The sequence below is a fragment of the Tursiops truncatus genome, chromosome 8 (genome assembly GCF_011762595.2).
Source record: "Tursiops truncatus isolate mTurTru1 chromosome 8, mTurTru1.mat.Y, whole genome shotgun sequence".
In the NCBI taxonomy this organism is placed as follows: Eukaryota; Metazoa; Chordata; class Mammalia; order Artiodactyla; family Delphinidae; genus Tursiops; species Tursiops truncatus.
The window spans coordinates 55,703,626-55,846,017 of record NC_047041.1 but is presented as its reverse complement, the minus strand read 5'-3'; the positions used below and the strand labels follow the sequence as shown (position 1 = coordinate 55,846,017).

The 142,392-nt window shown below is 48.7% G+C and overlaps 3 protein-coding genes and 2 long non-coding RNA genes across 20 annotated transcripts in view; 1 reads left to right on the top strand and 4 right to left on the bottom strand.

The window, feature by feature from the left end:
- Positions 1-3,149, bottom strand: part of GDPD5 (glycerophosphodiester phosphodiesterase domain containing 5) — a 90,685-nt gene extending 87,536 nt beyond the window's left edge. For 3 of the 7 annotated variants that reach the window (XM_033862262.2, XM_033862260.2, XM_033862263.2), the window contains exon 1: positions 2,362-3,146. The gene's annotated coding sequence lies outside the window, so the exon portion shown is untranslated. Of the gene's footprint in view, positions 1-2,361 lie in introns of all 7 variants that reach the window. The other 4 variants (XM_073808443.1, XM_073808441.1, XM_033862256.2 and 1 more) reach the window with 4 other exon arrangements.
- Positions 3,150-9,317: 6,168 nt separating this feature from the next.
- LOC117313407 (uncharacterized) lies at positions 9,318-33,851 on the bottom strand. Of its 4 annotated transcripts, none has more exons than XR_012333419.1 (5): positions 33,252-33,851; positions 29,262-29,337; positions 18,115-18,250; positions 13,038-13,241; positions 9,318-11,486 (listed from the first exon to the last, which is right to left on the bottom strand). It is a non-coding gene; the product is annotated as an uncharacterized lncRNA (long non-coding RNA). The 4 variants fall into 4 exon arrangements; XR_004527878.2 differs by lacking the exon at positions 13,038-13,241 and adding an exon at positions 12,954-13,010; XR_012333418.1 differs by having other exon boundaries at positions 9,318-13,241.
- Positions 30,557-40,871, top strand: SERPINH1 (serpin family H member 1). Of its 2 annotated transcripts, XM_073808438.1 has the most exons (6): positions 30,624-30,710; positions 32,174-32,217; positions 34,760-35,415; positions 36,602-36,700; positions 36,814-37,046; positions 39,845-40,871. In XM_073808438.1, exons 3-6 carry the CDS (start codon positions 34,794-34,796, stop codon positions 40,145-40,147), a joined length of 1,257 nt encoding a protein of 418 aa, XP_073664539.1. In that variant the 5' UTR covers positions 30,624-30,710; positions 32,174-32,217; positions 34,760-34,793; the 3' UTR covers positions 40,148-40,871. The 2 variants fall into 2 exon arrangements, with proteins under 2 accessions (XP_033718143.1, XP_073664539.1); XM_033862252.2 differs by lacking the exon at positions 32,174-32,217 and having other exon boundaries at positions 30,557-30,710.
- A 1,074-nt stretch (positions 40,872-41,945) lies between these two features.
- LOC141279348 (uncharacterized) lies at positions 41,946-50,200 on the bottom strand. 3 transcript variants are annotated; one of them, XR_012333416.1, is made up of 3 exons: positions 49,401-50,200; positions 48,038-48,168; positions 41,946-45,883 (listed from the first exon to the last, which is right to left on the bottom strand). It is a non-coding gene; the product is annotated as an uncharacterized lncRNA (long non-coding RNA). The 3 variants fall into 3 exon arrangements; XR_012333417.1 differs by having other exon boundaries at positions 41,947-45,883; positions 48,038-48,131; positions 49,401-50,199; XR_012333415.1 differs by having other exon boundaries at positions 41,948-45,883; positions 48,038-48,131; positions 49,923-50,191.
- Positions 50,201-53,403: 3,203 nt separating this feature from the next.
- On the bottom strand, positions 53,404-142,087 carry MAP6 (microtubule associated protein 6). 4 transcript variants are annotated; one of them, XM_073808435.1, is made up of 4 exons: positions 140,504-142,087; positions 82,545-82,758; positions 80,030-80,226; positions 53,404-54,513 (listed from the first exon to the last, which is right to left on the bottom strand). In XM_073808435.1, exons 1-4 carry the CDS (start codon positions 141,412-141,414, stop codon positions 53,532-53,534), a joined length of 2,304 nt encoding a protein of 767 aa, XP_073664536.1. In that variant the 5' UTR covers positions 141,415-142,087; the 3' UTR covers positions 53,404-53,531. The 4 variants fall into 4 exon arrangements, with proteins under 4 accessions (XP_073664536.1, XP_073664537.1, XP_019802100.2 ...); XM_073808436.1 differs by lacking the exon at positions 80,030-80,226 and having other exon boundaries at positions 54,363-54,513; XM_019946541.3 differs by lacking the exon at positions 53,404-54,513 and having other exon boundaries at positions 77,161-80,226.
- Positions 142,088-142,392: the final 305 nt, after the last annotated feature.

The window sequence follows — 142,392 nt, the reverse complement described above, 5'->3', positions numbered from 1 at the left end:
TGGGCCCAGGGAGGTAGCATAGGGTAGCCTGACCCATACAGCTGAGCAAACCCATGTCTGCGAATCTGCAACAGTAGCCTCCATTCCAAACCAAGGCAAGTCTGAGAATTTCTCTGGATTTCCTGGTCAAAATCCAAGCTTCCTTTTCTTACAGGGAAGGAAATAAATTATCTGGCCACGTGCTGTATATTTATATCTCATTTAAAGCTCACAACAACCTTGTAAGGGAGGAATTCTAATTTACAGAGAAGCAGCTGGGGCTCAAAGGAGTGAAGTGACTTGCCCAACACCACATGGCCAGTGGGAGGAATCAGAGCAGATTCACGCCGCCTGGTCTGTCTGACTCACTGCCGTCTGCCCGTGCCGCTTAGCCCTCCCCATTGGGAGCTAGTCACCACAACGCCTTTTCCATCTGGGTAGCTTCCAGGGCACCTGGGACGCAGTCAGCACTCAGTTCCTGAAGCAATCTCCAAGGCCCTGTGCAGGAGGTCTCACCTCTCTGCCCCCCAGCTTCCCGCACAAGGCAGCCATTAGGAACAAGCCCAGTCTTGGCAAACAGCAAAAATTCTTCAGCAATTGACAGTGTGCCGGATGTGATGGCTCCATTATCTGAGCAGGTAACAAACAGCCTGCCTTGACCCCATTTTACAGGTGAGGCTTGGAGCCCTGGATGCATGCAAAAGGTCCCAGGTGGCTCCCCAGCCCCGTTCTGCCTCACTCCAAGTTCCAGCTCCTTTCCACCCCACCGTGAAATGAGATCACAGGTGTGAAATTATCTCATCAAAGAGCAGCTTTGTTTAGATGCAGGGATTATTATGAGAATCTGAATCCCCACGGATGGTGGGGGTGAGGCTGGAGAATCCCAAGCCCCTCAGTCACTTTCCCTTCCAGTTCCTCCAAACACTCCACCCCCAGGGACAGAGCTTCCAGCCTCCAGCCAATCTCTCCACCCTCCCCCACCTCCCAGGGGCTTTCCAAGGTGGATTCCCCCCGACTCCAGGAAGCTGGGCACAGCAGGGGTTAACCAGTCCCGGCCAAGGCCACCGGGGTTCTTACCTAGGCCACTTCCCCTCCCCCTCCCCCTCCCCACCCAGAACAAGAGCCCACAGGGTCCATACCAAGCACTCTTTCACAACGTGCCTCTCCCTGCACAGCGCCAGGGGGGCAGCAGAAGAAGCCCCTGCCTGGGAATCCAGACCCTCAGACTGTTCCCCCAGCCCTAGCAGCCCCAGCTCTGAGACCCTGTGCAACCCGCTCCCCGCCTGGACCAGAGGTGTCTTGTAGGTTCCCTTGTCCAGGAGAGGCTGAGGTCAGACCTGAGGTTGGGGCCAAAGGCTATGGGGCTGCTGGTCTGTCTCAGGCCCCAGCACCTTGCACACAGATTCTCACAACAGCCTGATACAGGGTCACCCAGACCTCACATCAGGGGTGGGAAAACCCCAGCCAGCCACCCAGAAGATGCTAACTTGGGAGGGGGAGGGGACACCTTGAAGGATGTTTGGGAAGGTTTTCTCAAGTGTACTTCTGGCTCAACTACTCACTTGCTTTAGGACCTCAGCAATTGGCACCCCCTGTCCTCAGGCCTCAGTGTCCCCCTTACTAATGTGAAGGATGTGAGCTGGGTGAGTGCTGAGGGGCCGTATCTCCTGCAGTTCTGATGGGCTGTGACCTAGGGACCTCTACAGTGTGTTCTCCCATCAGATAAGCAGCGTGTCAGGACCTCCGGAGCGTCTTAGAGACACTGGAGTCTGGCACACAGGGTACAGGGGCAGCTGCTCTGTCAGAGAGGGAAGCTGTGGAACTGGGAAGCTTCCCACTTCTGCCCTCAACTCTGGGTCACCCTTCCTGGGAGGTGACATGACAATGGAGTGGGAGGGAAAGAGGCCAGGAGAAGCCACGTCCCAGCCTCAGGATCAGCTCTCCGATGCCCCAGTGGCCCCCACCTCGACCCCCCCCCCCCGCCCCACCTCCTGCCATGCGGCTCTGCACTTCCTTTCTTTCTCTCTCCATTCTCTGCTCCTTTCCCTCTCCAGCATAACACTCCTCCCCAGTCTCAGCACCAGAGTAAAAAGAGCAGGGTCAATCAACCCCGTTGAACCTCAGTTTCCCCATCTGTAAGCGCTCCTAACAGCACACAACACCTTCTATCACACGGAGTAGTGAGCCATTTGCGCAAGGGTGGGGCGCGGAACGGCACACAATGGGCGCTCAATAAGTGCCCGTTTTCTCCCTTTTCCTCCTCCCTTTCCCGCGCCCCCTCCTAGCCAGTTCCAGCCGCAGCTAGTACCCAGTGCACACCCGCAGGTGGCCCCAGCGCTGCCGGGATGGGGTCGGAGGCCGCCCGGCATCCGGGGCTCTCACCTGCACTTCTCGGCTCTCTCTCGTGCTCTCTTGGGGGCAAGCGCTCAGCTTCTCGCCTGGGGCGGCAGGAAGGTGGCAGCTTCGACTCGAAGCACCAGCCCAGTCTGGTTCAGTCCGACTATCCAGCCCGCCTTGGACCCCTCACGGGGCGCTGAACCCGGGCCGGGGTTTCCTGGATGTTCGCACGGTCCCAGGTCCGAAGCACCGGATTGGAGGCAGCTGAAGGTTCGGGTTTCGGGCAACCAGAGTCTGGAGGCGTCCGGGCTGCTTTGCACTCAGTCACGGGGCTGGGGGCACCCCGCCTTAACCGCGGTCGGAGGGCTGGGGGCTCCAACACACACTATAGAAAGGCTGGGAATGAGCCCTTAACCCTAGAGCCGTATGGTGGGCCAGGAGCGTCCCTCGCCGGTGCACTGGATCAGGGTCTGGGGCTCGGGGCGCCCCGGCCACACGCCCCGGACCGCAGGGCAGGGAGCGTCCCGGCGGAACCCGGGTCTGGGACAGGCGGGGCAGGGCAGGGCGCCGGCGAGGAGGCGCGGAGCCCGGCGGGGAAGTCTTCTTAGGTTCGGATTCGGCTCGCTCTGCAAAATGGGGCGGTCCTCGGCGCGGCAGCTGACTCCAGAGCTCCGGGCCGCGGCTATACTTCCTCCTCTTTCCCCGGCTCGCTAGCCGCTCGCTCAGTCCCGCGCCGCAGCCGCTGCCACCCCCGCCGCTGTCATCCCCGCCGCCCACCCCCACAGGAGCTGCAGTCGAGCCGGAGCCGAGCAGAGACTAGGTACCGCCGCTCAGCGCCGGAGCGCCTGCCAGCGCGGCCCCGCCCGAGTGAGGGCGGGGTCATCCTGAGGCCCCGCCCCACCCCGGCCACCGGCAAGGGGCGGGGCGAGCTCCAGATCCCCTCCCCACGGTCCCGCGCCGTTGGTCAGCGGGAGCCAATCAGAGAGTGGGAAAAGAGCGGAGGTCTGCGGAACGTGGGCTCTACCTCGGAGAGGGCGGGGCAGAAGTGGAGAGGTGCCGCCCGAGAGAGGACAATGGAGGGGGAGGTTGGTTTAAAGAGCTGAGCGAGAGGAGAGGGTAACCTGGGGACCCGGATGGAGGGAGAGGTGGGGAGGGCTGGTTTGTCTGGGACCTGGGGTGGGGGAGTCATGGGGTAGGAACAGGGGTCGGGGTGGGAAAAGGATTAGGATGTAGGCTAGGTGAGTTATCCGGGGTAGTGGAGTCCCCAGGGATAGTGGAGCCCTCGGGACTGGTGGGACACACCCTCACAGTACCCTTCTCCTTCCCAGCTAATAGGGCTCAGCGCGAGGAGGCGAGCTTGGATGCAGTGAAATATTCAGGTTTCAGGAAGCGGTGAAAAACAAGTTTCTGAAGATAAAGCGCGGATCTTCCTTCAACATTTCGCCTTTTCCAGCGCCCATCCGCTGGGAGGTGCGTCGTTGTCAGTTTTAAAAAATAAGTTAAGAGCAGAGATGTGTGAGGACCACACACACAGACACACACACACACACACACCCTCAAGAGTACTGAGTTCTGCCCTGAACTTCTGTCCCTCGCCCCCCACCCCCCCAGCCTTGGGGCTGGAGCTGTGTCTGATTTATCTCTGAGTCCCAAGCACCTAGCACAGGGCGGGACACAGAGCTGGTCTTGGAGGGTTTTGATGTATGAATGAATGAGTGTTGAATGTCCTGCAGGGGCCAAGTGAAAGCCACTAATTGGTCTGGGGAGCGAAAGAATGGAGGCCGCAGAGGACAGGTTACCTGTAAGCCTCACCACCAACCTTATGCAGTAGGTACTCCATTTCACTGATGAGGCCACCAAAGCAGAGAGAGGCCAAATGATGTTCCCAAGACCATACAGCTGGCAGAGGATGCCATCTACTCATCACTATCACTATCTATAGGTCAGGGGACTTCCCTGGCGGTCCAATGTTTAAGACTCCATGCTTCCAGGGGCTTCCCTGGTGGCGCAGTGGTTAAGAATCTGCCTGCCAATGCAGGGGACACAGGTTCGAGCCCTAGCCGGGAAGACCTCACATGCCGCAGAGCAACTAGGCCCGTGCGCCACAACTGAGCCTGCACTCTAGAGCCCGCGAGCCACAACTACTGAGCCCGTGTGCCACATCTACTGAAGCCCACGCGCCTAGAGCCCGTGCTCCACAACAAGAGAAGCCACCGCCATGAGAAACCAGCGCACCACAACAAGGAGTAGCCCCCGCTCCCCGCAACTAGAGAAAGCCCGCACGCAGCAACGAAGACCCAACACAGCCAAAAACAAAATAATTAATTAATTAATTAATTTAAAAAGACTCCATGTTTCCACTGCAGGGGGTGCAGGTTCCATCCCTGGTCGGGGAACTAAGATCCTACATGCCGCGCAGCGTGGCCAACAAAACAACCACTAACATTCTAGGGCAAAGCTATGTGGCTTTGAACAGGTTACTCAACCCCTCTGAGCCTCTGGGGCGAAATAAAGATGTTGCTACTTGGCAAGAACTGGGCAGGCACCAGGCTTCAGAGGATGGAGGGAAGGGTCTTCCTGGCAGAGGAAATAGCATGTGTGAAAGCATGGAGTCTGAAAACACCTCTGGGGACCCCTGGCCTATTCTGGGGGGATTAGGAGAGTCTTCCCTCAGGGCAGACTCGGGCCAGAAGTAGGGGTTCGTTAGCTTAGGAGGGAACCTCAGGGAATGGACAGTGCTCTGTCTGGGCATCTCTCGGCTTGAAGTCTCTGTAATCAGGTATTTCGTGTTTAGTTGGACCCACTGGGCCAGGAGCACCTCCGTGGTTATGCGCCCCCCACCCATCACCAGCAGAGAGCCTGGCGCCCTTGTGAGACCTCAGCACTGGGAGATGAATGAGGCTCTCACAGAGCCCCCAAAGCGGGTCAGATGAGCAGAATGCCTGCATGAAAAGGAGGCTTTCAGAACAGACCCTCCGTGACCCTTGAGGCCCTGGAGAGAGGTGCCCAAGGTCACCAGGAGGTGACCAGCACACAGTTCTCATATGCCCACATTTGCCCTCTGACTACCCTTCCGGGGGAGAAAGTCTCCTGACGCGGGAGAATCAGGCCTTTTTGTGGCCAGAGAGGCTCATGAAGTGTGACAGAGGCACGGTCACGGTAGCTTGTCTGAGGGTGATTGAGGGCTCAGAGGCCGGCTCTGAACCTGCGCCTCGGGGCTGACAGGAAATGCTAGCCTTGTCAGCCTGGTGCTGGGCTCCAAGAACCTTCACCCTCCTGACATTCTTCTGACCTTACTTTCTTCTGCAGCTTCAGCTCTGTTGCAGGTTCCTTCTCAATCTCAGTACAAATGAACATTCACTTTCATGCCTACATTTACATTAAAAATTTCACGTTTCTTTTTCTTGAATAGGGCCACCGAATTGCGTAAGGCTTCACACCCTGTGAGATCTGCTTCCAACAAATCATTACAGTGCACCCACCACGTGCAGGCTCTGCGCTTGGTGCAGGCAGACGCGGCCCTCCTGCAGCTCACTGACTGGTGTGGGGCTGATAGGCTCAACTCAACTTGTTGGCCCTCACAATACATCCTGCTTTCCTGCCTCTGCCTCTGCCGGCCCGGATTCCTTTCCCCAGCTCTTGTTTCTCTCTGTCCCCATCCCACGACCCTGCCCCACTCATCCCACATTTACCAAGAATTCTTAGGCTGGATGAAGTCCCAGACCAAATATTGGGCATCCAGGGATGGGACAATCAGGGAGGAGCTGCCCTTGACATCAAGGAGCCCTGGTCCCAGGGCTCTCTGCAGTGGCGGTGTACACAGAAGGCGCCACGAACACAGAGGAGGCTGCCTGATTCGGCAGGGGGAGGGTGGGGCAGGGTCCAGCCGGCTTCACTGGGAAGGTGGCACCTGAGGCAGAGGGAACGCTGAGCACAAAGGCATGAAAGTGGGAACTGGCAGGTGGTGGGTGAGAAGTTCGGTGTGTTTGGGGGAATGGGAATGACACAGGAAGGAAGAAATGGAGGTCGCACTGGGAGCAGTTAGAGCGCAGACTCCGGACCCACATGGCCTGGGCTTGAATCCCGGCTCTGCCATCACTAACTCTGTCCTTGCTCTGTGCCTCGGTCTCCCCACCTGTAAAGTGAGAATAATACTAGTACCTACTTTGTAGTCTATTTATAAGGATAAAATGAGTCAATTTCTATAAAAGCTTAGGGCAGTGCTGGTACATGATAAGCCTCGCTGCGAGTGTCTGATAAACAGGATGGAGCTGGAGGGGACTGCACAGGCCACGTTAGGTGGGGCTTTGAGTTTGGCCTTTATATCCAGAGGGTACCAGAGCGTTAACAAAGGGGGAGGGGTGAAGGGGTGGAGGCGGCTTGGCTTAGATCCAGCCTTGCGCCTCCCAGCCCGTGGACACCCAGAGGGCCTCCTGCCTCCCCAGCCCTGCCCACCTCTCCCCTTCCCTGGCCTTCCGGTGCCCCTGGTAGCCCTGTGGCATTAATTGATGTATAGCGGGACTGTAGGGGCTGGGGCCACCCCTACCCCGGAACACCCAGGAAAACTTTATGGCCCGATTAATTGCCAAAGGAGGTCAAAGAGGGGCCCCGAGGAGGACCAAGGTACATGGGCGGGGCCTAGCATCCAGGCCCCGGCTGGGCTGAAAGGATGGTGGGATTGGATCCAAGTGTGTGTTCAGTGGGGAATGGATGGGGGGTGGGGGGAGAAAGTCAACTGCCAGGACTGAAGGTGAAGTTGGATATCGGACACTTGGGGCCTGATGCAGAGGGCTCGGGAGCCAGACGGGCATCCTGGCCCAGGCACCTCCCCTCTCTGCCTCGGCTTCTCCGTGAGTAAAATGGAGATGAGAAGTGTGGCCCCTTGAAGGTGGTGGGGACAGAAGGAGAGGCAGTGCTCCGTCACCAGGCCTGAGGTGGCATGGTGCGTGTGCCGACACCAAACTCAATTCCGTGGCACCGAGGCAGAAAGGCCAGGAGCAGCCGTGGCTGGAGAGGCGGCGGGGGGGCGTGTCACGTGTCTTTGTCATTGAGTTTGGCTTCTTTGCTGAGGGCAGAGGGGACCCCTGGGAGGGTCGAAGCGGCAGTAACAAGGTCAGATTTGCCCTTCAGAGTTCAGCCTGATCACTGCCTGGAGAAGAGACTGAGGCAGGGAGGCCGGCTGCCACCTGTTTTAAGAGTCCAGGTGACAAGGAGAGATGAGGGTCTGAGCTGGGCCCTGGCCGTGGGGCAGGGGTGGGAGGTCAGGAACATTTCGGAGTAGGGGGAGAGGCAGGCCGCTGATGGTGTCTCTGTGGGGTGAGGGGGAGAGAGAGTGAGTTGGGTCTGGAGCTCAGGAGAGGGACCAGGCCCGAGGCCACGGCCTGAGACAGGCTTTGGGATGAGAGGGTCAGCGGCCCCAGGGAGGGAGTGGGAAATCCACAGGGAGAGGGGTGGGCAGGGGAAGGGGCCCAGAAAGAGCCAGAGAGGGACTGGTCAGAGAAGGCGGAGAGAGGTGGGAATCAGACACTGAGTGAAGAGTGAGCGGCAAGGAGAGGTGAGCAGGGCCAGGACGGAAGCGTCCTGGGGTCAGTGGCTGGGACTGAGGGTGGCCCGGGGGAGGTGGAGGCAGGAGGAGGGGTGCACTTGGAGCTGGTGTGGGTGCCCTCCCCAGGGTAGCTGCAAAGGGTGCATGCTTGGGTGGCAGCTGGAGGAGGAGGCAGAGGTGGAGGCTTTTAGAGAGGACTTAAAACCGTGAGCAAGGATGAGATAATGGGTAAGTCTAGAGAGGCAGCGCCTCCACCTCAGGGGCTGGGGGGGACCCTAGTGGGGGTGGGGCAGGTGAGGAAGATCAGACCTGGGGTCTCAGCGAAGCAGGAGGCCAGGGGAGGGCCAGGTGGAGCCGCCGTGGCAGAGGCCTGAAGCTGGGAGGCTTGCTGTGGAAAGTGAGAGGGGAGAGGGAAAGTCTGACTGAGATGGGAACCTGTGGCAGCTCCTTTCCCCTGGTGGGGGGGTTGGGGGCGGCTGGCTTCGGGGAATGCCTGTCAATGATACCGGGCGCCCCTTCCCATTCTCCTGGATCCCTGCTCAGGCTCCAGTCTTGAAAGGGCGGGGAGCTTCAGGGCTTCTCGGACCCCAAAGTCTGTGGGCTTCCTCCCTCCCACCAGGCCTTGCCACCAGCAGATGGGAATTTTCGTGATCCCAGTAACGCCAAGTTTACCTTTACCAGCACCTCCTGATGCTCACGAGAGGGTACTGTGTCGCCAGTACAGGGTATGAGGGATACTCAACAGGCAGGCGCCCAGTACCTTTCCCTAAAGAAAGGCAAAGGGGATGCCTCTGCTGCCTCTGGCCGCCTCTGCTGCCCCCTGCTGTATGATCCTGATTGGTGCAGAATAATAATCCTAATAGCTAACACTGGAGCACTGGTTCTCAAACTTTTTGGTCTCAGGATTGTTTTTCACACCCTAAAAGTTATTAAGGACCCCAGAGAACTTCTATTTATATGTCTTGTATCGGTATTTACAGTATTATAAATTTAAACTGAGACATTTAAAATATTTAAGTAATTAATTTAAAATAGTTATAACAATCTTAGTAAATGTTAACATATCTTAATGAAAAACACCTACATTTTCCAAAACAAAAAATTAGAGGTGGGCTTCCCTGGTGGCGCAGTGGTTAAGAATCCACCTGCCAATGCAGGGGACATGGGTTTGAGCCCTGGTCCGGGAAGATCCCACATGGTGCGGAGCAACTAAGCCCATGCGCCACAACTACTGAGCCTGCGCTCTGGAACCCGCGAGCCACAACTACTGAGCCTGTGTGCCATAACTACTGAAGCCTCTGAGCCTAGAGCCCATGCTCTGCAACAAGAGAAGCCACTGCAATGAGAAGCCCGCACACCACAACGAAGAGTAGCCCCCGCTCACTGCAAGTAGAGAAAGCCCGCGTGCAGCAACGAAGACCCAAGCAGCCAAAATTAATTAATTAAGAAAAAAATAAAGCATTTTTTAAAAAAAAATTAGAGGCATTTTTTTATATGTTTACAAAAAATGTTAATGGCTGGCCTAATAAAAGTCAGTTGGATTCTCATACCTGCTTCTGAATTCAGTCAGATGCAATATATTGTTTTGGTTAAAGTTTACAAAGAAATACAGGCTTATACTGATATGAGTTAGAAAAGGGAGGAGTATTTTATTGGCCTTTTCAAATAATTGTGGCTATTATTTGATACTAACTTAATCTTGAAATCTTTCTTGAAGTTTAGTTACTATTAAAATCCGAAACCATGGGACTTCCCCGGTGGTGCAGTGGATAAGACTCTGTGCTCCCAATGCAGGGGGCATGGGTTCCATCCCTGGTCAGGAAACTAGATCCCACGTCAGGAAACTAGATCCCACAGGCATGCCGCAACTAAGAGTTAGCATGCCACAACTAAGAAGCCCCGGAGCTACAACTAAGGAGCCCGCCTGCCACAACTAAGGAGCCCACGTGCTGCAACTAAGGAGTCCACCTGCCGCAAATAAGACCCAGTGCAACCAAATAAAAAAAATAATCAAACCATATCAATGAGATTTTCTTACTCAGTTACATTAAAATCCATTGGTCTCTTTTGCACTTTGTATCTTTTACCATGGATGATTTTGTAGAAGCATACATTGGCCATTTGGGAGAAAAAGTGGTTCACCGAGTCATGCAGATCTTTCAAATATTGATAAATTTCAGTATATAATATTAAAAATCAAATTTTTTTGATTGGCAAGGTGTGGCTTCAGACAGGGCTCAGGTGTCACCACCTCATGGAAGCGCCTCTGGGCTCCCACAGGCCCCTGGGCTTCCCTCCGTCCTCTCATTTACCAGCCGCTTCTGTGAATGTCAGCTTAGGTGTCTGCTTCCACCAGGCCACACCTGGCAGCTGGCACAGGGCCGATTACATCGCGACACAATGGTGGTCATCATCGTCCCTGTTTTACTGCCCTCTCTGGGCAGCCCAACCGTCCTGGGCAGGGAGAGCAATTCCTTCACTTATTCATTGCTCCATCCCTTTCCTCACTCTTTAAATACATTTATATTGAGTGTTTACTTTGTGCTCAGCATGGTTGTAACATTCTAACACAGCAGCAAAAATCTCTGCCTTTGTGAAACTTACTTTCCGGTAGAGGAAGGTAGACAATAAGAAAAAAAAGAGAGAGAGAATGGTATATATTAGATGGGACACGCACTTTGGACAAGAGAAAGAACAGCATAGACAGAGGAAAGTAGGGAATATCGGTGAGGGGGTTACCATTTTAAACAGAGTAGTCAGGGAAGGTGACATTTAAGTAAAAACCTGAAGCAGACGGCAGGTGCGAAGGCCCTGAGGTGGGACGTGCCTGGTCTGTTCATGCCAGGAGGCCAACATGGCTGGAGTGGAGGGAGTGACTGGGTGGAAGGACGTAAAGGATGGTGTACAAGGTCACTGAGATCAGATCACGAAGGGCCTAGAGCCCACGGTGAGGAATATGACTTTTACTCCAATTGAAATAGAAAGGCACTGCAGACTTCTAAGTCATTTGCCTTATGAGTCAACCAAGGGGGAGAGGGTAGAAGCAGGGAGAGCAGAATGAGGCATCAGGTGAGAGGTGACGGTGGCTCAGATCAGGGCAACAGCAGGCATGGTGAAGTAATCAGATGCTGGGGTGTCCTTGGGAGGTAGAACCACACGATTTTCTGATGAACTGAACGTATGTTGTGAGAGAAAGAAAGGAGTCAAGTATGGCCCCGAGTTTTTGGCCTGAATACTTAGAAGGATGGTGCTGCCGTGATCTGCCATTGAGGAAGGTGATAGCAGGAGCAGATTTGGGAAACAGAGCAGAATTTGAGTTTGAACATGCTAATTCTCAGGTGTCTCTTAGACATCCAAGTGGAGACGTTAGGCATACAGTTGGGTTTAGAAGTCTGGAGGCTGGGAGAAGTCCAGAAACTCAGGAGCTGTTGCTTGTTCCTTCTCTTCTGCTGTTGTGGGAGCCCTGGAGCTCAGTCTTAGGGCTTCTCTTCTCCAGCAGAACCATTTGCTTGTCAGGCTCATCAATTGCAAAGCTTTAAGTACCTTCTCTGGACCTACAGCTCCCATAGATATAACGGTTGGCGCTCTAGCCGCCATCTTGGTCTTTGAAGACATAGGTCACGCCCTAGGGTTGGAGGAGCCATGAGCTGGAAGGAGCCTGAACACCCGAGGACTTAAAAAGCAGAGCCTCCATACCACCCTTGAACCATCTATTTCCAGACTTTTATGTGAGACAGAAACAAACTCTCTTGTTGAAGCCAGAATGATTCTGTTATTTGCAGTTGAGCTTAATCCTGCAATGATACCTCCTGTTCACTGCATTATCTCATGCTCATCCTGACAATGGCCCTGTCGAGTGGACGTTACCCGCCTCATTTTAGAGAAGAGGAAAGGGGGCTCAGGGATTTTCGGCAAGAGGCCAGTGCAAGGCTGAAGTGGGCTCAAGCCCTGGGCACTCTAACTCCCGGCCCTGCTCTCTCCGCCAGCCCCTGGGCCCACACCCAGGCTGACCTCCCTGTGTGCACTAATGCCTTCTGGGTTTCCCAGGGTTCTTTATCCAGGGCCCAGAATCATCTAATGAGAAGGAGGAACTGTCTTGGGGTCAGAGATGTTGCAGGGTGACAACTGCCCCGGTCTGCCCTGGACTGTCCCTCCTTTAGCACGAGGAGTCCTGCATCCCTCGGTCATGGGCAAACCCGGACAGGTGGTCACCCTAGAGCTCTGGTCCAGCCTGGACCCATTGCTGGCCCTGTGGACACCCAGACCCTGAGCCATTACAACCTACCCACTTCCAAGCATTTATTCCCTCCCCATCCCTGAGCCCTGGGAGCTTGCTGAGCTGGGGCCTTAGGTGGGAGGCCCTGAGGTCTGGTGAGGGGCTGGGGCCGGGGTTAAGGCAGCAGTCCCCAACATTTTTGGTACCAGGGACCGGTTTCACGGAAGACAATTTTTTCCAAGGAAGAGGGGAAGGTTTCAGGATGATCAGGCATTAGATTCTCATAAGGAACGTGCAACCTAGGTCCCTCGCATGCGCAGCTCACAGTCGGGTTCCTGCTCCTATGAGAATCTAATGCCGCTGCTGATCTGACGGGAGGCGGGGCTCAGGCGGTAATGCGAGCGATGGGGAGCGGCTGTAAATACAGATGAAGCTTCGCTCCCTTGCCTGCCGCTCACCTTCTGCTCATAGACCGGTACCTACCGGTCCATGGCCCGGGGGTTGCGGACCCCTTGGTTAAGGGATTAAGGAGATGGGGCTCATCCGTACTGGCAGGAAGTAACAGTCCAAATTCCATCTTGATTTCACCTTGCACTGGTCTCAGAAGTCAGCAGCCCCCATACCTGTCTTGACCTTTTTTTTAATCCCCTGACTCTCTGCATATCCTGTAAACCACCGCCCCTCCCGCCCACCTCCCACCAAGAAAGCACACAGAGTCCCAGCCTGCTGTGGTCTGAGGCAATCAGGCTGACCCGAGGGTGCCCACCCACTCCTGTCTCCCCCCAGGCACCCATCAAGCATGGCTGGGCCCTGACTCAGAATAGCACAAGGGGCTCTACACTCAGAAGGACTCCTGTCAAATTCTGGCTCTCCTACCTTCTCCCCAAGTGAACTTGGCCAGTGATTTCACCTGTTGAGCCTCGGTTTTCTCATCTGTAAAATAGGGATAATAGTACTTACCACATTAGGCTGGGGCAGGGGTTCATGAGATAATGCCCCACGAAGCTTGACACAGGGCTTGGCACACGGGTAACACCCATAAAGCTCGTCATCATCACTGTCGTTGCGTTACCACTCCTCTGTGCCAGGGAGCCCTTGTGCTGGTTGCCAGGGCCCCAGTGATAAGCCCGAAGACATCCAGGGACTCCCCAGGGAAATCACAATCTGATAAGGACACAGGACACAAGACAGTTATCAAAGATAAAATAACTGTTCTAATGGAGGCGTGAACAAGGTGTGGTGGGAGCATCAGGGAGGAGGAGAGTCTCAACGGGGCCCATGGGGCACTGAGGAAACCCCTCCTGGAGGGGGCGGAGCATGAGTGGAGCCTTGCAGAGAAGCAGATTTTTGCCAGGCAGATCCAGGCGATGAAGGAGCCTCTTGCGACTCACTGTGTCTAGGGCTCTCTTGTCCTGTACTAAGGGTGGGGTGGGAACCAGGCTCGTGCTGCTGGCTGGCGTCTCTGCAGAGGCTCCAGAAACTTCAGACAAGAGGGCCCCAGCACCCCTCCCCCACCCCATCCTAAATGGAGGGTCAGACCCTCCTGTAGGACCAGACCATCCTGTAGGACCAGCAGGAGGTGTGTTCCCAGACCTGTCCTGCCGCCTCCGCCCATCACCCATCCTTGTTAAATCAGTTTTTTTAAGAGAGAACTGTCACTCTGCTCTGCTTCCCCTCCCTCCTGTAAGTGAAGAGGACTTCCAGAGAACTGTTGGGAGAGCATGATATGCGCACCTAGAATCTGGGGGACACGGGGACCGGAACTCCTCTCACACACTGCAGAGTCTAACAGCACGGTTTGTGTGGGGAGGCGGAATGGGGTGGGGGAGGCCAGGGCTACCCCGGGAAGGGCTCGCTGCCAGCTAGACCACACAAAGGATGCCGGACTTGCCTGTTGGCCAGATGAGGGCCTGCCTGCCTGCCTAAGGCCGTGTCCAGCTGCCTGAGGACCCCTTTGGGGGAGGTGAGGAGATCTCCTGAGTTAAAGATCAACTTTGGACATCAACCATGTCCAGAGGGTCCCCGGCCAGATTACAACTGTGTCAGGCAAGGAGGGCTCTTTCTGCCCTTTCTCCCACTCTGCACTCCACCCTGAAGCGGCCGCAAGTAGTAGCCAGAGATGCTCATAGAGGGAGAGAAGGAACTTGTCGGCACGCTCCCCGGGTTTCTGGTTTCTGAGGTAAGCCCAGCCTGAAAGAAGGGTCTCATTCTAGACTGGAGAGATTTTGGAAATTTGATATTACTTTGAACTGTATTTTTAAAAGAGAAATGTGTGGATGATTTCAAACATATATGAAATTAGAGAGATTAGTACAATGAATCTCCTAGGTACCCATCCTTCAGCTTCAACAATAGTCAGGTCAGGTCAAACTTGTTCAACCTGTGTCCTCAGCCCACTCCCTCTGATGGAATTTTGAATCAAATCTGTGAGAAAGAATAAAACAACTTCCTGCTTGCCTTTGAAAAATTAAAAATAAAAAAAGTCAGCATCCTCCCCTGTTTGATTAGGGCACTAGTCTAGGGCATAAACCTGAGATCAATGTGGGCAGGACCCACTAAGTCATTCCACTGAAGGCAGGGTTTATACCTGCTTCTTGCATCATGTGTTCCCACCACTCAGAACAGTGCCGGGCACATAGTAGGTGCTTAATAAATCATTCTGGAGCCTCTCCTCCTCCTTCTCCTCTGTTGCATCCCAGACAGCAGCTCTTCTTTGGGCATCAGCTGGAGCTGATACTTAGCCCTCCATCCAAGGCTGCGGGCAGGTCCTGCTCATAGCACCCCACCCTGGGGCATATGCCAGAGGCAGGATTACTGCGCAGAACACAGGAGCTGATGAAATCAAGAGCCTAACTCAGTGCTCCAGATGGCAGATGGCTGTTATCACAAAAGCAGTGGTAAGGAGACACCCAGAAGAAAGTTTTGAGTGGAGGGTGACAAGGGAAGACATTTTGGGGACTTCATTTCACTCTGCGGAAGGTGGGACAGAAGGGGTGAGAATGAAGCAGTGAGACAGTGAGGAGACAGGTAATGGAATCTGGGGAGAAGGGATGAAGGTTTGACTCCTTCTGGGAAGGAAGCAATGGGGGATGTGAAAGATGGGGGAGCTGGAAAACTTAGAGGCACAGTTCAGCTGCTGTGCCCTGACCCCTCCCACCTTTAAGCTCTGAGTCCTTCCTAGGACTAACTACCTGTGCAAAGTGAAAACTACTGTGCTGCCTGTCCAAAAATTATTAAGAATTTCAAGGTAAAAATTGCAAATATTGCACCAGATTTATTTATACTAAAAAATTATTCGTTGTTCATCCGAAATTCAGCTTTAACTGGGAATCCTGTACGTTAGCTGGCAACTCTACTAGGGGCATCCTGGTGTCTCCTCCATTACCTGGGGCTTCTAGGAGGAGAACCCTCGAACTTCAGCCTGCATCAGAATCACCTGGAGGGCTTGTTAAAACAGATTGCTGGGCTCCATCCCCAGAGTTTCTGACTCATAGGTCTGGGTGGAGTCCAAGAATTTCACTTCTAACAAGTTCCAAAGTGATGCTGATGCTTTTGGTCCTGGGGCCACATTCTGAGAACCAAGGTTCAAGGGTCCATTACCACAGTGAAGCCCATGAATAGGATCCAGAAATGTGCAGTGACCCAAAATAACCACCAGAGGGCAGAGGCGCCCACTAGTCAGGCCTCACGGGGAGCCCACTGTCTTGGGGCTGGGCTTACACCTAGGCTGAGCAATTGCTCTGTGCCTGACCAAGTCCAGGGCCCTGGCTGTGATGAAAACATGGGTCAGACTCAGTGCCTGCTCTTGAGAAGCTCAGGGTCTGGTTAGGGAGACACAGGTGTTAACTGGCAATTATAATTGGCGCTGAGGTGCTGGGAAGCACAGAGTAGAGTTGGGTGGGGATTCTGTGGGAACCCAGAGAAGGCTGGGGGTAGTCAGGCAGTTTTCCTGCAGGAGCTTGTGGCCTGAACCATGAGTAGGAGTCACCCAGGTGGGGAGAAGAGGTGGAAGGGCATTCTGCACAAGTACAAGGGCATGCAGGCTGGGAAATGTCAGGTGTTACCAAGGGCTAGCACAGAGGCAGGGGGGAGAATTGGTGGGTGAATACCTGGCGAGGCTGGTGGGGGCTTGATTGGATCCTAAAGGTCTCAGGGAGCCCCAGGAGGGTTTTAACTGATGGTATGTTAGAATGATCCCCAGGCAATGGTGTGGAGGAGGAAAGACCAGAGGCAGGGAAGCTAGAGAGTTGGCCGGTACAGTGGTCCAGGGAAGGGGTGACCAGACAAAGCAAGAATGGCAACAGTCTCATTCATTCATTCATTCATTCGTCCACTCATTACACACATTTATGGAGCAACTTCTCTGATCTAAGCCCTGGGCTGGATGCTGGGATTTGGTGGCCTTCTCAGAGAGCTTACAATCTAACAGGAAAGGCCACCAACCAACAGCTCATGGCACAGTTAGCCAGCCAGTGATATCTGTGGTCCCTGAGGGATCAATACAAGGGATGCCAAGGAAGCCAAATGGCAGGGTCTGGGCAGAGGTGGGGGGTGGGAGGCATCTCCCAGGAGGGCCCCTGACCTGGGCATCCTGACCTAGCAAGCACAGATGCCTCATTCAGCCAGACCTTGGCGCCCTCCCCACTGCAGCCCAGAGCTAACAATATGGCCATTGAAGTTTGCTGCCACTGCTCGAGGTCCAGCCTTTCCTGCTCCCATTCTCCCTCAGCCACACAGTCCTGGCCTTCAGCAGGGAAGAGAGAGCAGGATTATATGCAGGTACGAGGGGCTGGGCCCACTCCTCGACCACAGTCAGTCTGGCCCCCAGCTCCAGGTGGGCACCCGGGCTGGCACCTTCCTCAAACATGCAGGGCTCTCATTCTAAGCATGTGAAGGGTTGGTCAGCTAGAAGCAGGGGGAGAGAGGAGATGACCTTATGTGCCAAGAGAATGCTCTCTAAGGGCTGTCCTGGCTGCTCAGGGTTCCTGGAACACACCACATTCATCTGCAGGGGTGAGATTGGCCCCATGGATGAAGTGAATTACAATCAAATTAACTGGAGCACTGCTCTCTAGAAGGGTGGCCTTTTGCTATTCTGAGAACATGCCTAGTTTTTTCTACCCTTGGGGCCCTTGCATATATAGTCCCCTCTGTTTGGGTTGCTCTCCTCCACTCTAAAGTTTTCAGGGGGTTGGCTTCGTTGGCAGGCAGAAGAGTGGCTCCCAAAGGCATCCAGGTGCTAATCCCTGCATATGTTAACTTACATGGTGAAGGGGACTTTGCAGATGCGATTTAATATTTATTTGGCTGTGCCGGGTCTTAGTCACAGCACACGGGATCTTCATTGCCGTGTGCAGGATCTTTACCTGTGGTGTGTGGGATCTTTTTTTTTTTTTTTCAGTTGCGGCATGAGGGATCTTTAGTTGCGGCATGTGAACTCTTAGTCATAGCATGTGGGATCTAGTGCCCTGACGAGGGATCGAACCTGGGCCCCCTGCATTGGGAGTGCAAAGTCTTAGCCACTGGACCACCAGGGAAGTCTCCTACAGATGTGATTAAATTATGGATCTTGAGATAGAGATATTACCTGGTGGCCCTATGTAACCACAAGGTTCCTTATATGAGGGAGGAGGGGAGGGGGGTCAGAGAAAGATAGGTGATGACAGAAGCAGAGGTCAGAGAGAGGGGCAGCTATGAAGATGCTACACTGCTGGCACTGAGGATGGAGGAAGGGGTCATGAGTCAAGGAGTGCAGGCAGCCCCCTAGAACCCGGAAAGGGTGAGGAAACAGACTTGCCCCAGAGCTTCCAGAAGGAACGCAGCCCTGCTGACCCATTCTAGTCTTCTGACATCCAGAACTATAAGAGGAATAAATTTTATTGTTTTAAGCCACTAAGTTTATGGTAAGTTGTTGTAGCAGCAATAGGAAAACAATACAGCCTCTCATCATTCAGTTCTCAGGTTACACCCCCTGTAAAGTACTCATCCCCGCACCTCCAACCACCGGCTTTTGTTTCTTCGTAGCGCTTACCATTACCTGGAATTATCAGATCTGTTTCATAGCGTATAGCCTGTCTCCTCCAGACGCATGTGAGGCTCCTTGAGAGCGAAGGACCTGTTTGTTCCCTCCTGTGCTCTTTGCACCTAGAAGAGCGCCTGGTGCGTCGTGAGTCCTTGATGAATGTTGGTTACATGAAAGAAGGAATAAGTAAAATAAATAAAGGCCTTAGGGCTTCCCTGGTGGTGCAGTGGTTGAGAGTCCGCCTGCCGACGCAGGGGACACAGGTTCGTGCCCCGGTCCGGGAAGATCCCACATGCCGCAGAGTGGATGGGCCCGTGAGTCATGGCCGCTGAGCCTGCGCGTCCGGAGCCTGTGCTCCACAACGGGAGAGGCCACAACAGTGGGAGGCTTGTGTACCGCAAAAAAAAAAACAACAAAAAAAGGGCGTAGTATGATCTCTCTCCCCTGTGTGCACTGAAGGCAAGGGAAGGGAGAAGCTGTGGCTGGCTGGGGGAGTCTCCCAGGCTATGAGAAGGCAGAAGGGGTCTTCGAAGCTTGGAGGTCGGAAGGAGAGAGGCATGGAGGGTGGAGGAGCTGATCTCTGCGTGCCTGTGGGAGTTACAGTGGCACCTAACACAGAACTGGTGCACAGACTTCCTAGCGTACAGCCCTCTCTGGTTTCAAACTCAGCACCTTTTATTTTTCTTTTGTCTCTCAACCTGGAAGACAGGCTGTTGAAAGGAACCATTGTTCTCACTTTGCAGATGGGGCACTGAGGCACTCAGTGACTTGAGAGTGGGAAGATATCCAGGTGCATCTCTGGCAAGGGCTCATGGGATCTGGGAAGTGCCTGAGGCTGCCCTGTCCCCCGAGCCTTCCCCAGGCCCTGCAGGCTTCCAGCTGCTGGACAGCCCTTCTGTCCATCTGCCTGGGATGCCCTTCCACACCTCGCCTTCTCTCCAGGCTGGGACTAGGGTGAGGAGAGTGATTTGCACCTCGGTGCAAATTACAAGGGGCACCCCGAACCTCAGGAATCAGAAGAAATAAGCTTTCCATGCAATATTTTTTAAAAATCAAAGTTAATGCCAAAAAACCCACGATGAACAAAATATCAAAATTTTAAATAAACCCTTTTTTTTCCCATTTGGCTCAGCTCCAAAATGGCTCGACACAGTACTATTTTATTGTCCTTGTCCAGGACTGGCTATGTGATGTGTGAGGCCCCTCCTTCAAAAATTATTCCAAATTTCAAGATGGCAACAGCAGAATATGCAACGAAGTGTGGCACCATGTCAGACTACACAGGTTGCATGCCCAAGAAGTTGGCCCTGATCCTGTCTTTATTTAAAACGTTGATATTTTGTTCATCATCTATTTTTTTTAGCATGGATTTTCATTTTTTTAAATATTGCATGAAAATATTACTTATCTTCATTACTGTGGGTTTTGGTGTTCCCATTGATTGTGCACCCGAGGAGGCCACCTCCCTTTTCTCACGCTCCCCGAGCCTTCTCTGCTTGAGGTGAGCTCCTTCTCCACCCCAGGCAGCCTCCTCCAGGAAGTCTTCCCTGCTCCCATCCCTGCATGGGCTCTGGCAGCCCTCTGCCTTCTCCCCTCTGTCACAGCCTTGAGCAGCCTGTGTGAGCTCCGTTGCTTATGGACAGGGGGCGGATCTGGTTTGTTTCTGTGTTCCCAGGACAGGGCCTGGCTCAAAACAGTTGCTCAGGAAAAGTTGGTTTCGAGTGAAAATGAGTGGCCTGCCAGCGTCTGGAATTCTGTGTCAACATGATGCCTTTGTCAAGTCCTTCTGTCTCGAGAAGGACCTTGGTAAAACCCCCTGGAAATGCCCAGTGGTGGCAGAGCCAGCTCTGTGGGCACTGGGCCTGCTTGTCCCCCACACCCCTCCCCCAGGACACTGCGGGAGACCCAGTCCCACTCCAAAGGGCAGGACAGACCTCCAGCAGGACGCGGGGACGGGCCAGTGCTGTGGGTGTGGATGAAGGCGGAGAGGGCCCCCTGTCAGGACTTTGGTATCAAGGCAGACTCATCTCTGTGCTGTGCTATCCCTGCCTGTGGCCTGTCACTGGCCCATCGCTCACTGTACAAGCCACACTGAGCTGCTGCGTGGCTCCTAGCCTCAGGGACTCAGTCTTGCTCCCATGACTGGGCTTCCTGTCTTGGTCCTGGGACCAGGCTTGTTTAGATCTGCAGCTGAGACCCTTTCTGACACTCAGCCCCACTCCTGCCAGTCTTCCAGGGCTGGGTCCCTTGAGATCGCCCCCTTTAGATCCTGGGACTCTGTCAGACCTGGCCACCACTTGTCCAGATCCCCCTTCTTTGTGGCCCTGACACTGGGGCCTGGGCAGGGTTAATGAAGAAGAGACTTGTAGGCAGTGCCCAAGATTTGGACAACTCTGAGTCCTGGGCATCAGCGATGCTAGTGTGACACTCCCCAGTTGGCTGCAGCGGACAGAACCCCGGACCCCAAGCAGGGAAACCTGGCTTCAAATCTAGGCTCTATCATTCCTGGGCTTTCTGAGGGCTCAGTTTCTTGATCTGCAAATTGGGAATGAAAATGCCTGCCTCACATCAGGGATATGGGAGTTAACAGAGAATGAAAGCGCTCCCTGTACAAAGCAGGCATCAATAAATGCTCGTTCCCTTCCTCCTGTGTCTACTTTGGGCGCCCAGACTGGTCAGCTGTGCCCCTGGTAACCCCCTTCCCCCTCCAGCTCCCACGCCTTGAGTTCTTTTTCACAACTCTCTGTCCTAGCGAAAGAGATGGGGAAACTGAGGCTCAGAGACATCAGGGACTTGCCCGAAGTCACACACAGAGTCAGAGGCTGAGCACAGGCTGGCACCCAGGACCTGACTCTCACCCTGGGCTCTGCAGGTACCAGGTTCCTCCGCTCCCGTCTCCCCATCTGGCCTTGAGAATGCCGAGCCTGAGCTGTGCAGCAGCAGCCGCTGGGGCCCCTCCCCCGCCTCACGCACATGCACACAGCCGAGGGCTCTGGGTGCTTCCATGAAAGGAGTGTTTCCCTCCTGAGTCAGAGCACACCCAGAGCAGACAGCTCCAGCCTGCCCTAAGAGCTGGTCCCCCCTCCCCACTGGAACCTCTGGGCAGCGGCCAGCACAGCTGCATCCCCTCAGCAGGGCCTGCAACGATAGGCCCATGTTGCATCAGCTTGGCCTGTCCCTGCGCCGGCTCCTGCCCGCCAGCCAATGGGGCCCGGCCGAGTGTACAGATCCTGGCTCTGACCCACCCCACCAGCCACGGAATCACCACGCGGCAGCCTGGTCCTCCCTCGGCATTCTCAGAGAGGGAGGAGGGGACAGAGGGCATCGTGGCTCCGTCTCCTCCAGCATGGCCTTCCTCCCTCTGCCCGCCCCCCCACCCCACTAGCGGCCCGGCCAGCTCCTCCTTGATTCTCCCTCCTGGAGGTGGCAGAGGTATTCCCCCCTCTGCCTGGCATGGGCCTGTTCCTCCCCAGCCTCTGTTCTTCTCAGCCTTTGCGCCTGCTCTCACCCACACCGACCATCCCATGGCATCCATTAGTCTCCTGTGCCACAATCCCAAATCCCAGCCTGGCCTCTCCTGAGTGCCAGACTCACGGATGCTACAGCTTCTTGGATGCCTCCTATCTACAGACAACAGAGCTCACTACCTTCCCCCTAGAGCCTCCATCTCAGAGAGGGGACAGTTTGCCACCTGTTTACCCAGGCCACACCCCTGAGAGTCCGCTTCCCTCCTTCTCCCTGGCCCTCCAAGCCCCAGTCCACTGCTGGACCCTCTTAGCCCCATGGCCCCTGCCCGGGTCCAGGCACCAGAATCCTGCTCTGGGTTATTGTGACATTCTCCTCTCTGGCCTCCCTCTGTCACTCTCCACTCAGCAGACGCAGAACTCCTTTAAAAACTCCAACGAGACCTTGTCATTTCCCTGCTAAACTGCCTTCGGGAGGGGCGCCCAAGTTCTTGCTAGACCAGGACTGGCCTGGCCACCTTCTGCAGCTCTGCCCACACATACTCCTGTCCCTTCACATGGTGACCTTTGGCATGACTCTTCTGTCCCCGCTGGCTGCTGCCCATGAAATCCTGCCACAATCAAGCTCATTTTAGCCTGGCCTGAGGCCATGGGGGTGGAAAATGCCGGCCCTGGCCAGACGGGCTCCACCTCCAGCCTCCCAGGCTCCCCAGAGCTGCAGTGAGGGGCCCCGAGCCCCAGGCCCCATCACGGCCCGTGCTTCCCCAGCACCTACTCAGACATGGCCTTCAAGCCTGGCTTGATCTCCCACTGGATGTTGCTTTTCTATTTACTTTATTGATTGTCAAAAAGTGATTATAAAAGTAATATGTGCTATTGAAAAAATTCAGAGAAGCAGAGAGTTGAAAATAGACATAATGTGTATGTCCATCTCCAAAGATAGGATTAAACCATTTAAGAGTATTTCCTTCTGGCCTTTTTCTACGAATATTATGCAGATCTCTCTATATTTTTGAATACACATTCATTGAGGAAAAAAAGCTCGAAATAGTAGAAATGGTTTAAAAATTAGGTGGAGGGACTTCCCTGGAGGTGCAGTGGTTGAGAATCCGCCTGCCAGTGCAGGGGACACGGGTTTGATCCCTGGTCGAGGAGTGGGATAAGGAGGGTGGGAGGGAGACGCAAGAGGGAGGAGATATGGGGATATACGTATGCATATAGCTGATTCACTTTGTTATACAGCAGAAACTAACACAACATTCTAAAGCAATTATACTCCAATAAGGATGTTAAAAAAATTACAAAATAAAAATATGAACATAGATACACGTACAAGGATGTTCATTATAGCCTCATTTGTAAGAGCCAAAAATTAGAGACAATGTCAGTAAGGCAAGGACTATTGGCAGCCACCATAAATGTGGAAAAGCCACTTTAATCCTCGGCGAGCTTAATGGATTGGTGGATAAAAAATGCAGCAGCTTATAAAACAGCATGTTTACGAAAATTCCACGTGCAGAGGCACAGATGTGTGGAAGGATGTTTACATTTCACCAAAAAGTCAATTCTTGTTACTAGGTGATCTCCACCTAATTTTTTTTTTAATAAATTTATTTATTTATGGCTGCGTTGGGTCTTCATTGCTGCACGCGGGCTTTCTCTAGTTGCGGTGAGTGGGATTTACTCTTCATTGCAGTGTGCGGACTTCTCATTGCGGTGGCTTCTCTTGTTGTGGAGCACGGGCTCTGGGCGCGCAAGCTTCAGTAGTTGTGGCGCACGGGCTTAGTTGCTCCGCGGCATGTGGGATCTTCCCAGAACAGGGCTTGATCCCGTGTCCCCTGCATTGGCAGGTGGATTCTTAACCACTGCGCCACCAAGGAAGCCCAATGCTCATACTTTTAAATAATGATTTCCTTACGTTAAATTTCTAAAAACTGATTTTTTTCCCCAAAAAGAACAAATTAAAGAAAAAGATACAAATGAACTTATTAACAAGACAGAAATAGACCCACACACATGGAAAACAAATTTATGGTTACCAAAGGGGAAAGGGCATGGGATAAATTAGGAGGTTGGGATTAACACATACACACTGCTTTATATAAAAAAGATAACCACCAAGGACCTACTGTATAGCATAGGGAACTGTACCCAATATTTTGTAATAACCTGTAAGGAAAAAGAACCCGAAAAAGAATTTATAAATATATATATGTATCTATCCATCTATATATCACTGAACCACTGTGCTGTACACCTGAAACTAACATGACACGGTAAATCAACTATACTTCAATAAAATTTTAAAAAAATATTTGGGGGGCTTCCCTGGTGGCGCAGTGGTTAAGAATCCACCCGCCAATGCAGGAGACACGGGTTCGAGCCCTGGTCTGAGAAGATCCCACATGCCGTAGAGCAGCTAAGCCCGTGCACCACAGCTACAGAAGCCCGCATGCCTAGAGCCCGTGCTCCGCAACAAGAGAAGCCATTGCAATGAGAAGCCTGTGCACCGCAATGAAGAGTAGTCTCCGCTCACTGCAACTAGAGAAAACCCGTGTGCACAGCAACGAAGACCCAACACAGCCAAAAATAAATTTAAAAAATTGTTTTTAATTTTATTATTATTTTTTTCAACATCTTTATTGGAGTATAATTGCTTTACAATGGTGTGTTAGTTTCTGCTGTATAACAAAGTGAATCAGCTATACATATACATATGTCCCCATATCCCCTCCCTCTTGCGTCTCCCTCCCACCCTCCCTCTCCCACCCCTCTAGGTGGTCACAAAGCATCGAGCTGATCTCCCTGTGCTATGGGGCTGCTTCCCACCAGCTATCTATTTTACATTTGGTAATATATATAAGTCCATGTCACTCTCTCACTTCATGCCAGCTTACCCTTCCCCCTCCCCGTGTCCTCAAGTCCATTCTCTATGTCTGTGTCTTTATTCCTGTCCTGCCTCTAGTTTCTTCAGAACCATTAAAAAAAATTTTTTTAAAGAACTAATAACTTAAAAATTTAAAAATGTGTGAATAGGTAATGCATTCATATAGCCTCCAAATTCATAGGGGATGAAAGATAAGTCTCACTCCTCCCCCTCTCCCTCTCACATCCAGTCCTTCCCCTGCCAGCAAGGAATGTTACCAGTTTCTACCCACCTGCTGGGACAGTCTGTGCAGATCTAAGTAACACCCTCCTTCACTTCAGCTCTGAGATCGAATCAATATCAAGACATAAAGAACTTCCTTGCTTTTTGCTTTTCCCAACTTCCTGGTATTCCCACCTCCCCTACTGATGGACAGTTAGGTTGTTTCCAAGTTTTGCAATTACAAACAATGTTGCAGGGAAATATTCAGTACAATCTTTAAAGCTCCCAGTGCGAACTGCCTTCTAGAAAGGCTGTGTCCATTTCTTCTCTTGCCAACAGTGGGACGAAACTAAACTTTCCCATTTAAAATGAAATCCCTCAGATCCTTCCAGATCCTCCTCATTTCTCCACGTTACAGATGAGGAAACGGAGGCCCAGAGAGGTGCAGTGACTTTCCAAGGTCACTCGCTGAATGGTGGCACCCAGCCTTCCTGGCTCCTGGGCTGGATTCTCTTCGCTTTGCCAGGATGCCACCCTTGGCCTGTGCCTCTTCTGAAGGGCCCCACTCCAGCCCTTTGCTACCCTCATGTGTATGTGCAAGGCCAGGTGTGAGTGGAACTGACAGGATGGTGATCAGAGGACAGAGCAGGAATGGTCAGAAGTGGCGTCTTAAGGTTAGGAAGGATTTGACCAGGTGATGGAGAGGTGAGCAGTGTGCATGCAGAGTTCTCAAAGTGCTCTCCAATCCATTGTTTCATCTGTGCTTCTCATCATCCTCTAGATCATCATTCCTATTTGACAGAGGTGGGGAGCTAGACCAGCGAAAACACAGCAGAGCTGGGCCAGGATCCCAGGTCTCCTGACCCCCATGCCAGGGCTTACTGTATCCCGTAACACTGGGGTGGCTGCACTGGGCTGAAGCGGATTAGGGCTGGGAGTGGGGCGGTCAGAGCCCAGGGGCCCTTTTCTGAGTGTCAGAGACCCTAAGATAAGGAGGGCAGCCGTGCGGCTAACCTGGCCATCACTATTATTACAGCTGTCAGCGTCCCCTGGGGGAGAAAAGGAGAGCTGGGTGCTGGGTAAGGGGGTGGGTAGAGAGGCAACAGGGGAAGGGAAAAGGCAAGTGGTACTTAAAAGCCATCTGACCACCCCAGGGCTCTCCAGGCAGCTGGAGCTATTTCCATAAGTTGCCAAAGGAGGCCTGGGAGAGGGAAACTGGCAGAAGGAAGGGAGCTCCCAGTCCCAAAGCTGAGCTTTCTTGAGAGCATCCTCCCTTGCTCTGGCCCTAAGAAGGCAGAGAGTCTCTACCGAGGACGTGCACTTGCAAACTGGCTTGCTGCAAAGGGCCACCAAGGGGCTTGGACTTTCTCGAGGGGCTGTTGGGAGCCATAGAAGGGTTTGGAGCTGGTGCCATGGACTGAGCCCTGGGCTAGGGTCAGGAGCCCTGTCCCTGTGTTCTGCACCTGGCTCATTCCCCACACATGGTAGATGCTCAAGAAATGTCTGCAGGTTTTGCGGGTGAAGGCAGGGGAGAATGTCAACTGGCAGGGAGGCGGGTGGCAAGGAGGAGTCACACCCTCTCATTTTACAACTGGAAACTGAAGGCCAGAGAGGGGAAGTGACTTCCCCAAGGCTTCACAGCTAATAAGGGGTGAAGAGAGTGGAATCCCGACTGCGGGCTGTCCTCCCCGCCTCCCCTTGAGCCTGAGCCTGTGTACAGGTACCTATTAGGCATGTGTGCCACATGTGGTGCATTTGTATTGCTAGAGAGTTATGCAGACATGTGTGTATGTGGATTGCATGAAGCGGCCGCAGTGGGTGGGTGGACATGTGTGTCTGCAGTGTCATGTGTCAGTGGACGTGTGTCTCTGGGGTGTCCTGTCAGGGTGTCAGGCGTGTGGGTGAAGGCCCTGGAGTTGCCTCAGCACCAGGAGGATGGTAGGAAGGTGGGGCTTGCTCTGGGAGGAGAAGGGAGGAGTCATGCGTCTGCCCACCCCTCACCAGCCTCCCACCCTCCAACGTGGCAGCTCACAGGACAGCCCTTTGGGTCAGAAGGCCCCAAACTCCACGAGAGAGAATCAGCGATTGCAGAAGTTGCATTTCCCTGACTCATGCTTGGGGCTGCAAGCACATTCTTGGCTCCTGGACAGCATCTCAGAGAAAAACTGCCAGTGGCAGCCCTGGTTTCCCAGGGAGAAGGCCCACCATGGGCTGGCTATCCAAGCCTTTCTTGGCCACAGTTTTATCCTCTGTTAAAAGAAGAAAGGGGGGCTTCCCTGGTGGCGCAGTGGTTGGGAGTCCGCCTGCCGGTGCAGGGGATGCGGGTTCGTGCCCCGGTCTGGGAGGATCCCACGTGCCGTGGGGGCAGCTGGGCCCGTGGGCCGTGGCCGCTGAGCCTGTGCTCCGCAATGGGAGAGGCCACAACAGTGAGAGGTCCGCGTACCGCAAAAAAAAAAAAAAGAAGAAAGGGATGACGCTTCCTTCCAATTAACGTCCAATAATTAAAAGTGAGATATTGTTTAGGGTACCTGGCCACAGCAAAGGGCCCCATGAAGGTCATTTCCTTGTCCTCTCCCTGTCCCAACTCCCCATCTTCCACAGACAAACAGTTCAAATCCCAGTTCTGACTGCAATTTGCTGTAAGGTCTTGAACTTAGCCTCCCTGAACCTCAGTTTCCTTGTGTTTAAAATGGAGACATTCTTACTTAACCTGAGAGTATTAAATATGGTAATATGAACATGCTGGGCACTTAACATGTTAGTTTTTGTCCTAGGATTCTGTAGGGTGAGGACTGCCTCAATCTAGCCACTGGGGCTAGAGAGCCGTTTCTGCAATATCTGGCAGAACTGGGCCTGTGTACCTGGAAGGCCCAGTTAGAAGATGGTGTGGGAGAAAGAGGGCTGGGGCCCAGGGCATGGGCTCTGGCCCAGCTCCACCTCTGACTTGCTGTGTGACCTTGGGCAAGTTTCTGCCCCTCTCTGGGCCTCAGTTTTCCTCTCTGTACGATGTGATGCAGTTGGATTCCATGGTTTTCTATTTCCTGCTGCCCACACCTCTTGGGACATGGGATTTCCAGCTGAGCCTCTGTCGGGGGAGGGGGTGGGCAGGAACTGCTCCTGCTGGGAGCAGAAGCATTGGACGAATCCAGACCTGAAATGCTGGAGAGTTTCTCTGCATTTCAGACTCTTTCCTCCCTCCAAAAACAGTGCTTTTTCCAAAAAATGCAGCCTGGGAGTGTGGGGGAAGGGCTGCAGTCAGCAGGGCCTGGGCTGGGCTCAGAGCTAAGAATAATGTGGCAAAGGCTCTCCAAACTTTTTTTTGCTGATCTTGGAAATTTAAAGGAGCCGTTGCCTTTCTTTCTTCAGGGAGGTTGCAGGGAGGCTGTGCCTGGAGTCCAGTAGACTCAGGAAGACACTTCCCATCACTCACTCACTGGCCACGCTCACCGTATGCCTTTTCTGGGCACGCCATGTGCTGGGTACTGGGGACTCAGAGTGAGAAGAAATCTCTGCCCATCCAAAATCTCCAATGACATTCAGTGACCATACAGGGTGATGACACGGAGAGAAGGCAGCACAATGCCATAGAGGAGGCTTCTGACCCAGTCTGAGCTACAGTATCGGTCTAGTGAGTCTGGTAGAGAGTGTCCAGACCCAGCCCCCTCCCTAGGCCTCAGCTTCCCTATCGGTATATGGTGGGCATTGGTCCTTTCTACTCTGACCTTCTAGGATTCTGGGTTTATCTAACAGAGTGAGCCTCAGTTTACCCTTCCCCCTCAGGGCCGTCACTGAGGGTCGTAGCACTCAGCTTTCCCCTAAACTTCTGGTGAGGCTTCAGAGAGCTAAGAGATGAAAGGGTGTGGAGGAAAGGAAATCTCTGCGGGATTCTGACATCTGGACCTGCTGAAAATCAAGGCAAACCTCTCTTTCATTACACCAGCTTTGATGGACCCTTAGCTGACCGGCCAATTACCACCTGAGGGCCAAGCTGGGGGTGGGGTAGAGGGTGGAGTGGGGCCTGGGACCCAGGCGATTTTCTCAGTTTCCTTGAATAGCAAGGACTTATTCTTAAAAACAATACACAGATGAGGCAGAGGGAAGTACATGAAAACCAGGACAGCTGCACCAAAGAGATGGACACTGCCCTGAGGCTAAGAGATTTTGTCAACAATCAGACCTGTCCTAAGAAAAGGATACTGGTCTGCCTCCGAGGGAGGTGAGCTCCCTGTTCTTGGAGGAACCTGGGTGCTTGCCTTTTTGGGGTACTGCAGAGAGGACTTCCGCTAGGGGCTACAGACAGGAATCCATGACCTCTGAGATGCCTTGCAGCCCAGAGTCCTCAATACTTTTATTCTAAGATTCTTTGACTCTGAGAGTAAACATTCTAAGATTCCTTGTATGAATTCGAAGATTTCATGGGGATATCATATTCTGTGATGACTACCTTAAGGTTCAAGTGATCTCTGATTCTTTGACCCTGATTCGAAGAGTCTGAAGCTCTTGGGATCTAAGGGTTCCCACAATCCTTGTAATTAGACTTTGAACCTAAGCCAGACTGAGAAGTTAGTCACTCCCACCACTGGGGTAGCCAGAAATTGCCCTCCCCTCACCTCTGCTGCCAGGGACCTGGATGAGTCATCTTTTGGGTGCTGGGCTTCCTTTGCTCCCCAAGATCCAGAGATGCACCTGGAAGCAAGAAGATATTCAGCACAGTTTGTTGATTGAATGAATGAGTGCGTGAGTGAAGTGTCTGTCCCTTCCTCTCCATACTGGGGTCCATGGGTTATCTATGATTTCCCTATTAAAGATTTGGGGGAGGGAGGGGGATGTCCTAAATCATCCTCTACCTTCTCAAGTTCCCTACTAAGATGTACATACCCCCCTCAGAATGTTCATCCTAAGGGCAGGGACTTTGTCCTGTTCTTGGTGGTGTCTTCTGCACCTGGAACGGAAATGAATACCCCAGCTTAGCTCAGAGCTCAAGAGGCTATCAACTGGGGAAGGGTGGGGCAAGAGGAGTTGATAGTGAGACCTGCGGGAGAGGACCCAGACAGGGAGGGGGCAGGGACGACCAACGACAGAGAGACAGAGACAGACAGAGACAGACAAGGAAAGGAAGCAAGGAATGACATTTCACAAAGGAACTGAGGCCCAGAAAGGAAAGTAACTTCTTCAGAGGCACACAGCATATTACTTAGTGGACAGCCAGGGTTTTCTTCCTGTGCACCCCTCCAGGCCCAGGCAGACCATGTGGTGTTTCCCAGGTGTCTCCAATACTTTCCTAGGTGAGGGTCAGGTACTGGGATTGGCCCGACCACTCTTCCTGTTGGGTTGGCCACTGAGGTTGAGCTCCAAGGTGTTCAGGATAAACTGCACATGGAGAAGGGTGCTGCCTCCCAACCTCTGACCACCTCCCCTGAGAGGAAGGAGAGGGGCCCTGACTGAGGACGGGTTGTGTAGGAGAACCCAATTAAGTTTCAGCTCAAAAATGAAGGAATGGATCCACTTGGAGGCAGAGCTGCTGCAGGGAAAGGGGTGCTGGAAGGAATGTGCAATCAGGGGTAGCTGGCTTGTGCAAAGAGCCTTGGGGTGTTAGGGGGCTCCTCTCCGGGGAGTTGGACCCTGGAGACCCATGTCCCCTCCAGCTAAGTGTTCCGAGCTCCCACTAGGGTGCAGAGTCTCAGCTGAATCAAAGGATGCCTGCTCGCTCTGCAGTCGTGCGGGCCCCAGGCGCCCAGCCTCAAGGCAGGGGCTCCCCGGGTGCCGCGACCCCGTCCGATGAGGGGGGCAGTAGGACCCAGGGGCCGGGTGACTGCCCGCAGAGGGAGAGGCGGGAGCCGGGGCGGTTTGGGGGAGGTCTTTGGCTTTTTTTGGCGGAGCCGGGGCGCCCTCCGGAAGCTTTCCTAACTTTCCAGAAGTTTCTCGGGACGGGAGGGAGGTGGGGTGGGGGAACGCCATATATAGATCTGGAGAGCGGGGGCGCGGCGGAGAGTGGAATCCGTTCGCGGCTCGAGTGCGGCACTGTGACTGCGGTCCCGGCGCCAGCACAGCCCGGCCAGGTGAGGGGCGGGGGCGGCCCGGGTGGGGCGGGAGCGGCCGGGGAGAGCGGCGGGAGCTTTGGGGGTGCTCAAGAAAATGAGAGGGGAGAGCGGCCCGCGGGAGGGTTTAGGGGCCACTCCAGAGCCCGCAAACTGGAGTCCCTGGCACTTTGGGGACAGCTGGAGGGTTCGGCATGGAGAACCCGGGGCTGGGGGGTGATGGCGGAGCGAGCCCGAGGGCCAGAGCAGAGATCAGAGCCGGGATGGGGAGTCGGGGCACTCAGAGGGCCCGGAAAAAGTGCAGGGTTCCGCAGAAGTGTGGGGCAGGGGTGCTGGTGGCAGAGAGAAAACAGTGGGGCTGGGAGCCGGGATGCTGAGGCTCGTCCCTCTGCAGGATCAAGGAGGGAGAAGATGGGTCTGGAATGCCTTCCAGCAGGGACAGGGAGGCCAGGCTGGCTTTGCATGTCTGGGTGCCTCCAGTTGTGGGGTTGAGGCCCAAGGGCCAGTGGGCCACCCTCCTCACAGGCTTGCTGGGGGGGCATCTGAGCCTCCTGAGGTAGGGTGGTAGGAAAAGGAGGTGAAATAGCCTTGACTTTTACTGGGCTCTTGGGGTCCCCATGGTTTGGGAGGAGTCCCCCACCGCGGCTCCATTTCTGATCGGCAGCCAGCACCAGTCTCCCCCACTTCCCTCCAAAAGAGGGGTGCGTCCTCCCACAGAAGGGACAAGGGGGCGCTCCCTAGAAGGCTTTGAGTCACCCACTCTAATTCTGTCCACCGCCACCTGGTTCCTGGAGTAACTGCAGGGTTAAGGCTACTTAAGAGGCCGGGGTTCCCTGCCCCCAGCTTAGGGACATTCCTGAGACGGCTGGAGTGGTGGAAGAAGAATGAAACCGCTTCCAGCATGACCAGAAAGGCCTGGCCCCTCCTCTTCCCGGGCTTCCGGCTGGTCCCGCTGGTCTGCAGGGCCCGGATGGAGGCCGGATGGAGGCCGAAGGAAAATCAGGGGGCTTTGGTTCCCTGGAAGTCTCTGGCTGGGACCACACCCTACTGTCCTCTGGCAGTTCATCTGCCCATCCCCCCTTCCTGAGGCCTCCGTGTCTCCTCCTTTTGTCTCTGGTCACCGGGATTCCCAGCAGAAATGTTTTTCCACGGGCTGTGTAACAGGACACCACATCCAGCCCTCCAGAGGGGCTCTGTGGGTGCTTCTGGGAGGAAGGAGCCCTGTGCTAGGAAGCCTGACCCCCACTGATCCTTGGTGGACTGGAGGTGGCTCCCTGCCCGCTCTCTGGCCTCAGTTTCTCCCACTGTTTGGTGAAGTGAATGACCTCCAAGGTCATTGTAGATCTGGGACTGGTTATGTGTTCCTTCTGCCAGGGGCAGTGCAGACAGGGTTCCATATGGGGGCTGGGCCTACCAGGCCCCCTCCTCACCACCACGCCAGCTCTGCCCTATCCCATCCTCCTCACTCTTCTGTTTTCTTTCAGAATGAAAAAGGCAGGCATTGACCTCCCCCTGAGGCAGTTTCAAGGTACTTTAGCCCTCCTCAAGTGTTCGAGAGCCCTTCTGGTGGTCCCCCCCCAGCATCTGCTTCCCTTCCCTCTACTTACAAAAATCTGGAACCCAGTCTCAACTTGGCCTGGCTAGCTGTGGGCACAGCCCTTGGTTCTGGGCTCGTGTATTTTTCTTTATGGGAGTATAAATCTTCTAACCTTAGCCTAAGGGCTAGGATTTCTCTGTAGCAACAGGGGCTGGGCTGTGGGAGGCTGGCTTGCTTGCAGTGACTTGCCTTCCTCCGTTCCTACTGCTGGGTTAACAGGGCAGCCCTTCTCCATAGCTGCACATCTCCCTGCAGAGAGTGACGTTGCGGGCTGGAAGCTAGGGCCAGGGAGGCTCTGTGGCACCCCCTGGGACCTGAACCCAGGCCTCCCGCTTCCCGAATAGGAAGCCCTCCTCTGCAGGCGGGTGCAGATAATTCAGTTTCCAGCCTGCCACGTCACCCGGCGCAGGAGCGCAGCTGTGTGGCTGCCTGAGGAATCCCAAACTAGTCATTTGGAGCTTTCTTAAAAAGCCCCTCCCAGCCCTTTAAGGTTCTGGTTGGCTGGGGGTGGGGCTGTCAAGACAGTGCCTGCCACGTGGCAAGGCTGTGAACTAGACTCCGAGACTGTCTCTCAAGGGGATGCTGGTGGCCTCTGCAGAGCTCCCAGCTCTGGCATTAGCTGTCTGGACTAAAGGCGGCCTTTGAATAGGATGACCATATATATGCCTGTTGTCCTGGCCTAATAATTAGTAGTGTCCCATTTTACACTCCTAAGTGTCTTTTTTTGTACAATAATTATATGGCCGCTCTGCCTTTGAGGCTCCAGGCCTGGTGGGGAAGTAGCTAGGGCTGGGAGGAAGGCAGGCTGGGCCCTGAGATATTCCCTTCCCAATCCGTTCTTTAGGGTGAAATTCTGTCTTACCTCTGCAATCCATACTCTAGGCTACAGATCTCTTTGATACCTCCCCCCAGGCAGCTGTGGGGCTCAGTGGCCTTCCCTCCTCCCACCACCTCTCCCCATGTACCTTTTGCTTCTCCTCTGCACCACACCTCCAAGGAGGTGGCAGCCCAGGGAGGGGGGCCTTGGCTTGGTTCACAGGATGGCTGCAGCAGTAGAGTCTTCGCAGAAAGCCAGTGCTCCCCAGGCAGGTTCAAGGCCTGAGGGTCGTCCACCAGGATTCTGAGTTTTCCGTCTTCTTGAGGACCATGAGATGGAATCTGCCAGAGCCATGGGATCACCGCGGCTCCTTCCAAACCTTCCCTTTGCCATGTCACCTCCTCTTCCCTTGTGCTGCCTGGAGAAGCGGAAATGACCTCAGATTGGAGGAGTGTGGAAATAAGTCCATGTGGAGAGACTGTCCTGATGGGAGGCCCCAGAGAGGGGAGAGGGGCTTGTCCTAGGGGCCACTGCTACTGCTGTGGTTTGAGGAGGGGACCTGAGGGCAATCTTGAAGCCACAGAGTAGATAGGCACGTGTGGTGATGACTGTCAGATGGGAGGGAAGAATGGAATCTGAGGTGGCCCAGCTTCCTGGGAGAATGAACACACATCTGGCCACCAGCCTCTGGTGAAGGGGTGTTGGTGTCATTGTTCCTTTGAGCTGTGACTTACCCTCTCCCTTAGTATCCTTCCTCTCAGGAAACCTTCCCCCCCCCCACACCCGCCGGCTCCCCCCGCTTTTGTCCTGGGGATTTCACATCCGCTCCAGGGGCTGTGGGCAGACGGGCAGGCAAGTCCCTGCCGAGACAGAAGCCTGGGCATGGAGACCTAGACCCATACAACTTGGAAAATGGCGCCTGAGGCTCAGAGAGGGGAGCACACACACATGCACACAGGCGAACTCAAGGTCACCCTTGGGGCAGCAGAGCAGAGCATCTGGACTCTCTCATTTAATGAGTGAACCAACTGGCGACTCATTAACATCCCAGGGCAGGAGGAAAGGCATTCGGGGAGGAGCAGGCCTGTACCTCCACCCCACATGACATCCTTTGTCCAGGCCCCTGAGTTTCATGCAGACCCCGAGCCCATCTACCACTTTTTTTTTTTCCCACTGGAAAAGGGCCCCAGGGTTGTATGAGATCAGAGCTAATAACTAAAGGCCCCAGGTTTGGGCAAGTGGCCCTGGTTTTTGTTCATTAAGGAACAGCTGAGGCCTCTTGTGTGCCAGGCACTGGGGATATAGACAGAAGCCAGACTAGCTAGGTTTCCTACCCTCCTGGAGGTCACAGACTAATTAGGGATGGAAACAGTACATAACAAACATAAGTCTAAATGTTAAGTTCAGTGCAAGAAATCAATAGAGCTGAGGTGGGGATTTGCCTGCTTTGGCTAGGGAGTCAAAGAAGGCCTCTGAGAGAGTGGGCAGACGGAGACCCCCAATCTGGGCAACCCGGAGTTAGGTCCGGGCTCCCTAGAGCTCTGGGCCATCTTGCTCCCATCTCCAGGGGACTTGGTGACAGCCAGAGGCTAGGGATGGTTGTTGGCGAGGAACGACTAGGGCTTCAGGGCCACCCTCTCTCTGCCACCCTCACAGGTCCTCCGTGGTGCTCACACCCCGCCTCCCAGCCATGCGTGCCCTTCTGCTCGTCAGCACCTTCTGCCTACTGGCCAGGGCCCTGGCCGCCGAGGTGAAGAAACCCGCGGCTACAGCAGCTCCCGGACCGGCTGAGAAGCTGAGCCCCAAGGCGGCCACGTTTGCTGAGCGCAGCGCCGGCCTGGCCTTCAGCCTGTACCAGGCCATGGCCAAGGACCAGGCGGTGGAGAACATCCTGCTGTCGCCTGTGGTGGTGGCCTCGTCCCTGGGGCTAGTGTCGCTGGGCGGCAAGGCGGCCACGGCGTCACAGGCCAAGGCGGTGCTGAGCGCCGAGCAGCTGCGCGACGAGGAGGTGCACGCGGGCCTGGGCGAGCTGCTGCGCTCGCTCAGCAACAGCACGGCGCGCAATGTGACGTGGAAGCTGGGCAGCCGCCTGTATGGGCCCAGCTCGGTGAGCTTCGCAGAGGACTTCGTGCGCAGCAGCAAGCAGCACTACAATTGCGAGCACTCCAAGATCAACTTCCGCGACAAGCGCAGCGCCCTGCAGTCCATCAACGAGTGGGCGGCGCAGACCACCGACGGCAAGCTGCCCGAGGTCACCAAGGACGTGGAGCGCACCGACGGCGCGCTGCTGGTCAATGCTATGTTCTTCAAGCGTGAGTCCGGAGGGGCGGGGCAGGGCGCGGTGGGGCGGGGCCTCCTCTCCCCGGAGCCCCGCCCCTGGCAAATCAGGTCAGTGTTCCCGTGCCGAGCACCACAGCTGGGGCTCCTTCAGTCCTCATTAACAACCTGTGGACCCAGAGGGAGGCACTGTTACTGAACTCTTGTTACATACGAGACACTAGATTCAGAGAGGTGTAGTGTTGTGTCTAAAGGAACGGGACAGAGATGCAAGCCCCACTGAAGGACTCCATAAGATGTGCTCCTGCCGTGTTTCATCACATCAGAGTGTTGTTGCTTGTCTTGGAATCAAATTTAGTAATCAGTTCTATCTCAGTAATGAGCTGGAGAAAGGCTCCACATCTGTGACCATTACTAACCCTCAAAGCAACTTTGGGGGCAGGTGGTGTTACCTACATTTCACAGGTAAGGAAACTGAGGCTCAGCTAGGAGGAGAGAGCCCGGACTCAGGTCCAGGTGCATCTTGAATTGAAGATTCGATTTGGGCTTAATGTGTATTTTTGAGTACCTATATGGATAGCACTGTCCCTCTCACGGCATGCTGTGAGGATGAGGTGACCCCTCTTTTACAAATGAAGGGACCAAGATAGGGGTGAAAGGTCTTGCAGCCAGTTGGTGACTGAGACTGAATTTGAATACACGTCTGTATGTGACATAGGGCAGGGCTCATGCCACTGTCACGTATTCATGGTTTTTTGGGTCATTTTGGGGGGCACAGAGACAGGGCTTGCAGACAAGAATGAAGGGTGGTCTTGGGGCATCCCCTGCCCGGGGCACAGACCTCAGTTAGCAGGTGGGGGGGGAAGTCTAGCTGAGCGCATGCTGCGCAAATGCCTGACAGCTGTCAGGGCGGAGGTGGACATGGTGGTAGCGAAGCTGAGGGTCCTCCTTCTGAAGGCACCCCCTGTCATGTGGAAACGGGTAGGCCCTAAATGTAGAGAACCGTATCTTCAGGCAGCATGTCCTGGGGCCAAGACCCACACCCCCAGGGAACATGTACTCTGTGGGCTGGGTGCTCGGGGGGAGGTGGGCCGCAGTTGACCCCAGAAGACTTTAACAAAGGCCTTGAGCAGGGAGAAATCCAGGGTATGCAGTTGAGGGGAGTGTCTTGACAAGATGGGGGCATCTATTTCTGACCTTGTGTTCTACTTCCCACTACAGCACACTGGGATGAGAGATTCCACCACAAGATGGTGGACAACCGAGGCTTCATGGTGACCCGTTCCTATACCGTGGGCGTCACCATGATGCACCGAACAGGTAGGTGCCTTGCAGGGCGGGGTGGGGGGGCCAAGTGGGGGCTTGAGGGTGCTTGGGGCCTGGCCCGCCCCCGCCCCACAGTGTTCCCAGCGCCGTTTCTGCTCTTCTCCCAGGTCTCTACAACTACTATGATGACGAGAAGGAGAAGCTGCAAATTGTGGAGATGCCCCTGGCGCACAAGCTCTCCAGCCTCATCATCATCATGCCCCACCACGTGGAGCCCCTTGAGCGCCTTGAGAAGCTGCTGACCGAAGAGCAGCTGAAGACCTGGATGGGGAAGATTCAGAAGAAGGCTGTTGCCATCTCCCTGCCCAAGGGTGTGGTAGAGGTGACCCACGACCTGCAGGTGAGGGATGGCCCAACTCAAGGGCCTGCAGGGCTTGGAGGGGGGCATGGCGCACGGGGCAACCATTCACCAGCTCAGCAGGTCTGTCCTGAGCCCCTCTGGCTGTCCAGGCAGTACTGGGCTGTGTTGGGGGAGGAGGCATGGTCCCTGCCCTTGGGAAGATGGTGATAACATCAACAGCTAAATATTGGGTTGGCCAAAAAGTTCGTTCAGGATTTTCTGTAACACCGTACGGAAAACCCAAACGAACTTTTTGGCCAACCCAATATAATTGAGCACGTGCTGTATGCTAGACACTCTTCCTAAGCACTTTGCATGTATTAAACTCTTAATTCTCAAAACAACTTTATTAGGTAGGACTATCAACCTTATCTTACAGATGAGGAAAGTGAGGCTCAGGAAAGTGAAATAACGTATCCAAATTCACACAGTCAATAACTCAGACGTTTTTGCAGGCATGCCTCATTTTATTGTGCTTCGCTTTACTGCGTTCTTTTACAAACTGAAAACCTATGGCAATCCTGCGTCAGACAAGTCTATTGGCTCCACTTTTCCAACAGCATTTGCTCGCTTCGTGTCTCTGTGTCACATTTCAGTAATTCTCGCAATATTTCAAACCCTCCACCAGCAAAAAGATCGACTCCCTGAAGGCTCAGATGATGGTTAGCATTTTTTAGCAATAAAGTATTTTTAATTAAGGTATGTACATTGATTTTTTAAGACATAATACTATTGCAGAGTTAATAGACTATAGTATAGTGTAAACATAACTTTTATATGCACCGGGAAACCAAAAAATTCGTGTGACTCACTTTATTGCAATATTCACTTTATTGTGGTGGTCTGGAGCCGAACCCGCAATATCTCTGGGGTATGCGTGTATAGACTGTTCAAGCTGGAGGACTGTCCCCCATGCAGTAATAAGACTAATAATGGCTTTCAGCTCTGAGTCACTTGGCTGGAAACTTAACCAAACCCGCTCAACATCATTTCTCCCTCATGACCACCCTGGGTGGTGGGCAGCGGCTCAGAGAGAAGCAGTGACTCGCTAAGGTCACCCTGGCTAGTAAGCAGTGGAGCTGCAGCTAGTTCTCAAGGTGAAAACTCAGGGTGGCCTTTTTGTCAATCAGGAGAGAAAGATTTTTTCCTCTACTCGAAAGGGAAAACGTTCATCTCATTCCTTCCTTGGATTCCAGAAATGATTCCTTGGCAGGTCTCTCACCTACAGAATTGTTTCAGACTTGTTGCTGAGAGAGCGTGGAGAGAGAAAGCTTGAGATGAGATGGGGCTTAGGCTCCAAACTGGAGACTAGTGGAACTTGTGTGGTCTGTACTGTAGACGGCACTGAGGGTTTCCAGAGGAACCACCTGTCTCCCTCTTGCGCTTGTCCCGACTCTACCCCAGCCCTTTCTCCTGCAGTTGCTGTCATCTGACTCCCCTTCTTTCTCCCGTGTTTTCCTGGCACCCTGGTTGGACACACTACCCGCTATCCTGCAATAGATTGAGTTGGGAAATTCCAAGAGGGTGATTTGTGCAAAGTCAAGGGGACTGGAATAGCTGGGCCTAGAATGCCTGTCTCAGGACACCCTGACTCTCAGATCCCTAGGTCTCGTGCCCGTTTGGCCATGCTGGGGAAGTGCACTGTCCCGCAGAAGCCTGGGCCCTGAAGGCTGCTGTTCACTCAGCCGACAGTCCTTTACTGCCACCTCTTCTGCACTGAGAGCCAGGGAGAGCCCTGAATATGGGCCCTGCATTGAGGGAGCTCTGAGCCAGGTGGGAGAGACAGACAGGACCACACACTGATAGCCAGAGGGAGGCCAGGGGTGCTGAGGCCCAGAGAGGCGCGGCTCCAGTCTTGTGGGATAGGGAAGCCTTCCCGGAAGACGTGGAGTCTAAAGGGACCTACAGAGACAGGGTAGCCACTGAGATGCCATCGAGGATGCAGTTTCAGGGAGGCTGTTGAGTGGAGAGCGGAGTGGGACATACTGAGGGTTAAGGCTGCAGTGCAAGCACAGGTCACAGGAAAGAGCTTGTCCTTGGCTTCCAGGGTGCGGAGCCTTAGAAGAGTGTGTGTGTGTGTGTGTGTGTGTGTGCTTTTTGACTTTTTACTATGGAAATGTATAAAGATATATTAAAGAGAGATTAGTATCAGGAACCCTCATGTATCCGTCACCCAACATCAACCATCATCAGCTCATGACCAATAAGGATTCATTTATACACACCCATTCCTCACCCATCAGATTATTTTGAAGCAAATCCCAGATATCATATCACTCTGGAAAGGTTTTAAGCCCCAGAGTGATGTGGTCATAGCTGTCCTTAGGATAAGTCTTTCTCAAACGAGTGTGTCAAGAATTACCTGGAGAGTTGGTTCAAAAGGTTCCCAGCCCACCCCCAGAGATTGTGATTCCGTGGCTCTGGGCTGGAGCCAGGGAATGTGCGCTTCGTGTAAGCCCCTGGGTCACGCTGATGCTGGCGACCCACCACCCACAGTCTGAGAAGCACAGGTCAAGGTGGCTCGGCGGGGCCAGGCATAGATTCTGCCTTTTCCCCCTGGGCCTTAGTTTCCTCATCTGTGACGTGGTGATTGGAAGCTGTTGCAGGGTTTTCATGAGAATTAGGAAAGCAGTGCTTGGCAGTGCCCACGCCATGTCTGGCACACAGAAGGTGGCAGGGAGTGGTCATCTCTGCTCTGAGGGAAGAGACGGGAGGAGACGGCAGGCGGTGTGGGTGGAGGGTGAGGGTCTAGGAGCCTTACCCACCGTGGCCTCACCGGCACTCACCTGGTCCTGCAGAAACACCTGGCTGGGCTGGGTCTGACTGAGGCCATCGACAAGAACAAGGCAGACCTGTCTCGCATGTCCGGCAAGAAGGACCTGTACCTGGCCAGTGTGTTCCACGCCACCGCCTTCGAGTGGGACACAGACGGCAACCCCTTCGACCAGGACATCTATGGGCGTGAGGAGCTGCGCAGCCCCAAGCTCTTCTACGCCGACCACCCCTTCATCTTCCTGGTTCGAGACACCCAGAGCGGCTCCCTGCTGTTCATCGGGCGCCTGGTCCGGCCCAAGGGTGACAAGATGCGAGACGAGTTGTAGGGCCCCAGGGTGGGTGTGGGATGGCACGGGGCAGCGGGAGGCTCCTGAGACACATGGGTGCTATGGGGGTGGGGAGCTGAGGTACTGACCTTGGATGGTCCATGGGGTGGGGGTGGGAAAACAGGGGGGCTGGCTGTGTCTGAGCAGACCTTCCTAGCCAGGATTCACTCTGCCTGGACACAGGCCCCCAGATGTCAGGATGCTGAGCCCAGAGACCCCACATCCTGTGGGAGCTGGGCAGCAGTCGTGGAGCCCTGCTCTCGGCCCTGGGATCCAGGCTGCCTCGGTCAGTGTTCATATTTATAGCTGTGTGCTTTCTCATCTGTGAGACAGAATCGAGTTGGGGATTTAGCCAAGCCCTCATGGAAAGGGGGCCCTCTTCCTGATACCACCACCACCTCAGCCCCTCCCCGGCTCCCTCCCAATCTTCTGACTTCCCTCAACTATAAAACTAGGTGCTGCAGCCCCTGGGACATGTACCTGCCCCCTGCCCCTGCCCCCCCATGGGTCTGACCCCAGTGAGGGGGTCGGGTATAGCTTATGGGGGGGCAGGGGGAGCTCTTGGGCAGACTCCAGTCAGGCATCATGGGGATGAACATTTTTTTTTCCCTTTTATAGATTTTCAAAGATGGGGAGGAAAGGGGGGAAATGAGCCTTTGTTGCTGTCAAACAAAGATCTTATTTGTACAATTGTTTTTTTTTTCAATAAAATTTTCCAGTGAAATTTTGTCAGAGCATGGAAGGAGATTGGATCAGAGATTCCCATCTCATTCTTCCCCGGGGAAAAGGGCTCCTTCTGTTAAGCCACGTTTGCTACTAATAGCCCTTGTCAGGCCCTGAAATCCTGGCAGATGATACCATGTGGCAGGCCCACTATGTGCTGAATTGGAAATTGTTTTGGCTTGGGCTACCCTGGAGAGATGGTGGCTGCAGGGCCGGAGTGACAGTGCTGGACCTGGAGCCCAGACTCTGCTGTCCTGCTGTGCAGGGCCCCAGGGTCCCAGTCTTCAGCCCCCTAGGCTTTCACTTAAAGCTGACCTCATCCACATCCAGGGCCAGAGGGCACAAGCTCAGGCTGCCCAGCTGGGCAGGACTTTGTGAAGAAGGGGCTTGTGGGAACCTTGCTCTGTGTCTGGGTTTGCAGCAGGAGATGAGGGACCTGATAACAGTCCTCACACTGGTTACTTTTCATGGTCCTTGGGGCTCCTGACATCACAGCTCAGGGAGGGAGAGGGCAAGTGGGATGCACAGGACAGAAGACCAGTGGCCAGGGAGGCAGAGGAACAGAGGAAACTGGATTCATGTCCCATCTCTGCTGTTTGCTGGCTGTGTGACTTTGGGAAGGTCACTACCTCTCTCTGGGCACCTCTCCAGCTTCTGTTTGCCAACAACTCTGCCCTGGGGGTTGTTGGTCCGAGGAGGGAATCCCTGCCTGGCTGGGCAACCTAGTTGGAGTCCTCCAAGATGTGAATGGGGCTGCAGAAGGGCCAGCTGATTCACTCCCATTATTACCATAATGCAACACAACTGTTTAGAACTCCAGGTCTGTTCTGTGCTGTGAACCCAATAAATTAGATCTCTGCCCTCAGGAGGCTTCATCTAGAAGTGGAGACGTAGGGACAGTGACAAGTATGCTCGGTACACACCGTGTTCCAGTCCCCTGGATCATTCTGTTCCCAGACATGCCACACTTACTCTCCTGCCTCAGGGCCTTTGCACTAGCTGTTCTTTCTGGCAAGTGGTTCTTCTAGATCTTTGCAAGCCTGCTTTTTTGTCGTCCAGGACTCGGCCTAAATGTCATCTACTCCACAAGGGCCTTCCCTAACCACCCAGTATAAGCAGCTCCTCCACAACATCAGTTTCTTTACTATGTTTTCTTGTTTTACTGACTCAGTGCTCCTAAATTATCCACCTATTGACACATTTGGTCTGTCCCCACTACTAGAATGGAAGCTCCACGAGAATAGGGACGATGACTTTTTAAAAAAAATTTTTATTTATTTATTTTTGGCTGCATGCGGGCTTTCTCTAGTTGCGACGAGCGGGGTCTACTCTTCGTTGCAGTGCACGGGCTTCTCATGCGGTGGCTTCTCTTGTTGCGGAGCACGGGCTCTAGGTGCGCGGGCTTCAGTAGTTGTGGCATGTGGGCTCAGTAGTTGTAGGTCACAGGCTCTAGAGCGCAGGCTCAGTAATTGTGGCACATGGGCTTAGTTGCCCCGCGGCATGTGGGATCTTCCCGGACCAGGGATCGAACCCACGTCCCCTGAATTGGCAGGCAGATTCTTAACCACTGCGCCCATGTCTTGTTCATCACTGTATGTCCTGCACTCAAATTCAGTGTCATACACACATAAGGCACTCAAAACATTTTAGTAAGTGAAAGAGCTGTGTTAGAAGGGCACCAGGGCTTCGGGAATCCAGAAGGGTGCTATGGGTGGGCGCCATGACTGCCATGGGGAGATCAAGGAAGACTCCCAGGAGGAAGTGCCATGTAGGCTGCCTTGAAGGGTAAGTAGGCATTTCTTGATCAGAAAAATGATTTTAATAATACCAGCTGGTCCTTCCTTTGTATTTTGCTTCTACTATGTGCCGAACACCATGTTGGTCACTTGATATATATAAATTTTATCCCAGCCTCCTAACGGCTTGGCTAGGTAGGGATTATTCCCATTTTACAGGTGAGATAACCGAGGCTGCGAGAGGTTAAGTGACCTGCCTGAGGCTCCACAGCCAGTAGGGCTGAGCTGGGAAATGCTCCTAGCCAGCTGGAGAGTTGTTCTTCCTCCATGACACACAGAAAGGGCAGGAGAGGAACTGGCCAGATTTTAACAGGAAAGGTGCATAACCTCAGTCTGTATACGTTGTCCAACTTAGTCCCCACAATAGCCCAGTTAGGTGGGAAGTCTTCCTACTCACACAGGTATAGTTCAGAGATGGGGAGACTGGACTAGAAGCTGGGACTCCTGGACCCAACGCTCAGCCTGCAACAGCTTCCCCACCAGGTGGGCATGGGCAGTGAAGGAAGGCAGGGCTGAGTGTGGGGCTGCCCAGATGACACAAAGGGGGCCCTGAGGCCACCTGCCTCCATCCGGGCACAGGCGGGAGGGTGGTGGGAGGTCTGTGCTCCCACCTCACAGTGAGGGGTGGGGTTGCTGGTGTGAAGGGTGGCAGGGCAGGTGGTGGAGGTGGATAGGTCAAGGTTGGGCTGGGGCTGGACCAGCCACGTCGGCGCCCTTGATGGCCCATCACAGCTCTGTGTGGAGCTTTCTTGCCACCTGGAGGCCACTGAAGGGACCTCCTTGTTAAAAGTCTCAGAAAGATGATGACCCTGCTGCACTGTGTGGGTCTTGGATGTGAGCGCAAGTGTGGGGAGATGGGGATTAACTTTTACTGAGCACCGACTATGTGCCCTGCACTGCCAGGTACACATGAGGGAAGCTCTTAATTCTTAGAGCTTCCCTCAGGGGTAGCTATTACCATCCCAAGTTATAGAAGAGAAAACTGGGGTTTAGAGAATAACGTGACCAGCCCAAGGCCACCTAGCAGGTCAGTGACAGAGCCTGGCACGTATGGGAGCGCAGGTCAGCTGGCTGTGGAGGAGAGAGGTGGTCGATACGCGTGAGCTCCGTGCTCCACGGTTTACAGGAGGCGGTCAGTAACCAATGGGATTCTATATAATCTTTACTCCAGTCCCCGCAGCTAAAGCCGCCTTGAGAGTAGCCCTTGTCTGCCCACGCCCTGGCCACATCCCCAAACCCAGCACAACGCCTGGCACACAGGAGGTGCCTAATAAATGCTCATTCAAAGGAAGTGGTCCAGTGGGTGCTCTGGTGCTTAGCAACAGAGGCATTGGAGCCTGGCAGACCAGACTGGAAGCCCAGTTCTGCCACTCCTAGCTGTGTGGCCTTGGGCCAGATACTTAACCTCCCTGAGCTTCAGTTTCCTCACTAGTAAGATGGGAATGATAATAGCAAGTACCTCATAGAGCTGTGGTGAGAACGAAATGAGGTAACCCATGGTACCTGGCAAATAATATGTGGCCGAGAAATATTAACTATTAATAAGAGAAGGTAAATCAAGATCATACTGCAGAGCTGGGATTTGAACCCAGATCTCCACAACTTTAAAGCCTGATTCTTTCCATCATGCCATACAACCTGGGGGTCAGGCAGAGCTGAAGTGGTCAGGGAAGACTTCTTGGAAGAAGAGGTGCTAGAGGTTGGTAGGAAAGAGGGGAAGAGGCATTCTGGAAGAGAGGCCCAGCGTGAACAGAGGTGCGGCCGCTGGAAGGGCCATGGGAGCTTGGGACACAGCGAGGGGCCCAGGGGAGGGTGGGGGTGAGATAGAGGGAGGCCTGGCTGCCAGGTGCTGGGCTGAACTGCTCTGAGAGGGGCTGGGAGGAGGCGGCTGACGGGGAGGCCCCGAGGTCAGTGAACGCTTCTGCAGGAGCAGAGCAGTTGGTTTTGCCACTCCCACCCCTCCAATTTCCCTCCTTTTCCCACAGCCCCCGCTTGACTTATCCCCTCCCCTGGACTTTCCTCCCTCTACTTTTGCTCATGTGGCCTCTTCTGCTGGTATCATGCCTCCCCCTACCTCTGCCAGTGGAGCCCTCCTCATCCTTCAAAGCCTATCTCAAAGGTTACCGACTCTCCAGAGACCCTTCCTGGGCCCCTGTCAGAAGCGCAGCTGCCTCTGTGCTCCCAGAGCTCTGGGGAAGCATCTCTGGGCAGCACACACCACATTTTCCCTCCAGGTGCTCTCTGGGGGACTTGGTCCTTCAATACCTCTTGCTGTCACCTTTCTTCCTCTCTCTCTGTGACATGGACATGTCTGCTCAGCTCCCCTACGTGCCTACCACCAGGGTTTCATTTGTGGGGGGGAGCACGGAGTCCACATGTCCGGGCATGAGCTGATCCACCTGGCTGTCCCAGCAAGAATTAGAAAGTGTTCTGACACTTCAAACACACCTACTGAGAAGCGGTCAGCTCTCAGACTTCCTTTTGTTTTTCATGTCATTCCTCTGTCTTGGTGTAAACCAGAGATGACAAACTCAACAGGGGAGCCGAGAGGAGGCCCAACAGGAGGGGAGAGCTAAGCTGTGTTATATAACTTACCAAGACAGGAGTTTGATGCTGCCGTCAACAAATTACATTGTCAGTTTGTCAGCTGAATTCACAGTGCTGCTAGATCTCAGGTGAAATTTAGGGCACTGATCTCAGGGAGGGAATTAGAGGCCATATGGCAGGATTTGGACGATTTAGAGCACCCCTAGCTCCAGTAAATCCCCGTGCAGCCCAAGCTGCCTTGCCTGAAGACCTTGAAGTGACCTTGTCTTGGAAGTTACCCTGCAAAGTGTTCTAGTTGTTTATTGCAGAGAAACAAGCCATTCCACACTTAGTGGCTTAAAATGACAATTCACTCTTTTTCCCAGTTCTGCGGGGTGGCTGAGCAGTCCTTCTACTGGTCTTGTCTGGGTTCGCTCGGGTGACTGTATCCACTGGACGCTGGGCTCAGCTGGGATGGCTGGGCGCTGAGCCTCTCTCTTATGTGTGCCTGCATCCCCGTCTTCTTCCTGGCACCGTGGTGGCCTCAGGATTCTGAGAGGATGAAGGCGGGAGCTAAGCCTCTGAGGCCTGGGCTCTGCAGCTTATAACATGTCGCTTCCATCACATCCTGTTGGTCAAAGCAAGTCACGAGGCCAGCCTGGATTCGAGGGCTGAAAAAGAGACTTCACGTCTGGATGGAAAGAGCAGCGAAATATCATGGGCATGATTTCAATCTACCCCACAGGGGGAGGCCAAGTCTCTTCACGCACCAATCCCATTGTCTCCAGTCCTATAACTGGGATTAGACACTTTCCTGTCTCAGAAGACTAGTTCCAGAGTCAGATGGGGGAGGAGGAAGCAGCCACATCAGAAGAATTGCAAGATTTTGCTAATTTATGTCACCAAGGAGTCTGGATGATATATGTGGGAACGTTTTCTGCGGGTGCTAGTGCATGGAGGCAGGAACACAGTTTTCACTGGGCTGGATTTATTAATACGGGTACATTTACCTCAGATTGCAGAGTCAGTGTGCCAGTTTGAGCACCTAGGAGTGGTTTTCATTGTTTGCTTAGCTGGTTGACTGAAACCTGGATTCAACTGAGGCCTATGCTTAGTTGATATTGAAATGCCAGAATTCCTTGCTTTAACATAGAGGAAGGAATCCAGTGCTAAAGCAGGGAGCAATGTTGGTGTGGATTTACCCTGTGTGACCCACTCACATACTCCCAAGCCAAGTTCCACACTCCCGACTTCCTCTTATAGAGCCTGGAGGAAATTCCCTTCGCCAAGGCATGAAGAAACATGTTAGTGAGGGGAGCATCTCTGAAACATGATGCAGTACTTGTTCTCTGCAGGCTAGGGATACTAGTGAAGGACACTGCCACAGAAATGGGCTCCATGATTTCAGTGGAAATGATGGGATCCCAGGGGAGCAGAGCACAGACAGCAGCACTTGGCCATCTGGGACGTCAGATGCCAAGTGGTACTCAGAATGGTCTAACCCACAGATGTCTTTAGCAAAGACTAATTGTTTAAGGGCCAAATAGGACCAAAGGGACCAAATGGATAGGCAGCCTCTAAGTCCTCCTTAATGTATAACAGAAACAACAAAGCAAAACAACGACCAAAACCCTCCAGGCCTGGTAGCAGAAGCCTGATTTGACCCACTATGAAAGAGAACTTTGGTCTCTCACCCAAAGCCCCTTGAATGGAAGAGAGGTCAGTACCCTTCAGAGCGGCCCCTTCAATAGCACCCCAGATACATACTGTAAATCTTCCTTTTAGCAGCCTACCTTCCACAAAGGGCCCTAGGGCATTTGCCAGAGAACTGTGCCCTGTGAAAGGAAAATACACAGGCTTTTCAGGGATTAGCAGACCTTGAGCTTATCTAATGCTAATTCCTGAGGACATAGAAAGCCACTGTGTAGAGGCGCAGGTGCATCAGGTGACAACTGGAGCTTTGACTCAAGTCCAGGCATCACCCTGCAATTGTATTTTTAGTTTCAGGGTGTATAATTGAAATTTACAGCACACATGAGCCTCTAGACCTGTGGAATAAGGGCCATTATGGTAGAAAGGGCCAAGTGGAAGCTTCTGGAACTTTTTCTTCTTACCAATCAATAAACTGGTACAGATCTGGGAGAATCACAGAAATTTGTGCCCTCATCAAAACTTGAGAGATGCAGGCTGGTTTCTATTACATCCCACTTAATTTACTTCTTTGGTCTGTGCAGAAGGCACAGGTCTTGGAGAATGACAGCGAATTATCATAAGCTTACTCAGATGATTCCAGCAGCTACTATTCTAGGTATGGTCTTTTTATGGGAGCAAATACACATATATTTTGTTACTTAATGTGAAACTATTTATCTGAGAAAGAATTTTTTTTTAAACTTCCTCTGCGGAAAATGCCAGAAGCAGCTTTCTTTTTCTTGGCAGGGACAGCAATACAGCTTTCTCATCTTGTCTTGAAACTCCCCAAGTCTCTGATTCTCTGTTACAATGTAACCTGTGGGGATTTTGACCATCCTCCCATAACACACAACATCATACTTGTCTGCTACACTGATTACATCATGTTCCTAGGATTCAGAGAGTGGAAAGTAGCAGGTACTTTAGATGCATTGATAAGATACAAATGTGCTGAGAATGGGAGATGAATCCCATAAGAACACAGGGCCCTGCCCCCTGAGTGAAGTTTCTGGGTGTTCAGTGGTCTGGATCGTGCCAGGAAACATATATTAGTCAGGGTTCTCCAGAGAAACAGAATCAATAGAAGATACAGCTATAGATATGTGTATATAGAGATAGATACAAAGAGATGTATTATAAGGAATTGACTCACAGGATTATGGAGGCTGAGAAGTCTTGTGATCTTCTGTTTGTAAGCTGGAGACCTAGGAGAGCCAGTGGTATAGTTCCAGTCCAAGTTTGAAGGTCTGAAAAGCAGGAGAGCTGATGGTGTTTAGTTCCAGCCTGAAGGCAGGGGAAGACCAATGTCCTAGCTTGAAGACAGCCAGGCAGAGAGCAAATTCTCCCTTACTCAGCCTTTTATTCTGTTTCAACAAATTAGATGAGGCCCACCCACACTGGGGAGGCCAATCTGCTTTACTCAGTCTACAGATCCAATGTTAATCTCATTCCTTACAAACACACCCAGAAAAATGTTTGACCAAATATCTTGGCACCCAATGGCCCAGTCAAGTTGATACATAAAACTGTCACATCCTGAAAAGTGAAAGGAATTTGCTGTTTTCTGTCCCTAGTAGTAAGAAAGAAGCACACTCGTTGGGCTTCTGTGTATTTTGGTGGCAATGTATGTCACATTTTGGTGTTCCGCTCTGATTTATGGAGTAACTAGTAAGAACCAAACTGAGTTCATCCTCCTGCCCAAACCTTCCGTTTCCTGTTTTCCTATTCATCCACCCAACACATAGTTATTACATATCTATTGGGTGTGTAGGCAAGAATGGAAGATTCTGTAATAGACAAAGAAATCACTGCTATAATAAAAATGATGGACAAGACCAAGTGTTGACAAGAATGTGGAGAAACTAGAACGTTTCATGTGTTGCTGGTGAGAATATAAGATGGTGCAGCCCTTGCCCCCCCAAGAATCAGGTCTAAGCTCACAGAGGATGTTAAACTGGATGGGCTGAGATGGAGAGGGGGGAAAAGTGTAGGTGCTTTGATGGATGAGGGGGTAGACTGGCCTGACTTGGGAATGGGGGTGTGTAGAAAGGGCAGGGAGCTGGGGAGTCTGGATTACGGGGCCTCTGAGGGATGGGCTCAGATGTGGATGGCTACAGGAGTATCTGGGGAACGGCATTAACACCACACAACCTGGGCAGGCTTTGGGAGCTCCGCAGCCAGACATGGTGCAGGGGGTGTGGGGCTGCCAGTGCCCCTCTGGCTGGGCTGGGGCAGCCATAGTGACAACCTATGTGTCTTCTCAGGATGGCCTAAGCCTCCTGGACCTAGGGACAGGGTGAGGCTCTAGGAAAATGACTAATATTAGAGTTCCTGCCCACCCTGGCAGTGAGAGGAGGGGCTCCAACTTGATTTAATTTGATTTATCAGAATAAAGAAATGCCTCATTTCTTACACCCTGAGTGCCATCATGTAATTCACATACAGAATTACAAACTGTGATATATGTGACGTAAGAGGGGGTGGCCATAGAGATAGAGAAAAGAAGGCAGATTCACCATTTATTTAGCTGGTAGAGGGCGCAGGTCTTAGTGACGGATTGGAAGTGGAGGGCTGGTAATTGGTGCAAAAAAATATTTCCAGGTTTCGGACTGAGAATGGCGTGCATTCCCCATCCCCTTCCTCTAGGTGATCCATCCTCGCCGCGACAAAGACAAAGACTACGGAAGGTGCCGCTGCAGTACGATTTGGCCCCATGGTCTGCCCTGAATCCGCACGCACCGCCTCCTCATTACACAAAAATGCCAAAAGGTGTCCAGGCAGTGAGGGGGTGTCCCCGGCAGGTGTTCAGGGCGGGATCACTGTGCGAGGAGTAAAATCGCAGTCTTTCCTTGGATCCGCCACAAGGGGCTCCAGCGAGGCCTCAGCCCAGCTCCAAGAGGGCCCCCCAGACCCGCCTTCGGGGGGCGCTCGCCCGCGGGTCCCCAGGCTTCTCTAGACAGCCCGCTCCCAGGCCCTGGCCCGACCCCGCGCCGAGAAGCTCCGGCAACTGGGCCCGGAGCCCAGACGGGGAAACTGACCTGGCCGCATGGGCAAGACGGCGTGCGCGTGCGAGGACGGCCGCGGCTGGGGACTGGGGCTCAGCGCCGCCCGCCCGGGGGGTATGTCGGATCCCCAGCTGTCAGATTCAGAGCCGGGAGCCCGGTTAAGGGCTCTTGGGCGGAGCCTGGGCATCTTCGGGATCCGAGTTTCGGATGCCGGCGCGCTTCCGAGGCCGCTCCGCGGGGAAGGGGCGCCGCCCTCTCCTCCTTCCCCCAGGCAGCCGCGTCTGGGTGGGGTTACTGGCCGCGGCCCGCCGGGTTCCTTTATCTGGATTCGCCAGGCCGCCGAGGGGCGGGATTGAGAGGGGTGGAGACGGCGCGTGCTGGGGAGGGGCTGGGAAATGGCTGCAGCTGGGAAGAACCAGGCTTAGGATGAAGTCTGCATCTGAGAAGGGCCAAGAGCATCTAGTTCATTTCCCGCCTTTCGCCGCCCCAGCACAGGGCGGGGGCCTGAGCCAACCACCTCCGTCACTGGGCCTTCTTCCAATACAGTAGAGAGCTGGGCGTGATGCAGGTGAGGCGGTGGCCTGCAGCTCAAGCCTGAGCTGGAGGTTTTCTGCCTCAGTATCACCTCTTATCATCAGAGCCACTTTATCATCAGGAGGAAATTGAGGTGGCTGGCGCTGGGCTGGAGGCCGACCTGCTTCCGCCACTGCCGCCTCTCGGTCATCTGCACTCTCTCCCTCAGCTTTGGACCCTGAGCATCGCTCTCCTTATTGAATCACTCCTGGCACCGCAGGCCCTGGTCTCTCCTTACAGCTTTGGACGAGACCTTCCTCAGCTTCCTTTGTGCCCTTCTCTTCCTACCTTTAAAAAGTCATCAGAGCCTTGGTCTGGGCCCACTTCTCTTTCCATTCTGACAGTGTCCCTGAGGGAGCTCAGCCTCCCCATGTGGGGCTGACCCCCACACATTGTTTCCAGGCAGCTGTCTCTTCAGAGGCGGAGCCCTGGTAGCCAGTGGCTTTCTGGACATTTGCCCCGGGATGTTGCCCATCACAGAGAGAGCACCATCTATGTGGCCCGTGGGAATGTGTGTGCCACGGGACCAGGTGTGTGGGTCAGAGGGAGAACTGAAAGGAGGGGCGTGGTGTCCGTACACAATACTTCTTTAGCCTCAGCGTGGTCTTTTCTTATCTGCAGGGCCCTATTAGAATTCACATGGCAGCAAACTCTGTGTTGGGTGAGCCAGGAAGAATCCTCATGGGTGTGTGTGTGTGTGTGTGTGTGTGTGTGTGTGTGTGTGTGTGTGTGTGTGTGTGTGTGTGTGTGTGTGTGTTTATAGAGGTGGCTTGTGGGGCAGAAAACACTGGTGCTGTTGGGAGTGGGGTGAGGAGGCAGGACTGGGGCCTGTTGCTCAGAAAACTTCACCATTTGGAAGTCATCAGTACTTCCTGTGATTTCTCTGTTAGAACCAAGCTGAGCTTCTTAAAAAAGAGACCTTTAAAAGGGGTTAGTGTTCATAATGGGTCTCAAAGGTCTTAAAGGGGTAGGAGTGTTCCTTGGGAGCCGGCTTTGGTGGGGTCAACAGGTGGAGCTCTCCCCACACCCCCAGGCCCCTGAGGGCTCTGGGTTTTAAAGGGGAGGCTACTGTGACCCACACCAGTGGGATCCTAGCAGGGCCCATCTCTGAGCAAGCCTGAGCCTTAGCCCCCAGCTTCTTCCCAGTAACACGCTCACAGCCTACAGGACTGACTCCCTGACTCCCTCCCTGAGGTCCTGGGGTTCAGAAAATTGGTCACCCCTCCCTGGTCTCCGTTGTCTGCCCCAGAGGCCTGCTACACCCTTTGGTCAGGCCCTCATGAAAATCAGGTTTCTTTGATTCAAGGACTTCCAGAGGGGGCTTACCCTGGCCCTCCCAGCCACATCCATGATACCCCTTCCAACCCCTGCTGCCTGGGCTGTCTCTACTTCATAGCCACTTTCTCTGAGAAGGCTTCCTGGATGCCCCTACTAGATTTTCTTTCTTCACTGTCCTCTCAAAGCCAGGTCTTTAGTTGTCCTAGGGCCTCATGCCACGCCACCTTTATTGTCATAAGACTGGAACTTCTGTACCACAGTGACCTCATGCCCAGCACTGAGCGAGGCACAAAGTGAGTGCTGAGGACAAGTCAACTGCAGGCACGAATGAGTGGGGGACTTCAGGCGTTGTTTTAAAAGCCCCGGCTGAGCTGTCCTGGATACTGAATGAGGACCAGCAAATGTTAGGTTCTGCCCTCATGAGTGTCCCGGGACCCTTCTGATCAGAGGCCTGGTTTACTCAAGAAGCATGGCCCCTGGAGGACCTTTAGGACTGAGCCCTTGGCAAACAACTGTCATCCAGGGTTATCCTGGGCACCTGGGTCCCTGCTCCTGTCTCCTCTGCAGGTTTCAACTCTGAACAGTCAGCTGCTGCAGTTTGGTCCCTGTTGGGTACCTAGGCTTTCATGGAAACTGACCTGTGAAATACTAGAGCTCTTAAAACCCTCAAAGTTTCCTGGGTTCTAGCAGTGTCTTTTGTTTTAATGAGGGGACTCTTGGTGGCTTCTGGATCACTTCAGGATGGGGGCTGGTCACCAGAAAGACCAAGTCACGATTAGAAGCTTGGAATTTTCAGCCCCACCTTCCATCCTCTGGGAAGGGGAGAGGGGCTGGAGATTGAGTTAATCATTGATTATGCCAGCATGATGAAACCTTCATAAAAATCCCCAGAGTCTGAGGTTCGGAGAGCTTCTGGGTTGCTGGGGGCACTGGCAGGGTGGTGTGCTTGGCAAGGGCAGGGAGGCTCCGTGCCCCTTCCCCTATACCTTACCCTATGCATCTCTTCCATCTGGATGTATGCTTTATCCTTTGAGGATAAATCAGTAAACATCTAAGTACGTGTTTCCCAGAGTTCTGTGAGCCATTCTGGCAAATTATTGAACCCAAGCAGGGGGTTGTGGGAAGGCTGATTTATAGCAAGTCAGTCAGAAGTACAAGCGATAGCCTGGGACTTGCAATTGGCATCTGAAGTTGGGGGGGGGTGTGGGGGGACAGTCCTGTGGGACTGAGCCCTTCACCTGTGGGAGCTGATGCTGTCTCTAGGTAGATAGCGTCAGAATTGATTTCAATGTAGGGCCCCCCAGTTGGTGTTAGATAATTGCTTGATGTGAGGGACCTCCTCCACCCCCACCCCCCCCAACCACCTCTGGTGTCAGAAGTGAAGTGTGGTCACAGTGTGAGAGTAAAAGGGAAACACATGTGTGTCCCGCCCACACCCTCACGATGGGGTCCTGTCCTCAGTCTCAAGCAACTCCCACCCACTCCCATCTCATAGCGACAGCTCACAGGAGCTGGGAATTTCTCAGATGGCCCGGTTGGATGAATGCAGAGCCCTGAATGCCCACCCTCAAATGTGCATGGCGCGCACACACACACACACACACACACACACACACTCAAATGAAGCCAGACAGGGAGAGGGACACTGCTGAGCCAGAGGGACAAGTTTTATTAGATTCCAGCAAGACTATACAATACGTGTTTCATGCAGATTAAATAAGTGTCTTTGCCGCCCCTGAGAGGGAGCATTTTCATTGCTAGCTCCTTCTTTGGCATGTCGAGGGGTGAGTGTCAAGGAGAACTCTCAACATATTCTGCATAGGGGACAGTTGGGATCATGACTGGGGGTGGAGGTTGTACAGTGGGCAGCTGAGGGCTCCTGAGACCTTGAATCTTCAGAGGCTCAGGGACCACAGGACCTTGGTCCTTTGCTGGTGGTGGCACCAGAGGACCTTGATCTTTCAGAGGCACTGGGGGTATAGGAACTTGATTCTTCACAGGCTCTGGGACCACGGGGCCTTGATCCTTGACTAGTTCTGGACCTTGATTCTTCACAGGTTCTGCAATTACAGCATCGTGATCCTTTAGGAGCTCTGGGGCCCCTCCACCTTGATCTGTGACTGGCTCTGGGACCACTGAACCTTGATTCTTTCCAGACTCAGAGAGCACAGAAACTTCATTCTTCACAGGTGCTGTGACCATGGCACTTTGATCCTGCGGTTGCTCTGGGACCATAGGACCTTGATCCTTGACAAGTGCTGGGCCCATGGGGCCTTTACCCACAGGTTCAGGGGCCATGGGGCCTTGATTCTTGACAGGTGCTTGGACCCCAGGGCCTTGATCCTTGACAGGTGCTGGGGCCACGGGGCCTTGATCCTTCAGAAGCTCTGGTACCACGGAACCTTGATCTTTAACTCTTGCTGGAACCATAGGACTTTGATTCTCTAGAGGCACTGGGGCCGAGGAATCTTGGTCCTTGACTGGTGCTGAGATCACAGAACCTTCCTTCTTTAAAGGCTCAGGGACCACGTGATCTTGATCCTTAACTGAGGCAGGGACTATGGGACCTAGATCCTTCAGAGACCCCGGGACCACAGGAGGTTGATCCTTCAGAGGCTCTGGGACTGTGGGGTCTTGACCCTTTGAAGGCTTTTGGATCACAGGACCTTGATCTTTCAGAGGCCCAGGGCCCACGGGACCTTGATCTTTGTCTGGTTCTGTGGTTACAGGACCTTGACTCTTACGTGAATCACTGGTGGGTTCGACCTGGTTCCTGCAGAGGAGAGAGAGGTGGTCACTGTGAGGGCCACTGCTCAGGCCAGGGACAGGGCAGAGCACAGATTGCCTGATAAGTCTTGGCCTAGTGGAGCCTGGGCAGGGCAGCTCTTGCTGGAGAGTCAGGAGGAGAACCTGATCTCCACATCCTTAGTACAGAATGTGGGGCTGGGTGGGGAGCAGGCTTGGGAATTGGTCATTCAATGTGCTTGCCAATTGATTATAACCTGCGCGTGGCACGGAGGGCAGCCCCTGGGTGACAGCGGCAGCACCATAGCGGGACTCAGAGTCCTCCAGTGAGCGTCCTAGCAGCCTGTCCACCCCACACTCCACAGGACACGCTTCCTTCCTCCAGAATATCTGGGCCCATCCTGGGGGCCCATCTTAGCTATCCTCTCAGAGGACTCTACAGGCTAGGGTGCTCCTGTTCTCAGGGCCTTCCCAGACTCCTTCCCTCCCCAACCCCCTAGTTAAGTGCTGAGTGGGGAGGGGCAAAGGGTCCAAGGCATGCATGAAAGAAAGAGGGAATATTCCTCTTCCCCACCTCCCTGAAAAGGGAAAACGTAAAAACGTATTTTATCACCGACATTGCTTACAACAGCCAGCAGGCCGGGGTGACAATAAAAAGCAGACCAGCTTTTAATTGGTTTTATTATTGCTTTTAAATTCTCTATAAACAATGCTCCCCATTGTCGCCTGTATCACATTTGGTAGGTGACTGGCTGGGACTCCCCGTTCAGGCAGTGAAGAGGCCCTGCTCCCCTCGCTCCGTCCCCACTCTGGCTCCCTCTACTCTCCCTGGGCCCTTGCCCTCACTTACTCCAAGGCTCTGGGGCTGATTTCCCGGCAACCAAGAGTCCAGGCCTCTCATCAGAACCCTCACAGGCTGCTCCACCTGCCTCACCGTGGACCCCCGCCCCACCTCTCGGCCCACCCACATCATGGAGAGCAGGTGACATCACTGACACCAAGGGCAAACGTTGCCACACTCAGACCACCCCAGTCAAGATGAGAGTGCACCCTCCTGCCCTGCAGGCTGGGCTCAGCCAGTGTCACAAGCCTATGCACACTTACAGCACATTCTACTTTCCAAATCACTTCTTTCCAAAGCTCATTTCAGCAACCCAGCAATCCTGTGAAGCTCGAAGGGAGGATTAATTACCCTTACTTGTATGATATACAGATGAAGAAACTGAGGTCGAGTGGGCAAGTGATATGGGAAGTGAGGGGACCTGCATGGACTGTAAAGTCTGGGTCTTTCCACTCCCGGGGCCTGTGCTCCTTCCCTTATAGCACCTGCCACATAGTAGGTGCTCAATCTTGGTTGTTATTATTACTCTTTTACACATTGCAGTCACGTCTTTATGCTTAAAATCATTTCAGTATTTTAACAGTTCCTATAGTTTAAAGCTGGTCCAGTAAGACTTCTACTTGGTAACACTTTCTTAGCTCATTATGGTTTCGTCTCTCTGGGCCCCAAGTGTGTCATCTATTTCATTGGGTAAAATGATATTCACTCAGAAATTTATGATGCTGAGAAATTATGTACATAGAGCACCTTGTACCATATTACTATGTAATATTATAATTATTTTTCTATTTACTTACACACATCTGGACTATTTTTATTCTGACATGTCATCCTGATCCAGAAGCTTTTTACTATATTTAGCACCGTGAGCCCTTAGGAACTGACATCTCTCAGAAGAGTACACAGTGCCCCGGGCAGCCTGTCCATCCAGTCCCTCTTGATGTCTCTGAGCATCACAGTGGACAGAGAGGGGCCGGGGTGGCTTGCTGGTTCAGCACATCACAGAGCACAGCTGTCCCAGCCACGTGAACCCAGCTGGCTGCCATCAGTAGGACCTTAGTGTCTGCGGAGGGAGCCAGGCAAGGCCACGAAAAACATGCAGAATCCAAGGATGGCATTAAAATACCTCTAATACCTGGTGGTTGGCCAGAAAGGAAAAATAAAAACCTAATTCAGAATAGAATCCAGCAGGACACTGATTAGATGAATCCTATCTGCGAGTGAACAACTTGGGTAGAGTCATCCTGAAAGGGGTGATGAAGCTGAGACAGGAGACAAAAGAGGTGACCAGGGCTTAACTTGATCTCAGGAGCTTGGGTTGCAAAACCTATCCCATTGGCAGGACATGGACTCAGTGTCCCCTGCTGGCATGGAGATTTAAAAGAGGGCCAGACCCACAGCATGGGGTGCAAAGTATAGTTTCCTGATGTTTGGGGCACTGGCTCCCATGCCCTGCCTCATTTTTCTGAATGAGCATTCTCAGCCAGCTGTGAACTAACCTTAAATTTGCTCAGATATACACCCCTATGTTGCTCTGGTTAGTAAACTTGTTTCCTTAGTAAGTAAGTGTCTTTAATCATGGAAATTTTAGAAAAAAGATTAGAAATGATAAATTAAATCAAATCTATATATTACCTTTTTTGGGTAATAAATTTAGGAAAAATCTGTGTAGATTTAGTTTGAAAGTATTTGTAATGTTTAAAATAATTTGGCATATTATATCTAACAGATTAGCTTTGTGATTCCTATAAAAAAGGTGTAATTTAATAATTAATTTAGACTTGATTTTAAGTTGAAAGATATAAGTTACCTGTCCTGAAGCTCTCATACTGTAAAGAAGCCAAGTCTGGACTTTTGGAAAAGCCACTTGGAAAGGCCATATGGAGAAAGCAAGAGGTACCCAGCCAGCTCCCAGCTGCTCTAACCCCCAGCTGTTCAACTCACCCCAGTTGATACACTGGAAATTTTAGGCAAGGCCGTGTGGCTGACAGGGTCTTGGTGCTCTGGCCGGGTGTCAGGCCTGTGCCTCTGAGGTGGGGGAGCCGAGTTCAGGACATTGGTCTACCACAGACCTCCCAGCTCCATGTAACATCAAACGGCAAAAGCTCTCCCAGAGATTTCCATCTCAATGCTGAGACCCAGCTCCACTCAATGACCAGCAAGCTACAGTGCTGGACACCCCATGCCAAACAACTAGCAAGACAGGAACACAAACCCACCCATTAGCAGAGAGGCTGCCTAAAATCAGAATAGGGTCACAGACACCCCAAAACACACCACCGGACATGGTCCTGCTCACCAGAAAGATCCAGCATCATCCACCAGAACACAGGCACCAGACCCTCCAGCACGAAGCCTATACAACCCACTGAACCAACCTTAGCCGCTGGGGGCAGACACCAAAAACAACGGGAGCTACGAACCTTCAGACTGCGAAAAGGAGACTCCAAACACAGTAAGTTAAGCAAAATGAAAAGACAGAGAAACACACAGCAGATGAAGGAGCAAGGTAAAAACCCATCAGACCAAACAAATGAAGAGGAAATAGGCAGTCTACCTGAAAAAGAATTCAGAGTAATGAGAGTAAAGATGATCCAAAATCTTGGAAATAGAATGGAGAAAATATAAGAAACATTTAACAAGGACCAAGAAGAACCAAAGAGCAAACAAACGATGATGAACAACACAATAAATGAAATTAAACATTTTCTAGAAGGAATCAATAGCACAATAACCAAGGCAGAAAAACGGATAAGTGACCTGGAAGATAAAATAGTGGAAATAACTACTGCAGAGCAGAATAAAGAAAAAAGAATGAAAAGAATTGAGGACAGTCTTAGTGATTCCTGGGACAACATTAAACTCACTGATATTCGAATTATATGGGTCCCAGAAGAAGAAGAGAAAATAAAAGGACTGAGAAAATATTTGAAGAGATTATAATTGAAAACTTCCCTAATATGGAAAAGAAATTGTCAATCAAGTCCAAGAAGCACAGAGAGTCCCATACAGGATAAATCCTGTATAATCCTGTATAATCAAACTATAAACAATTAAATACAAAGAAAATATATTAAAAGCAGCAAGGGAAAAACAACAAATAACATACAACGGAATCCCCATAAGGTTAACAGCTGATCTTTCAGCAGAAACTCTGCAAGCCAGAAGGGACTGGCAGGACATATTTAAAGTGATGAAAGGGAAAAACATATAACCAAGATTACTCTTCCCAGCAAGGATCTCATTCAGATTAAACAGAGAAATTAAAATCTTTACAGACAAGCAAAAGCTAAGAGAATTCAGCACCACCAAACCAGCTTTACAACAAATGCTAAAGGAACTTCTCTAGGCAGGAAACACAAGAGAAGGAAAAGACCTACAATAACAAACTCAAAGCAATTAAGAAAATGGTAATAGGAACATACATATCAATAATTACCTTAAATGTAAATGGATTAAATGCTCCCACCAAAAGACATAGACTGGCTGAATGGATACAAAAACAAGACCCATATATACGCTGTCTACAAGTGACCCATGTCAGACCTAGGGACACATACAGACTGAAAGTGGGGGGAAAAAGATATTCCATGTAAATGGAATTCAAAAGAAAGCTGGAGTAGCAAGTCTCATATCAGACAAAATAGACTTTAAAATTAAAACTATTACAAGAGACAAAGAAGGACACTACATAATGATCAAGGGATCAATCCAAGAAGAAGAAGATATAACAGTTGTAAATATTTATGCACCCGACATAGGAGCACATCAATACATAAGGAAAATGCTAACAGCTGTAAAAGGGGAAATCAACAGTAACACAATCATAGTAGGGGACTTTAACACCCCACTTTCACCAATGGACAGATCATCTAAAATGAAAATAAGTAAGGAAACACAAGCTTTAAATGATACATTAAACAAGATGGACTTAATTGATATTTATAGGACATTCCATCCAAAAACAGCAGAATACACTTTCTTAAATGCTCATGAAACATTCTCCAGGATAGATCATATCTTGGGTCACATATCAAGCCTCGGTAAATTTAAGAAAATCAAGTATCTTTTCCGACCACAACGCTGAGTCTAGATATCAATTACAGGAAAAAATCTGTAAAAAATACAAACACATGGAGCTACACAATACACTACTAAAAAACCAAGAGATCATTGAGGAAATCAAAGAGGAACTCAAAAAATACCTAGAAACAAATGACAATGAAAACATGATGACCCAAACCCATGGGATGCAGCAAAAGCAGTTCTAAGAGGGAATTTTATAGCAATACAATCCTACCTCAAGAAATAAGAAACATCTCAAATAAACAACCTAACCTTACACCTAAAGCAATTAGATAAAGAACAAAAAAACTCCAAAGTTAGCAGAGGGAAAGAAGTCATAAAGATCAGATCAGAAATGAATGAAAAAGAAATGAAGGAAACAGTAGCAAACATCAATAAAACTAAAAGCTGGTTCTTTGAGAAGATAAACAAAATTGATACACCATTAGCCAGACTCATCAAGAAAAACGGGGAGAAGACTCAAATCAATAGAGTTAGAAATGAAAAAGGAGAAGTAACAACTGACACTGCAGAAATACAAAGGATCATGAGAGATTACTGCAAGCAACTATATGCCAATAAAATGGACAACCTGGAAGAAATGGACAAATTCTTAGAAAAACACAACCCTCTGAGACTGAACCAGGAAGAAATAGAAAATATAAACAGACCAATCACAAGTGTTGAAATTGAGACTGTGATTAAAAATCTTCCAACAAACAAAAGGCCAGGACCAGATGGCTTCACAGGCAAATTCTATCAAACATTTAGAGAAGAGCTAACACCTATCCTTCTCAAACTCTTCCAAAATATAGCAGAGGGAGGAACACTCCCAAAGTCATTCTACAAGGTCACCATCACCATGATACCAAAACCAGACAAAGATGTCACAAAGAAAGAAAACTACAGGCCAATATCACTGATGAACATAGATGCAAAAATCCTCAACAAAGTACTAGCAAACAGAATCCAACAGCACATTAAAAGGAGCATACACCATGATCAAGTGGGGTTTATCCCAGGAATGCAAGGATTCTTCAATATACACAAATCAATCAATGTGATAAACCATATTAACAAATTGAAGGAGAAAAACCATATGATCATCTCAATAGATGCAGAAAAAGCTTTTGAGAAAATTCATCACTCATTTATGATAAAAAAAAAACTCTCCAGAAAATAGGCATAGAGGGAACTTACCTGAACATAATAGAGGCCGTATATGACAAACCCACAGCCAACATCATCCTCAATGGTGAAAAACTGAAACCATTTCCTCTAAGATCAGGAACAAGACAAGGTTGTCCACTCTCACCACTATTATTCAACATACTTTTGGAAGCTTTAGTCACAGCAATCAGAGAAGAAAAAGAAATAAAAGGAATCCAAATTGGAAAAGAAGTAAAGCTGTCACTGCTTGCAGATGACATGATACTATATATAGAGAATCCTAAAGATGCTACCAGAAAAATACTAGAGCAAATCAATGAATTTGGTAAAGTAGCAGGACACAAAATTAATGCACAGAAATCTCTTGCATTCCTATACACTAATGATGAAAAATCTGAAAGAGAAATTAAGGAAACACTCCCATTTACCACTGCAACAAAAAGAATACAATACCTAGGAATAAACCTACTTAAGGAGACAAAACACCTGTATGCAGAAAACTATAAGACACTGCTGAAGGAAATTAAAGATGATACAAACAGATGGAGAGATATACCATGTTCTTGGATTGGAAGAATCAACATTTTGAAAATGACTATACTACCGAAAGCAATCTACAGATTCAATGCAATCCCTATCAAACAGCCAATGGCATTTTCCACAGAACTAGAACAAAAAGTTTCACAATTTGTATGGGAACACAAAAGACCCCGAATTGCGAAAGCAATTTTGAGAACAAAAAACGGAGCTGGAGGAATCAGGCTCCCTGACTTCAGACTCTACTACAAAGCTACAGTAATCAAGACAGTATGGTACTGGCACAAAAACAGAAATATAGATCAATGCAACAGGATAGAAAGCCCAGAGATAAACCCACGCACATATGGTCACCTTATCTTTGATAAAGGAGGCAAGAATATACAATGGAGAAAAGACAGCCTCTTCAATAAGTGGTGCTTGGGAAAACTGGACAGCTACATGTGAAAGAATGAAATTAGAACACTCCCTAACACCATACACAAAACTAAGCTCAGAATGGATCAAAGACCTAAATGTAAGGCCAGACACTATATAACTCTAAGAGGAAAACATAGGCATAACACTCTATGACATAAATCACAGCAAGATGCTTTTTGACCCACCTCCTAGAGAAATGGAAATAAAAACAAAAATAAACAAATGGGACCTAATGAAACTTCAAAGCTTTTGCACAGCAAAGGAAACCATAAACAACATGAAAAGACAAACCTCAGAATGCGAGAAAATATTTGCAAATGAAGCAATTGACAAAGGATTAATCTCCAAAATTTACTCCAAAATCTCTAAAATCTCCATATTGAGCTCGTGCAGCTCAATATCAAAAAAACAAACAACCCAATCCAAACATGGGCAGAAGACCTAAATAGACATTTCTCCAAAGAAGATATACAGATGGCCAACAAACACATGAAAGGATGCTCAACATCATTAATCATTAGAGAACTGTAAATCAAAACTACAATGAGGTATCACCTTCCACCAGTCAGAATGGTCATCATCAAAGCATTTACAAACAATAAATGCTGGAGAGGGTGTGGAGAAAAGGGAACACTCTTGCACTGTTGGTGGGAATGTAAATTGATGCAGCCACTATGGAGAACAGTATGGAGGTTCCTTAAAAAACTAAAAATAGAACTACCATACGACCCAGCAATCCCACTACTGGGCATATACCCTGAGAAACCATAATTCAAAAAGAGTCATGTACCACAATGTTCATTGCAGCTCTATTTACAATAGCCAGGACATGAAAGCAACCTAAGCGTCCATCGACAGATGAATGGATAAAGAAGATGTGACACATATATACAATGGAATATTACTCAGCCATAAAAAGAAACGAAATTGTGTTATTTGTAGTGAGGTGGATGGGCCTAGAGTCTGTCATACAGAGTGAAGTATGTCAGAAAGAGAAAAACAAATACCGTATGCTAACACATATATATGGAATCTTAAAAAAAAATGGTTCTGAAGAAACCAAGGGCAGGACAGGAATAAAGACACAGATGTAGAGAATGGACTTGAGGACATGGGGAAGGGAAAGGGTAAGCTGGCATGAAGTGAGAGAGTGGCATGGACATATATACACTACCAAATGTGCAATAGATAGCTAGTGGGAAGCAGCCGCATAGCACAGGGAGATCAGCTCGGTGCTTTGTGACCACCTAGAGGGGTGGGATAGGGAGGGTGGGAGGGAGACGCAAGAGGGAGGAGATATGGGGATATATGTATATGTATAGCTGATTCACTTTGTTATAAAGCAGAAACAAACACACCATTGTAAAGCAATTATACTCCAATAAAGATGTTGAAAAAAAAAGAAAGATATAAGACAATTTTATAAATTTTGTAAACAATGATGGAACTTTTATTACAGCCCAGTAGTAAACATATTTTTAAGCTTAGTTTATTTTAAGTTACTTACAATTTATTTAAAAATATTTAGGGGAATTGATTTAAGTCATAAAATCCTCCTTAAAAGAGTTTGTTAAATTTTACTAGATTTTTAAGTTTGTTACTTTTATAAATTAAGCTTTTGTTTTTAAAACGAATGCAGCCTTGGTTGGTTTTCCTGTGAACAAAACCACTCTCAAGGGCAACATAAAACTCTCATTGACACTGACTGGCCATCACTTCGTTCCATGGTGGCCTGCCAGGCTCCCCATCTGTAAAATGTCCCACCACTCACAGTGCCATCTGTGTGAATGAGACAGAGCCACTCCCCTAGGGTGGAAGCAGATGCGTGGTAGGTGAGTGGAGATGGGCTGGGTTCAGTTCCACTCAGCCCACAGGCCAGCTGCCCAGGGGCCCAGCCCAACCTGCACAACTGAGTCTGAGTCTGGTGCCTTGAGCCAGCAGCAGATCTTCTCAAGACAGCATATGAGACAGGTTCCTTTCACCTCCCAGCCTGTGTACCCTCTTAGAAACTAGAATGACCTGCTGGCTTTCTCTTGGTTTCTGTGCTGCTAATTGCCTGCCAGACCTTGGGCAATTACTCAACCACAATAGACCTCAGTTTCCTCATCTGTAAAATGGGGATAGCAATACAAATGTCAGGGACAATTACGACAGAGGATTAGATGATCCTGTTGGGCAGGGATCTGAAATGATAATTTGTGACATCTATAGAGTGCTTTTGTGCCTTACATGAATAAGTCCATAACCATAATAACTGTGTAAGAGTTTATCAGATGATCACACGCTCATCACTTTAGCTCACTGGAGCCTCCTGGCAGCCCTGGAAGAAGGCAGGGAAGGTGGTGGACAGCCCTGCAGCCTCCCCCCCCTCACTGTCCTCTGGCCACCCCATGATGCTGTTTTGTTTCTGCTGCCTGGATTGCCCTCTTTAACCCACTTTTCCTGTCTGTCCCTGATGGCTTGGCTTAGATCCCGCCTTACAAGGTCTTCCTGGATGCACCTCTCCAAATTAGTTTTGTCTGTATCTCCCTTGCAGCACCATTTTACAGTCTCTCCCCACATTCGTAGATACCCTAATCGCATGTCAGTTTTCCCCCCATTCGACTGTGAACTCCCTGAAGCCAGGGGCCATCCACCTGGCCTGCAGCCCCAATGCTCAGCACAGTACCTGGAGCAAAGAAGGTCAAACAGAAAGATGTACAAATTATTGTTGCTGAAACCTGGTTCATCATCTATCCCATGGCCCCAGCCAGAAACTCAAAGTCATCCTAGATACTTTCGACTCCCTCAAAACCTTCACCCAATCCATCAGGAGCCATCTGTTCCGGCACCTAACATTTATTTCCTGAATATTCACATTTCTTTCCCTCTCTCCCTTCCCCCACCAGCTGTGCCATCATCTCTGTGGACCACTGTCACCGTCCCCTAACTGGTATCCCTGGCCCCTCCTCCAATCCATTCTTCATACAGAAATCAGGATGACCTTTCAAAAAAGCAAATCCTTCCCCTGCTGAGGTTCTTCAAGGTTTCGCCTTGCACTGAGAATAAAGAGGTTTTACGCTGTTCCGTGGCCTCACCTCGCTGACCAGCCTGCTCCCACCGTCTCCCAGCTCTCTATGCCCCGGCCTCCCATGCTCTGCTCCTTTCCATTTACAGCTTTTGCACATGCTGTTGTCTCCTCCTGTGACCTTCTCTTGCTTCCTCTTCTCCTGTTCATACTACTCATCCTCCGTCTCTCAGCTCCCCTTCCCAGGGAAGCAGATGTGACCAGGCCCCTGCTACAGCCTCTCCTAGTCCCTGACACTTTCTTTCATATCCCTTATCACAGCTAATTACTTGCATTCTTTAATGTTTCTCCTGCTAGACTGGAGCTTCAAAGGGCAGGACCGTGTCAATTTCGTAAATCATTGTACCTAAAACAGTACCTGACCCAGGGAAAGCCCTGACTAGATACTTGTCGAATGAATGAATAAATGAGAGACTTTTCTGTGCCAGGCTCTGTCCTATCTGTAAAATGTAGCGTTCCAAGGTTACATGAGACAACCAGTCTTAGGAACTTAGTTTTCTGCCCTTCTTCCTGTTTCCATGGTGACAAGCAATGCCTCCTGGGTACACACACGCTGACCTTGGATCCAAGCTTTATTAGAGTCTGTAAACAGGATTACCAAGCGCTGCCCGAGACTATCTGGAGAAAGGCTGATTCTTGCCATTGCACACAGTTCTAATCCCATAATCCACCTGGTTTTTTTCTTCTCAGACTCTCCTGATGCACCATCACAGCAGCCCAGAGCTGGGGCAGTGCTCCTGGTGTAGGGCCCTGTTCAGAAATCAGGGACCTATAGACCCTGTCCTTGAACCCCCTGCTTCCACAGCTTAGAAAAGCCCTGAGAAAGCAAGAAACTCATATTTCCTGAGCAATAACCATGTGCCAGGCTCGGTGCTGGGTATTTTAACCTAGGTCATTTCTTGGATGGTATAGAGCAGGCTGCTGGAGGAGAAAGTGCACTGACTGTGCTCGAGGCCAGAAGAGCTGGGTTCGAAGGCTGACTCAACTCCATCCTAGCCATGGTGTCATCATGGGCATCCAGGCTGCAACGTTTCAGTTTCTTTAATCTATAAAATGGGGATTACAGTGCCCACCTTCCAGGGAGGATTCATTTATGGAAACACTCATGGCATGACCCCTGGAATACAGGTGATATTTAGTATTAACTAAATGTTAGTTAGTTAGTTAACTAAATGTTAGTTAGGGACTTGGTGATCTGGTCCAATGTCTCGCTCTACAGATGGGAAACTAGGCCCAGAGTGGGCAAGCAGCTCTCCCAAAGCCACACAGCTAGAAATAGCAGGTCCAGGACTAAACAGAGACCTCTCAAAATCTCACTGGGTGGGTAGAAGGGATGGAGCAAACTCACTTGAAACAAAGATGGGTAGGAGGGGCTGAGAGGGGCCCTGCAGGAGGAGGGGGGACGGTGGGCCGGGCGATTTCACAGCTTTGTCTCCTCCTGTCTGCCTCCAAGGGCCCTGGACAGGCACCCACGTTTCCTAGACACAGACAGAGCTCCCAACACATTATAAGAGATGCAGTTACCCGAGGGGGGGTGTCAAGGAAACCGTCTTTGAAAGGCTTGTTATTCTTATGAAGAATTGCAGGAGACAAGGCCTTCTCAAAACAAGAACTCGCGCCCCGCCCCTCCCCCCCCCCCCCACGGGACTCTGTGGCCTCTATTCTAGAGATTATCATGGTGTTCGGTAATTGCCTGCCTCTCCCCCTAGCTCATGGGCTGCGTTTTGTTCATCTCTGCACCGTCAGTACCTAGTGTCTGGCTCACAGTACCTGGCAGCTATCTGTGGGAGTAATGGGTGGCTGGCATATAGCTTTTTCTCTTTATTCTATTTGATGTTTTTTTCTCTTTTATCCATTCATTGGACAAAGTCGGCTGAGCCTGCGCTCTGGGTTAGGTCCTCTGCTGGGGGAACAGGTGGGAATGAGCCCGGGGCCCTGACTTGCGGAGCCCCCCGTGTGGGGTGCACACCACGAACACTGTAAAGCTACCAGTGCACCAGGACCATCAGCGCTGGCCCCAAGCCCTCACCTGCCTGAGTTTCTCCAACCGGAGAGGCCTGAAAGTCCTTTCAGTGCGAAGACGTCACTTTGCTCGAGAAGTCCTTTCTCTCTGGGCCCTGAAAGCACAACTCCGCAGAGACACTTCAAAGGCGCCCAGGCTGAAAGGACAGACCTGGGGGTCATTGGGTCTCCTGAACTTGTGCTGCTGTCTCCCGCTGGCTGGTCCCAGCCTCTGCCTGCGCTGCCCCAGTTGGGGGGGGGGCAGGGGTGGTCAGGGCCACACAGCCGGGTGAGGCAGCCCACCCTCTGTAGCCTGGACCCTGAACAGAAGCCTGTATTTCTGTCAGCTCCACTCCCTGTGTCCCTGCCCTGATCCGGGTTCTGTGCTGTGGGGCCACCCTTCCAGAGAATGCCATGCTGCCTGACCCAGGACTGATATCTGAAGATATTCCTGGCTTCTCTGGGCAACTCATGTCCCCCAACAGCTCAGAGCCCTCACCATTCTGACTGCTCTCCTCACTGCACATCTCCATTGGCTCCCCTCCCTTGGAAAGTGTGCCCCCAGAACTGAAAGGGATGTCGCAGTTACAGTCTCCAAGAAGCAGCACCCGCCGCCTCCGCCCTGGTACCTCTACCGATACGGCCCTCAGCAGCTCTCTCTAAGGCATGTCAGTGCTGTTGCCCAGCACCACTGCCCATCTGCCTAGTAACGCCCTCAGCAACTAAAGGTTCAGGTCCGGGGTTACTCCCTCAGGGAGATCACCCTGACCCTCCGCCTCCAGGGGTCGAGTACTCCCTCTCCTGTGTCCCCGCAGCCCCCCGCTGTCCCCATCCCCTCGCCCCATCACAGCAGCCTCCATCAGATGAGCTGCCTACCGTTCTGTAGCTGCTTCTCCAGACTGGGGCTCTTTAGGGCAGAGACCATGTCTGCTTCACTCTCTTTCCTCTGTCTTTCCTTCCCTCCCTCTCTCCTTCCCCACCCTTCGCCCTCCCCTCCTCTTTACTCCCTCCATCTTTCCACAAACGTTTAATAAATGCCTACTCAGTGCCAGGCTACTGACGAGAGTGGAAAGCCAGAGCACCCTGGCATAGGGCTGGCACATACAGGAGGCCTGCACCCCAAATGGGAAGATTAAAAACAAAAACTCACACAAGATCAAATTCTAACAACTGCATTTACAAGACACACAAATGCTTTCCTATTCTTAACTGCCTTAGCACCTTTTTTGTCCTCCCAAACTGTAACCTCTCTTTCTGGTTTTCTAAGAGGACTTTACATTCAATGTGGCACATTGTATTCTCACAGCAGCCCGTCACCCAGGCAGACAGGGGTCACTCGTGCCCCCATTTTCCAGAGGTGGAAGCGGGGCTCTGAAGGGTCACATAGTGAGTCGGTGGCAACGTCAAGACCTTAACTGAGGATGACAGACTTTTGGTCAAGCTCTTTCCTTTTTACAACAGTATCCCTCAGGGGTGTGACTTCAACCATAGAGATTCCAAATTTGTCTGCTGAGGTCTGAACTGGGTCTGGCTTGACATGACTCTGACTGGTTCTGCCTGGTCCAGGAGGCTGGAGCCATTGACCTCTGCAGGTCCCCAGTTTCGAGCTCCCAACTGTTTCTCCTGAGAGTTGCCCCTCTGGGACTCCAACAACCAGTCCCCCTTTGCCTCAGCCCTTCCCGCATCCACTACGTGAGGACCTCCCTGGTTTACCTCCTGGTGTTCAGCAGACCCTGGCAAAGAAAATCGTCTCAGAAAACAGGGGCATCCTGGTCTAAGAGTGCCCATCTGCACCCACACCTGTAAACCCTACCTGTATGGCTGCCAGCCAGGCTACCAGCCCGGGGCTACAAAGGGAGTCCACCCAGATGTGGCTCATTTGCACAGGAAGAGCAGCTAGGACCATGGCTAAAAAAATGCCTGCCAACACAAGGCTTAATTCTGGGTGGAGGGGGGTGGGTAGGAGGTAGTAACTGTGCTGATCAAACTCAGCATCTGTGACCTTCATCTGACTCACTTTCCAAAGATGATGAGAATACTTAGGGTCACTGAAGGTTTTGGAGCAAGGAAGAGAGAGGATGAAGAGACTGCCCTTTCAGGAATTCTTTACAGTAGGAATCCTAGAGATGGTCCCAAGTACTGGACAAGGAATGGGTTTCAGTCACCCAAACCAGGCTCCAAATCCTGGCTCACCACTTACAAGTTGTGTGACTTTGTTATTTAATCACCTGGTCTTGACTTGTTTATCTGTGAATGGGGATGATGCCTACAACAGACTCTCTAGCCCTGTTGTGAGGATTAAATGCGAACAACTGTGTAAAGGTCAAATAAATGCTCCTTCCCTTCCCCTAGGTTGTGCCACCTCTGCATTTTACAGAAGTGGCACCAGACAGCTGAGCAGATTCCTAGTTCGGATTTTTCTCCACTACTCCAGGTCCCCTGTGGGAAGATGTGTTCTCCTGAAGTACAGGGAGATGGTTGCAGTACATAGCTAGATAGTTTTGTTTTCTGCCCTGTGTTGTTGTTGCTTTTTCTTTCTTTCTTTAAAAATTTTTTACTTTATTTATTTTTTGGCCACGCCATGTGTGGCATGTGGGATCTTAGTTCCCTGACCAGGGATCGAACCCATGCCCCCTGCAGTGGAAGCACGGAGTCTTAACCACTGGACCACCAGGGAAGTCCCTGCGTTTTCCTTTTTACATTTTTGCTGGTAAATACCTTTTCTGGATATAACCTCCTAAGAACAAAATAAATTCCCATTTGTATAAAAAATATTTTAAAAGCTCCCTTGGTTGTTTTAACACCAAGAAGGCAAAGTCAGGGGCATAGTTGACTGTCTCAATGAGCTGCCATGAATCTGACAATCCTGCTAATGACGCTTTTAAAAATGTGAAGTTCTGCATTAAAAGGATCATACACCATGATCAAGTGGGGTTTATCCCAGGAATGCAAGGATTCTTCAGCATACACAAATCAGTCAAGGTGATACACCATATTAACAAACCGAAGGAGAAAAATCATATGATCATCTCAATAGATACAGAAAAAGCTTTCGACAAAATTCAACACCGATTTATGATGAAAACCCCTCCAAAAAGCAGGCATAGAGGGAACTTACCTGAACATAATAAAGGCCATATATGACAAACCCACAGCCAACATCGTTCTCAATGGTGAAAAAATGAAATCACTTCCTCTAAGATCAGGAACAAGACAAGGTTGTCCACTCTTACCACTATTATTCAACATAGTTTTGGAAGCTTTAGCCACAGCAATCAGAGAAGAAAAAGAAATAAAAGGAATCCAAATCGGAAAAGAAGAAGTAAAGCTGTCACTGTTTGCAGATGACATGATACTATACCTAGAGAATCCTAAAGATGCTACCAGAAAACTACTAGAGCTAATCAATGAATTTGGTAAAGTAGCAGGATACAAAATTAATGCACAGAAATCTCTTGCATTCCTATACACTAATGATGAAAAATCTGAAAGAGAAATTAAGGAAACACTCTCATTTACCATTGCAACAAAAAGAATAAAATACCTAGGAATAAACCTACTTAAGGAGACAAAACACCTGTATGCAGAAAACTATAAGACACTGATGAAAGAAATTAAAGATGATACAAACAGACGGAGAGATATACCATGTTCTTGGATTGGAAGAATCAACATTGTGAAAATGACTATACTACCCAAAGCAATCTACGGATTCAATGCAATCCCTATCAAACTACCACTGGCATTTTTCACAGAACTAGAACAAAAAATTTCACAATTTGTATGGAAACACAAAAGACCTCGAATAGCCAAAGCAATCTTGAGAACGAAAAACGGAGCTGGAGGAATCAGGCTCCCTGACTTCAGACTATACTACAAAGCTACAGTAATCAAGACAGTATGGTACTGGCACAAAAACAGATATATAGATCAATGGAACAGGATAGAAAGCCCAGAGATAAACCCACGCATATATGATCACCTTATCTTTGATAAAGGAGGCAGGAATGTACAGTGGAGAAAGCACAGCCTCTTCAATAAGTGGTGCTGGGAAAACTGGACAGGTACATGTAGAAGTATGAGATTAGATCACTCCATAACACCATACACAAAAATAAGCTCAAAATGGATTAAAGACCTAAATGCAAGGCCAGAAACTATCAAACTCTTAGAGGAAAACAGAGGCATTAACACTCTATGACATAAATCACAGCAAGATCCTTTTTGACCCACTTTCTAGAGAAATGGAAATAAAAACAAAAATAAACAAATGGGACCGAATGAAACTTCAAAGCTTTTGCACAGCAAAGGAAACCATAAACAAGACCAAAAGACAACCCTCAGAATGGGAGAAAATATTTGCAAATGAAGCAATTGACAAAGGATTAATCTCCAAAATTTACTCCAAAATCTCCAAAGTCTCCATATTGAGCTCGTGCAGCTCAATATCAAAAAAACAAACAACCCAATCCAAACATGGGCAGAAGACCTAAATAGACATTTCTCCAAAGAAGACGTACAGATGGCCAACAAACACATGAAAGGATGCTCAACATCATTAATCATTAGAGAAATGCAAATCAAAACTACAATGAGGTATCACCTCCCACCAGTCAGAATGGCCATCATCAAAAAGTCTACAAACAATAAATGCTGAAGAGGGTGTGGAGAAAAGGGAACCCTCTTGCACTGTTGGTGGGAATGTAAATTGATGCAGCCACTATGGAGAACAGTATGGAGGTTCCTTAAAAAACTAAAAATAGAACTACCATATGACCCAGCAATCCCACTACTGGGCATATACCCTGAGAAAACCGTAATTCAAAAAGAGTCATGTACCACAATGTTCATTGCAGCTCTACTTACAATAGCCAGGACATGGAAGCAATCTAAGTGTCCATCGACAGATGAATGGATAAAGAAGATGTGGCACATATATACAATAGAATATTACTCAGCCATAAAAATAAACGAAATTGAGTTACTTGTAGTGAGGTGGATGGACCTAGAGTCTGTCATACAGAGTGAAGTAAGTCAGAAAGAGAAAAACAAATACCATATGCTAACACATATATACGAAATATAAAAAAAAATGGTTATGAGGAACATAGGGGCAGGATGGGAATAAAGACACAGACCTATTAGAGAATGGACTTGAGAACATGGGGAGGGGCAATGGTAAGCTGGGACAAAGTGAGAGAGTGGCATGTACATATATACACTACCAAATGTAAAACCGAAAGCTAGTGGGAAGCAGCTGCATAGCACAGGGAGATAAGCTCCGTGCTTTGTGACCACCTAGAGGGGTGGGATAGGGAGGGTGGGAGGGAGGGAGACGCAAGAGGGAGGAGATATGGGGATATATGTATATGTATAGCTGATTCACTTTGTTATAAAGCAGAAACTGACACACCATTGTAAAGCAATTATACTCCGATAAAGATGTTAAAAAAAAAAAAAAGTGAAGTGCTGGACTAAGGCTGCTAGACAGTAATGGCTCAGTCCTTGTCTACCTGGGAACTTGCAAATCAATCTTTGTCCTTCCCCCTACCCCATCTAAAGCAAAGGATGGGATCTTGAGCCATTAATGAAAAATTGGTTTGGTGTGTCCAGAGGGGATCGATGAAAATGACCGTGTAATTGCAGAAATGGAATCTGCACCAGGAGGTTGATTAATAAGGTGCTCAGGGAGGAGGGGCTGGGGAAGGGCTGGGAAGGTGAGGGGGCAGCAAGAGCCAGTACTAGAGGGGCATCATCTCAAGCTGTTGTGTGGCAGAGAGAGTGGCTTTGCCACGTGTAGCTCCAGCCACCACCACTCCGTTGGGACTAAGGGTGGTAAGTAACTGGGAAGTGGTGGTGAGCAAATTACCCATAAAGTGAACTGTGACAAGGGTGTTCCACTTACAGTTCACAGAGGCCTTCGTATGCAGTCTTACGGGGCCCTCATAATAGTCCTCTGAATCACAAACAGGATTTTCTGTGATCAGACCTCTTACCACCTGCTACCCACACTCTGGAACCAAACAGATTCAGGTCACACTATATTCCTTGCTGACCAAACTCCTACCTTCTGAATTTGGGAGTCATATAGATCTGGGTAGTCACTGATACTTGTATTCTTGTTATTTCTTTGAGGCTCAAAGAAAGTAAGAAATTCAGCCAAGGTTACACAGCTACTAACTAGTAGAGCTTGGATTTAGAACCAGGTCTGCTGGCTCTAATTCCCAGTCCTTGTTGCTAAGACATGCCCCTGGAGGATGCCTCTGCCATCACGGAGTTAGCACCTCTGCACTGGGCAGGGGCTGGGCTCAGCCAGCCTCTTAAGATTACCCTCTAACCACGAGTCTATGATTTTATGAAGTCAGGACTGTTTAGAAAAAGTGGCCACATGACGTACAGAGGAGGCTGGCCCAGAGGCTGGCCATTATAAAAGTAGCGGTTGACTCCTCTGTGCTCAGCCGTTGCCGTGACCTTTCTTGAAACCAGCCCTGTCTTGTGAGCAGAGCCAGTTACTAGGCAGAATAAAGCCTTGCGGAGGCTCAGTGGTGCCTATGGAGGCAGATGGTGGATATCATCAGTCATTCATTCGCTCACTGTTCATTCAGCAAACACTTTAGAAGACATTATCTGTGGAAGACAATGGGCTGGGAGCTAGGGCTACAAAGATGAGCAGAAGGACAGGGTCTTTGCCCTGGGGGAGCATAGTCTAGTGGTGGGGGGGACACACACACACATATGAGCAGATGACACAGTACGTGTGCTAAGTTCCACGATGAAGAACACACAGGGAGCATCTTACCCAGCCTGGGAGGTGCGGGAAAGGCTTCCTGGAGCTGTCCCCTGAGCGGAGTCTTGAAGGATGAGTTAGCCAGGTGGAGAAGCAGGAGAAGGGCAATCTGAGCAGGTGGGTGAGCGTGGGTAAAGCATGGAGGTGAGAAGCAGCATGGTGCGCTGAGCAGACATAAGCTTCTGCAGGCCGAGAGAGGAACCCACGGACGGTTTAAAGCAGGGCGTGACATGGCCAGAACTGCATGTTCTAAAGATCCCTCTGGCAGCTTAAACCAGTACCAGTGGCGGTAATTTGCGCATCTCAGCATCTGAAGCTCCCTTGGCCCCAGGTAAGATGTCCAGGTTGAAATAGATATACACAATACCAAACTAACAAGCGACTGAGGGCCACTTATATGAGGACAAGGGACAGAGAGTTAAGCTCGGTTCCACTGTTTGAAATAAAATGCACAAGCTGGCGGTCTCTGATCCAACACCTCCAGTGTCAGGTTTGGGCACCTGTTTTATCTTGGTATCTCTAGTACCAAGTATATTTCTTATGAATGAAAACAGTTGGATCATTCTGTATTCAGTAACCCAGTCAGTTAATTTAGCACCCAAAGGAGAAAACCTATATATTTGGCTGAGACAATTGGTCAATTCATTCAGGAGGTTTGAGCCAGTTGTGTGTGAAAACCTGACCCAACTCTTACTTCCCCTCTGTATCTGGTTCCCAAGACTTAGAGGGGATCCTAGGTGAGCCTGCAGTTTGCCCAAGCAGACAGGGCACCTCGAGGTGAGGATATAGCTTAGGAGTCCAACTCATCTGAAACCTGACTCCCTTCAGGCCGGCCGACTCCCTTCAGGCCGGCCTCCTCCCTTGGGTGAAAGGGAGAAGCGGCCCAGGCTGTGGAGCAGCCAGGTGCAGCTGGCACACACCCTCCTCCCTGAGCTTCCCCCTCCTGTCTGTCACCTGGTGCAAACACCTGCTCCACTACATCAGGAGGGCTCAGCGGGACTGCACAGAAAGAAAGGCTTCGTAAGCAATCGGTAGTTATAAATCCTTAGAATATTATTGCTTAGGTTTGTGAACTCAAGGTAATTCAGTAGCTGGGATTCTTTAAAAGTGTTCTTCTTGATCAGTGTTTGCCTCAATCAGCTTCATCTATTGTCAGAGTAATTATCAAAAAGACAGAGAACACAGACCTTTCAAGTACTGTACAGGGAAGGCAGAGGGGCCTGAAATGGGCTCTATTTAGTGTCCACTATGGGTTGCCTATAGCCATCAAGTCATTTCATCCTCACTCCTCTCATATGAGGTGGGTATTCGTGTCCCAATTTTTAGAGGAGGACAGTCTGTGTTTAGTGAAAGACACAGACTGGCATAGCTGCCACCGACATCCATCCATGAACCTGGTAAAGGCCTATGGGCACCGCCACTGTTAACCCGTATTCACATGCTAAGGAAGAAAATATGCAAGGATGGCAACTCTGTTGTTAGAGCTATTCTAGGATGGTCTAGGTGTCATGAGGATCGATGCATCAGTGGCAGTGGGATGGAGAGCTTGGGATCACGTGCCGGGTTCTGCACGAGGGGAAGCCGAGCAGGGTTGGTTCCATTGGTTGGAAACAGCTGCCTCTCCTGTCTCGGCTCGGCTGTCCCTGCTGCTATCCCTGTCCTGTTGGCCTCCGGTGGGGCTGCTCTAGGTCTCCCCTTAACTGTAGATGGTCCACGGTCTACATCCTGAAAGAAACGTTTTATACCTGAGGTCCTGAAAATGTAAACTGCTCTAAGCATTTTAGCAGGGAGAGGGCCTTGAACCGTGATGCTCATGGAGGGAGTCCGCACACAGAGCGCGTCCGCTTGACACTCCCTGAATCTACGCGAAGCAGGCTGTGCATTTGTAAACCCTAGTGGAAAAAAAAAAAAATGAGGGAAGAACTTCACTAAGAACACAAACTCTAAGGAAGGATTAAACTACGCTTATAACGAATGTAGCAGTGGGGACCTATTTTAAAACTAGAGGCTGGTTTTGTCTCCATTTGCTGTTTCAGGGAGGTGATGATAGTGAGGGGTGGAGATTCGCCTCCTGGGCTTGGGCAGCATCAGGGAGCACAGCGGAAGTGAGGCTGAGGCTCCAGGTGAGCCTGACCACGGGGTGGTTCCCACCTTCCTGCTTCTCCGCGGCCCATTCTTGCCCTTTGATTCTGAGTGCGTCTCACCTTCTCCTGGGTTATTCTCAGTGTCTTCATACATGTGTGTTTTCTGGGTGTCTTCTCTCTTTGCCTGTTTCTACTTCTCCTGTCTTTTCATCTCTCAATCCCTAGTTTTGATCAAACAATTCTTAACTGATCAAAAGAGAGCTAATAATATACTCTTAGGTATGTTTTATTATTGGACAGTATTTTGCATTTTCTGCCTCATACAAAAGCAGGCAGGTGGGTGGAATGCTTTCTGTTCATCTGGAAAACAAATATATAGTGTTTTGTTCCACATACATGATCCTTGATTATTCCTACCACGGCTCCTACGCAAAGTCCAGATTTTGAGAAACAGCAACAGAATGAGTCCCAGCCTAGCTCCCAGCCTAGAGCAAGAGAGGACCTGTGGCTGGTGCCCGGTTTGAGGGTGAGGGTGAGAAGCACGATGGCAGGAGCATGCGCAGGTGGGGTACAGCTGGGGGTGTGAATAGAGACCCTGGTTAGTGACCTCCCCACCCCACCCCCGACAGCACCAGGACATCCACGGCACCCTGACCCTCCCAAGGACTGAGCTCACCTGGCATTGGGCTCCCACATCTCTGCTCCTGCGGCCCTTCTGCCTGTCATGACTGGCCGCCCCCCACCCGGCTCTGTTCACTTGGTCGCCACCTGCCCATCCACTGAGGTCCTCCCTGACCCACAGAATCTGCTAGAACAGACTCCTTCTTCACGTTTCACTGTGATTGGAGGTGGGGTTTCAGCCATCCTGCTTCTCTGCTCCAAGCACAATGCCTGGCACATGAGAGGTATTCAGTCAACATGCACTGGCAAAAGGAAGCGGGATCCCAAAGGACAGAATCTTTTGTCTCCCATTCCAGCAGAAGGACATCCAAGTGGGCACCCTCGGCCCCGGCTCTGAGGTGCCCACCCTTCTGCTCTCCTGCCTGTAGGCCTGCCCCTGCATGCCCCGTATACCCACATGCCACCCACTCGCCAAGCTTCCCCCCATGAAGACTACAGATTCCCCACTCCCGGTGGGAAGAATCCTGTCTTCCATCTGAGCTCCCAGCTCCCTGGCCTGTTGTTACCTTGTTTGGACTCCCTTACGGCGGCTTCCACACCCCCGTGTTAGGCGCACACCCGACCGTCACGCCATCACCCACACGGTGAGCCAGCCCCTGAGCGTGGAGCCTCCACAGTGACCAGATTAAATAAGTGAAGGCATCTCTGCCATCTCTTGGGAGGAGAAAAGCCATCACAGACAGTCCTGCGGGTTGACGGGAAGAGGGTGGAGGTCGGGGGCCGGCCTCCCAGGGTGGCGAGGTGGTGCTGGCCACTCACCCCCAGCTACATGGGATCAGATCGTTACACTACCTTGTTGGCCACTGGGTCTCCCGGTCCATCGTCGCCTTTCCCAACACTTAGCTCTGACTGCTTGCAATTAGTATCTGAGAGGCAAGTATCTAAAAGAGTCAAGCTGCGTTACGGAGAACCCCAGAGAAACTGCAGGGCGCAGCTCATCTCGTGGAGAGCGGCTCAAATGGCAAAAGTTGGTTCCTTCACCTACTCAGCTGGGCCTTACCAAGGAAATAAGATCAAGAAAGTGGTGTTCGTCTTTAGCATTTATTTATAATTGGAAAAACTGTTTGTTTGTTTTTCTGAGCAAGCACAGACCACAAGCACGTCACAATCAATTGGCTATACATGAATATTTTTGTCATTTTCTTACTAACAGCAGGAATGAAATAGCACCAAGAGAGGTGTGCGCTACACATACATAGACAATCTGTGGTTCGCAACAAAACCCAGGCCACAAAATCGTAATTAGACGCTTCCGGTCTGCCTTGAGAGAGGCAAAGGCGTAACGGGAGCACCAGCAGATAACAAAAAGCTTTAAGGACCCAACGCACAGCTTTAGGGATCATCTTTGCAGGTGAGTGAAGCAGAAGGTGAGAAAGCTTCAGTCCTAGCTCTTTTGTCAGGGGAGTTCAGGGAACCACAGGGAAGTGTACAAAAATGGGGCGAACAGGCATTTGAAGCTTGGCCACCTTCAGAAAGGCAACACTAAAACACTGCTTGTGAAACTGAAATCAGTTTCAGTCAGCGCGTTTGGGATGCAGAACTAGACCGGCTGAGTTTTATTTGTAAACAGTAGAAATCAAAGGAGGTTTCTTGCCAGTGAAGTGACACATTCAAGAGTCAAAGCGAACTACCAACAGGGTTTTCTCAGTTGGAGGCACTAAAAAGATGGGGAGACTAAAGGCCTGAAGAGACATCCTACAGGTCATCTAAAGCGTCAGGTGGGGCAGGGAAGAAACTCAGTGCCTGGGGCCACAAGGTGGGTGGTTAACTCTACAATTGGGGCAACACAAACTCGAATCAGACACAGGGGTGGAGTCCTACGTATCCTGGTTGTGCTGTGGTGGAGACATTTACACACGCTACCCACTACAGCTGGCCCCGTGTCGGGCACACAGGCATCCAATGAGCGAATGTTGAGTGAATGGTCCCCTGTGCGTCGTAAAGTTTGATTTACTTGATCTGCAAAAAAATAGATGACTATTCTACGGAGAAATCCAAATCGTGGCTAACATCAACATGTCTGACGAATGCCAGATCTCAAGAGAACGAACATACGTTGGCAGATTCTCCGGACAAAGTTAAGATCATGCTGACCGAGCTCTCAGCATGAGATTATCGTTAAGATCAGATAGCAAATACCTGAATCAGTACCGAGATCTACTCTAGCCCTTTCCAGCTAGGCATCAAAATCTGTGATCCATAAACACTGAAACTCACTAACGTTTTCTACCTTCCTCGGTACTTCTTCCTCACAGTTCCTTCCCTGGGACAGAAAGGAAGATGGCAGAGAGGCCTGGCCAAGCGCTTCATTTCTGCAGGTTCTGTCCTCTTAGGAAATAGGGCCTGCATAGCACAGTCTCAATTAATTTGCAAGAGACTTCTCAATCAGCCCAAAGGTGACAAAGAAAATGGTGTAAATGGGGATTTTGCTGCCTGAATGGTCAGAAGATGAGAGAGCTTGTGGAGGCTCTATTTCCTCCAACTTGAAGGACCTAACGGGACTTTTGAGGTAGGGAACCGTGAGAACTGCACTCATTACCACTTTTATTACAAAAGAAAAGTACGCCTGAGCAGAGGCTGGTGTCACACAACGGCCCAGCGATTTCAGAATGACGGCGACAGGAAGCACCCTGGGGATGTGGGAAATAAAGAGTACTGCGCAACCTACACGCCGCCACGGGGTTTGCAAATGTAATTTTTCTAGTAGGTATGTGGGGTCTTTCCACAGCTCCCTGGCTAATGCCTACAGCACAACTCTAGCACAGCTAAGGTGGCACTGCTGCCACTGGCAGCTTCGGCCACACAGACACGAGACACACAATGCAGGGAGAGCTGCTTTTATTCAGAAATGAGGTCAAAAATGCTTGCTAATCACATAGCAGGGAACTGTCCTCGTCTTAGGCTAAGTCACAGAAATTTCCCATAACCTGAAGTTCAGCATCTCCTGTCCTCTCTGAGGAACAGAGCAAGCAGAGCCCAGGCAGGAACAGTAAACATTGTCACAGCAGCCACTACATCTGCTTCCTGCTGTGTGTTTCTCAGAAGCAAGAAAGCCACATTCTAAACACACTCTCTTTACACCTTGAACTTTCTTCCTCAGTCCTCTGTAACCAGTCACTTTGCAAAATCTGCAGCACTGGATAGGCGGAGAGTTAACAGGAAAACAATCTCCTCATTTTCGTCATCTTCCTATGCTGTCTGGAGTGTACCTACAACACCTAATCTTTCTGCCCTGGCCTAGTTTTGGTCATCAGTGGCACATCATTTACTTGGTATATGATTTAAAGCCCACTGATAGGAAACTAAATGCAGTCACATGTTTCTAACAGAAGAGTCTATGAAAAAATTACTTAAACTTAACAGACGCAACTCATTTTATTGACATGAAGGCCAGAATATTTTTGTTTGCTTGTTAAATATTTCCACAAATTTTGTCAATTGCCGAAGCCCAGGTCAAGCTTCTATAGCGCATGAGTTTTGGAAAAGAACACTTTTACCTAAAGTTCAAAATTGATCACTGGCACAGACCCTGGGGAGGAACAGGAGGGGGACGCCCTACATTCATGTCTAAGCACCGCCAGGACGGTTCCCCTGTGGTCCCCGGGCCTCCCTCGGCAGGTATATTCTCCCCCGCCAGGAGGCACCGCCCTGCACACAGGCTCTGGCTGGTCCAGGGGCCCGTGGTGCAGACCTGCTCTAGATCTGCACAGGAGGCAGGCCGCCCAGTCTCTGAAACAGGATCCGTCTGTTCAAAGAAACCAAAGAGCTCCTAGGACGTTCAGGACCCATGCAGATGGGAAGCCTCTAATCAATTTTGTGGCCTTTTTTGTTGGTTAGTGAAAAAGAAAAAAGAAAAGGAAGAGAAGAAGCAAGGGAAGTGCAGTGCATTACTCTTTAGCCTCAGCCAGCTTATTGTTCATCTCTGCGCTCTGCTCCTTGTCAGCAGGCGGGGCAGCGCTGGCGCCCTCCGCGCTCTTTTTCTTGGAGGCCCGGCCCAACACCACCTGCTTGTCTTTGGCCTTCCTCGGGGGCTTATGGCTCGCTGAGGTCTTTTTTGGTTTGGAACTCTGGAGACTAGGTTTCTCCACCTGCACGGAGAGACAGACAGACGGCGAACAGAAACACAGAAGGGGAGGGAGTAGGAGGACGAATTTAGAGAGAAGACGTGATTAGTGAAAGGATAACAGTGACAACACAGGACTCAGAGGGGCGTGGCGTGTAAAGCCTCTTCAGGGACGCTAGGGCATCCGGCATCTCCCCTCTGAAGCCCCCCGTCAGCCGTTCTGGCCGCCCTCTCGCTGGCCACACTGGCTCCCGCCGCCAGCCCTTGCGTCCCGGGCCCCGCCAGGCGGACTGTGTTCTGTGATGCACTCCCTGCTGCCCCTGCCCGCGGGAGGACTGTACCTCACCATCCTGCTCAACTCAGGCAGGCACGTGAGTGGCTTTAGGCAATGAGATGTGAGCAGAGGTGATGGGTCACCTCCAGACAGAAGATCAACAGTTGGCCTGTGCTTCCCAATGTGCCCCTTTCCTCTGCCACAGAGAGGCTGCTCTTCACCCTGAGTTCTAGATGGAAGAAGTGCCGAGGAAGAGAGCTGCAGCCCACCCACGGTGGGCCCATACTGGTAAGAAATAAACCTTGGTTGGGCTTCCCTGGTGGCACAGTGGTTGAGAGCCCGCCTGCTGATGCAGGGGACGCGGGTTCGTGCCCCGGTCCGGGAAGATCCCACATGCCGCGGAGCGGCTGGGCCCGTGAGCCATGGCCGCTGAGCCTGCGCGTCCGGAGCCTGTGCTCCGCAACGGGAGAGGCCACAACAGTGAGAGGCCCGCGTACCGCAAAAAATAAAAAAGAAATAAACTTTGTTGATGGAAGACACTGAGATTCTGGGCGGTTTACTACCACAGCAGGAGCCGGCCTTTCCTGTTTCTGAGCTCCTGTGCACAAACGTCCTCACTGAGAGGCTTGGGCGGGCAGTCTCGCCCAGTGAGGCCTTCAGCGCTGTCCGGCCATCCCCTCCTCCCCTCTGGCTGGCTCCCCAGATGGTCTTCCCCAGGGCTGCTGTTCAAGCCCACTTCCCTCTCCCCAAGCTACCTCCTGCCAGTTCTGCCCCCTCATTCCTGGAAGATGGTCTTTTCTTCTCTTTTTCAAGAACTCTGGGCCACTGGGTATGATGCCTCAATATGCCACCCTCCTCCCACCCACCTCTGGATTTACGTTCCCCAATCTTCCCTCGCTCCTCTACTTGAATCTTCTTTTGTCCAAAGTCAACCCCATGTCCTGGGTCCCACTTCATCTGTGGAAGGTGGACAGAGATGATGTTGGGCCTCACAGGCTGGGTCATCCACTCAATGAAGTCTAGGGGTTTTCAAGTCACCCCTGACCTGGAAATAAGGTAACCGATCGTCCTGGTTTGCCCAGGACTGAGGGCTTTCATGGAATAGGGAGTTTTCAATGCTTCACCTGGAGTGAAGAGTAAGGCGCCTAGGCAAACTGGGCTGGGTAGTTGCCTTACCTGTAAACCAGTCCTGGGCCAAAGAGGAGACTCCACTTGACTGCAGGACTTTAGGGCAAAGCAGAGCAAAGGCTCTTAGGTTTTCAGACTTTTATAGAGAGGAGAGCTGATAATTGCACAATTCCGTATGGCTTGACATCATAGAATAAGCTATGGCGTGTATGATTCCCGCCTCAGCAGCAGAGTCTCCAACATGATTCTCCCTCTCATGAATGCATATTGCGATGCAAATAAGGCAAAGCTCTGATGTCACTGGAAAATCCCTGAATCCACTGTAACTTACTTAGGCATGAAAATCATTCACAAACTGTTTATTATAGTAGCAAATTACTTGGAACACATCTTGCAGCTGATGTGGCAGGTGTATTGTTACAGACCGAGAATTGCTGCTGGCTGGAGGGAAAGGATAACAAAAGGCAGGTGATGTTTAGGGATTTGGGAGGTAAAGAAGTGTCCAGTGATTGGAGCTGAGGATGAGGCAGGGGCTGGGTGGGAAAGAAGTCAGGCAAGGAAGCCTCCAAGGCTGGGTCAGCACTTCAGGGGCAAAAGCACAGTTATTTTAAGACAAGGGGATTTAGGGCTCATGTGAGATTTTCTGCCATTTGGGGGGGGGTTCTCAAAATCAGAAGCTAGTTCTCTGGAAGGCTACCAGTCTTTAAGCTGTTTTCATTTTAGGTAATGTTCCTTTAAAAATTCACTTTGAATTTAGCAAAGGTCCCTGGTAAGAAGCCCCTCTGTCTCTGTGTGCTGTGAAGGAAAGGAGGGGCTTTAAAGAAGCCCTTGGGGGCGGGGCCAGAGTTGGCAGTACCCGCTTCCCCACCCCACCAATCTCTGCTGCAGTTAACCCCTCCATGCCAGACAGTGTTGATGGGTCCCCAGAAGTTCAGTCTCACCTTTGGCGGTTCCTTGAAGGGCTCGCTGTAGAGGCTGCGTATTCTTCTGCGATCAATGACCTTATTGTCAGCTGGGGTTGGCTTATTGGCCTCGCCTTTGAACTGGGCGCTGTAGCTGGTCTCATGAGCCATCTTATCATCCGGGGGCTTGTACTGGGGCTTGGCTTTTATGGGTTTCACGGGCTTGATGTCAGTCCATGCTCTGAACTCATTCCTGCAAATCAAAGAAAGCCTCAGTGATACGATACATCCTATACCCAGAAGCAGCGCTCTCACACAGGGCGGCGAGCGCAGCGGGTTCTCAGTGAGTGCTTGTCGGGCTGACTGATGTGTGGCTGAAGAGTGAACTCACTCTCTCCTCCTGCGTAAGTGTAAGTGTTCCTTCCTGCCCGGTCGAGGCAGGTTGTGATAACAGCAGCAGTAGTTCAGAGAAAGAGCACGGGCTCCCAGCTCCCACTGTGTGACCATGGACAGGCAGTTCTCATCTTTAGGCCTCATTTTCACAATACCTAACATGAGGCTGAAAAAACTCAATCCATTCAGTCATTTATGAGTTCGACACATACGACCGAATGCTGCTGTGTGTGAGGTTAGAGAGCTGTGACTGTTAAATGAGACAACGTGTTGGACATTGTGCCTGGTACGTTGTGGCCAAACGAAAAAGTGCCAGTTCTGATTGAGTTATTTGTAGTGAGGTGGATGGACCTTGAGACTGTCCTACAGAGTGAAGTAAGTCAGAAGAGAAAGACAAATACCGTATGCTAACTCATATATATGGAATCTAAGAAAAAAAAAAGGTTCTGAAGAACCTAGGGGCAGGACAGGAATAAAGACACAGACGTAGAGAATGGACTTGAGGATATGAGGAGGGGGAAGTGTAAGCTGGGACGAAGTGAGAGAGTACCATGGACATATATACACTACCAAATGTAAAACAGATATCTAGTGGGAAGCAGCCGCATAGCACAGGGAGATCAGCTCGGTGCTTCGTGACCACCTAGAGGGGTGGGATAGGGAGGGTGGGAGGGAGACACAAGAGGGAGGGGATATAGGGATATATGTATACATATAGCTGATTCACTTTGTTATACAGCAGAAACTAACACACCACTGTAAAGCAAATATACTCTAATAGAGATGTTAAAAAAAAAAACTCTACAAAAAAACCCCACAACTAACCAACAAAACAAACAAACAAAAAAGCCAGTTCTGTTCCTTCCTTTGTCATGATGAAGATGCTCTGTAACCCTGAATCTTTAAAGTTAATACTTCTCTTCAAAATAGCAGAGGGCTTGCTTCTTGTGCTACCTGAACCTTAACAATCTCAATCACTTTAGATGAAAATCCTTATGAAATGTCTAAATGCCTGCAGGTCATAAATAAGCAAAACGTACTGAACACAACCGGATGTCACCATGGGGACTTGTGTTGGGATACATGATGTGTAAGAGTCTTGGTGGGTTTGGTGTGAATGGCTATTGGTCCTTACCCTAAATGATCCCTATTTGGTGTTTTTTGAGTCAGTGTGTCAGTTTGCTTCTTCATAGCAATCTCTCTCCTGGTTTCTAATGAGCCATATCTGATCTGTTACAGGACTGGAGAGTAGATGGTGACAGTGTTCAAAACAGGGTAAAATAAATGTCGCTGCTGATGTAGGCCACAGGGTCCATCCTGTTTGTTGAGTGCAAGACATCCAGTACATAAGCTCTGTGGCTCTGAGGTCTTTATCAGTCTACCCTGATCTGGGGCCATGAGAAGCTGTGCTGTGGGAAAGGAAGAGCCAGTGTACGAATATCTGTGGAGTGAGGCTCTCCAGCACCCTCTCTCATCCTCATGGTAACTCCCTCCTTCAGGGCTCAGACATGCGTGCCACAAACAACAGGCCACAGGGGACAGTAGAGAGAGCTCAGGCTGCCAAGGAGACACACGAATTCTAGCCCTAGCTCTGCCTCTAGGTAGATGCTGAGCAGGCTCCTCCCCTCTCTGAGCCTTAGTTCCCTCATCTGTCAAAAAAAGAATTGACCAGACAATGTCCTTATAATGCCCTTCAGGCTCTGAGGGCCTCTGAGTTGATAAAGCTGGTTTGGTAACACTGAGCCATATCCTGGTCATCTGAGCTCCTGAGGGGCACTGGCTCATGTGTGAGCAGACTGACCGCAGTTTCTTAAGAGATCCTCCCGAAGCTTTAGACTTGCCTTTCCAGTGCAGTTGGGCCTACTTCTAAATGCCCCACCAACTCAAACTCAGCATCCCTAGAACCAAATCATCTTGTCTCCCCTGCCAAGTTGTCTACTCTTCTTGGATTCCCTCACTGCTCCATTGCACTCATTCATTCATTCATTTATTCATTCGCTTATAAAACATTTACTGAGTGCTTAAGGTCTGCCTGGCAGGATGAACTCAAGGTGTGGGAGAGGGAGGGACTGGAGTTTACTCCAGGACAATAAGTTAGGCTCCATGAAGGAGGAGGGAGTGGGGAGCACAGGGGAGGAGCTCCTGCACCAGCCCGGGAGTTGGGGGGCGGGTTCTGGAAGGAGTCATGGAGATTGACAGGGAGCCGGCCGAACGTGGCGGGGCGGGTTTCCAGGCAAAATGGGGGGCATGCAAAGAGGCTCACGAGAGGCCCAGCCCCCCAGGAGGACCTGCGGGCAGCTCGGGCGGCTGGGCTGAAGCTTGGTGGGGAAGGACAGGAGAGGCTGGGCAGGTCATGAAGGTCCTGCCAGCCACGTCAAGAAAATTCATGGTCTGACTGTAACAAGAAGTTGCCAGATGAGTTCAAGCCATGGATGCGTGTGGCCAGATTCTTCTTGGGGAAGAGAACTTTGGTAGCAGTGTGAATGGGGACAGAGGGGGAGGGGTGGAGTGGGAGGCCAGAAGGGATGTGCAGTGAGCCGGGAGGAAAGCGGAGACCTGAACCAGGATCGTGGCAGTGGGGACGGAACACGGCACTGAGTCGAGGGAAATGGGCGGGACTCGAACATGGCTGAGCTGAGGGAGGCCAGGCTTGGAGAGATATTTGGGTTTGTGGGTGGGGACACTACCCCCCTGAGCCGTGGAACCTGGGAAGAGAGGGGATTTGGGAGGAGGGTTGAGACCCTCCTGATTCTGTTAATGGCGGCCACCTACTCGGCTTCAAGGCTGCCTTTGGAGCCTCTCCTCCCTCCTCCTCCTCCCCCCATTCGCCTCTGTAGCTTCGACCAGTTACCGTGACCCGACTTCTGAGCCATTTTGGCTCTACACACAGGCCCAGTGCTGGCCCGGGCTGCCTCTGGGGCTTGGGCCCCATTACCTGCCTGAGGCGCCAGGACTCCCTTCCTTCCTCCCACCCTCGGGCCCTGATACTTGGCCTGCATCTCCCAGTAGCCAAAGCAGTAACAGCCTGGCTCCCAAAATACGATGGCAGAAACCCGGATTCTCTGCTCCCACCCCTGCCTGCCTGCCTGCTTGCAGAATGAGGGCTGAGATAGGTATACACTGGCCCCAAGCACTGATTCTGGGTCATTTCTCCCAGGCCAGCTTCTGCAGCTTTCTCTCTCTCTCTCTGCAGCGGCCCCTGTGGGCTGGTAAGTGTCTCTCTGTGAGCATTAACCACGGGACGTGTCCTTGTGGGGACAGCTTGGTCACCCTGGTCTTGAACGACTTTGGTACATCATCTTCACGTGGGATGTGTTAATGAGTCCCATAATAAGTTCACTGTACTTATAACAGGCTGTTAGGTTTAAACCCAAATTCTATTACCTAGAACTTTCTTTGAACTCTCCACAAAACCTTCCCCAGCCACATGGAACAATTAATCATGTGTCATAAAAAAATTATGTACCATTCATTAGTCACCTCTTATAAAGCTGGAAGGTTGTTTTTCTTTTGTATATTCTCTATAATCCTTACAACAACTTTGAAAGGAAGCAGTATTATTTCCCTTTTATGAAAGAGGGTCACCAAGGCTCAGAGAGGTTAAGTGGCTTGCATAAGGCCACACAGCTGGCAAATAGCAGAGCCGATTCTCAGCCCAGGTCAGTCGGGCTCCACAGCCCACATCCTTCCCACTGCACTCGGACAATGTGCTGGAGCTGCAGCGTGCTGGTGGCCCTCACTGGAGGTGCTTGTGCAGGCTGTGGCCTGCTGTCTGCAATGCTGTGGAGGGTTTATATGACAGACTACACAGAGAATACCTGAGCTCCCCCAGCCCTGAGATGCTCCTCCCAGAGCAGTATGGGCCACACTCTCAGGTCAGTCATGTCCAGTTCCTTTTGCCACGAGTTCATGGTCCCCTGTAACCATCAATTCCCCTTTCTGTGCAACCAGATTTCGTCTTGATCATTCATTCATTCATTTGTTTGGCATTTGCCAAACTCCAGCCATGGCTATGGCATGTGGCCCACAGAGAGGAGGAAGCCAAGGTTGAGGTCTCTACTGTTTAGTGAGTCAGGGCCTGTCCATGTGTGACCCTAAGAAAAGGCAGAATGAAGCAAATGGGACAGAGCTCAGAAGGATAGAGGGGAAAGGATGCTTTATTCTGAGGGGTGAAGTGGGGAAGGGGGCACTGAAGGATGCAGATAGAGAAGTGTGTGGGGGGAATCAGGCAGCAGTGAGGTATTTGGGGCAGGTTCACAGAGCAGCTGAACCACTCAGGGAGCGGGAGGGTGGGGCTCTTGGAGGGATGGCATGGTGACCGGGCAGGCAGGAGATAGAAGCAGGCTGTACAGAGCCTGGAATGCCATGCCTGGGTGCTAGTGGGAGGCCTGGGGAGCCGCTGAACACTTCTGAGCGAGGCAGCACTATTCCTATTCCTCCACTGATGGTGTCCTCCTCCTCTCAGACTGTCCCAATTTTAGTTATTCTCCAAGGCCCAGCTCAGGGCTCTCCTCTTCCAGGAAGCCCTCCTGGATTACTCAGCCCAAAGTCTCCCAGCTCTTGGCTCCTGGACCCTCTACTGTACTGTCCAACTTTGTGGTTACCTAGCAGTTTCACATTCTTTAATTCTTTCATGAGTCCGTTTGTCTCTCTCGAGGGATAAGATATACAACAGAAAATTCATGACAGAACTCTCCTTCAAGTCCAATCTCATTTGCGTGGCTGCAGAGGGATATTCTTTAACTTACCCTGTATCAGACTACAGGTTAGGGGCCTGGCTGGGCGATGACCTCAGTCCTCACCTGCCCGCCAGAACCCTTCCCTCCCCCAGGCCATCATTGAGAGCCACACTCCATATCTTTCCTACATTCCTCTCAGGATTGAAGGGTTTGGCATTCAGTAGGCATTTACTAGAAACAGCTGTTACTTGATTTCCTTTCTGGTCAGCAACTGGCCCTCCTCCTGAGCCCTTCCTGCCTGCCTAGATGGTGCAGAGCTTGCTCCTTGGAGGCAAGAGAACATCTTATGCTTCTATTCGGTGCCCATCATGCTGAAATGATGATGGTCTCACAAACTTGTCTCCTGCCTTAGCCAGAGGCCATTCTCACCAGGAACTGAGCTCTGTTTATCTGTGTTTCCCTGCTGCCCTGAATAGCATAGAGCAAAACATCCAAGAAACATTTGGAGAATCAAAGAAAATCAAGGGTTCTGTTCAACTACAGAGACTTGTGACGGCTGCTCACACGCGGGGCTTCTATTACTGCTTAAACCACGTCCCTAAAACCCATGAGCCGCAAGTCTTAAGTTCTTGTCGGAAAGAGTTTCCCTCATGAAAGTAAACATGTCAAGTCACCCAAGCTTCCACAGAATCCATCCTCCCTAGATGGACAGGAGGCACCTAGCGCCCCTGCTGAGCGAAGCTGCCTCAGGTGGGAAAGGGGTTGGCTGGGGGCCGAGGAGAATCAGGACAGGGAAGGAGAGGAAAACTTAACAAACACTTGCCCAACACCTACTTGTTAAAAGGCTGAGCCCTTTAAGAATCTAACCCTACTTTAGCCTTTGAACACCCTGTGTGGTCACTGTTATTCACCCCATGCTGTGTGTGAGGAACTGAGCACGGTGGGGGGGGGGGGGGCGGGGACAAAGTGACGCCAAGCCAAGCCAGTACAAGCCAGTATGTAGTCAGGCAGTTACTGGACCGCAGTCTGCCTGACTCAAAGGCCTCGTTCTGTCTGCTTCTCCACACTTGGGGGTGGGTGCGTAACCCACCTCAAGCTCATAGCGACTTTGGATCCTGGCAGCAAACACAAAAAAGCACTGCCCTTCAGCCTGTCTGGTACACACCACGGTGAGGCTCTGGGCAAACTGGGAGGCTCCACATCTGCAGGCTGCTGCACTGGCCTCCCAGAGCTATTCCTCGTGCCAAGGCTTCTCCTGTATCCGGATGTAAGGAAGTCATGGGGATTGGATGGTCCAACCACATTGCCAAGGCCTCACTGTCCCCTAGAAGGACCCCATCACTTGAGGCTTAGGGCATCACGGATGTCCTAATAATCCCTGCAGGGGCAGAGAATGGCTTTGGGACTGTGATGTCCCTCTGTGGGTGAGTGAACTGCACAGAGAAGTGGCCCCACTGCTATGTTCGGGTCTGGGCATAAGGACTCCTTACGGGACTCTGCTGATGGCCCCTGTGTGCTGGAGAAACCTATGGAGGGGAGCCTGGGCCGGTGTGAGCCGTCTCAGTGTGTGGGGACTTGGTGGACAAGATGTTCCTGGGCTGCTCCCTCGGGACCTTCAAATCACAGCACAGTCACGCTTAGAGCAGCTGCTGAAGTAGAGCTTTTGGATTGTGCTGACCAGGCAGAGTTTTTAAAGGAGTCAACAAATGCTGTACCTTCACCTCCTCCTGTGCAGCCCCTGTGCCCACCTCCCCTGGGCCCTCAACGCCTCCTCTCCCTGGACCACAGCACCAGGATCCTGGCCCCCATCTCCTCACTTGGACCCACCCAAGACATGCTGCAGGATAAATCTGCTCGGCTGTGAGCGCACTCTCCCCTGTGGGAGCACCTTAGCGGTTCCCAGTGTCCTGAAGGACCAAGTCCCAGCTAAGGTCCCTTCTAGCTGCCACGTGTCACGATTCCTTAGGATGATAGGCAAAGCCCTGGGACTTGGCCCCAGGTGACCACTCCAGCCTCATTTCTCTACCTTCATCAGTCATCCGCATCATCAGTGAGTGAGTGTTTGCTGCGTGCCAGGTTCTCTGACTGCACTGTCTTATGCTGTCCTCACAACCACACTGTGCCACGGGTACCATCACCGACTCTGCCCAGGAGGACTCCACGCTGCCCTTCCCCAGACACAGACTGCACTTTCCTGCTGTGCGGTTCCCCTTCCTGGCACGCTACTCCCTCCACGCCTCCAGTTGCTGAAGCATTACGTGACCTTCCGTGCCAGGATCCAGTGCTCTCCCCTCCAGGGAGTCCCCAGGCCCACTGCTGAATCAGGCCTTCCTCCTCTGACCTTCATCTCTTGGTAGCACTCACTGTCTTCCAGCTTGTCCTAGGCCACCTGTGTAGATATCTTCCTTCCCTCCCAGACTGTGCCCTTGTTGAAGGTCATGACTGTCTTTCTGCATCTGTGTAATCCTCACTGTGCCCTGGACATGGATTCAGAATGCAGCCTCCACCTCACCCCTGTGAACAGCTAAACAGGAAGTCCCTGGGCTGCCCCAGCCAGGGAGGGGGCATAAGGTTGCTACACGAGCATCTTATGGCCTATATACCACTTCTCACAGTATGTCCACAAATTCCTTGACATTCTTCCCTTAGATGGAGTTTAATCCCCCACCCCTTGAATGTGATTGGACTTAGTGACTTGCTTCCAATAAACAGAATAAGGTGGAAGTGATGGTATGTAGCTCCCGAGACTGCACCGCAAAGCCATTGTAGCCTCGTCCTTGCTCTCCCTCTCTTGGATCACTCAGCCTGGGGACAGCATGCTGCCACATCACGAGGACACTCAAACAGCCCCTAGGGAGAGGTCCATGGGGCAAGGAACCGAGCCTCCTGCTAAAAGCCATATGAGTGAGCCGTCCTGGAAGTGGACCCTCAGCCCCAGGCAAGCGTTCAGGGGACCTCACGAGAGGCCCTGAGCTAGAACTCCCCAGCTAAGTGGCTCCTGGATTGCTGGCCCTCAGAAGCTGTCTGAGATCATTAACGTTTGTTGGCCTAAGCTGCTAAGTTGTGGAGTAATCTGTTACATAGCAATCAATTCTAACACAGACCCCAATCAGAAATTACTCTTCCCATTGAAAGGAGTTTTAACAACCCAGGGTTCGGGTCAGCAAGGCAGAGAGCACTGGTGTGAGCAGAGCCCAGGAAGTTCAAGTTCCCAGCAGAGCTGTGGCATCAGGTGAATAGAGATGGTCAGGCTCCGGTGGTAAGAACCTGAGGGGGAACATTTTGCAGCCTTCACTAGAGGTAGCAAAGCCTCCTATGCAGCAAAGCTGGTTGAGAAATACGTGCCTGGGGGCCTGGTCACAAGCAGAAACAAAGAAACTCAGGCCCTCACAGGAGAAAATGATGCCTCAGTGCACACAGCACATGACAGGGCTCAGGGAAGCACAGGCCGAGGGCAGGGAGGTGGGAACAAGCATCGAACCTGGGTCAGAAGAGAGTCGGTGGTTCCCTGGCAAGAACACAGGCTCTGGAATAAAATAAACCTGGGTGCCATCTTGGCTCTAACCCTCCAGTCAGGCCCTCACTTGCTCTGAACTTCAGTGAGCTCATTTGGAAAGGATTTGCTCAAGGCCTGTTTCACAGGATTGATGTGGGGTTAAATGAGAACGTATTAGTAGCAGAAGACCTGAACGTCAGAATTACCAAGTCTTTGGCGGATAACTGTATCATAATGTATTTGGTTTTCATTACAGAGTCACGTGCTCAAGAAAAATGATTGAACATCTTCTTCATCGCAGTCACGAGGCTGGAGATGCGGTGTGAAAGCCAGATGCTGCCCCAGTCTCACTGACCTCGCGGTTAGTGGGAAGGTCTAAACAATTACACAGACATCAAATATCTGTCCAGCTATTGTGTTCTCTGACCACTGCAGTCAACGGTTTGGTGCCAAATGTGGACAAAATTTGGACAGAAGCTTCCAGTGGCAGGTTCATTTCTGAATGCATTTCATGTTAGACTTGAACAAAGTAGCGTTCAATGAATGCCTGATTAATTGAATCTCCAATACTGAGGGCCCACTGTACGCAGATGTTCACTCCTTAAGGCCTTGTCGCACTTAAGCACATTTTTTTGCAGTGACTCAAGGGGAGATATTGAAAGAGCAGTTACAGAGGGAGAGACTGAAGACGGGAGAGAGCTGGGTGATTGATGAAGCCAGGTCCCAGAAGAGGAAGGGGGGAGGCATCAGGAGAATGCAGAGGGTTTGGCCTTGGAGAGACGGTGTTGTAAAAGAAGAGAACAGAGGCTGGTCCTTCATTTCTCATTTGGAAAAGCCTGACATTTACAAGAAACAATGAAACAGAAGTATAGAAGGACTTTACTGCTGTGAAGAATATCTACATGTGTTAATTAGTACAAATCACCTCTTGACAGAAGTGGAGTCTTAGAATAATAGATTATTGCCAACTACAATCATATATAAATTCTACTTCTCTGCCCATAAGCCCCAGATTTATTTATTATGTGTCTAAGTCCTTGGGAAAGATACTTCTTTCCCCATTCTCTTGACAACGAAATTTTCAACAACATTCCTCAACTGCTTTATGAAGGAAGAAAACCACCCTTTTAAATCTTAATGGTTTAAAATCTTCCTGTAGATTTTCATCAGTAATTTATGTTGCCATGGAAACATTGTCTTTGTTCAAAAATCCTGTCCACACTTTTATATTAAAGTGTTCTAGAAGAAGGGAAGCAGGCTTCTTATTGAACTCAGGTTGGAAGCAGTCAGCGAATGCTGTCGGTTGCCAAGCTATTGTCAGGAGTTGGTTAAAGGAAGTAGGATTTGTAGATTAAAAAGAAAAGAACATCCCTGGGCCTGGTGGGTTGCAGGGGGCTTAGAGAGGCTTCTCTCTCCTTCTAGGGGGAGTGGATGATTGCTTCTTCCCGCTAGAGATGACTGGGTCAAGAGAGGAGTTTTATGATCTATGCATGTATATGTACTGCTTGCATCTTGCAGCTTCTTTTGTGTGAAAGGGAATCTTATAAAGAATGCCAACATTCTAATCATTTAGGATTGCTCTTCTTATCCATTAAAACCCAATAAACACATGCACACCATGTGTGAGTTTTTTTTGAAATGAGGAAAGCACACACTGGGCAAAAAACTTGTCAGTATATAAAGTTTGAAGCTTATCGAATGTGAACGGAGAATGAGAGGAAAAGCATCCTCCTTTCCCTTCCATGGAAAGATCTAGCATGGGCATCAGGTGGCAATGACAAGTGTCGGGACGTGGGTTCCCCTCATTAGGTAAATGGCTCATTCTGCAGCTAACTGCTGTCTCAGTCTGTCACGGGCTGCATGGGGCTCACAGGCCCCCGTGCACCTGGGAAACAGCGCCTCACACAGAGAAAGCCATGTGCACGATATATATGAGTATGATATATATGAATTATGAGTACAGATAGTTAAAAATGAAAACTGCTCAAAGTAGGAGTCAGTTTGATTCTACACAAATTAATTTAGGTTGCAGTGTCTAGCAGGCACTACGCTAGGAACTGTCGGGAAGAAAAAGGGTCCAAAATAAGAAACCTACAGTTGGCAGAGGTGGAGGATAAGAGTGGGGGAACGTGGTAGTTAAAGTAAGTGCACATACAAATACACCTCACGTAGAAAAGAGTAAGAGCTAGATGAGAGGTTATAAGAAAATTACAGTTCCCCTTCCGTGCTTGCTAGCCCCCACTTTCGCATTATTGTCTGCGTTTATTATTCGCAGGAATGCGGGATGTGCTACAAGACCATAGTTATCTGGTTGAGGCCACTCTCTTCTGGATGGTTGGGTCCCCAAGGACCTGTGTCCGTTACTTGCAGAAAAATGGTTCCTAAGACAGGAAATGGGAACCCTGAGAGTCGCCCTGAAAGGAGGGAAAGACTGCTGCCTCCTTCTGGGTAAACCTAGAATTCTGGGAGGACACTCCTATGAGATGATCTATAAAAAGTGCCAAGGACATTGTATGATACATCCAGTGAAGTGCTCAATAAATCCAGGTTTCCTCATTCTTTGCTCTGTGTATAGGAGGGACTTGATGAATATTTTTTTAACAAATAAAGCTGGTGCCAAAGATAATATCATTTTATGACTTCTTGAGACCTATGCTAAGTTACTCTTTAAAGTGTAGCTCCATTACAAGGAAATACTGGGAACAACTTCATGTCATTAAACTTGACGATATAGATGAAATGGACAAATTGTTAGAAAGATGCCAATCACAAAAGCTGACTCAAAAAAGAAAGAGAAAATCTGAATCAATGTATATCAAGTAAAGAAACTGAATTAGTCACTTAAAATCTTTCCACGAAGAAAATCCAGCCCCTGGTGATCTTCTATCAAGCATTAGAATTAAAATTCATATTGTTGAATTCTATCAAACATTAAGGAAAAAATAAACACCCGGTCTAGGGCTTCCCTGGTGGTGCAGTGGTTGGGAGTCCTCCTGCCGATGCAGGGGACGCGGGTTCGTGCCCCGGTCCGGGAAGATCCCACATGCCGTGGAGCGGCTGGGCCCGTGAGCCATGGCCGCTGAGCCTGCGCGTCCGGAGCCTGTGCTCCGCAATGGGAGAGGCCACAACAGTGAGAGGCCCACGTACCGCAAAAAAATTAACAAACAAACAAAAAACACCCAGCCTAACAATCTCTTTTCAAAATAGAGGACGAGAGAACACTTCCTAACTCATTTTAAGATGCGTAAAATCACGTATTACCCTGATACCAAGCCAGTCAAACACGTTTTAAGAAAACTACAGGCCAATATTACTCATGAATATAGATATTAAAACTCTTAACAAAAGATTAGCAAATCAAATCCAGCAATATATAAGAAGATTTAACAAGTGAAGTTTATCCTAGGAATGCAAGCTTGGTTTAAGATACAAAAAAAAAAAAAAGAAAAATTAATGTAATATGCCATTGTCATAGAATAAAGAACAGAAACCATATGATCATCTTAATAGATACAGAAAAAATGTTGGACAAAATCTAACACCTTTTCATGATTAAAAAAATCTCAGTAAACTAGGAATAGAAGGGAACTTCCTCAACCTAATAGAGGACATCTACCAAAACCCTACAACTACCATCATACTCTATGGTGAAAGACTTAATGCTTTCCCCTTAAGATCAGGAATAAGGCAAGGATGTCCACTGTTACCACTTTTATTCAACATTGTAGTGGAGGCCACAGCCAGTATAATAAAGCAAGATAAAGAAATTAAAGGCATATAGATTAGAAAAGAAGAGTAAAACTGTCATTATTTGCATATAACATGATCTTGCATTTAGAAAATCATCAGGAATCTACAAAAAGTTCTAGAACAAATGAGTGAGTTTAGCAAGGTTACTGGATACACAATGAATATACAAAAATTAATTATATTTCTATAGACTAGTCTCAAACAACAAGAAAATAAAAAATTTAAAAATCCATTCACAACAGCATCAGAAAGAATAAAATGCTGTGGAATAAGTTTAACAAAAGAAGTGCAATGCCTGAACACTGAAAACTACATAATATTGCTGAGAGAAATTGAAAACCTAAACAAATGAAGTCATATACAATGTTCATAAATGGGAGGATTTAATATTGCTCAGATGGCAAATCTAGAAATTGATCTATAAATTTCAAAGCAAATATTATCAAGATCCCAGCAGGAGTTTTTGTAGAAAATGACAAGCTGATTTTAAAGTTTATATAGAAATACAGGAGATATAGAATTGATAAAAATTTTTTGAGAAAGATAAACAAAGTCTGAGTAGTTATATTTCCTTATTTTAAAACTTATTATGAAGCTATAGTAATCAAGTATGTTACTGGCATAAAAATAGACACATAGATATATGAACAAAATAGAGAGTTCAGAAATTGATCTTTGTATACGGTAGTGTGTTGAAGCTGGCCTATCCTGGCTTACAGAGCTGACTGTCAAATTTTCAGGAATCTGGTGAGCTGACTGTTAAAACTATTGGTAGCTTGAAATGAGCCATGTAAGAGTATTCATACCAGGAAATAGGCCAACACTACAAATTAAGCCCCTTCTTTTTCCCAGAGAGTTAGTTGTTACACATTTACCATCATATCATTGCTCACATATATGGTCAATTTATTTTTGACAAAGGTGCTAAGGTAATTCAATAGAGGAAAGGGTAGTCTTTTCAACAAATGGTGCTGGGAAAACTGGATATCCATATGGAAAGAGAATTAATCTCAACCACTAACTTACACCACACACAAAAATTAATTAGAAATGTACTATAGACCTAAAGTAAATGTAAACCTGAAAATGATACTTCATAAAGAAGACATGGAAGAAAATCTTTGTGACCTTGGAGTAGGCCAAGATTTCTCAGATATGACACAAAAGGCAAAAACAATAAAATTTAAAAAATGATAAATTCAATTCACCAAAAATAACATTTTTAGTCTTCAAAAGATACCATTAAGGCAAGGAAAAGACAAATCATAGTCTAAGAGAAAATATTTGCAAAACATATACCTGATTAAAAATTTGTATCCAGAATATATAAAGATCTCTTAAAACTCAATAATAAAAGACAATCAACCCAATTTTAAAATGGGAGAACTACTGATAGACACTTTACTAAAGAAGATATGCAAATGGCAAATAAGTACATGAAAAGATGGTCAACACCACATTTTAAGGGGAAATACAAATTAAAACCACAATGAAATACCACCACACTCACTAAAATGGCTAAAATAAAGATCACTGACTACACTAAATGTTGGCAAGAACGTGGAGCAACTGGATCTCTCATACATTGCTGATGGGAATGTAAAATGGTACAGCTACTTTGGAATAAACATTGTTTTCAAATTAACCATACACTTACAACATGTCTCAGCTATTCTATTCCTAAGTACCAAGGAGAAATGAACATATACATCTACAAACAATTGATACACAAATGTTAATAACAGTATTATTCATGGTAGCCAAAAAGCTAGAAACAACCCAAATATTCATCAACCAATAAATGAATAAAGAAAATGGTAAATCCACACAACGGAATAACACTCAGCAATAATAAGGAATGAACTAACATGGGTGAATCTCAAAAGTATCATGCTAAATGAAATAGCCAGACAGAAGATATGACATATATGATTTTGTTTATATGAAATTGATAGAAAAGGCAAATTATAGAAACAGAAAGATCAATGGTTGCCTAGGCCCGGGAGTGGGAGGGAGAATTGATTGTAAATGAGCGGGACAGATGACAATATTCTAATACCATCTTTCAGGGATGGTTGCCCCAATGCATAAATTTACTAAATCTCATCAAACTGTACTTAAAAGGGGTTAATTTTATGTTATGTAAACTATAACTCAATAAAGCTGTTAAAACATCCAGCTGTCTTGTCTTCTTTCCTGACATCCCTCCCCTTGCAGGGAGCTGACCTCTGCCTCCTTTAGTGCCCTGGGACTTCTCTGCACCAGCTTCTTTGTCTGGTTGCTCACAAGGCATTCTTGGCTGTTTCCAAGCCCATCTGGGAGGCCTGGGAGGACAGCCAGGGCTTCCAAGCCCTCTCTGTGTCCCAGGTGCCGGGTTTGGAGGCTGGAACGTTTGACCATTCGCCCAGTTAGTGTTGCTGAACATGTAAATAAACACCCTTGTCTTTACTTTTTTAATTGTAAAAGTAACACGTAGCAGTTACAATTAGTTGTCTACTATTCTTTTTCCTATTAATTGGTATGAATCTCTATAAGTATTAGAGATAAAAATAAGACATAATATTTCTTTGCCACTGTGTTTCCCAGCTTGTCCTTTGCCTACCTCTCTATGGCTCTATCTATGTCTATGCAAATCCCAGCTTACATAACAGTGACCTACCATGGCCCCCTGTTTGGACTAGAGCCCTGCTCTAGGGGCCTCAGGGTGTTTAGACAAGTCCATGATGAGAGACCCCAGTGTTCCGCAGCAGTCTCCTGAGCATCACTGGAAAGCTGTGTACATAAGGCCTGAGGAGGGACAAGAGTCAGCGTGACTTCCTCACTTGTGGCTACATCCATATATAAGCTTTAAATTTGCACATGGCCTATTCTATCAATCTTTTCCTTTATCCTTTCACTCTTGAGGTTAAAAACCTTTAAAAACCCTTCTCTATGCCATAATCATATAAATATTTACCTAGAGTTTCTTCTTTATGTATTTATTTTTTACCTTTAAATCTTGGGATTCCATTGGGAATATATTACTATTTTCATGTAGACGGCCAAAACAGAGAAAGAATCACAGTACCCACTATTGTCAAGGATGTGGGGAAAGTGTAGCCTGGTCCAGTGCAGCAGGGCACTACAGTAACTGCAGGGCCCAGCAGAGGGTCTGGAACATCATAAGTATTTGTTGAATTTGTGAATTAGTGAACGAGGCCTTTAAAATTGCTATCCTTTGATCTAGCAATTCCATTTCTAGGAATTTGCCATAAAGAAACAACTGGAGGGCTTCCCTGGTGGCACAGTGGTTGAGAGTCTGCCTGCCGATGCAGGGGACACGGGTTCGTGTCCCGGTCCGGGAAGATCCCACATGCTGCGGAGCGGCTGGGCCCGTGAACCATGGCCACTGGGCCTGCGTATCCGGAGCCTGTGCTCCACAACGGGAGAGGCCACAACAGTGAGAGGCCCGCGCACCGCAAAAAAAAAAAAAAAAAAAAAAGAAACAACTGGACAAGAAAGTCTTTTTTTCAAGTATCACAAACTCTGGATTATCATCATGTGTGAAGGCTGCAAATCAATCCTCTGTTTGGAAATACGAATGCATTCCAAGTCTGACAGTGCTGGAGCACAGCTAAATCTCAGAAATTATTAAATAATATTTAGCCTAACGATATTAAATAAGTGATCTCCATGATGCCATTTTTCGTGCATTGGATGTCAGTGTGTTCTTGTTGCTAATGATTCACTGGAAGCGGTACCCCTTAAGTTCTGCCTTTGACTGCCTACGCTCCATCTTGTCTGAGGTCAGGGGAAGTCTGGGATGCGTCAGGGAAAGAGCAGCCTGGCAGGAAAGGGGTGGGCAGTTGGGTGAGTGAATTAAGGACTTCATTTACCCAGGCAGACTAAACTTTATGGCTTCAATATCATTCTTTCTTTTCACACGGTAAATTCAGTTGCAGGAGGTCTTTCAGCAACCTGCTAGGTCTGAGGAAGCGAGAGACATCCTCAGAGGCATCAGAGTCTGAGAAAACGTGAGGTTGTTTTCAGGCCACACAATCTGGAGGGGCTTCCTCAAAACTGGGGTCGAGAATTGCTTCATGCCGCTGCAGCGTAGAACTCAAGTCTTGTTTGTTGCTTGCCTGGGTCAGGGACCAGCGTGACAGTGATTTGCTGTGGCAGGCACCTTCAGAGGCTGGTTGCTAAGGGGCCAGAGAAGGGCTAGGGCCGCATTACATCCTTCTTCCTCTCTGTTCCAGGGGCAGGAGGAATTTACACGTTCGTTCTTCAACCATCAGTGCAGCCCTTAAGGCTGGAGGTTCCCTGAGTCTCAGATTGGGGCAACAATTTACTTGGGGTGTGTCTGTCAGTCAGGGCCAGATTTGAGCCCAGGTCTGTTCAACTCCACCTTTCAACTCCATAAGCTGCCCTGTGAAACCCGAAACACTCCCATTACTCTGTGTGTTGCGTAGGCTTGTCCTTAACCTAGAATTCTTTTCTTCCCCCTTTTGACTGGGGAAACCGCTGTGTCAAGATGCAACTGAAATACAGGCCCCAAAAGAGGTCAGGAAAAGGTCTGCATTCCTGAGACGGGCACGTGTTGGGCTGGGACTAGATCCTGCCTGACCCCTGGCCACATCCCGGTCAGCAAACATGATTGAACCCAGCACCTCGCACACAGCAGGCACCCAAATAATATTTCAAGTCCTGTTTCATGCCTCTGAGCCTCTGCTAGCTCTCTGTTCAATAGGCACGCATGAAGCATCCCTGAGTAAGGTGAAGTATGAACTTGCATTTCAGGAACTTTCTGCAGAAGCCCCACCAACACAAGAAAGCAAAGGTGAATGGCAGGGCCTGAGGAGGGCAAGTGCTCTGGAGCTGAAGGTCCCACAGAGGAATCTGAGGGGGTTCAGAAGGTGAGTAGGGGTTTTCAGAGAAGGGGAGGCACTGACATTTCTGGAAGAAGCATTGAAATTCCTGCAATTCTTTCCCCCGCTGAGCTTTCCAGGGCTCTTGATAGGAAGGAGATCCCGTCCAAAAACTCCTGAACATTGTCTATGCACAGAGCCATCTTAGCGGCATCCTCCCCCAGCAGCCTGGAACGGTAGGTTCTAGCTGGTAAGGTCACGAGCTTTCAGCTGGGCAAGCAAAGCCCTTCGGAACACCTAGTCTTTGGGGGAAGCAATTAATATTTCATAGGCAGCCTCCTTCAGATCAGTGCCCTGCCTTCTCTATCTGACACACTGAGCAGGTCATCAGCCTGGCGACTGAGGGGGAGAGAAGAGAAGGGATGTGTCGGGCCCACAGTGAGTCACATGCTTCACAAAAACATGCTCTCACCTAAATCCCCAGGCAGGCAGAGGACTCCCACCCCAGCCCCACAGCACATCCTCTCTGCTGCCTTCGTCTCTCGACAAGCCTGCCTCCTCCTGTAACTGGAGGTTCTTGACGGAAGGAGCTGTGTCCCCAGAGCTGAGCCCAGGGCCAGGCACAGAGCAGACACTCAGAAAAGGCTTGTTGGGTGAACACAACTGCATGAGAGTCACAGAGCAGCAGAGCCAGACAGGTGCCTGGAGACTCTCACCTTATTTTACAGCAGAGGATTACATGAGGGGCAGTGGAGGCAAAGAAGGTGGAGAGGTGAGGTAGGAACACGTACTGGACTTGGACTTGACTCTGGAGGCAGCAGGAGTCACTAGAGACTTGGAAGCAGGGGAGTGATGTGATGATGTGGCCTGGGAGGTACTTTGGTGGGGTGACTCGGGCCACCTGGGGACAATGAGGGGTTGGGGATATGGAGGGACTGAAGCTGCAGATTCAGGTATGTTTCAGTTAATGATGACAGCATTACAAACTTAGTGTCAACTCTGCTAACAAATTATTGAATTCCCCACTTAGTGCCTACAGCGGTTATAAGATGGTTTTCCTCTGCTGAGGGCCTGCGGTGTGCCAGATGCTTTGCACTCATTTAATCCTCAGAACTACCTTTTCAGATGGACGTGATTACCTTCCATCTTAAGGGTGAGGACAGGACGCTCAGAGAGGTGAAGTGAATGTCTAAGGCCTCAGAGAGCTTGGGGGCCAGGCACCGTGTCAGCCCCTGGGGAGAGAGAATAAGGTGCTCCCCTTCGAGTGAGGGAAGAGGAGAAAGATAAGCAGCCTTGAGACCTGTGGTATGAGAGGTGTTGTAACCAAGAAACAAAGGGGCTGGGAGGCCAGAGCAGGGCTCTAATCACTCTTGGGGGTGACAGATGAAGTCTTATTGTGACAGGTGACAGGAGAAATGCATCACAAGTTGGAAACAGCCCATCATCCTATTAGTACTTTTGTTTTTTTGGAGCAAAACCAGGCTATGCAAAACCCAAAAAGAAATAACTCAAAGCAGAAGGAAAAGTATGCAGAGCATCACTGCATGAGATTCAAAAACCATCTTCACGCTTATAATCATTTAGCACAGAGGCTCCTGTGTGTGATTTCCCGGCAATGGGATGAGCCCTGTCTTTCTGCTGCAGGAAACTCCGGGGCCATTAGGGGAGTCCCAGGGATCGTGGGAGAGAGATGGCGACAATCCAGCAGCGGATGGCCTCACACAGGCCCACCACTTAATTAGTGAGGGACAGTGTAAGAGAGACACAAGTCAGGGGTGGTGGGGGACAGGGCACCTAGGGTGCTTCTGCAGGAGAGCCAGCATCAAAGGGAGTCAGGAACTGAGACGCCCCCAGACAGCCACTACTCTGCACATGTGGCCGTGCCTGTATGTCTCATTTGTGTTCCTACGTGTGTGCGTGTGTATGCTCCGGCCAAACAGTAAGAGGAGGGAGGGTTGGCAACAAAAGGACATGAAAATGAGGAATTTTCCCACTTAGAGACTGATTTGCTTTGAGATTGATCATGATAATGGTGATGGCAGTGCAGGCAGCTCACATCACAGAGAACCTTCTCAGTGCCAGGGGCCGTAGGAAGTTCATTCTGTGTGTTCTCTCATAGGTCACAGAGGACCTATGAGGCTAGTGCTCTTGTTATCGTTCTCGTTTCACAGATGAGGGAACAGGAGCTGAGGGTGTTAAGGGGCACGACCTTGGCTAGCAATAAGTGGAGTTGCTGAAGGTCTTTTATCAAGGGACCTGCAGGCTGAGATCCGCGTGATGAGTGGGGGTCTCCAGAGAACCCCGCACGGCGTCCACAAGAGAGAGTCCACCCCACACAGCTGCCGGTCCGGACAGCACCGGTCACCACGACTGCGCCAGTCCAGGCTAGAACCCTCCTGCTCCCCTCCCTTGGCTCTCGTTCCCTGAACACCAACCTGGGCAGGTGGAGTGCTGGAGGAGGGGAGCAGGACAGGAGCGACATAAGTCCCACCACAGACTTCCGCTCTGGAGCAGGCAGAGCTGCAGGAGGGGAAGAGCCTTAACTTGAACTAGACTGACCCAAAACTACAACAGGGGAACTGGACTTTTATTTTATTTTATTTTATTTTTGCGGTACGCAGGCCTCTCACTGCTGTGACCTCTCCTGCTGCGGAGCACAGGCTCCGGACGCACAGGCTCAGCGGCCATGGCTCACGGGCCCAGCCGCTCCGCGGCATGTGGGATCTTCCCGGACCGGGGCACGAACCCGTGTCCCCTGCATCGGCAGGCGGACTCTCAACCGCTGCGCCACCAGGGAAGCCCGGGACTGGACTTTTTAATGACGGAAGGACTTTCATTCACTGAAATCTGATGTACAAGTGACGGGACTTGCCCCAGATTTCATGCCAGGGTACGGGAAGACCTTGTCCCAGAATAAATTTCAAGGGATAGTGGAGGCAAAAATAAAGTCGCCTTACTATTCTGTCCTACCCTATGAGTTACAATTAGTGAAAGCCTACTGTGCGCCAGAAGCTTTCATAGTTGATTCACACCCTTGATCTAATTTAATCTCAAACCAATCCTTCAAGATAGAAGTGACTATTCCTGTTTTACACATTAGAACATGGAGGCTCAGAGAAGAAAAGTACCCCGTCTAAAGTCACAGAGCTGGCAGGTGGCAGTGCCGGGGCCCAGACTCACAGGGACTCCACCCCAGGATCTTCCTCGCATGTCTTTGCTCCGGACGCTGGCAGGTCAACCTGAGCCGAAGAAAGTCGGGATGGGAGCTTCTTTGACATTCTGAACCACAAGTACATTTATTCTGCATTAGCTCTGCTCTCACTCAATAAAGACTTCACTACAAAGGATAAAAGGCTTTGGTCTAAATACTAAGTGACTCAAATGTATTTTAAAATTTTGAGACCAAAGGGACTGGAAAGGAAACAGTTTATTCTGAAGACGCCATCACCTGATTGGCTGTCAAAGGATTACCATAAACGGCAGGAGTCATAACCAAGTAAAACAATGAGAGAGGCTGGATTTGGGTCTGGATCTGCATTCAAGTTGTGAAACAAGGCTGGAGCTATACGGGCAGGGGTGTGCTGGGGTTCTATGCAGCGAGCTCTTATTATAGGACAGGAGAGAATAGGAGGGGAACGACGGCTGAGGGGGGAGAAGAGAAGTCAGGGAGAGTAAATCTCGCTGACACAGGAGCAAAAGTCCCGATTGTTGCTCATAAGATAAATATTTAATTTTAATATCTTCTGTTAATACATTATAATTATCCACAGAAAGGAGCTATCTAGAGAAAGGCGAAGACCAGGATCTACCTTAGAGAAGATGTCTCACAAAAACACATGGCTGAATTTCAGTCTGTGTGTGTGTGAGAGTGTGCCCGCCCTGTTGTAATGATAATCACTACCACCGTCTTGTCATTGTTTTCATCACAGCTGATCTTTCTGTCCCACCCGCTCCCTGAAATCTGCCTGCCAGAGTCAGAGAATGAGCAGGTGACTCGGGCTCACACCTCCCACCTTTGCAGGTGAATCGCATGCCTTTGTCTGGTTTTGGTAACAGGTAACACTGGCTTTACAGAATGAATTGTGAGGCGCTCTTTCCTCTACTATTTTTTGGATGAGTCTGTGAAGGATTGGGATTGATTCTTGTTGAACATTTGGTAGAATGCACCAGCTTATTTATTTACTTATTTTTGGTAACCCATTGCACCTGGCACAGAATTGCTATTCATTAAAGGATATTGAAAAACAGAGAAAAAACTAGTGGGGAGACAGAAGAGGGAGGGGCAAAATAGGGGCAGGGGATTAAGAGGTACAAGCTACTCTGTATAAAATAAACAAGCTACAAGGGTATATTGTACAGCACAGGAATACAGCCAATATTTCATAATAATTATGAATGGAGTACAGTCTTTAAAAATTGAGAATCACTATGTTGTACACCTGAAACATATAATATTGTACATCAACTATACCTCTATAAAAACTTTTTAACTTAAAAAAGGGATATTGAAGAAATGAATCTGTTTCTACAATTTTGCATCTTATAAAATGCATTATAAATATTTTACTTAAATATGTAAGAGGCTACTTGATACATCATAGAATATTACACAAGTCCAGAATGGAGGCCATTTTCCAAACTATTTATACCAGGACTTGAATTTTATAGTTGTGACTACAATCAGTCCTAAAAATAAACTCCCTCAAATTCCTCTGACTGCCCGGAAATATTCACTTGCCTCAGCCTGTACTGAGTTCCAGCTTCCTCCTTTCTCTTTCCTAAACTCACTCACTGTTCACTAGAAGAACCTATAACTGCACTTCAAATACAAAATGCTTAGCTCAGAAAGCCTTCCAAAAAAGTAGTGATTTTCAGTGTTGCATTAATCACAAGAATTTATTACCTTTTAAAAACAACTGTCCTCCAACTTTGAGTGGCAAACATTACCAGAGAATTGGTTAATAGTGAAAATTCCACTGTCCGCACCCCTGGGATAAAGTCCTGGACTCTGTATTTTAACAGGCTCCTTGGGTGATTCTAACACAGCTGGTCAGAGGAACTCATTTTGGGAAACATCTCTTTAAAGTTACCATGACCGTGTGGATGGAAGGTGATGAATAAAGAAACCGTGTCTGGAGAGGGCTGGGCACAGCCCCAGGCTCAAGGCACATGCTGAGGGGCCAGTGTGACTAGTTTAAGTACCAGCTGAATTACCTCCAAGAGGGTTGCAGCTGGGTAAAAAGTTAATTGTTGGCGGGCTTGTAGGCCATATCCAAGTATTTGGGGTCACTCTTTCACAATCTCCATTCATTCCCAGCAAAGCCTGGCCTATCAGAAAGCGCTTGGGTTTGAATCTCAAACGTGCCATTGACCAGCTGTGTAACCAAGAGAGTCACCTGCCCTTTCTAAGCCTCAGTTTCCTCATCTGTAAAACGGTGGTAATGTCATCTACCTTGCTCTAATAGTGTGATGACTTAATGAAATACAGCAAAAGTATTTTCTTACCTGACCTTCGCCCTTTGCTAACCCCCTTCCCTGCCCCTCCTCCAGATGAGATCATTTAACACAGAGCCAGCAGGACACGGCACAGATGCACTTTCACGACTCTGACAACGGATGACTGTCAGGTGGCTCTCTGAGCTAACAAAACTCCAACATGAAAAGGGGGAAAGAGAGGCAGACTCAAAGGCTGGCGACCAGAAGATCACAGGCTTGCTTCTGAACACAAACCTCAGCATGAGAGCAGTGAAACTCAACTGAAGGAGAAAACGCTTATATCCTTGGTGCTTTGATATATTTAGGGGGAGACAGGAAGGAATACCAAGGTCAGATCTAAAAGCAGATCAATGTAAAGTGATCATTTCTGCTGTCCCAGGAGATAGGCACTGAGTATCCAATTATGTTACTTGGATGGGATCATACAATTCCATCCTGCCAAGGCCTTTCTGGCCTATTTTGCTGCAATGGACACCAAGGGTGTGAGTGAGTAAATCTCCAGCGATGGTGAAATTACCTCTACGGGCACCATGTAGGCATTTCTTACTTTAAATCTGTTAATCAACAGATAGTCTAAAACTATGAGTCTCTTTTGATTCCTTTTATATCCACTTCCTATGAGAGCTCTGGGGTCCAAATGATTAGTTCTGTGACCTTGGAGGCATGTTACTTTACTTCACTGAGCCTTTTTATTGAATTCTCACTTCAACCCTATTAACTCTATTCCATTTCCAAGAAAATGAGGTGTAGGGGGTGCCTTACCCAAGGTCACCTAGAAAGTGACTGGTGGACTGAAACTGGGCAGGCTCCTCTGTGTTCTCATCCACTCCAATTTTGGGCATTTGCCCAAGGATACCAGGTTAGGTGGGCAAGATCTCCTTCACATGTTCTTCTGGGTCTTTCCATATCCAGCTATCTGGGATTATAATTTGCCAGAGGGAAGAGTCAACGTGTAATTCTCTGTAATTCTTGTGCAAAAGCGTGTAAAGGAATGACTCTCAAAAACAGACAGTAACAACTAAAGCAGGCCCCATGAACTTTATCTTCTCCCCCAATTCTTGGAAGTAAGTCAGTATATTTATCCCTCTTCTTCCTTCCTTTCTCACAGAATAAATATGCTTCAGGTACCATCATTTCTGCTTTTTACTATTCTATAATCTACTGTTTGCTAACTGTCTACTATTCAAAAAAGACATAAGGACTTCAGGGGTATACATAACAAATTTTCAGGTAAAGAACAGGGATCTTCTGGACTAGGAAAGAGTAGAAAGAAGAAACTAGAACCAATCAGGAGAGTTAATCCTGGGGAAATGTGGTGGAATTTTAGAGCTGGTAGATTCTGGAGATGATTTAATCCAGTATATTAATTTTACAAATTGGGAAAATGAAGTGGAGAGAGGGAAAGTAACTCCATGGAGTGGCAGAAAAACTAGTGGCAGAGAGGGAACCAGCAATCAAGTCGCTCAAGTCCTAGTCTGTTTATTTTATTTTCCCCACCAGAATAGACTGATTATTTTAAAGTTGCTAAAATATGTTGTCATTAAAAACGACAAGAGATACTATCTGCGCAGAACCTAACAGTTTGCAACGTACCTTTATGTAAGTATTTCACTTGAGTTACCATTCAGAGGGCATTAGAAATCATCCCATTGTGTTCTTCAAGTTCCTTGGTGTTTGCTCATAAATCCCTATCCTGCAGGACTTCTGAAGGCAAATGATCTTTCCGCCAGGCCCACCTGCCTATTGTTCTTTAGGTTAATCCTCATATGACTTGAAATTAAATCTCCCTCCTTGGGCAGATAACCTGAGCACACAGGATTTTCCATCAGTAACTACTGAGGGACCACTGAGTGATGCTCAGTAATTCACTCATTCATTTATTCGACACATATTAACCTAGATTCTGTGGACAGGAGATTGGGATACAACAGAGGCCAGAAGAGACCAAGTCCCTGCTGTCTTGGAGGGAGTGACATACATTCCGGTGAGGGGAGACGGGCAATAAGCAGTTATATAATAGGTCAGGTGGTGGTAAGTTCTAACAAGACTAATAAAGGTGAACAGAGAGTCACATATGCCTGTGTCAGTTTGTGCTGTGTTACCTAGGGTCAAGGACAACCTCTCTGATGAAGGGCCATTCGGCAGAGACCTGATGGGTGAGCCTTGGGAATGTGTGGGGAAGAGTGCTCCAGCAGGATGCTAAGATGCTGAGGCAAGAGGCGTGTGAGGGACCAAGGTCAAGGGAGACGGGAGCAGAAAAGGACAGGCAGATGGGTAGGCCTTGCACATACGAGCGAGGGATATGATTTTATTCTGTGTGAGTCGGGAGTCACTGCAGGATGTGAGGAGACCCCATCTAGTGTTGAGCACCACGATTCACTGGTCATTTTAGGAGGTTAAGAACAGCCACTACTTAGGCAAGGAGGAAGCAGGGTGGCCAGGGAGAGGCTACTTCCACAGTCCCCGTGAGAGATTACAGGTGAGTGGGCTGCAGTAGCTGTGTCCCCATCTCTGGGCCAGGCAGATGACACTCTGAGTAGAGACAGGTGCTAAATGAATGAGTAATCTCACACAGGAAGTATGTAAAAAGTGCTAAGGGCAAATAAATGAGAAGATGGATTCCACTTTATGGGAGAGGGGGCAGACATGTCAAAGAAGTTACAGTTGAAGCTTGATGATTAAGAATTCACCAAAGATGCAGAACACAGGGCTTTTCAAGGTCAAAATGGTGAAAGCAAATTCACAAAGACCCCTGTGGTCAGAGTCCTGAGGGTAGGGAGCACGGGGGCGCGTGGCAGTCAATGACCAGACGGTGGGGAGCCAGCCCTGCTGTGCCAAGAGCCCACTCACATTCCTCCACTCCTCAGGCCAAAAGCCACGCCGGGTAGGCCCAGGCAGGACAGAGGCTTGGCCTCCACGGGCTTCTGACCTGGCTTCAGCAGAACGGACTTTGAGGGGCTGGCGCCGGAGACCAATGACCAGGATACTAGTTCTGCTGGCGGGTGTGTCTTTCTCAGTTTTACGAGGGGCCGTGGGGCATGTGAGGCTGCTCATCATTGTTGCTGCTACTCTTCTTTTCTAGAACTTTCAGAGGGCCTTCACTCACTTAGGAATGGGCTCTTCGGAGCACAAGGAAAACTTAGAGAAACATGTATTGATTAAGAGTTATGCTGACACTTTTCAAAACATTGTGCAGGAAAAATTCCCCCTTTTCTTTTAGTGAGGGTTTAAGGGCTATGAAAACTGCAATTGTCATTTGTAATCTTTTCACTATAAAGAGACACCCCTTTTATTATTCTTTCCCGGAGCTTTCTCACACCAAATTACTAATGAGGTAATTACCAACACAATAATTACTGCATGATTACTAGGGGAGTGGAAGGAAAACGCCGCAGCCAGGGTTTGGGTTGTTCTGTCAGAGATCCCATAAGCATGGTTTCTGTGAAAGGCAGTAACTGAAAGTTTTTCAGTTCATAAAGTGAGAGCTACATCACCAGGGTTTTATAAAGTAATTAGTTACAAGCATGCCTCTTAACCCCAGCCCCCGGGGTTCCGGTATCTTCTTGAGGCAGCCTTGCTGGGAAAGCAAGGGGCCTCTGTAATCGAACAGCTGCCTGGAATCCCCTCCACCTCTCCCTTCCATGAATCCTGCGCAAGCACCTGAATCCGCCGGAGCCTCTTTGTACTAGAGACACAGTGGGAAGTGCACCTTGGAGGTCTTCTGGGAGGATTAACACAGCGACCCCAAGGCCAAACTAGCGCGGCTTACTAAGCCTTCCTCTCAACCTCCCCAGTCAGCACCGGTGGCCACAGCACCATCTGCCGAGACCCCAGTTAGGCAAGGCCAGAGGACTCAGCATTATTCGTAATTCTTACCCACGTATTTTCCCTTGAAAGTGCCCCTATCACTTTCAGTTAGTCTGTCAGTTCATATTTTTTTAAAAAAATCTGAGCTAAAAATAGAAATACCGGGGATAAACATGGAATTCGAAAGATCACACAGCCACACTGGAGGCCAAGCTGGGCGTGGAGCCTGCTGGCCTTCTGAGGGGACTTGGTGCCCTGGCTGTGTTCCCCCCTGAGGCCATCAGAGCATCTGTAGTACCAGCCTTCCCCAGCAGCCAGCCTCAGACAGCCAGGGCAGAGGAGGCAGAGCCGCGGCTGTATCTCTGTCATCCTGTGTTTAACACCTAGCTCAGCAGATGCTACATGAGGCAGGCCACCCAAACATAATTCTTGTTTAAGAGCTGACATGTAGAAGATACTGAAGCACAGCGAAGGTAATGGTTGGAGTAAGTACCTAAGACTTCTTTACATAGGTATAGTATTTTACTCTTTAGATTCTAGAATGCACCTAGCTTGTTTTCCCTAGGCTGGTATCCAACTTCAGTGTTCCTGAGGATCAGCTATGGTGGGAATGACTGGCTTTTTAACATGCAGACTCCTGGGCCCCACCCTCATAGTCTGATTCTGAGCCCCAGGAAGCTGCATTTTAAATAGACCCTCCATGCAGTTCTTTCTTTTTTTAAATTTTTTAAAATTTTTTAATTTTTTGGCTGTGTTGGGTCTTTGCTGCTGCGTGTGGGCTTTCTCTAGTTGCGGCGAGCGGGGGCTACTCTTCGTTGCCGTGCACGGGCTTCTCATTGCGGTGGCTTCTCTTGTTGCAGAGCACAGGCTCTAGGCGCACAGGCTTCAGTAGTTGTGGCTCGCGGGCTCTAGGGCGCAGGCTCCGTAGTTGTGGCACACGGGCTTAGTTGCTCCACGGCATGTGGGATCTTCTCAGACCAGGGCTCGAACCCGTGTCCCCTGCATTGGCAGGTGGATTCTTAACCACTGCACCACCAGGGAAGCCCACCATGCAGTTCTGATACAGGTCACAGGGAGAGAAACAACTGAGGTATTCACTTGTTCTATACAACTTTGATATAAACAGAATATACACAGATATACACAAGATTTAAACAGAATAAACTTCGGTCAGAGGGTTTAAGTGATTTGCCCAGGGTGGGCAACTGGCCAATGAATGCAGAGCTGGGATTCTCTCCCCTCACCCCGCCCTGCTGAAAAGCCATTTCTTCCATTAGTCTTTGTCAGAACAAGTATTCTTGAAATAATCTTTTCCTCTTAACACCCCAAGTGTGCTTCTGTTTTTATTACTTATAGCTTTCCTCCTTGTACAATACAATGCTAGAATAGGCACCTGCCCTGTCTCTGCATTAAGCATGTCTTTTTATTCTGGTGTTTTGGTATCTGGGGACTTGCTGACCCTGGGGAGACTGTTCCCACCTCCACCCTAAGGCTAGCTGTTCCTAGAGAGCAGACAGCCCTTTCACATGCAAACCCCCCAAATCCAGTGCTCACCACCCCCCACCTCCTTTACTGGGCTCTCATTCCTGGGCCACTACCCTCCTGCCCTAACTACCGCAGGGCCAAGGCACCAGATAACCATGGATCACCTCTGTGCCCCAGAGCCACTGGAATTACTGAAACTATCCAATCCTGACCCTGCTCAGCCTGCTTACTCTGCCTCACCTGTTCCTTCTCGTGAAACCCACAACAAAGGCTCCGGCCCAAGCTTTCCCTCACTCCTTCTGCCTCCTGGCCAGCCCCTGTGCCTCCCCACGTGGCCCTGCAGTGCATGTGTGGTCTGCCCCTCCTCTGACAACAAACTGTCTTTTCAGTAGCCGTCCTCTGCTGATGTGTTGGCTTATCACACCTGAATAACAATAAAGCCTACATTTTCTAGCGGTGTCCCATAGTAAACTAGAAGCAACTTGAGGACAAATTCTGGCTCTCTCCGAACAGCTATTAGACTAACTCAGTGTCTTGTTCACTACGGGTGTTCAAAATATATTTGTTGAATTGTTTCTAAAATTTAATCGAGAAACTTAAATGAAGCTTCAGTGACTTTGTTCATTTTGGGGGTTAGAATTTGAAGTAAAATTTGAAGCTACTCCCAAACTTACATTGTTTCTCTCAAGCAGGAGTGTACAAGTGAACAACATATGGTCACATGATGGTTGGGTTATTGAAATTGTGGGTCAAATCCATTTCATCTGCCTTCACTAATCAAGGTCATTTTATTTATTTATTATTTGTTTATTTATGGCTGCGTTGGGTCTCGTTGCTGCGCACAGGCTTTCTCTAGCTGTGGCGAGCAGGGGCTATGGTTCGTTGCACTGCACGAGCTTCTCATCGCGGTGGTGGCTTCTCTGTTGCGGAGCACGGGCTCAGGCACATGGGCTTCAGTAGTTGTGGCACTCGGGCTCAGTAGTTGTGGCTGGCGGGCTCTAGAGCACAGGCTCAGTAGTTGTGGCGCATAGGCTTAGTTGCTCCGCAACATGTGGGATCTTCCCGGACCAGGGCTCAAACCCATGTTCCCTGCATGGGCAGGTGGATTCTTAACCACTGCACCAGCAGGGAATTCCTCCAAGCAGCACTTAGCCTAAACAATAAGATGTTTGCCTGAGTTGTTTTCCAGGAACTTGGAGTCACCTGTGTCTTTTTCGAGCTGAGTTGATTAAAGCTGGATAGGACCACTGACCATTCAACTGAGCATGCGTGAATGTCCACTCTCCACTCAGTAACCTTTTGAATGTGCCGAGGGCTGAAGCTTAGTTTGGCCTGCGCAGAAGACAGTTGTCGCACCTTTTCCCAATCACCTTTCCCCTGCTCCCCAAGCCTCAGACCGCCCTGCTTCATTATTCTTTACCCCATAAATACCCTGAGCCCCTTGCCTTTGGGGAGGCAGATCTGAGACTTTTCTCCTATCTCTTCGTTTCGCTGCCTTGTGAATAAACCCTCTCTTTGCAGCAAACCTTGATGTCTCAGTGTTTTGGCTTGCTGAGCGTAGGGGAAAATAAACCTAGTTTGGTAACATTATCACAGGCTCCCTTCAATCATGCAAGGACAGTATTTACTGACACTGAATTGAAAAAGACACATTTCCTGCTTTCTAGTTTGCCATGAAAACAGACAGTTTTTACTCATTAATAAACATGTAAAAGGACAGAAATATTTAAAAGGGCAGAAACATATCCAATAAAATAAACTCAGCTATTTTATAGAGTCTCCAGTGGGCTAAGTTGGGAGTACTTCTGTTCAATGGGATGAGAAATATATGAGCAAGCAAAATAAAAAGATGGAGCTGCAGGTTGCTTGGTGAGAGAAAAGAGAGCACTGGACCAGGAGTCCAAAAAGACTTAGATTTGATTCCCTATTCTGAGCCCATCTGTGTGTGTCACTGGGTGAATCACAAACCCAGATGTCAGCCTCAGCTGCCACATCTGTAAAATGGGAGTTCAGACAAATTACTTTTAAAACTACTTCCAGTCACCAAGCTGCCAGTGGATAAAAATTAAGGCCTTGAAATGTAGTTCTTCTGAAAGAAAGAAGAAAGGAAGGAAGGAAAGTAGGAAGGAAGGGAGGGAGGGAGGGATAGAAGAGGTGCAGCAGGGAAAATGACGTCCATCATGATGTTTTGAATTAACAGTGGTAAAAAAGTGAAAGCAGGTGAAATGTGCGGTAATAGAAGAATGGTTAAATAGAAGGCACTATGCCCACGTGATGGAAGAGTGTGCAGTCATTTAAACGATGTAAATAAGGAGTTTAATGCTTCAGGAAAATTTGAGGATACTAAGGTAGCCCTTATTAGCCCTTATTTGATCACACTCTCCTCACTCATCACCGATAGCCCTTATTACAGCTCTCATGGTGGCTGCTATCACCCCTGTGGAGGTCTTGCTCAAGGTCATACAGAACTGAGTGAACCCATGAGAAAAGAGCTGGTGTCAACAACGAATCAATCTGAGAAACACTCTTTCAAATGGCATCTTGGTCTCACCAGCAGTTTGCATATTTCAGTTGGTGATGTCACTTTCCCTCAAATATGACTGGTCACTTGAGGACACAGCACCCGCCATGTGGTGTAAGTGCTCTTGGGGTAACAGGAATGATTGGGCTTCGTTGTATCGGGAAATTCAGGAGAAATGATCCAGATACACAGTTCTTACCCACTATGCCACATTCTATGTTCCATACAGCATTTAAATCTCAATGCTCTTTTCAAAAATATCTCAGCAAAACAATCTCCATTCTCTTCTCCCTTTGGAAGTTGCTTTTCTTTATGCACAAGCTTTATCAAAGTTGCTTAAACACACAAGAAATGCCCAATTCAAAAACTGGTGAAACTACTAAAATGGGCACCACTGGCTCAGATGGCACAATAGAAATCACTTAGGAATATCCATTTTGCATCAATTTGTCCTTTTGGCCTCAGCCATTCATTTTCAACCCGGCAGATCTGCGATGCGAATGCAGGGGGGCATCTCACTACACATCCAATGATTTGTTTTGTTTTGTTTTTTTCTCTTGAAGCTAAATGCCTGACTCAAAAGAACCTTTAAGAAAGCAGAATACTGAACTGAAAATGCATGATATCAACCTTACAAAAATATGCATAGAGAAAAAGGCAAACTAACACCAAAATTAAAGCACCCGATTATGAGTGGTGGGATTTGAGGCAATTAAAAATTTCATGTTTGGGGCTTCCCTGGTGGCACAGTGGTTGAGAATCCGCCTGCCGATGCAGGAGACACGGGTTCGTGCCCCGGTCCGGGAAGATCCCACATGCCGCGGAGCGGCTGGGCCCGTGAGCCATGGCCGCTGAGCCTGCGTGTCCGGAGCCTGTGCTCCGCAACAGGAGAGGCCACAACAGTGAGAGGCCCAAGTGCCGCTAAAAAAAAAAAAAAAAAAAAAAAATTCATGTTTTACTTTTCTACTAAGTTGTACTTTTTAAAAAAACCCTAAATTTCCTATTAAAGGAGGGAGGGAGAGAAGGAAGGAGGGAGGGAGGAAGAGAGAGGGAGAGAAATGCTAACATTCAAATTGCCTCAAGAGATCCTCCTGGGCGCAAGTCACAGTGCTGTCTGGAGGTTTCCTTCCGGGGCCAGATGCTGGGTTGGCTTTGCTCATGCCTCACCCTTGCTCTCACAGCTGATGGCTTCCCACTCTATTGAACACACATGAGTCTGTCACTTTCAGTTCCACTTGATTTCCATTCTTCCCTCTGGCTGATGGCCCTGGAGCCGTCCTGGCAACCTCCATACTGGTTCCCATGGATACCCTCAACTCCCAGACAGGCAGCTGCTCAGAGCAGATGGTCGCCGGCTCTGGGTGGGGCACAGACTGGGGGACATGGGAGTTACCCAGCACCCTGCATCCTTCTGTTACCCCCCTCCCAACGCACTGCACACGGACACACACACATACACACACACACACACACGTCTTTCCCTAGATCCTGCTTGGTTCTGGCCTTGACAAGGAACTCATGATGTTTTAAGTATCACAAATACTACAACAACAATGCTAACATTTATCGAGCACCAACCATCTGCCAGTCATTGACCTACGAAGTGCTTTGCACACGAAGCAAAAGAAATAATTTACCAAAACGGTTTAAGCAGTTCAGTTTTTCTGACCCAATTCCAACATGACTGTTTGGACCAAGTCTTTTGGGGATTAACGTGACTGTTGACATGCCTAAGAATAATCTCAGAAACCTACTGAAATTTCAGGTTCCTGGGCCCAAACTTAGAAATTCAGATTCAGAAGGTCAGGCGTAGGACCAGGAGTCTGGGAGGGGGCCCAAGTGATTCCAACGCAGGTGGTCTGGACCACTTGAGAGAAAGCCTGCCCTAACCCAGGGATGCTCAGACTTTAGAGTACCCATGGGGTGTGTTAAAATGCAGTCTGACTCAGGATGTCCAAGGTGGTCCCTGAATTTCTGCATTTCTGATTAGCTTCCAGGTGAGGCTGACGCTGCAAGTCGTTGGAACACACTTTGAGTAGTAAGAAACGAAATGGTCAGTCTTCCAGAGGCTGGTGCATGCAGCACTTACCTGCCAACAGCCCAATTAGGTAAACCATTGGACTTAGCAATTATTCAGTAGTATGGTTCAGAGAGAGAGTGCAGAACACCGACCCCACTTCCTGCCAGGGCAGACCAAGAGCAGGACTACATCCAACACATCCACTGGCACGAGAGTCCTTGGCACTGTGCCAACAGTGCCCAGGTTTCCAGTCACATCCCTGCTATTCCCCAGCGGGAAGTCTATGCCCAGGCCTCCCATACTATCCCATTTCCTGTGCTTGGTTTCTCACGCCTCAAGCCTTTGCACATGCTGTTTGGGGTGCACTTCCCTTACCACGTGACCTCCATTACCTGGCACCTTGCTGACTGCACCACAGCATCATGGCACACCAAACCTCTCACCACACAGCTCCCAGACAGGTCTCCTGAGAATGCAAATCCAATCACTCACTCTCTTGTTTAATATTCTTCAATGCTTCCCTAGAATTCTGGGGATAAGGGGTCCACAAGACCCTTCATGAATTACCTCTGCCTTTCTTCTCTGGTTTTCTCCTACTTCCCACCCTGTTCCTCAGAAGCCTGGGAATGAGCTTCCCTCATTCTGTTCCCTCTGCCTGAGATGCCTCCCTCTACCCAGCAGACTTCTATTCAACCCTCAGAACCCTGCTCACACACCAGTCCTTCAGAAGCTTTCTCTGATTTCCACGTCTATTTCAGATGTCAGTGATGTGCTGCAGCCAGCTCATACTATCTGGAGGGAGCCAACTGCTAGATTTTCTGAGCTAGCTGTTAAGCACAGCCATTATAGAAATGTAATTATATCAACATATGATTAAATACATTATATTAAAAATAAAGGTAACAAATGCTCAAAAGGCACAACTTTCTAATTATTTTACCACATTTTACTGTTACCTATGCTCTGGGGATGATTTAGATCGACTGTATGCACTGGATGGAAAGGCTACATACCGGTATGCTCCTGCCCACCCTGTAGCGGGTGATGTCAGGTGGGCAGCCTGAAATTAGCCGTGGTGGGATGTGGTGGAATGTGGACACCATGGAAATCAGCAAATGTTACAAATCAGCACTAGCTTTCTTGTTTTGCTGACAGTCCAGACTTAAGGAAGTGATAGGGTAAATGTTAATGGAGCAGATTAAACTTAAAAGTGTGCTATATCTGTGGCTGTTCCATTGTGAACAGCACAAAAAGTTGAGGAAATATTTTTCCAGTATTCAAAACTATTAGCTGAGCAAAGACGCTCACAGCAGTGACTACTGAGTGAAGTTCTGACGTGTCTTTGCATCTTCATTGCTTCCCTTTCACCTCCTCCTTAATATAAACAAGAGTAGCAACCAACGTTTGTCAGACCTACACTCGTGTGTCAGTAACATTAGTGCCTTCTTTGTTCAGTCAGATAGTGATGTCTGGTCTGTGACCTATTTGTTGGTGGTGGAATTGTAAAAACTGATGGTGAATTTTTGCTAAGAAATATAAAATCATACTGAAGTTATAGGTGCTTGGAGTTTTCAATAAAAATATTGTGTATTTTATTATTATTTGTCAAGTGTGTTCACATCCTTTATGTCAATAATACAGAATGTATTTTTTTTCCTTGGGGACCTGGTTGTTAACCATTTTCCAGCACAACACTGCAGATGCCCCTGCTTTGTTTTCTTACAGCAGCCCAACCTTGCATTTTTTTAATACTTATGAGCCCACAGTCTATAAAATCCCTGATTTACATATTTGTTTCTTCACCCAGAATGAAGACTCCTTGACAGCAGGGACCTCGAACTTTCTATCTTCACAAACCCGCTGATTAATAAGGTTCTTGGCACAAAGGAGGACATTGGTAGGTGCTGAAGGCAAATCTGACTTCATCTACCAAATCTTTCTTGAAACCCACACGTGATAGAACCAGCCAATTCTGTGCACCTGCAGCAATTTCCACACATCTCACACGTCCCTCCTGGCGGTCCTAGAGATGGAGCTCAGAGTAGGCCTCTGACTGTATGCAGAACCAAGTAATAATAATAAAACCCGACATTTCCTGCATATGTTATGTGCCAGGTGCTTCTCTAAGTGCTTTAACTCATTTAATCCCCACCCCATGAGGTAGGTGCTGTTATGATTATTCTCATTTTATAGATGAAGAATGTGAGGTCTAGTGAGGTCAAAAAGCATGTCCAAGGTTAAGGAGCAGAGCCAGGATTAGAACCCAGGTCACCTGGCTTTAGGCATCCAGAAATGAGTGGATGGATGGATGGATGGATGGATGGACGGATGATTTGCAAAGCAGCTCCTCTCCTAGGTAGCTTCTGATTCTATATATTATAGTTTACGTTTTCAACACACTGGAAAACAGGAATTCTTACTCTTAGAGGCGCATGGCTACAAGCTTATTTCTTTCTTTGAGGTTCCTCTCAAGAATCCTGCCTGGCCCTGAGCTTTTCTCCCTGTTTGCTCTGGAAGTGCTGAGCAAGGTACCAGGACCCTTGTCAGCCAGTTTCCCACAGATGGCCTAGCAAGTACTCTGCCCAGGGCCTGATTTTGCAACTGTACAAACCACTACTCCAATGGGGGCAGGATAATCTAGGGAGGGGAAGATACAGCTTCAGGAGACCTGCTCTGGGGTGTAAAGTATGCTGCCCATTATTAGCTATGAGACACTGGGAAAGGTATTCAACCTCTCTGAGTCTCAGATAACAAACGTCTACAACAGATTTGGGAAGACTAGCTATAATGTATACCAAACTTTTACTATTATTTCTACTACTACAACTACTACTGCTGATAGTTAATATTTACGATACTTGTATTATGTGTCAGGTACTAATCCAAGTGGTTTACATATAGTAACTAGTTTAATTCTAAAAATAATTCTTCAAGGTAAATACCATAACTATCCCATTTTATAAATGAGAAAACTAGGTTTAAATAAGTTAGCAACCTGCACAAAACCAGAGGTATTAAGTCACAGAGCTTGAATTCAATCCAGACTTGCTAGATACCAAAATTAACCACTATATTATACTTCTTTGGCCTCTATACTAGTCTATGGAGAAGCTTTGCAATGGTGTACTGGTGTTCTTAGACGGTGATATAAGATAAAACTGAATATATAAGAGGGAGAAAGATTGTGAAGACAGAGAAAATACTGTCATTAATTGCAGATAATATGATCATCCAAGAATGGAAATTTGGTTGAGTATGCTAAGTCCTCCCCCCCGCTTAAAACACATAGAAATGCTGGATAAATTATAATAAAATATAATAAAAATCTTTTTTACATTAAGAGATGAGCTCAAAAGAAATAAATGGGAAACCTCAGATGCCAAAAACAAAGGTATCCCCACATCAGAGCAGTAAGCCTGAGAAGTGACACCACTACGGCTGAGGGGAACTCTTGGACCCCAGTATCAGCTCTAATGGTAAGGCAGTGGGAGGAGACCAGGCCTCTGGAGTCTGGGGAGTGGAAACTGAAACTCCAGCATGAAGCAGGGCCACAGAGGCACTCCTGCTGTGTAAGCGAGTTGCTGGCCTAGAGAAGTAACAAGGAAGCCCCTTTCTGTTAAGGGTCTAGGTGGGGGTGACGGCAGGGGTGAGGAAGTCTGTCACAACTAATCGATCTGCTCAGCATGGGTGTGGAGTCCCTAATTGTGCATAATTGCTCTAGGAGGCCACTTCTACAACCCACAATAAAAACTTTAAAACCATATGAGGAAAGGGTTTGCCATGATGATTAGTGTCCTAAGAGCTTGAAATAACATCATGACCTGAAAGAGACTATTTAATAAATGTTTAAAGACACAAAGAAAAAGAAATCATAATGAGACAATAGGGCACTATGAAAAAAAGAACAGCATATTTGAAAAACTGAAATAGAACTTCTAGAATGAAATACCATAGAAATGAAAAACTCAGTGGATGAGGTAAAATCATATATGTGAAAATTAGTGACAAATTCAGAAAATTATCCAGAATTAAGCACAAAGAGATAAGACATATGAATAAGAAGGACTTTCAAAGACAAGGAGGATATATGAGAAGAAACAGTGTATGTAAGTTCTAGGCGGGAGAACAGAGAAAAAGGAGAGAGGCATCATTCAGAGATACAGCCTGAGAAATTCATGGAGCTGAAGAAGTGATGCATCTTCAATCTCAGGAAAACAGTGAGTCTCAAGCATAAAAATAAATCCATGCCTAGATGCATTATAGTAAAGGGTAGAACAGCAAAGACAAAGAGAACAACATTTAAATAAAAACAAGGAAGAAAGATCACACAGAAACGAATGACTGTTAGAGTTATGGCATACTCCTCACAGGTAATGACAGAGCCCAGCAGACAGTGGAATGAAGTCTTCAAAGAGCTAGAGAAAACGCTTGTCTACCTAGATTCTTCACTCAGCTATCACTAAAGCATGAAGTGAGATAAAGATATTTCAGACAAAGGACATACTCCAGAAGGCAAGAGTGATAGTCAAGAAACAATGGTGAGCAAAATATTGCTGAATATTAAGGCAAGTCTAAATAAGAATTGAATATAAAAATGTATGATTAGGGCTTCCCTGGTGGCGCAGTGGTTAAGAATCCACCTGCCAACGCAGGGGACACGGGTTCGAGCCCTGGTCCGGGAAGATCCCACATGCCATGGAGCAACTAAGCCTGTGCACCACAACTACCGAACCTGCGCTCTAGAGCCCACAAGCCACAACTACTGAAGCCCATGCACTTAGAGCCTGTGCTCTGCAACAAGAGAAGCCACTGCAATGAGAAGCCCGTGCACCACAACGAAGAGTAGTACCCACTCGCTGCAACTAGAGAAAGCCCGTGCGTAGCAACAAAGACCCAACGCAGCCAAAAATAAATAAATAAAAATTTAAAAATGTATTATTGATTATTTCTATATGAAATGTCTTATAAAGCAAAGATGAGCTAAAATATAAGACAAGAACATGCAGGCTGGGGGGTGGTGATCAGAGGTATAAAGTTTGACTAACTGGAAACTGAGATATACAGATTGAAAAAATAAGGATAGCTGCCCAAAAACTATCCAACAACAATAAAAAACAGAAATAGAATGTATAACTACTACACAGAAGGAAATACAGAAAATTTTAATCAATTCAATAAAAGGCAGGAATAGATCAAAGCAGGAGCAAAGGAAATCATGGCAAATAGAAAATCTAAGACAATCAGAAGAGAAAATATTAGAATTAATGGGAGAATACAGCAAGTTTATAGGCACAAGGTAAGTATACAGCAATCAAATTGTTCCTATGCATCACCAACAACCAATTAGAAAACATAATGGGAAAACAATCTTATTCACTACAGCAACAAAATCTAGAAAACATCTAGGAAAAACAAAGAGAAAAGGACCTTTTTGAAGTATATAAAAGAAAACCTGTGAAAATGTAATGACGTATAGTTATCCCTCGGTATCCGCAGGGGATTGGTTCCAGGACCTCCATGAATACCAACATCTGAGGACGCTCAAGTCCTTTAGATGAAATGGTGCAGTCCAGTCTGCCCTCCGTATGCCTAGGTTCTGCATCTGCAGAATCTTGTTTACACATAGAAGTACTCAGTATTATTCAAGATCAATTTTCAGATTAATCTATAACTTTAACCCAAGTCCAATCAAAATCTCAACAGTAACATTTGTGGTGGCTGAAAACTGAGTCCAAAATAATTATGAAAGGGTAAATGCCTAAGAAAGATGAAGACAATTCTAAAAAAAAAACAAAAAACAACCAGACGGAGACTTCCCTGTTAAAAATCAAAACACATTGCAAGGCTATAATAGTAAGTGCGGTGTTTGTGAGGAACAGAAATGTAGGTCATTGAACAAAATAAAGAGCCCACAGCAGATCCACACCAGTGAGGGAACTTGCTATGAAACAGAGGGAACTTTTTAAATCGGGAGGAAAATGACCCTTCAAACAAGTGGATTTGGATCACTGGCCTTCTACACAGAAGAATGTGAAACATATCCCTATCTCACACTATACAGAAAAACTAATTCCAGGTGTATTACAACCCTCAATGTGTGAAAATAAACCTTGAAATTATCAGGAGAAAATATAAAAGAATGTGTCTCTCTCTTTGGGATAGTGAAGTATTTTTTCAATTAGGAATAAAAACATAAACCATAAAGGCAAGGACTAAATACACTGAATACATTAAAATGAAAAATTTCTGTGTGACAAGACACTCTGTAAATAAAGGTAAAAGACAAGACACAGGAAAAAGGATTAATAATCAGAATCAATGTAGATCAATTAAAAGAAAAGACAACCTCTTAACAGGACAACAGCCATAGGGTATGAATATTCAGTCCACAGAAGAGGAAGGCACATGGCCAATAAACACATGAAAAGTTTCTTAATTTCACTGAAAATTAGGGAAATATGAAATAAACAATATACCATTTCCACACTATGAAATTGCAAAAATTTTAAATTCTGACATTAGAAGAAAAAGGGGTATTTTTATACACTATTCATTGAAGTATAAATGAACCCAGTAATTTTCTAATATCTAGTAAAATGTGTACAACCCAAGATTCAACAGTTTCATGTTTAACTCATAAATATATTCACAGAGAGACATAAGAAAATTCATTGCAATATTATTTGTGATAGTTAAAAATTAGGAAAACCTAAATATAAGATAAGTAATAATATGTAAATATGTAATATATTCATATGCTGGTAGATTATACAGCCATTAAAAAGAAGGAACTGGGCTTCCCTGGTGGCGCAGTGGCTGAGTCCGCCTGCCGATGCAGGGGACGCGGGTTTGTGCCCCGGTCTGGGAGGATCCCACGTGCCGTGGAGCGGCTGGGCCCGTGAGCCATGGCTGCTGCGCCTGCGTGTCCGGAGCCTGTGCTCCGCAACGGGAGAGGCCACAGCAGTGAGAGGCCCGCGTACCGCAAAAAAAAAAAAAAGAAGGAACTATATGAGTGGATGTTTACATATGCATGTTTGTATTTTTTCAAGATATATAATGTTGCATGAAAAAAACAAAGTCACAAAATGATACATAGCGTTGGAGGTCATTTAAGTAAACACACACACACATACAGCAATGCCTTACATAGTTTATGGATAAAGAGGTGTGTACACCAAAAGTGGTGACCTCCTGGGGAGCAGAGGGAGGAACAGAATGGGTCTTTTGGCCAGGTGGGCAAAAAGACTTTTACTATGGAAGAAAAAATGTTTTAACACAAAAAAGACAGGAAGTAGATATAATAATTTTAAAAATTCTGGGTAGTAGCAATATGGGTGTTATACTATTCTTTGTAGAGTATTTTTTAAAGTTCTAAAAAAGAAAGAAAAGAGAAAGTGCTTTGAAGATTTCTCAGACAAGATAGCATCAGCTATTTAGCAGGGAATAAGAGCAGTATCAAATGGATGAAACCAAATCCTTAGCCACAAGCTCCCTCTTCAATGTCATTGGATTTTCCAGTCACGGTCGTGCTCCCTCCTCTACCCTGTGTTGTCTACTGCAAGCCAATGACAAGGGCTCTCTGGTACCATGCACTGGGGGTCTTTGAGTCTGGTCCTTTAGCACTGGGAAGGACTTGAGAGCGGACTGGGCCAGGCTTCTAGAGACAGGCGAGGAAAATGAAGCCAGAGGAGAGGCTTGTTCAGGGTCACACGGGAAGGCAGACGTCAAGGCTCATCTTCATCCTTCAGGGCTCGGCTCAAATGCTACTTCCTCAGATGACAGCTCCAGCTCCTGGTTTAGGTTAGGCCTGTCAACTCTCATTAAGTGCTCTGTTAGCACCTTGTGCTTTCCTTGCCTAAAATTCCTCACAGCTGTGTTTAATACTAGTTATCAGAATGCATGCATGCTTAACACCATATCTGTTGTTGTACTGCGCACCCATGATGAACCGCGTCTGTCTTGCTCATAGCGGTAATCCAGGAACGTAAGTGAAGAGCCTGATCCCGAAGTGATTGCTCTCCCGGCCTCTGAAGTGCTGTGCATTTAGGTTCCACGCTCATTTCTGAGTATAAATATTTAAAACTGCAGGACCTAATGGTTTACAAAACATGTTCACATCCACACAACCTGTGACATAGAATACTGCCCATTTTCTGGAGGAGGAAATTGAAGCTCAGAGACTTGAAATAACTTCATCAAGTTTACATAAATAGTAAATGGAAAGGCTGGGATTTGAACTGAGGTTTATCTGATGCCAAGACATTTGGTTGATCCACTGCACCATGGCTACCAGATCAGTATCAGTGATTATTATTTTTTTTTAACATCTTTATTGGAGTATAATTGCTTTACAATGTTGTGTTAGTTTCTGCTGTATAACAAAGTGAATCAGCTATACCTATACATATATCACCATATCCCCTCCCTCTTGTGTCTCCCTCCCACCCTCCCTATCCCACCCCTCTAGGTGGTCACAAAGCACCGAGCTGATCTCCCTGTGCTATGGGGCTGCTTCCCACTAGCTATTGATTTTACATTTGGTAGTGTATATATGTCCATGGTACTCTCTCACTTCGTCCCAGCTTACCCTCCCCCCTCCTGGTGTCCTCAAGTCCATTCTCTACGTCTGTGTCTTTATTCCTGTCCTGCCCCTAGGTTCTTCAGAACCATTTTTTTTTAAGATTCCATATATATGTGTTAGCATATGGTATTTGTTTTTCTCTTTCTGACTTACTTCACCCTGTATGACAGACTCTAGGTCCATCCACCTCACTACAAATAACTCAATTTCGTTTCTTTTTATGGCTGAGTAATATTCCATTGTATATATGTGCCTCATCTTCTTTATCCATTCATCTATCAGTGATTATTAATTTCCCTTACATTCCTCACAATTTCTTCAGAACTCTTCCCTCTTCTATTGCCCCCAGCCCTAAACACCCTTCTGGTTAAAAGCACTCATGCTTCTGCCAGTGCAAGATCTTCTGCCTTTTCCTCCTTTTCCATCATCATCATCACCATCTTCCTCCTCCTCATGTATCTCCCTGCTATTAAAGTAGGAACAGACACAGAGTAAATCAGGATGTCTCAAACTGTGGACCTCACAGTCATATCCCCAGAGCTGAGCTCAGTGTCTTATACATAGGAAGTACTCAACAAATAGGAATTGAATTAAACTGAATGAATGAATTGAATATGAATTGAATTGAATCCATTCATTCACAAAGTAATACTCTCTACCAAAATTCCTCCGTCTAGGTAGAGATTAAGGTAGCACTCATAAAGTATCACCTTCTCACAAATGTTGTTTGAATTAGGACTATCAGGATGTGCTAAAAAGGCTCCCCAGAGAATGGTGTTAGATTAGATTCTTAGTAGCTAGAATCACCAAGCCTCTCTCCAGTTCATAGCCAGCCTTTGGCCAACTGGAGGAATGCTGGATCAGGCGCTTCTTCGAGGAGTCAGAACAGAACTCCCACGGCAGAGCTCTCTTCCATACTTTTCTTGGATGCTGAGTCCTAGGCAAGTGGATTACGTCCCTCTACAACTTTTAATACCACTATTTCCTTGTCTATTTCTTTTAAAGCCTGTTTCAGCACCTGGGGAAACCCCAAACAGATGGTCATAGCAGCCAGAGACTAATAATATTTCACAATGGAGACTCCTGTACCTTGTGCCCTTGGTTGCTATGAGAGATGGGTTGGTTACCCATTATACATAAAGACAAAGAGACTCTCACACGTACATCAGTGCCCTGTTGCTTTTCAGTGGTAAGGAAACAAGAGAGTGACTATGTCACTTGGGGAGAATAAATGATGTGCTTAACAAGGCATGGTCAAACCAAGTATTCTCAGGCACCCTGTTCAGGAGGTGAGTTGCTACTTAAATACAGAGTCTGAACCTTGGTAGCACAATATTCCGTCCTCAGTGATATAGATCAGAGATTGGCAAACTATGGTCCACGGACCAAATTTGGCCATCAACCTGCTTTTGTTCAGCCAGGAGCTAAGAACGGTTTATGTAGATAAATGTTTGCAATCAATATGATGAAAAAGATCACTAATTTTGAACCCGATTTCAGCAAATGTTATTCCCCTAAAAAATCCATTCTTCGGGGCTTCCCTGGTGGCACAGTGATTGAGAATCTGTCTGCTAATGCAGGGGACAGGGGTTCGAGCCCTGGTCTGGGAGGATCCCACATGCCGCGGAGCAACTAGGACCGTGAGCCACAACTACTGAACCTGAGCATCTGGAGCCTGTGCTCCGCAACAAGAGAGGCCGCGATAGTGAGAGGCCCGCGCACCGCGATGAAGAGTGGCCCCAGCTTGCCACAACTAGAGAAAGCCCTTGCACAGAAATGAAGACCCAACACAGTAAAAATTAATTAATTAATTAATAAACTCCTACCCCCAACATCTTCTTAAAAAAAAAATCCATTCTTCTCATTAGTAGACCCATATTGCAAAAGATTATATTCTAGTATTATTATTATATTTTGAATTTCATCAATAAAAATTTTTGGGAAATTTTTTCTTTCTAGATATATAAGGTCCAGTAAAGCCTAAGATATTTACTATCTATCCCTTTACAGAAAATTTTCCGATCACTGGTCTAGACCTTTTCAGACTTGCCTCCTGCCGTATCATTCCTCACGCTGGGAACATTTGCCATATCTGAATAGCTGTGGTCCCCAAATGCACATCTAGTTCCACATGCTCCAGCTATCCCTTCTGCCGGCAGTGTGCCACCTCCCTGCCCACTGATGGTTTTGTCTACTGAAATCGGCTGATCCTTCAAAGTACAGCTCAGATGATACCCTCCTCTCTGAGGTCTTCCCTGATCCTTCAAGTCAGACTAACAACACTCACAGAAAATCTTTTATCTGAGCAGTTCATGGTTCTGCTCCCAGAAATACAGACTGTGTGCACACAGAAGGGCAAAATTACCTCTTTATATTAGCCAAGTGGTGCTCGAACCCACTGGGGAGATGGATGATGAGCATAGTTGTTGTTTACTGAGCACTCACTATGGGCTAAGCATTATGCTAAGTACTGCACATATATCATTCATTCAGTTGTTCAATTAAAACCTACTAAGCATCTCCTAAAGACCATGCACTAAGCTTGGTGCTTGGGGTGCAGTGGTAAATATTACAGGTAAGAGAGTCACAGACTTGGGCTTCCCTGGTGGCGCAGTGGTTGAGAGTCCGCCTGCCGATGCAGGGGACACGGGTTCGTGCCCCAGTCCGGGAAGATCCCACATGCCACGGAGCGGCTGGGCCCATGAGCCATGGCCGCTGAGCCTGCGCATCCGGAGCCTGTGCTCCGCAACGGGAGAGGCCACAGCAGTGAGAGGCCCGCGTACAGCAAAAAAAAAAAAAAGAGTCACAGACTTAACGAAATGTTAAGTCTTTCAACAACCTTGCAAGGTAGGTGTCATTGTCAACCAGTAAACAAAATCAGAAAAGAGAGGTTAAGCAACTTGACCAAAGACATACAGTTAGTAAATGGTAAGCAGGATTTGAACGCAAAGCTCCAAATAAAGCTAGATATCTGGGAGGGGCTGGAATTACTATTAAGTATTGTATTCTTTTTTTTGTTTTTTTGTTTTGTTTTTTGCGGTACGCAGGAGAGGCTCCAGACGCACAGGCTCGGTGGCCATGGCTCACGGGCCCAGCCGCTCCGCGGCACGTGGGATCTTCCCGGACCGGGGCACGAACCCATGTCCCCTGCATCGGCAGGCGGACTCTCAACCACTGCGCCACCAGGGAAGCCCAAGTATTGTATTCTTAAAAGGCCTTCTTCATTTTTATCTTACTGGTAAAGACCTCTAGGAAGGAATATATAGTTCCTAATCTTTGCCTTCCCAGTGGAACTAACTCCATGCTTTTGACACACTGCACAGGTCAACAACTCCTCAGGAAGTGGTCCCTGATTCAGAATGAATCAGACCCCCCTTTCCTCTATATCCCCTCAATACCTTGTGCATATTTCTATTATTGTACTTGCTACCATTACTATAATTTTCTTAATATGTTTCTCTCACTAGGAACTACGGAAACTTAATATGTTTCTCTCACTAGGAACTATAGTTTCTCTCACTAGACCAGGAACTCTTTTAGGACAGGTACTATGTAATTCATTTCTAAATCCCCAGGTTCTAGCATAGTGCCTGATGCAAGATGTGGCAGATGTTAAATGAATGGATCAGTGAAAGACTTTTATTGGTAACCCACTCTGTTCTGTTCTCTCAGTGATAACAAAAGTGGGCAGCACTTACTGATGGGCATGCACTCCTAAAAGCATTAGCTCCCTCCACCTTCATCATGACTCTGTGAACTCACTACTGTAATTATCTCCTTTTATTGATGAGAAATACGAAGGCTTTCTCAAGGTCACACAGATTTTTAGTTAGAGAGAGATGATTCAAACCCAGTTTTAGTGGTTACCAAATCCTTTACTGGCCACCAGGACACTGCCCCGGACTCATACAACCATCTCTTCCATGAATCTTCCAACAGGATTAACCAGTCCTTGTTGTGGCCCTTGAGAACTCTGGCCCAGATTAAACCTCACTAGGCCCTGCCTGGTACTTATGATACTTGCATCCATGTTACCTCCCCCACAAGACGGCAAGCCCCTGTATGGGGGACCGTGTGCTCGGCACCTTGAATCCTCATAGCCCACAGCCCCAGCCGTGGCATGCTCCTAAGATGATGCACTGAACTTGAAATAAAAATGATATTAAGCCCACTACATTATTACTATGCTATTATGATCAAATAAATCCAACCTAATTCCCTGCTTTTATAGCATAAGCCTCTTTCACAATGGACTAAAAGCCCCGAAGGATAGGAAGGATTTAGAAAGAAGATGGAAGGTGGGCAGGAGGGACAATTGTGAGCAAAATCCAGCAATGGTTACGTGTGGAGCTTGTCATGGCTCAGCTCAGCCTGTGATTTGGCTAGATCACACGCTGGGGACCCTGAGATTTTAAGGTACAACCAGAACTGAGAATCTGCAGGAAAAAGCATCAGGTGTTGTGAAGGGAGCAGTGGGAAAAAATGCTGGATGCACCAGGTAGGTCAGATCCCGGAAAGCCTTGACCACAGGCTGAGCCGCCAAGGCCTTGCCCTGGAAGGGGATCCATGGAGAGTTCAGACAAGGAATAGTGAAACCATCCATCCCTCTCCCCCTGCAGAACCAGGTGGTGAAGGAGGATGGCGTGGGCTTAGGAGAGTGGGAGTTGGGGGGCAGGTAGCAGCCCTCCCAGGAATGGCATGTTGAACTGCGGGGACATGGCAGGGGTCAGCTTGAGCCCACGAGTGAGACACAGCTGGAGGCCGGAATGAGGAGAACCAGGTTCCTGAGCCAGCCCAGTCACCGACTGGTTGTGTGGCCTCAGTCCCCAGACCTCCCTGACTCTATTCTTCATCTTTAAAGAGAGAGATGTTTACCTTAAAAGGTCATGATAAAGTCTAAATAAAAAAATATGTTAAAGCAATTGGCACTGTGCACTCAGCAAATGAGGCTGGAACTCACTTATGTCTCTGTTCTAACGTTCTGCTCCTCTGCTTTCTGCCATTGTCTATCTTTCGCCCATTATCACGGTTTAATAGAGAACGATTCTTAGGGGCCAAGAAGATTGCAAAAAGGCACTCTAGGATGTGCCACAACATGGGCCAGCTTTTTGAAGTCATTGCACAAAGTACACAGTGACCACAAGCAACAGCACAGTGGAGGCACTTATGGTGGCTTTTGTGGTTTGGGGCTTGGGTCCTATTTTCCTACCGAAAGAGGTTCCATCAGGCTTGTTCCTGCAAAGCCTCTTCATTCAGTTTGAAGAGAAACACACACTGACAATGGACTATGCAGGAATAGGGAGGATGGAGAAGACTACTATTACGTTATACATGTGTGGGTAGCTTTTGTGGGACTCTGGCGGGCCTATGCTCTCGCTCTCGGATGGGAACAACACAGACACACATGCTCCTTCCTCGCCTGACTCTTCTGCTCATCCCTGATATGTCGGGGAGGCTGGGCTGTGGCCGCAGCATGTTATTCTTCTCACTCTCTTTCTTCCCACCCTCCCTGACCCCTACGGGTTTGATCCTCACTGACAGCTCGATATCCAGATATTTCTTTTCTGTTCTGCCTTTTCTCCTGAGCATCAAACTTATATCTCCGTTTACTTAGTTTGTAATTTGTTTCTTATTTTTTGTGGAGTTATAACAAACAGAATAAAGCCCATAAATCTTAATTGTCCATATGTATAGACCCACATGACCACCATCCAGATCAAGAGACAGAACATTTCCAACATCTTGGTCAATTACCCCCCCACCCCCCCCAGAGATCATCACTATTCTGACATCCATCACCATCACTTACCTTTGCCTGTTTTTGAAATTTCATATAAATGGAATCATCCGGTAAGTACACTTATATCTGGTTTCATGCACTCATCACTATGTCTGTAAGATCTATCCATATTAGTGAGTATTTCAGCAACTGTCTTTTTCTGCTGTGTAACAGTGGATCTCAACCAGTGGCAATTTTGGCACACCCAGAGGGCTTTGGGCGATGTCTGGAAAGATTTTTGATTGTCACAACTTGGAGGCGGATAACGTGGGGAACGCTACTGGCAAGGCTTGGAAAGAGGCCAGGGATGATGCCAAACATCCTACAGTGCACAAGACAGCTCCTCACAACAAAGAATTATCTGGTCCAAAATGTCAGTAGTGCCGAGACTGAGAAACCCTGTGTATTCGTTTGCTATAGCTGCTCTAACAAATTACCACAAACTGAGTGGCTTAAAACCACATGAATGTATTCCCTTATAGTTCTGTAGTTAAGAGTCAGAAATGGGTCTCACTGGCTAGAATCATGGTGTCAGCAGAAGCAAAGTGTTCCTTCTGAAGGCTCTGGGAAGAATCCATTTCCTTGTCTTTTCCAGCTTCTTAGAAGCTGGTGCATTCCTTGGTGCATGTCACACTTCCGTCTTCACAGCCAGCAATGGCTGGCCAAGTCTTTATCACACTGCATCACTGCCTCTTTCACTTATAAGGGTCCCTGCGGTTACAATGGGCCCATCTGGATAATCCAGGATACTCATCCCACCTCAAGAGCCTCAACTTAATGACATCTGCAAAGTCCCTTTTGCTTTGTAACATAACATATTCACAGGTTCCAGGAATTAGGATGTGGACATTCTGGGGTGGGGGAAGGGCACCATGATTCTGTCTACCACACCCTACCAGGAGACAGTCCACTGTATGAATATACCACAGTGTATTTCTCCTATTGTGGATGGACATTTGGGTTGATTTTACTTTCTAGCTATTATTAATAAAGCTGCTACACGTTCTTGTACAAGGCTTCTGCACTCATTTTTGCTAGGTATATACTCAAGAGTGCAATTGCTGGGTCATAGAGTAAACATATGTTTAACTTGAATAGATAATGCTGAAGAGTTGTATGAGGTGACTGTAGCAATGTACACCCTTTACCAGCAGTGTGGGTTTCTATTTTCATTTTCTATTGAACACCTCCATGTAGTCTTTCTAAAGACACCTCAAATTCAACTTATCCAAAACTCTGCTATCTAGCTCAGTGAATGACTGTTTCCCCAGACATCCAAAGCATCTAAAGGAAACATCCTAGACTCTTCCCTCTCCCTTTCTGCCGACTTTCAATTAGCCTTATGTTATTCTGTACCATCAGTGCTTGTTTACATCCTTTCGTGGCTGGAGGTCTTCATCATCTCTCACCTAGACCACAGCTTCCTTTCTGGATTCCATGCTCCCAGTCTAATCCCCTCCAATCCATCCTTCCCACTGCTGCCAAAGTCACCTTTGCTAAAATCCAAAACCTAATCCTCCTTCTTCATTTGCTCATAGGATAAAGGAGCTGGTCCAGCCTACCTGCCTGGTCCACCCCTCGCCATTCTAGCCTCATCCAACGAGACCTCTACGTTTTACCTGCACAGAACTGCTGACAATTTCTCTCCTGTACTTTTGCTCAGACTGATCCCTTCCCCATGTAATGCCCATTCATCTTTGAAGATTCAGCCTACCAGTCCCTTCTCTACTGAACCCTTTCCCTGATAACCCTCAAATCAAGTAGACTTAACCTCTCTCTCCTCTGCGCCCCACCAAACCCTGCATAGACTTTTTGTTAGGGCACCTATAACTTTTCAGCTCACCTGTCTCTCCCTAATAAACATAAGTCTTCCAAGAGCAAGGACTACTTTGTCTTCCTAGGAATTAGCCAGATATAGAGCAGACACTAATCAATATTCAGTGGATTGAAAATGGTTTGAGACAATACATGTTAGTATGACGTGGAGGAAGTGCCCTGTGTAGAGAGAGATTAGTGTTAGACAAAGTCTGTGCCTTCAACAGTTTTAAAACCTAAAGACAGACAAGAGGCCTTGTGGGTCCTCAGCTCTAACAGGGAAGTAACAGGACCACTTCTTCAGAGCTACTATAAAGATTACAGGCGAAAATGCGTCTAAAGTTTCTAGCAGCCTGCCAGGCATATAGGAGGCATTTGATTAAGTACTACTATTGTTTCTAACGGTGAAAACTAGCATCTTTAGTGAACCTCGAAAGAATTTTTAGTTTGCTGGTCACGGTCCATTTGCAGTTTTCTTCATTTGGCGGAGAATTAGAAGCTCACCTGTCTAGATGTCTGCAGCTGACCTAATTTGGAAAGCCAAAGCTGCATTGATTACAGAGATGGCTCTTAATCCCAGTGGACATGGTTGGATTCTTTTAGTTTTATATCCTGGACACAGTGATTCTTTGTGATTATAGATTTAGAACTATCACTGGCTTGACTTTTTTTGAAAGTTCGTAGATGCATTAGATGCCATTTTTTTCTAGGACAGCAACCAAGGATTAATTGTGCGTATCTTATCTCCTCTCCTCTTTGTGGGTTAGTTTCAGTAACATTATATCTAACTGCTCAAGGTCAACCAATGATCTAGAAAAATGCTTTGCACACAGTAATTCCTCAGTAAAAATTTCCAGGGCAGCATAAGGCTTTGCTGAGTTAGGTGCCCAATGTGGTTTCCATGATTAGTCTCTCTCCTGCTTTTCTTCCCTCCCTTCCGATCACTCTTTTGTCTTTTTCATGGTTATCCCTTCTGCTGTCAGTACCCCAAATACATGTATCCCTCAGGGCTCCACTCTCTGATGGCTAATTTTCTCTACTTCCTCTCTAGGGATGATTTCACCTCCTCCCATTGCTTTAATAATATCCATAGGGCTTCCCTGGTGGCGCAGTGGTTGAGAATCTGCCTGCTTATGCAGGGGACACGGGTTCGAGCCCTGGTCTGGGCGGATCCCACATGCCGCGGAGAAACTAGGACCGTGAGCCACAACTACTGAGCCTGCGCGTCTGGAGCCTGTGCTCCGCAACAAGAGAGGCCGCGATAGTGAGAGGCCCGTGCACCGCGATGAAGAGTGGCTCCCGCTTGCCACAACTAGAGAAAGCCCTCGCGCAGAAACGAAGACCCAACACAGCAAAAATAAATTAATTAATTAATAAACTCCTATCCCCAACATCTTCTTAAAAAAAATAAAAATAAAATAATAATAATATCCACAGGATGTTTCAAATCACAGCCCGGATCTCTCTCTACACTTCAGATCCATTTACTCAGCTGCCCCTTGAAATTTCTTGTCAGATATCTCATAGACAACTCAAATTCTAGATACTAAAATTAAGCTCAACTTCCACTCCTGACTTTCTTCTCCTCTACATTCATCATAGAATTCTAAATAAAAGTCTGTTGCTTTTTTTAAAAAATATCTTTATTGGAGTATAATTGCTTTACAACGTTGTGTTAGTTTCTGCTGTACGACAAAGTGAATCGGCTATATGTATACATATATCCCCATACCCCCTCCCTCTTGAGCCTCCCTCCCTCCCTCCCTATCCCATCCCTCTGTTCCAATGACTAGGACCACTACCAGTTAATTACCCAAACCAGAAAAGAGTTATCCTGGATTTACCCTCTTCCTTGCATCTCAACTGGTCATTACGATCTGTTTTTCAGTAACTGTATGTACTATGTTATAAATCTCCAGTCCCACAGCCTCAGTTCAGGCTTTATCGTTGTCCCTGGATTATTCCAGTAGGCTCGTTACTGAAAGGCCACCCTTTCTCTAACCTCCCCTGGTCACCGGTCAGTGGGACATTAATAAAATTTAAATCATATTAAACTATCATGTAGTTCCTCTACCTAGATTCCTTCAGTGACTCATTTTTAAAAAAAAAAAAAAAATCCAAACTCCTCAGCCAGGGATATAAAACTGTTCCTAACGTGACCTATGCCTACCTCTCAGAGCATAAAAGCTAAAGGAATAGTAAAAATAAGAGCAAAACTTACTGAAAAGGGAGATGATCGACAAAACCAAAATTTGATTCTTTGAAAAGACTAAGCAAACCTCAATAAGACAATTATGAAAAAAAGAGACAAGGCACCAATTAATATTAAGTATGAAAGGGGATGTAACTGCAGATAAGTGGAGATGATTTTAAAATCCACAAGATAGTGCTATGGTGACTCTTACGTCAATAAATTTAAAAATTAAAAAAAATTATAACATTTCCTAGAAAAATATAAATTACTAAAATTGGCTCAAGAAGAAATACAAAAGCTGAATAAATGAATAACTATTAAAGACATCAAACTGGTAGTTAAAAACTAGTCTCTTCATGAAAAAGACACCAGGTACAGAGAGCTTTACAGGAGACTCTTATCAGATATTTGAGGAGGAGTACTTGTTATAAGAATTGTTCCAAATAACTGAAAAAGAGCAAAATCTAACTATCTAACTTTATAGACATAACCATGATTCCAATACTGTACCCGACTGATATAAAAAAGGAAAAAATTTTAGACTAATTTCACTTATGAATAGATATGCAAACATTTCAAATAAAAAGTAGCAAAAGAATTCAGCACCATAAACTATATTTTTAAGTAAGATTTATCCTAGGAATGGAAAGATGGTTCAGTATCAGAAAAATCTATTAGCAGATTAAAAATAAAAAGCATAAGACTTTCTCAGTTGATGTCAAAAAAATCATTTAATAAAATTCAATACCAACTAATAAGAACCTGCTGTATAAAAAGTAAATAAAATGGAATTCAAAAAAAAATTCAATACCAATCCACATGTTTAGAAACCCCTAACAAACTAGTATAAAGACAAGTTTCTTAACCTGATATGACGCTATATTATAATGACACAGAGCAATCCTCATTCTTAATGATGAAACTTAAGAAGCATTCCCATGTCTCAAGACAAAGAAGCCTATTATCAAAACTATATGGAGGGACTTCCCTGGTGGTGCAATGGTTAAGAATCTGCCTGCCAATGCAGGGGACACGAGTTCGAGCCGGGAAGATCCCACATGCTGCGGAGCAACAAAGGCCGTGCAGGAAATGCAAATCAACACTACAAAGAGGCAGTGAGCCTGTGCTCTAGAGCCTGCGAGCCACAACTGCTGAACTAGAGCCCGTGCTCTGTAACAAGAGAAGCCACCACAATGAGAAGCCCACGCACCCCAATGAAGTGTAGCCCCCGCTCTCAGCAACTAGAGAAAGCCCGTGCAGCAACAAAGACCCAATGCAGCCAGAAAGAAAGAAAGAAAAAGCATTAAAAAAAAAAAACTATATGGATATCCTCACCAGTGTAGCAATATACATACACACAAAAATATATGAATATCAGAATGAAGACAATAAACTGGTATTTGCTAAAAGTATACATTATCTCCACAGACAGTCCAAGAGAATCTACAAACAAAATTAGAGTGTGGTAAAGTTGTTGAATACAATAAAAACATATAAAAATTAATACATATGAGCAATAACAAATTAGAAAATGTAATAAGATATATGCTTGAAAATAGGAAAACTAATTTTAAATAGCTCAGGAAAAAAGATGATAGTATGGCATTAGCTCAGATTAATGGAATAGAACAGAGATCTCAGAAATATATTCAAGCATACGCGACCCTTATGTGATAGAAGAGATATCAGTGGGGATATTAATGGGGAAAAGTTGAACTGTTAAAAAGGGTATTGGGGGCTTCCCTGGTGGCGCACTGGTTGAGAGTCCGCCTGCTGATGCAGGGGACACGGGTTCGTGCCCTGGTCCAGGAAGATCCCACATGCCGCGGAGCGGCTGGGCCCATGAGCCATGGCCGCTGAGCCTGCGCGTCCGGAGCCTGTGCTCCGCAACGGGAGAGGCCACGGCGGTGAGAGGCCCGCGTACCGCAAAAAAAAAAAAAAAAAAAAAAGGGTATTGGGATAAATGACTTTCCATATGGGAAAAAGGAAAATCAGTTCCCTGCCTCATTCCATACATAAAGTTAAATCCAATTATATTACTAGAGGCTTAAATATAGAAAAATAAAACTTAAAAACTATTGTGTGTGTATGTGATTTTTGTGGAGAAAATTACAAAATGTAAGTGAAGGACAAAAAGACAAATAAATGGCAAGCAATACCACGTTCGTATATGGGAAAACTCAATACCTTAAAGATAGCAAATCTTCCCAAGCGGTGTCTTCACAAGCAAGTCTGAAGTTAACCTGCATAAAAATTACCTAGAGTGCTTCTTAAAATATAGATTCTTAGGCTCCATTTTAAAAGTACTGAATCAGCACGTCTGAGGATGAGGCCCGGGAATCTGCATTTTAGAAAGTTCTCCAGATGATTTTTTTGTGTACTAAATTTTGAGAACCTCCGTCTTAAGGGAAGAGGTCATAACCTGAATTGCACATGAGAATTATCTGGCGCAGTTTGAAAAGATTCACATGCGCAGGCTATACCCCAGACCAATTAAATCAGAATCTCTGGACAAGGCAGCTATGTAACAGCATTTTTTTTTTTTTTTTTTTTTTTTGCGGTACGCGGGCCTCTCACTGTTGTGGCCTCTCCCGTTGCGGAGCACAGCCTCCGGACGCGCAGGCTCAGCGGCCATGGCTCACGGGCCCAGCTGCTCCGCGGCATGTGGAATCTTCCAGGACCGGGGCACGAACCCATGTCCCCTGCACCGGCAGACGGACTCTCAACCACTGCGCCACCAGGGAAGCCCTGTAACAGCATTTTTAAAGTTCTCCAGTGATTCCATTGTACAGCCAAGGTTGGGGACCACTGCCCTGGGTGAAGGTGCACCTAGAGTCAGGTCTGTAGGGTTTGCTGCCCTTCCCCATTTGAACATTCACTTCTAGTGCTAACCCAGTAGGAATCCCCCTTTATTTTGATTAAGGAAAACACAATTTTTTTACATAGGGTTATCACTTTTTGGTATCTCCAGTATCCTGTCTGATACATTGCAGGGGCTTGGTGGTCATTTTCCAAAATTAATTCAGCTAAATGAAACTGAATGAAATGAATCGATATGTAGGTGAATAAATTTTTCATCTAACTTTAAAACTTTCACTGGATTCAACAAATCTATATGATAGTTAGGCACAATGTTACACTGTGAGAGGTACAGAGAGGAACAAAATACAGCCCTTCCCTTCAAGTGTTCCTATCTGGTAGGGGAGGCAGACAGAGGCAAAAGTATCTTACAGTCAAGCAGACAATGACAAGTGTACAGAATACGAAAGGGGAATAAGAGAAAAATTAGTCCTGCGTGGCAGGACCTGGAAGGCGTTGTTGAAGACTAGTATCTGAGATTGGCCTTGAAGTATGGCTGGGATTTAGTTAGGAAGATCCTAGGGAAACGGGCAGTTGCCCTGTAGGCACAGGGCAGTTCTGTATAGCATAAGCTAAGTCAGATGGGCCTTTCTCTAACCTTTATGGAAGACTGCAGGGTAGATAGGAAAGGCTCTTTTTCTTTCTGATTTCCTTGTTACCGCTCTCATTTTTCAAGTACTATTTTGCCTCTGGTTTATTAATTCTACCTCCTGGTGCCCCAGCTGATTTCTTCCAGGAAAAGTTGCTCATTAGCATTTCTATGGGGAGCACCTGCTACCCTATCTATCACTCTTAACCGACGGCTGGGGCAATGGGGTTGGCTGAGAGAGGAATTTTAATTCCCTCCTATGACTCATCTATTTCCTAACTGAGAATGCTAGGTCTAAAGTCACAAGTAGCTGCGCAGTAAAATCCATCCTTAACATTAAAAATAACGAAGACATGTTTCTCAATTTTATAATGTCATTTATGTCATACGAATGTATTGAAAATGAACTTCATGATTGAGAATAATTCTAAAGATACCTCAGATACCGCTTGAATGCAAAAAGTCTCAGGCTAGTGTGGATAGGTTATGAATTAAATGAACTGTTGAACAGGGAAGGTTTCTCAAAACCATAGCGTCAAAGGACATTTGATGTTATCTACTGATTGTACATTGCAGGAGGAAACCAAATAGCATGTATATGACTCTGGATGCTGAATATATATTTTATATTATGTACCAATATATCAAGCTGATGGGTTGTATATCCTTTCTCTATTTAAGCAAACTGCTCACACTGATGTTACATGACATGTCATTTGTAAAGCCCATGAGATGAACCAGTCACCATGGTGTAAACCACCATGATTTATGTAGAGCGGCAGTAGAAAAGGATTTGTCAGATTATCAGTGAAATGTAGCCCAGCTTGGCTTCTAAGGTGATGTAAGGCTCATCTACAGAAGACATGGAACATACTTAAATTCAGGAGATATTTAGAATCCTAGCAAGGAAAAGGATGTGAGAGAATAGGGGGGAAAGAAACAATCAATGTTCCAGATAAGCCTATAATTTCCAGGCATTTTTTTCTTTATTGTATACTTAATTAATTGATTATCTTATTTCTTCATATCTACTTTCACCCAAAGTGCATTTCCCTATTATTAGTTAATTTTTCTTCTGGAACAAAAAATAATGTTAAATTTCACATCAAATTTGTCAAGTACTTAAATTGTCCATTAAAGAAATTGATGTTTCTTAGCAATACTCATTCTCTTAATGCTTCAAAACCCTTCTGATGATACAGCAAAATGGAACGGCTGATCCCAAAGTCATATGCATAATTAAATTTTACAGAAGACTCAAATTAGAAAAAAAATGTTTTTTGAGGTACACAGAGATTTTTCTTGACAGGTTGATGAAATTCTGATAGCTATGAAAAATAATCATTCTTACCAGCTGCAAGAGCATAGCCTGCCCCTATTCAATCAAATCACTTGCAGGATGTGTGTAATTCTAACTGTAAAGCATGACATGCTTACTGCACAGTTAAGGTGTTGTTTGGGAGGAAAGAGCCTACACAGAACAAAGGTACAACCCAAAATATTTGGAGTGAGTTGTGTCTGAAGGGTGGTTTACGCCCTGACTGAACCATCATTTACGAACAAAGCAAGTCCGACCAGCCTGGAAACATAAACTGAGTAGGATCATCAAATGAGATTTGAGAATCTGGATCTCTCTTGATTGGCATTGACTGTATTGAGGTGAGGAGAGGTAGATTCTGTCTGGTAGGTGGTAAGGTTCCACCTGCCGCAGGGTGGTAGACTGCGAGTAGGATGATGAAGAGGCCAGTCCAGAAATCTGTGATGTTAGGCCAACCTTAGGGTTCTTAGGGAACAAAGGTAGGGCCTTGTAAACAACAAAGCCATGACAGAGTCATAAGATTGTATCCTGGCTTTGTTTTTTTATTCCCCTTGCTTATTTGTTTCCTTTCTTTTCTTTTTGATTCTCCTTGGTAACAGCATAAAGATTTTGTGAAAATTCCACCTTCTCATAGCTAGAACCAAGGAAAAGGATCCATGTCCTTGCCTGACCCAGAGCTTTAAAAGGAAGTGGTGTATTCCTGGGGGACCAGTGTGGTCATGATAACAAGACACCAAGAGACAAATGCCAGGTGGGAGGTAGAATTCAGGAAGAAGGAATAGGGGCCAATTGATTAACTGCCCCTTTTCATTGGGAAATGCTTTCTAGAGGTAATACCTGAGTGGGGGGCAGATTTTGCCGTAACAAGAGAGGATGTCTATCAATGCTATTCTTCCTCAGCATAAGAGGGAGTGTTTGTCATATTTAATGGAGAAGGACATCAGTCTGATGAGGCTATATATACGGTCCCGGCAAAAGACACTAACTCTGCAGTCCTCCTGTCCACACCCTCCTGCAGGAAGGAGGCAACTGGCTGTGGCATTGATGAAGGACCCCATAAGCCACATTTTGAACACCTCTAGCTCAATTACTCATCGTGTACATCTTCTTCCCCAGAGACCCCAAACCCAATGCCACATATTCAGAGTCAACAGTGATCTGTCAGCTAATTGTTTCCATTTGAAACATAAGGGCAGGACTGAAAGCTAAGCATTCAGAAATACATATTAAATGAATGAAGGGTGAGAAAGCAGACTGGAAGGACTGAGGCTGCAGCAGAGGGAGAATTCTAGAAAAAGAGAGAGAGAGAACGAGAATGAATGAATAAATATGCTCTGTGGAAGGCATTCATTTAAAGGGAATTTAAATGTGCTGAAGAGGGGGTTCTTGGTGGTAACAGAATGAGAACCACATTTGGCAAACATGAAAGGAAAGGAGATGCATCAATAGGGGAGAAGGCTGGAAGTGTCTGGGAAGTGGAAATCAAAATAATGAGGCATCATGTAGAAGGCTGGAATGGAACCAAGATGTACTAATTACCTACCATGTGCCAGGCATAATTCTCCTCCTGAATCATCTCATTTAATCTTCAAAATGTCTAGCACAGTGCTTAGCATATAGTAGGTGCTCAAAAATATGTTGAGTATTTAATATTAAATCAATACATGAGCAAACAATCTAAGCGAAGAATCTATTATCCATCACGTCTTACAGATAAGAACCCTAGGCCAAGAAATGTTAAGAAATTTGCCCAGTGAGTCACAGCTAGAGGTGTAAGGAATCTGCCTTCAGCATAAGTGGCTGAAAGAGGAGGGTGCTCTATAAGGGACCGGCAGGGAATCTAGAAAAGGGTGTGGTGCTTGGTGGTCTCCCAGGGATTGAGACAGAGGGGGTAAGAATGAAGGGCCAAGTGAACCGGGCTAGGGAGGAGGGGAAGGGGGAGAGATCACTCTTCTTTGGGGAGGATTGGCCATGCAGGAAGGCACGGAGGCCCTTGGGCGGCAGCTGAGCCAGCAAGGGGCAGCATCCAGGCTAATGCAGCCAGTGAGTTGGGTGGGGCAGAATGGAAGCACAGCCAGTGAAGAAACTGCAAAGGTCTCTGTTGGGCAGGCAGGGACTCGGGTTGGGGCAGAGATGGGGAAAAGATGGCTGAAGTGGTTAAGTGAAAGACTTTGGCAAGATGGGATGGATAATACTAACAGCTTTCACAAAAGAAAGAGCCAAAGAGCAGTCGGCCAGGGCTGGGGAGGGGGAGAGGGTGTGTTCTGGGCTGGAGGGGGAGGATGACAGGGAGGCCTGCGATGCAGAGAATCTGTGGGAAAGGGTAAGGATGACCAGCCCCGTGGCCTGAGCTACGGGCTGCGTCTCACCTGTAAGAGCTGCTCACGGCACTCGCCACCTCCTCGCGGATTTGCCTGTTGAGGGCGTCGGCCGCCGCACGCCCCTTGCCCCCCTCGGGGCCCGTGGCCTGGACCTGGGCCTGGGCTGCGGGCAGCAGCGTCTGCTCGTGCCCCAGCCCCTCGGCGCGACGCACCATCCAGGCGGGCCCAGGCTTCTTGCGTGTGTCGCGCTCTTCCGCACTGGTTGATCTTCCAGCCGCAAGGCCACCTGCTCCTCCAGGGGCCGCCTCCTGCTCCTGGGCCTCGGCGGCGGCCTGCACCGGCCAGCGCTCCTGGCTCTGCGGCCGGCGCTGAGGCGCCCCGAGCACAGGCGCCGCCGCCTGGGAGGACGTGGGGATATGCACCGGCTTGGGAATCCACGGGTGGTCCCCGCGTCGCGGCAGCGGCCAGGCGCGGAAGTCCTTCTGGTACTGGGTCTCGCGCTCAAAGGGCGCGTCCGAAGGCTGGTACTCGCTGCGCGGCCGGCAGCTCGGCTCCGGCCGCTGCACCTTCCAGGCGCGGTAGTCCTGCCGCATCACCGAGTCCGCGGGGCCCGCGCTGGAGGTGGAGCCGGAGCCGGAGCCCGGTCCCGGGCCGCTCCGGCCAGAGGTGGCCCCAACCTCGCGTTCGCCGCTAGGCCCCGGCGCCGGCCCTGTTGCCCGGGCAACCACATCCCCTTCGCCTTGGGCCGGCTGCGTTTCTATGGCGACCGCGCGCGCCGAGGGGGGCGCGGGCGCCTGCTGTGCAGGCTGCGCCGGCTGCTGGTGCGGCGGCTGGGCGCCCGGGTGCTCGGTGGCCTCCGAGTACTTGGTGAAAACCAGCGGCACGGCGATGTCTGCCTTGTCCAGCTGGTTCCAGAAGCGGGCGATGCAGCAGGCGCGCGTGATGCACGGCCACGCCATGGTGCTCGCCTCAGAGCTAGTCCTCCCTCTTCTTGCTCGTTTCTAAAGCAAGTCCCTAATCTTCCTCAGCCCCCTGGCCCTCGTCTGGCCAATCTGGTTCTCACCGTGTTTTCCTTGGTGGCCTGAGCTACCGCCCCCTCCTACCTCAGAGAGCACCCGGGAAGGTTGCGTGGGCAGAGCTATCACTGAGAAAGTCCGTAAAGTCCCTCGATGCCCGGCTGTAAACGCCTCCGGGAGCCGCCGCACAGGTCTCGGGAGCGCGGTCTGCTGTAGGCTGCGCAGCGTGAGACACCGCGTCCCGGGTCCCCAGGCGAGGGCGTCTGGGACGCGCCCCTCCCTGCGGCTGCTGCGGCGCTCAGACCCCTGCCAAGCAAGGCAACGCGAGGCGAGGTGACTGCAGGCTTAAGCCATGGCGCAGAGGAAGGGCCGGGCAGTGTGGCCGCAGGGGCCGCGGACAAAGCTCTATCTTCTCCTTCCCGCCGGCGTCCAGTCGCAGCCGGCCACCTAGCAGGGCTCAGAGGAGATCACCTCTCGAGGAGACCGAGCATTGCTGCCGCCACCGCTGCTCCCAATGATGCTGCAGCCGCCGCCGCTGCCGCTGCTGTCTCTGCTGCGGGGAAGCGGCCCCACCCTTTTCTGCCGGTCAGTAGAGGGGGGGAAAAAATCCAGGAAAGATGCTGAGAGATAGCGCGATGCAGAAAAAAAATCACCTGCTGTCGTCAGCGCGCGCTGCTGGGAACTCGCCCTCTCTCTTTTCCCTCCTCCCTCTGATCTGGCAGCTCCTCCCTCTTCAGTTCCTAGGCAACAACAGAATCTGGGGCCTAGGTAGGTTCAAGTACCAGGCTCCTTATGACTTGCTGTCCTTACACTGGTTGCTTCCCAACTGGGAGCCTCAGGCTCCTCTTCTGTGAAATAGGGTCAAACATGTGGGAAGGGGGGGGGGGATTCAGTTTAAAAATACGGAGGAAACCCCTAGTG

Bases quoted from the DNA above. Each gene is read 5' to 3' on its own strand.
- SERPINH1 (XM_033862252.2), top strand. From the start codon at position 34,794: ATGCGTGCCCTTCTGCTCGTCAGCACCTTCTGCCTACTGGCCAGGGCC. The intron at 35,416-36,601 runs GTGAGTCCGGAG...TTCCCACTACAG, and splicing joins CAATGCTATGTTCTTCAAGC to CACACTGGGATGAGAGATTC. The intron at 37,047-39,844 runs GTGAGGGATGGC...CTGGTCCTGCAG, and splicing joins AGGTGACCCACGACCTGCAG to AAACACCTGGCTGGGCTGGG.
- MAP6 (XM_073808435.1), bottom strand. From the start codon at position 141,414: ATGGCGTGGCCGTGCATCACGCGCGCCTGCTGCATCGCCCGCTTCTGG. The intron at 82,759-140,503 runs GTGAGACGCAGC...TTTGATTTGCAG, and splicing joins GCCGTGAGCAGCTCTTACAG to GAATGAGTTCAGAGCATGGA. The intron at 54,514-80,029 runs GTAATGCACTGC...TCTCCTCTGCAG, and splicing joins AAGCTGGCTGAGGCTAAAGA to GAACCAGGTCGAACCCACCA.